The sequence below is a fragment of the Monodelphis domestica genome, chromosome 2 (assembly GCF_027887165.1).
Source record: "Monodelphis domestica isolate mMonDom1 chromosome 2, mMonDom1.pri, whole genome shotgun sequence".
Taxonomy (NCBI): Eukaryota; Metazoa; Chordata; class Mammalia; order Didelphimorphia; family Didelphidae; genus Monodelphis; species Monodelphis domestica.
The window spans coordinates 273126031-273265320 of NC_077228.1; the positions used below are offsets into that span (position 1 = coordinate 273126031).

Consider the following 139290-nt stretch of genomic DNA (forward strand, 5'->3'; position numbering starts at 1 on the left):
GTCCTTTGGGATAGTTTTGGATCATTGTATTGCTGAGAATAGCTGTTATTCACATTTATTCATTGTACAGTATTCCTGTCACTGTATATGATGTTCCCCTGCTTCTGCTTATTTTACTCTGCTTCAGTTCATGTAAGTCTTTCCAGGTTTTTCTGAGCTCCTCATGTTTGTCATTTCTTATAGCATAATCATATTCCACTAACAAGCATATACTATTAACTTATTCAGCCATTCCCTAATTAATGGACATCTCACTTTCCAGTTCTTTGCCCCCTAAAAATAGCTGCTTTAAATATTTTTATACATATAGGTCCTCCCTCTTTTTCTTTTCTTTTTTTATCTCTTTGAAATACAAACCTAGTAATGATATTGCTGGGTCAGAAGGTATGTACTGTTTTGTAGCTCTTTGGGCACAGGTTCAAATTGTTCTCCTCAGTGATTGAATTAGTTCAAAACTCCTCCAACAGTGCATTAGTGTCTCAAATTTCCCATATCCTCTCCAATTTTGTTATTTTCCCTTTCTATCATAATAGCCAATCTGACAGATATGGGGTGGTACATTTGGGGTTTTCTTGGCAAAGATATTGGAATAGTTTGGTATTTCTTTCTCCAGCTCATTTTACATATGGAGAAACTGAGGCAGAAAAGGTTAAGGTGTCCAGGGTCAACAGCTAAGTAAGTGTCTGAGAGCAGATTTGAATTCAGGAAGATGAGTCTTCCTCACTCCATGACCTGAATTCTACCCACTTCACTGTCTAACAGCAGAAGGTATCAAGAAACACCTCAAGAAGAAGGTAGTATTTCCTCATACCTATCAGATTTTCCAATATGACAGTAAAGGAAAGATAAATGTTGGAGAGGATGTGGCAAAACTGGGAAACTAATGCATTGTTGGTGGAGTTGTGAACTAATCCAACCATTCTGGAGGGCAATTTGTAATTATGACCAATGGGCTTTAAACAATGCATACTCTTTGATCCAGAAATACCACTACTAGGTCTGTATCCCAAAGAGATTTTTTTTAAAAAGGAGAATGAACCCATCTGTACAAAAATATTTATAGGAGCACTTTTTGTTGTGGCAAAGAATTGGAAATTGAGGAGATGCCCATAAATTGGAAAATGGCTGAACAAATTGTGGTGTACATTAGTGATGGAATGCTACTGTGCTATAAGAAATGATGAGCAGGATGATTTCAGAAAGAGCTAGAAAGGTCTCCATGAATCGATGCAGAATATAATAAGCAGAACTGGAAGAACATTGTACACAGTAAGAGCAATATTGTGGGATGATCAACTGTGAAAGACTCTCAGCAATACAAGGATCTGGGACAATTCTGAAGAACTTATGATAAAGAATGATATTCATCACCAGAGAAAGAACTGTTGGAGTCAGATGTTGCCAGGAGCCATCAGGCCACGCTGTCTTGACACGGTCACTCTTGGAAGTCAGGAGGTCACAAAGTGACTCTTTGGCAGGATGGAATCATCCACTCACCCCCTCTGTATGATTTATCTCCATCAACATCCCTTTCTAATGGAATTGATATGATTATTGTTCTCTCCCTAGTCTCAGAAGGAAAAATATAAGAGCAAATACTTGCACATTATTTCCCCAGAACACCACTAAAAGATCAAACTCAAAAGACTATCATGGGTTAACTTCTGCAACTCCCAACAAAGTTGTGCTTGGAAATTCCCTACTCCCATGCATAGGAACTAATTCTCATAACCCAGCACATCAATCACCATAGAGAAAGGCTGGCACAAAATGCTTGGTACACCATGCCTCAGTGACTTAGTTTACCAGTAGAAACCCTTCCTGAAAAACTCCCCAAACAAACCCTGAAAAATTACTAGTACCCCTTTGATCCCTCCACTTGATTGTCAATTGTCTCTAGAATTTCTGATTAATAATATATTTTTATTAAAGGTAATAAGTGATTTTCCTTGATTGTTTGTAAGCTCAAAGCTCCTCACCTGTTAACGAGAAAATTAAGCCACCTGTGGAGAAATCCCCCCCCCCCCATTTGGGTTTTTGTTTGTTTGTTTTTGGCAAAGATACTAGGAGTGGTTTGCCACCAGAGTGAAGTGACTTTCCCAGAGTCACCCAGCTACTGTCTGAGATCAGATTTGAACTCAGGAAGATGAGTCTTTCTGACTCCAGGCTTAGCCAGAATTCAGATAAATGGGCAAGCCAATCAAGGAACCATTGTTGAGAATCTCCTGTGCTGGGCACTAGGTAAAGTCAGCCCTGGTCCTGCTCTCAGAAGCTTAGCATTCTTACCATGAAGAGAGAACATATGTACATATGGATCCATAATGTTAGGCAAGACATATGAAATCTCTTAAGAGAGTGAAAACAGTGCTATAGCCTTGAGGATGAAGGAATTACTTGTATCCAGGTAGATCAGGGAAGGCTTCCTAAAGTTCCATTACATTACAGCTTACAATTTAAAAGCGGGGGACAGCTAGGTGGCTCCAAAGATTGGGAACCAGGAATCCTGGGTTCAAATTTGACCTCAGACACTTCCAAACTATGTGACCCTGGGCAAGTCACTTAACCCCCATTACCATTACAGCATGGGCAAAGGTTTTCGAGTTTGAGTACCCAGAGGGCAAATTCAAGCTGCCTCTGAGCTCCTCACCCCCCATTATGGGCACTGGGAAGAGGGGGAAGGGAGCAGCTCCCCCAGCTGGGGCCAGTGTGCATGCCAATACTAGCCCTATCCTTACCACACTTCTGCCTAGGAACCAATACACAGTATTGGTTTTAAGATGGAAATTAAGGGTTTAAATTAAAAACAAAAACCAAAAACCCTCTTCTTCCAAGTTCAATTGAGGCAGTCTCTCTGAAAACCCAAAGGTTTCGTCCCAGAGACTGCACAGAACTCCACTAGAACTGGAAGACCCAGATGGGGTTAAACCCCCAAGCCTGGTCTTTATTCATCCCAGCTTCTCCCAATTCTCCACCAATTAACGGGCACTCGCCCGTGATGCTATACTTCAGGAGCAGTTGCCAAGTGCCCCACTCAAAGTTAGGCTCAGGTACCCCAAGAGGTGAGAAGGGGAAAAGCTGGTTCATGCCTAGAAGTTGCTTTATAGAATGCTTGAGAAGTCCAGACTAAAACACACACACACACAGAGGAGGCAATTTAAGTCCGGGTTCAAGCTCTGCCCCTTCGGAGAGCCTCGGGTGCCTGATTTGTAAAAGGAGGGAACAGGATGCTGTAAAGATCTCCCCCGAGTCCCTTCCACTGCCTGCCTCCCTGGGGCTGTGGTGAAGGGAAACATACATGGAAGTCTTCCTTAACTCGGCTTCTTGGTGTTATTCCAGCTCGGCCATTCCGTGGCAATACACATAAATGCCAAATGGGTGATACCATGGAGAGGAATGCTAGCCATCATCAGCCTCCCTCCACTGAATTCGTCAATCACCACCCCCGCCACCCCCACACTCACTCAATAAACTCCAGTAGCTCCCAATTGCCTCCAGGATCAAATATAAAATGCTTGGCGTTCAGAGCCCTTCATAACCTAGCCCCTCCTACCTTTCCAGCCTTCTTATGCCATATCCTCTTCAGCCCAGTGGCACTGGCCTCCTGGTTCTTCCATGAACAAGACACTCCATCTCTTGAGGCTCCAGGTATTTTCCCTGTGCCTGGAATACTGTCCCTCCTTCACTTCACCTACTGACTTCCCTGGCTTCTTTTAAGTCTCAACAAGATGGGACTTTACCATCTTCTAGAGGAAGCCTTTTCTAATCCATTCAATCTTAGAAACAATATTATGTGTTGGCTCCGTGGCAAAAGAGTGGACTGGGCTAGGCAATGGAGGTTATGTTTCTGAGTCAAAATTTGAACCCAGGACCTTCCCTTTCTAGGCCTGGCTTTCAATCTATTGAGTCACCCAGCTGCCATCTAATCCCTCTTAATTCAGGAAGCCCTCTAGTCATTATTTCCTATTTATCCTGTATGTAGCTTGTGTGTATGTATACATATATTTGTTTGTTTCTTTTGTTGTTGTTAGTTTCCCCTGGGTCTGTCTTTTGTCCCTTTTTGCATCCCTAGCCCTCAGCACAGTGCCTGATACCATGAAGTGCTGGAGGCTGATTAGTGACGGGCCCAGGGCTTGCCCAAGCCCCTCCTCCCATTGGCCTGGCCCTTGCTAGGTCAGGATAAATAACTGATGGGCAACAACTGAAATCTGTTCTTTCCAGTGACTCCAGTTCAGATGGCTGAGGCTGGTGGTGATGGCGGTGACAACGAGGGCAGGCCTCGTCCTTCGTGCAGGTATGAAGGTCAGGGAATGGGGCTCCCGAATGGAGGAGACACTGTTCTCTGTGCCACACTTACCCTCCCTGGGACCTTAGTGACCACTGAATTAAATCCCCTCCTTTTCAAGAGGAAGAAAGTGTGGGGGCAGCTGGGTAGCTCAATGGATTGAGAGTCAGGCCTAGAGGTGGAAGGTCCTAGGTTCAAATCCGACCTCAGACACTTCCCAGCTGTGTGACCCTGGGCAAGTCACTTAACTCCCATTGCCTAGCTCTTACCACTCTTCTGCCTTGGAGCCATTACATAGTATTGACTCCAAGATGGAAGGTGAGGGTTTAAAAAAAATTTTTTTTTAAATAAAAAGGAAGAAAGTGAAACTTGAATGGGTAAGTGACTCATCAAGATCATACATCCTGTTGGTGGCCCAATAATGTTTGAGATTCCACAATCACAAAGAGGCTTTAGTTCATTTATTTGGTGTGGGGGCATCAGGGAGTGGCTCTAAAGGAAGCTAACACGGAGTTTTTAGTTCAGGACCTGAGACCAGAATCTTGGCTCTGCTGTTTCATCATTTCTGTGACCTGTAGGCCAGTGACCCCTTCCCTGGGGCCGGGTTTCTTCATTGAAGTAAGGGTCTCTGTGATCTTTAAGGCCCCTTGCAGTTAAAGTCTATGACGTTTTGGATTCTGTGTCTGTAGCCAGCCTTGTGTACTCACCTACTTTAGTCCCCTCCCTTTGAGTTGGAGAGCTTGTCTTACACAGGGGCTACCTCCAGTGGTCCTTTCCGGGCTGCCTCTGCCCCTCAGTGCCTTCCTAAACCCTCCAGCCTAGCTTGAAATGACTTCTGCTACACTTATTTTTTTTAAGTCCTTCCCTTCCCTCTTAGAATCGATACTGTGTCTTGGCAATGGGGGTCAAGTGACTTGCCCAGAGTCACACAGCTAGAAAGTGTCTGAGGCCAGATTTGAGCCCAGGACCTCCTGGTTCTCATTCCACTGAGCCACCCAGTTTCCCCCTCTGCTTATTTTGTAAATACTTATTTTGTGGTCTCCCTTCTCTGCCTCTCCCTCTGGGAGAATATTAAGTTCCTTGAGGGAGAACTTTGTTGTTTGTTTGTTTTTGTCTTAGTAACTTAAACATCAAAGTTGGTTCCATAAATGTTTGTTGAAGCTAGTCTGGCTCTAATCAGTCAATCAATTAACATCTATTTAAGCCCCTACTAGGTGCTAGGCTTCGTTCTAAGGGCTAGGGATACTAGAGGCAGAAGGCACTTCTGCCTAATGGAGGAAAAGCTATTCCTACCCAACAAGCTATGTACAGGACAAATAAACAATTAAAGGGGGCTTGGGGGGGGGGGGGAGCATTAAGAAGGCTAGAAATTCCCCAATTCCTCTACATACCCAAATAGAAGCCTTCCCCAAAGCACCTGAACCCTAAAGGTGAATTGAATGGTGAAAACCTTGGCCAACCTAGAGGGGAAAGGTTTGTTTGTTTTTTTAATGGTGGAGGAGTGACTCAAATTACCACCTAGGTGGTGTACTCCAAAGAATGTTGGGACTGGGAGGCAGCAGACCAGGTTATGCTAGTCCCATCTCAAGCTAATAAGAATTCCTGTTTCTAAATTTCCTTAAGCAGACCAAGCACTTTCCCCACACCAAGCCTGCTCTGTAATAAACCTTGGCCAAATCACTTTCCCTTCTTTGGGCCTCAGCTTACTTAGCCTATAAAATGAAGACTTGGGGATTGGAGATCCTTTCTCTAGAGTCTGGAGAACTAGAATTAAAATCAGCCCACTCTTGAATCTAAAATTTAGAGTAAACTTTATAAGAATAGGAGTCATTCCCCAATTGATAAATGGTCAAAAGATACCAACAGACCATTTTTGAAGAAATCAAAGCCATATCAAAAAATTCTCTAAATCATTATTGATTAGAGAAATGCAAAGACAACTTTAAGATATCATCTCACCTATAAGATTGGCTAAAACAGTAAAAGGCCAAAATGGCAAATGTTGGAGAGGATATGGGAAAATGGGGATACCAAATGGTGACTGATCCAATCATTTTGGAGAGCAAGCTAGAATTATGCCCAAAGATTTACAAAATTGTGTACAGTAAACCCTTAAACCCAATAATACCACTATTGGTTTCTTTTTCTAAATCAAAGAAAAGAGGAAAGAATCTAGATGTTCCAAGCAGTGCTCCTAGTGACAACAAACAGGAAATTGAAGGGATGTCCCATTAAGTGGGTAATAGCTAAACAAGTTATAGCATATGATGATGATTGAATACTACTGTGCCATAAGAAATGACAAGCAGGTTAATTTATTTATTGTGGTTCTTTGCACCAAACTTTGTATTTTTTTATTTTAATTTTTTGCCAATTGCATCTAACAACAAATTTCCACATAAGTTTTCTGAGGTTGTATGATCCAAACAATATATCACCACCCCCACCCCCCCCTTCTTCCCTTCCTTCTAGAGTTAGCCAGCAATTTGAGATCTGGGTTATACGTGTATTTCTATCATGCAAAACACATTTCCATATTGTCCATTTTGTAAGTGAATAATCTTATTTTAAAAACCCAAACATATATCCAAATAAACAAATGAAAAATCATATGCTTTCATCAAGTAGGTTAATTAAAAAAAAAACAAACCATAGTGGGCAGTGAGGTGGCTCAGTGGATTGAGAGGGAGACCTAGGAGGGGGGGTGTTTTAGGTTCAAATCTTATATCTGTGTCACCCTGGGCAAGTCACTTGACCCCCATTCTCTAGCCCTTTCCATTTTTCTGCCATTGCACAGTTTTGATTCTAATACAGAAGGTAAAGATTTTTTTTTTAATGGAAAGACCAACATGACATTTTGAAGAGTGAAAGGCTCAGAACCAAGAGAACATTCTATACAGCAACAGAAATATTATTTGAAGAATGACTGGTGTTAAGTCCACCTCCAGAGAAAGAAGTGATAAATAGAAACAAGCAAGACTAGCTTTATATACACATCTTTTTGTGAAATGGTGCCTTCTCTAGTGTAGGTAGGGGAAGGAGGGAGGGAGATACCTGGGAATTTTAATGTAACAAACAAATTAACTTTAAAAAACACATATATGAATTCCTATTGATCTATGTATTATGATGCTGTGTATGCATTCTGAGCTTGTCTGTCCCTCCCTCTTTTCTGTGGCTATCTTGGATCTTTTCATCTCACCTTAAACCCTCTAGTTCCTTTCCTCCAGGCCTCCCACCCACACAGCTCTGCCAAGAATACTTGGGACTCAAAAGCCTGGCTTTCCCGAGGTTTCTCTTCTCTACACATGTGTGCCTCATCCCACCCTGCCCCTTGCCAACCCACCAGATATTCTACTTCCTAAGCTTGTGTATGGGAACTTTTGAAAAAATATTGTGCTAACTGCGTTTCCATATAATTGGTTTCCTTTGTAATCCTATTTTATTTTGTGCCTGGAGAGACCAAAACAAGGTTAAGACCCCCTTTGGGATGTTTATGAAGCCAAGGTCATGGCATTTGGAGCTAGAGAAGGAAGATTAGAGCTTTATTCCAGCTTCATTTTGCAGATAAGGCAACTTGCCCAGAAAAGGGAGTGACCTGGTCAAGGTTGTTCATGTAGTAAAATGTCAGATGGGATTTTAACCCAAATCTAGTGCCCTTTTGTTGTTGTTGTTTAGGAACTTTCAATATTTCATAATCTCTTTATCTAGTCAGTCAATAAACATTTGCTGTATGCTAGGCCTGGTGCTAAACACTGGGCCTACATATATAAGATAGTCCTTGCCCTCAAGCAGCTTATAATCTATGAGAGGAAAACACACACACCATAACATAAAACAAAGCTGAAAATAGGAGAGGGAAGGGGGAAAGGTTTTGCCGGTTCAGGAAGATGGGGGTGGGGTGATGGTAGAGAAGTCAAAGAAGTCCCAAATAAGTTGTCCATCTGGGTGGGAAATGAAATGTCAGTCTTATTCCCTCTCCTTAAATAGAGAAGTTTATGATTCTACCTTCCTAATAATGAGGTGTGAATGGCAAGGCTGATGGGATCCTGCAAGATGAATTTACTGGGGCTGTGGTGGAAAAGCCAAAGAATTCCAAAATGAGTGTAATCAAGTAGGAAATGAGATGTCCTGATATCCAGACAAAACTTCTCATTATTTTCTGATATAGTTTCTGTTCCAGTCCAGTCTTTGTGCCCTTATTTATGTGATGTCTCTCCCTCCCTTTCTTTGTCTATCTCTCTCCTTAACCTCCCCCCCCCCAAAAAAAAAAGGTCTGCCTTAGAGCATTCAATTAAGAGTCCAAAGACTGGGAAATATTAGCCCTATCATCCAATTTCACACTTTGGTTTCCTCCCCTCTGATTCATTCATTTGATGGTTAAGCACCTACTATGCTATATAGGTCCATGCTGGTGAACCTATGGCACTCATACCAGAAGGGGCTGTTCCTCTCCCCCTCTCCATACAAGCCTGAGAACATTTTTCACATCACCTGCCCCTCTGCCTAGCAGCCCAATGGGAGAGCTTCCTCCTTCCCCTGTCTTGAGTAAGGGGGCACCTCACATGTAGTATGAAGGTTGCAGTTTGACACTTGGTCTCTAAGATCTCTAAAAGGTTTGCCATCACTGCTATAGGTGTTTTGGGAAACATAAAAATTAAATGAAATGTCCATTTCCTCTTGGACCTTATTAGTTGTCCTTTGTGCTCCAAAGAGAACCAAAATGAAATCACTAGGTGATGCCTTTTGAATCATTCATAAATTGGATTAAGTGAGGCAGAATTATATAAAATCATCAGGCTCGCTCTCTTCCAAAGTCATCAAAGCCTAGTGACAGCAAGATTGACTGGTGATGGCTCAGGATGAAGCTGATGACCTTGGCTTCTTTGACATTTAACTATAACTATATATCTCATTTTGTTTTATACTTCTGTATAAATGAATCAAAACTTTAAAAAATATTTTTTATCCCCTTGGGAACCACAAAATGAATATAGTCACTATCTTCTAGGTATTTACGTTCTTTTAAAATAAACTTACCTTCTGTCTTAGAAGCAGTACTATGTATTGATTCCAAGGCAGAAAAGTGGGAAGGGCTAGGCAATGAGGGTTAAATGAATTGTCCAGAGTCACACAAATAATGTGTCTGAGGCCAAATTTGAATCAAGGACCTCTCCTTTCAAGGATTCTTAATTCTTGATTTCTAATAGAGACTGATAACACATATTGAGTAGAAAATAATGGCATTTTGGTTTGGGAAGTCATGTGTGGAGGGAAAGAGATGACATGCTATAAAGATAAAATTGAGAGGACATCACAACTAATTAGTTGAACAGAGTGGAAAAATGGAAGAATGGAAGATTACTCTAAGTTTATAAATATGGGATATAGGGTAGTAGATACAATAGGAATGTGATAACAGGAAGAATAAGTTTAGCTGGGGAGATAAAGAGCTTGGTTTTTGACCAAATAAATTTGAGATTCTGGCAACAAGTGTCTAAAATTAGCTGGAGGTGGAAGACTGGAGCCCAGAAGAGATGTCAGGGTTACAGAGAAAGATTTTGGGTCATCCAAATAGAGATGGTAGTTGAATCTGTGATAATGAATGAGATTGTCAAGAGAGAGCCTGTAAAGACAGGAGAGAGCCAGTAACAAATCCTTATGGAACAGATATTTTTTTAATTAAAGAATTTAAGTTTAATTAATTTAGAATATTTTTCCACATGGTTTTACATGTGTCATTGATCCAGACCCATGTCCTTATTAATATTTGCACTAGGGTGATCATTTAGAGTCTATATCTCCATCGAACCATGTGATCAAGCAATTGTTTTTCTTCTGTGTTTCTACTCCCACAGTTCTTTCTCTAGATGTGCATAGCATTCTTTCCTCAGAATTGTCCTGGGTCATTACATTTCTGCTAGTAGAGAAGTCCATTATATTCGATTATACCACAGTGTATCAGTCTCTGTGTGCAATGTTCTCCTGGTTCTGCTCCACTCACTCTGCATCACTTCCATGGAATTCCTCCACTTTATTATTCCTTTTAGCACAATAGTATTCCATCACCAGCACATACCATAATTTGTTCGGCCATTCCCTAATTGAAGGGCATCCCCTCATTTTCCAATTTTTGGCCACCACAAAGAGGAGAGCAGCCATGAATATTCTTGTACAAGTCTTTTTCCTTATTATCTCTTTGGAGTACAAACCCAGCAGTGCTATGGCTGGATCAAAGGGCAGACAGTCTTTTAATGCCCTTTGGGAATAGTGGAACAGGCATTTTAAGGGGCCAAGAAGAGCCAACAAGTGAGGGATAATTCGGTAGAAAAACTAGAACTTGGCAATGGATTTGAATGTGGGAGGATGGTGCTTGCTGGTGAGAGAGTAAGTGACCCCTAGTTTGTGAATGTGAGTGATTGGGAGAATGGTGATGCCTTTGACAACATTAGAGAAGTTAGAAAGAAGGAAGAATTTGGAACTATGTCCAAAGGGCGATAAAAGACTGTCTGCCCTTTGATCCAGCCATAGCACTGCTGGGCTTGTACCCCAAAGAGATAATGGACAAAAAGACTTGTACAAAAATATTCATAGCTGCGCTCTTTGTGGTGGCCAAAAATTGGAAAATGAGGGGATGCCCTTCAATTGGGGAATGGCTGAACAAATTGTGGTATATGTTGGTGATGGAATACTATTGTGCTAAAAGGAATAATAAAGTGGAGAAGTTCCATGGAGACTGGAACAACCTCCAGGAAGTGATGCAGAGCGAGAGGAGCAGAGCCAGGAGAACATTGTACACAGAGACTGATACATTGTGGTACAATCGAAGGTGATGGACTTCTCCATTAGTATCAATGCAATCCCTGAACAATCTGCAGGGATCTAAAAAAAAAATACTACCCACAAGCAGAGGATAAACTGTGGGAGTAAAAACACCGCTGAAAAGCAACTGCTTGACTACAGGGTTGGAGGAGATAAGACTGAGGAGAGACTCTAAATGAACACTATAATGCAAACTCCAACAACAGGGAAATGGGTTCGAGTCAAGAACACATGTGATAACCAGTGGAATCATGCGTCGGCTATGGGAGAGGGAAAGGCGGGGAGGGGAGGGGAGGAAAAGAAAACGATCTTTGTTTCCAGTGAATAATGTATGAAAACGACCAAATAAAATAATATTAAAATTTAAAAAAAAAAGGAAGATTGGGGGGGGGGCAAAGATAATGGGTACAGTTGGGACATGTTAAGTTACATTTCTATGGGATAGCCAGTTTGATATGTCTAGTAGACAGCTGGAGATCTTAGAAAGTTAAGGTTGTATAAATAGATGTGAGAATCATCTTTATAGAGATGGTAGTAATCGAACTCATGAGAGCTGATGAGATAGCCAACTGAAATATTATAGATCAAGAAGAGAGGGCCCAGGACCCAAAATTAGTTTAGTATGAGTTAGATGAAGATCCAGCCAATGACACTGATAAGGAGTTGGTCAGGGAGGAGAACTTCTCCAGGAGAGAAGTAGCATCACAAAAACAAAGTGTATATCAAGAAGCCACAACAGTATCATTAAATTTGTCAGTTAAAAGATCACCAGTATCTAGAAAGTGCAATTTCATTGATGAGGTTAGAAGTCCAATTGTGGAGTTAAGAGATTGAGAGTAAAGAAAGGGGAAGCTGTCTATCATCTGTAGACAACCTTCTCAAGGACATTAGCAGGAGGCAGCTGGGTAGCTCAGTGGATTGAGAGCCAGGCCTAGAGACAGAAAGTCCTGGGTTCAAATTTGACCTCAGACACTTACCAGCTGTGACCCTAGTCAAGTCACTTAATCCCCCATTGCCTAGCCCTGACCACTCTTCTGCCTTGGAGCCAATACACAGTATTGATTCTTGGACAAAAGGTAAGAATTTAAAAACAAAACTGCACATTCGTAGCAAAAGGGAGAGAATGACAACTGGCAGAGATAGACATTCCGTGGGAGTTTTTTGAGGATGCAGGAGACGGGCATTTTTGGAGGCAGTAGGGCATCGCCAGTAGATAGAGGTCAAAGATTGAGAGTGGGTATGATCTAGTGAGCCGTCTGCTAGAGAAGATGGGATGAAATGGGATCTTGTACGTGTAGATGGGTTTACCTTGGCAAGGAAAAGGGTGGCCTCTTTATGTGAGAGAGGGTGAAGTTGGAGATAGTGGAGAAAGGCATCTGAGTGATGTGACATGAGGAGAGAAGAGGGAAATCTTACAGGATGACCCCTGCTTTTTCAGTGAAAGATGAGAGGCAAGGCAAGGGTGGAGGGAGATGGCACTGTAGGAGTTCTGAGGAGGGGTGAAAAGATTTGGAATAGACAGTTTGCTGAGTGGGATAGTGAATTGATTAGGGACATGTAAAAGGATTGCCTTGCTGCAATAAGGGCCCATTTGAGATTATAGAACATCAATTTCTAGAGAACCAAGTCAACACGGTTTCATAACTACTTGTTGGAGATGCTAGAGAAGATTTTTGTTCAGACAGGTCATATAATTTTTCAAATTATATGCCTTATTTAATTGTGTCTTAGAATCAATATGAGGCATTGGTTCTAAGAAATCGCTAATAAGTATTGATTCTAAGACAGAAATGCTAGGCAAATGGGGTTCAGTGACTTGCCCAGAGTCATACAGTTAGGAAGTGTCTGAGGTCAGAGTTGAACCCAGCTCCTCAAGTATTTACTGAATTGAATTCACATTCCATGACTTTCTGCACCCATGTCTATTATAATCTCATGGGAAAGGATTATGATTACCCCGGAGAGGCCAGAGTCTTGTCTCGATGCCTGGCCTGGCTGCTGAGTCTCCCATCTCTATCCCAGGTATTTTGCCCAGGGGTTCTGTTACCGAGGACAGGATTGCCCCTTTGCTCATGACAGACAGTCACTGCCCGTCTGCAAGTACTTCCAGCAGGGGTTCTGTTTTCGTGGAAATAAGTGCAGGTAAGAACTGTCTCCCCTGTCCAGCCTGACCCTCTCAAAGGTAGGATGGGGGGATGAGGAGGCTCGATGCCCAGCTTTCCCCAGAGCTTGCGCCCCCCCCCCGCCCCTCCCCCCCCCCCCCCCCCCCCCGGCCCTCACCTCCAGCACCATGTGGCCCCTTTTTCCTCCTCTAGGTACCTGCACCCCCAGGCTTCAGAGTCCCCAGAAAGCCCTGCGGAGCCTCTCCCGCCTTCGGCAGAGCGGAGGCAGGTAGCCTGTGAGCTGGCCGCTCTGCCTTCCCGGCTTGAAGAGCTTAGAAGTACCCAGCATGGTAGAGGGATCTCGGATCTGGGCTCGCCCGAGGTGGCTGACAGCACTTTCTCTGACCCTCCGGACATTCCGCGTGAGTGGCTGCAGAGGGAAAGTGGGGCTTGGGTTCCTGGGAGCCCGCCATGCTTCCTTCAGCCTGTCTGCTTCTGTAGTGGGCCATCTCCATCTTAACTCCGCCCTGGAGCCTGAGCCAGCACTGCTCCCCGACTCCTTCCCAGAACGGAACGTCTTCAGAGCCCCAAGAACTTGGCCCCCAGACCCAAGGGGAGGATCGGGGGTAACGGAGTTCGTCCTGGTAGGTGGCTCGGTGGCTGCCGGGGAGAGCGCGGGCCGGGAAGGCTACCGCTCGGTTCCTAGAGGGTGGCTGAGCTCGCGCGGCCCTGTTTGCAGAACGAAGACAGCCGGAATGTGGTATGTGGCATCTGTATGGAGAAGGTGTGGGACAAGCCCCAAGAAGACCGCTTCTTTGCCATTCTGCCCAACTGCTCCCATTCCTTCTGCGTGAGATGCCTCAGCACCTGGCGCCAGAGCTGTGGGGAAAGCTTTCAAAACGTCATCAAGTGAGGGCCGCCGCGGTGGGGGGGGCGGAGGGGCGCCAGTGGAGGAGGGCACGTCCAGAGACGAGCGTGGGGGCTAGAGAAACCACGGGGGAAATGGGATGCTGTATGCCCCAAGACGATCTCCCCCCCTTATCAGGGCTTGTCCAGAGTGTCGGGTCCATTCCAACTACTTTATCCCTCATAAGTTCTGGGTCAGCAAGGGACCTGAGAAGGAACAGCTCATCCAGAATTTCAAGGAGCAAACAAGGTGAGATGGGGCCATTGATAAAGTTTTTAATACCAAAAACAATACTACTGGCATTTATAGTTTTGCTTTAAGATGTGCAAAACACTTTACATATGTTTACTGTTACACAAATCTACTCTCCATATTTATTTCAGCCCTCACAGCAGCCCTGGGGGTGCAGGGGGGGGGGTAGGGCAGGTGTTATCCCCATTTTTTCAGATGAGGCACAGAAAAGTTAACTCGTTTAACAAGTGTTTGAGGGAGGACACAAACTCGGGTCTTCTGACTTGTTCCCATTTCAGGTTTTTGCTATATCCGTTGTGCCACCTAGCTGCCTTGTTTTAGTATTTTATTTTATTATTTATTATTTTTTAAACCCTTATCTTCCATCTTAGAATCGATACTGTTCCAAGGCAGAAGAACTGTAAGGGCTAGACAATTGGAATTAAGTGACCTGCCCACAGTCTTATAGCTAGGATATCCAAGGCCACATTGGAACTCGGGACCTCCCATCTCCAAGCCTGGCTCTCAGTCCACTGAGCCAGCTAGCTGTCCCACTGAGTTCCTAGCTGTCCTTGTTTTATCCATGTGTGATCTTATTATGACTTAGTTTTCCTTAGATTAGCAGAATAAATTTTGAGAATCAAGAGAACTGGGTTCTACTCCTGCCTCTGTCACTAATTGTCTAGGTATTCCTTATCTCTCAAAACTCCAGTTTATTTCTCTTTAAAGCTAGGAATGTGGGCTCTTCGGTGTTCTTTTTTTTTTTTTTTTTAGAGTCAATACTGTATATTGGCTCCAAGGCAGAAGAGTGGTCAGGGCTAGGCAATGGGGGTCAAGTGACTTGCCCAGGGTCACACAGCTGGGAAGTGTCTGAAGCCAGATTGTAACCTAGGACCTCCCGTCTCTAGGCCTGGCTCTCAATCCACTGAGCCATGTTCTAAAAACTCTGCTTTGCTGCTTTTATCCCTGCAGTCTGCTTGTTGCCACCAGATGGCACATCTTCCCTACCCTAGAAACCTTTTCCTCCCATCTAACCAGCTGAATCCTAGCATTTCCTACCTCAGGAGCACCTTCCATTTCCTCCCTTCTCCAGCTGCTCTAACCCTCATTCCAGTTTCATTAGCTGGGCTGTTGCAACAACCTTTTACTGGTATCACTACCTCTGAATCTTCCCTATTATACACTGCTGCTGGGTTCATCTTCCTAAAGAAAAGAAATTCTAACATCCTCCCTCTGGTCAGAAACCCCCCTGGTGCCACGATACCTACCAGCTCAGGTCCTAGAGGGAGATATCACAGGCTCCAGGTGCTAGTGATGCAATGATGGGAAAGTGGCTTTACTGAGTCTCCTACTGGCTCTTAACCCTTTTTTTTTTTAGTGTACCTTCTGTCTTCGAATTATTATTGTGTACTGGTTCTAAGGCAGAAGAGTAGTAAAGGCTAGGCAATGGGGGGTAAGTGACTTGCCCACTCACACAGCTAGGAAATGACTAAGGACTCCTTGTTTCTGGGCCTGGCTCTCAACCCACTGAGCTACCTAGCTGCCCCTTAGCCTTCTCATCTTACCTTATCTGTTATTGCTTTCCACATCCAGAACCCTAGAGATCAGGTCGGCTTGGTGTGCTCCATGTATACCATGTTCTATTTCACCTTGGAACCTTTGCTCAACCTGTTTGCTAACTGATGACTTGCCTTTTCAACTCTCCTTCAGGGTTCAGCACAAATGCCATCTTTTCATCATCTCCTCCCTGGGCCCCATCCCTTCCCCAACCTCAGCTCACCTGTGCTGACCTGAGCTCCCCAGGCACTCTGGAATTAGGGGGGGGAAATTCTCTCTCCTCCTCCCTCCCATATACACTCACATGCTGAAACACTCTCTTAATGTACATATGTCTATATACACACAGTCTACCTTCTAGTTAGAGCTGAGAGATTTTCACTTTGAACCTTTTATTTTGTCAATGACTCAATAGCACTCTCAATAGAACTTGAGAGTTCCAAGCTTTTAGGGGAAAGAATGCAGAATCAGAAATTTGGAGTCCTAAATTTGAATCTTAACTCTGCCAAAGCAAATTTGGGAAAGTAAGTCACTTAGCCCCCCTGAACTTTAATTTCCTCCTCTATAAAGTCCTGAATAGATCTTTAAAAGTCCCTTCTGGTTCTATAGCCTATGATCCCCAAATCTTAAACTACAGAACCAAGTTTAGCTCAGGAAAAATGGAACAGGTTTTTAAAAATTGCTTTCACAGGGGCAGCTAGGTGGCTGGGTGGATAGAGAGAGCCAGGCCTAGAGATGAGAGGGCCTGAGTTCCAGTCTACCCTCAGACACTTCATAGCTATGAGACACTCTGGGCAGGTCACAACCCTAATGGCCTAGCTTTTAGAGTACTTTTGCCTTGAAACTGATGCTTAGTATGGATTCCAAAGCAAAAGATAAGGGTTTTTTAAATAAATAAAATTTTAATTTAAAAAAAGCCTTGTTTTCCCAGTGGTTGTTGGGGTTGACAGTGTTCCTTCCTTTCTCTGTCCTCTTTCCCAACCCATGCCCTCCCTCAGCCAGATCCACTGCAAGTTCTTCAAAAAAGGGAAAGGCCGATGTCCTTTCAGATCTGAATGCATCTACCTGCACCAATTACCCGAGTTCTGGCAAAAGAACTGGGGTTCCGTGAGTAGGCTGAGTAAGGGAAAAAAGGGATTCATAGGGTGGAGGCTGGCTGGTGACGGGAAGCCTGGATCAACTCTTGTCTTCTCTCCCAGATTTTATATTCCAGTGACAGTTCAGATGATGGAGACAAAGAAGGAATCCATTTCTTCGACCATGTCATCAACGTGTCCGTAACAATGAAGAAAACCTTTTCCAAATTACAGGGATTCTGATGGCTGACTTGTGGGGGTGGGAAAGCAGGGACAGTTGTGTTCTTCAGAGACAGAGGAGGGTATATAAGCAATAGTTCATATGGAAAGGAGCCATCTACTCCACGGTCTGTATCTATGACACATTGGAGACGGGACAGTGCACGAGAAATGAATGATCAGACCTTGCACCATAAGGAAGGTCCCCATCACTTTCCGTTCTCTTTGGGCCTTAGTTTTTAACTTTTTATATAATGATTCTGAAACAAATTAAACTAGTTTAAATCACCACAACTGGTGTCTGTCATCTGCCTAGTTTAGCAGACTCATGGACCTTCTCTGGGAAAGAATTCTGAGACTCAGTTCCTAGAGGGGTCAGGGAGAAGGTGACTAGGTGGGTAAGAATGTAGGTAAAGTATATATATTTGTGAGTCCTCAGCTACCTCTCCATTAGGTGGTATCTTGTCTGTTTTTCTCAGACTCCTCTTTGCTCTCCTATCAAGTGTCTTTAATCAAATCTGGCCCCAGATATTTCCTAGCTGTGTGACCTTTAACCCCAATTGCCTGGCCCTTATTGCTCTTCTGCCTTACAACCACTACACAGTGTGGATTCAAAGACAGAAATGATGGGTTAAAAAAAGTGTCCTCAGGAAAAGCACTATGTGGAGCCTGATGATATGAACAAAAAACTAAGAGAGTCAGGTGGACCCTTAGATCTGCCTTCTGGTTCTGCTACTTACTGTATGACCTTGGGTAAATCTCTTGATTTCAGAGACTCTTTGCCCACCTGAGAAATGGGAATATTATCTGGACTGCCTTTCCCTACCTATCTTTGGGGCTTGTGATTGTTGACAATGACCCTTTCTACCAGCATAATCTTTCATTAAGTGATTCTCTAATAGCAGAAGCTAATTCACATGAAAGGGAGGATATCCGACCCTAACCTTTCTCAGAGATCAACAACAAATCTTTTTGTTGGTGTCAACTAAGCTTGACCATAAAGTCTCAGACCAGCCACCACCAGGTACAAAGCCCCCTGCTAAGTAATAAAATAGCTTGGTGTTCATTAGATGTTCTTACCACTAACCAAGAAGGCAGATGTAGTAGATGGTAACAGTCTTATCCTCATTTTACAAATAACTCATTTTAAGTTCAGAGAAATTTTAAGTGGTTTGCTCACAGAACCCAGGTATAAATCCCAAATCCAGTAATTTTTAAAAAAAAATCCTTAACTTTTGTCTTAGAATCAATACTAAGGGAACAGCTAGGTAGGTGGCTAGAGTGTCAGGTCTGGAGCTGGGAGGATCTGGATCCAAATTTGGCCTCAGATACTTTCTAGTAACTGAGCAAGTCTCTTAACCCCTCTTGCTAGCCCTTACTACTATTCATCTTAAAACTGATACTAAGACAGAAGGTTAAGGGGTTTTTTTTGTTGTTTTTTTTTAATTGATACTAAAAGTCAGTTCCAAAGCAGGAGAGCAGTGAAGACTAGGCAATTGGGGTTAAGTGACTTGCCCAGGGTCACCTAGCTAAGATGTGTCCGAGATCAGATTAGAACCCAGAGATCTCCTGTCTGTAGGCAGGGCTCTCTATCCAGAGCCACCTAGATGCCTCCCTTCTGTTTATTCTTAATTCTCACCTCTGGGGCTCCATCTTCTGAACTTGCTGAATGACTACATTGCCTTTCCCATTCAGCAAATGTGATTATAGCCACTTGTGACAATCCTCGTTCATTGAAATGACAATTAGGGGATGATTCCAAAAGTCTGTATTATTTCCAAGGCAGAAGAGTGGTAAGGCTAGGCAATGGGGTTATGTGACTTGCCCAGGGTCACACAGCTAGAAAGTATCTGAGGCCAGATTTGAATCTAGGACCTCCTGTCTCTAGGCCTGACTTTCAATCCACTGAGCAACTCAGCTGCCCCTTCCAAAAGTCTTAATGGAAGTCCTTTCTTGAAAACTCTCCTAGTCTCAAGAGGTTGTGACTTCCACAAAACTCTTCAAGAACAGATCTGTATCCAATGAAGAGTGACCACAGTGATGACTGTAGATGTTGCTATGGGTCTTTGGGAAGCTGGAAGCCTGACCAAACACCAATCCAAGTCTGGATCTGTAGTGGGGATTAGAGAAGCAAAGAGGCTGGTTTAGGGCAGCCTCCTTTTTTTGTGGGACACCAGGAGGGCAGCAAAGTCCCAGTGACTGCCATTGTGCCTAGGAAATGCTTGTATATGTCCGTATGTCTCTACCTAATCTCATTACAATGACTGAGATTTTAATCTATTCATACTTCTCATCCTCTTAAATTCTTTTCTGTGTCCTTCCAATAAAGGATCTAAAAATGTGCTGGAGGCCTTCTGGATTTAAAAATATATATTTCTTGGTCCTTGACTTCAGAAAGTGAGAGAGTGGGGGCAGCTAGGTAGCTCAGAAAGTGAGGGGGGCAGTCCTGCATCCAAATCTAGCCTCAAACACTTCCTAGCTGTGTGACTCTGGGCAAGTCACTTAACCCCCATTGCCTAGTCCTTACTGCTCTTCTGTCTTGGAACCAATATACAGTGTGCTTGAAAGAATTAGCAGATGTGGAAGCATTTTTATGTTCCTGGGGCCTACACACACACACAGAAATACCTACTATGAAGAAACCCATATTACAGGCACAAGTATAAAGTTAAAAGAAGACACAAACCTACCCCTTGTGGGACTTACACTTTTTCTAAAGTGATTTTCCCAAAGCTTCAGATAGAAGTACTGGATGGCCTAGTGTCACTCTACCTGGAACCTCTCATACCATGCCTGGTTATCAAAAGGACTAAGCTTCTGGCATTCCCCATGACCATGGATACTGATTTCTGGGTGTGTCTCACTTCCCACTCTCCTGGGATGCAGTTACAAAGGTGACTCTTGGGGACACACTAGGTCCCAGGTTGTCTCCAGTGCTAGTTATTCTGCAACAGATAGGAAGAGGAACTGGCAGATTCTTTACTAATAGGTCTAACCAAACAGCTTGGCCACAGCTATCCAGGAACCTTTCCAGGAATTGCTCAGCCCAGCAGCATGTTGCTGTGATCTACCAGCCACTAGGTTACTACCTCATCCAGATCCAAAGAGTTCAACGTCTGATTCACTTTCTTTCCTCCTCTAACTCCTTCCTTTCCTATTTGGGGACCATCTACCTCCTCAAAGCCCATGACCATGACACTGGTCCATCTCAATGTTGTGGTGAGAAGAGAGCATAACTACTCGGGAAGCCCCAGGAACATTTAGGAGCTTAAACCACTCTGTGCCTCGGTCTCTTCATCTGTTCCTCATCAGATCTCTTAAATTTCCTTCTCTGATCATCTTCTGGTGGCCTCACTAGAAACTGAACCTTGCTTCTCATTACGTTTTCTCTCACGTGGAGGAGCAGGGAGAAGGGGAAGCCCCGCCTCCACCTAGGCTCCGCCTGAAGGCGGATTGAGCGCGCGGGAGCCAGGGAGTCCCGCCCCTTACCCACTCCCGCCTCGCGCTGGCTCCGCCTCCTGGCCGCCCCTCTCGGGCTTGACCTCTGGGTTCCCCGCCCGGGACCTCTGATCGCCAATCATGGGCTCTGCCCCTTCCCCGAGCTTCGCCCATTGGGCACGAGTTTCACCTTACCTGCAGACCCCGCCCCCTTGCCCTGATATTGGCTCACCGGCCCACACGCCTGCGAGCCGCAAATGAGTGATATTTCTACCCTGCTGGCTTCGAACCCCGCCCCTTCCTCCTTCACCCGGAGTTTGGGGCGGGTCGAGGAGGCCGGAAATAATTTAAAATCAGTCTGAGTAGCTGTAGAGGCCAGCTTCCCGCCCTTTCCCTTCTCCAGTAACTACGGCTTCTCTCTCCCCAATGCCCTGAGGCTGTGGTGCCGGCTTCCCGCCGGAGCAGCTTCAGAGCCTCGTGACTCAAGAAGGGGATGGCCCTAACCCTTGACCTCTGACCTCATGGTCGTGCTTATCCCAGGGATCGGGTCTTTTACTTCTGCAAGATGTCCTCTCAGCCCCCTGAGCAGCCAACCTGGCCCAGTGCCGAGGTCAGGCCCGGTCCGCTGGCGGAGGGATGGGCGGCGCGATTGGGGACTCGGTTAGAGCCCTCCGCCCTCCTCCTGCTGCAACTGCTGCAGTCCGGGCCCGGCGGAGTCCTTTGGGCCCTCAGGGCCCTGCAGAAGCTCCGGGCTGGAGGCTCCGAGCGGCCCTTCTGCTGGGGCCCCTTCCTGGAGGCACTCAGCCGAGAGGAGCCAGTGCTCGAAGGGCTCGACCGCCGCCTGGAGCTGTAAGTAGGATGGCTCTTCCTATGTGCTCCGACAAACGGAGTGCCCCCGGAGAAGGGCCAGGCCTCCAATCTGGCGTCATCTTTATCTGTAAAATGGGGCAGGGGGTTGATAGTTGCACTTCCCTCCCTCACAGAATGGTTGTGCAAAAAGTTCTTTGAAAACTTTAAAGCCTCTAGAAATGAAATTTGCCATCATCCTACCCAGATCGCTCATGGCCCCTCCTCGGATGCCTTCCCCAATAACATTTATTAAGAGCTCATGTGCAAGGCACTGTGCTAAAACCTGGAGCTATGTACAAAGGAAACAAGAGCCCCTTGCCCGCAATAGAAAGTAATCTCCAAAGGGTTTATCTGTATGTCATTGTATGTTTTCAACAAGCATTTTTAAAGACCTGTTTTTGAGGTACAACGTTAGGGGGTTGCTCAGGTTGCAAAGATGAAATAGCCTCTACCCTCAAGGAACATACATCTTACTGTATGAGAACAAAATATTTCAATAAGTAAATACAAAATGAATGTATAGTAATTTTTGGGTGGAGAGATGGAAAAAGCCTTCCATTTGAGCTGACCCTCATAGGGAGCCAGGGATTCTAAGAGAGCAATAAATAGGGAAAGCATTCCAGGGTTGGGGAAAGCCTGTTCAAAAGCATAGAAACCAGAAATGGAATGTCCTGTAGGGGAAATGAGAAGCACAACAGTTTGTCTGGAAGATGGAGTGGGTGATAGAGAATAATGTGAAATCAGTTGCTTAAGATAGATTGGAACCAGATTGTGAAAGGTTTTCAGTACCTAAGAGAAAAGTTTGTATTTTATTCTAGTTACTGAAGCTTTTTAGAGGGTGTGCTTTAGGAATGTCATTAAGCAGCTGGGTAGAAGATGTATTGGAGATAGTTAACAGCCTCCTAACTCTAACAGTAGCCCAGGCAAAAGGTGATGAGGGCTTGAACTAGGCTGGGGACTGTGTAAGGGGAAAGAAGAGTTTGGATGTAAGAGATATAGAACCTACAGTACCTGGCAACTGATTGAATATAGAGGGTGAGATGACTCCCAGACTTTGAGACTGCAAATCTCAATAATGTTTTCTTTCACAGAAATAGAGAAGTATTGGATTCTTAGTGATGTTTTATTCTTGCAATATAATGGAAAGAGATCTAGATTTGGACTCAGAGGACATCAGTTCAAGTTCTGGCTTAGACACCACTTCCTGTCTTTGTGATCCTAGGCAAGTCTTTAAACCTCTTTGGACCTCAATTTCCTCATCTGTAAAATGAGAGGGGGAGGGTGAACTAAATTATGTCAGAGTTCTCTTGTAGTTCCAAATCTATTTTCTTGTAATCCAGTGAAGGCAGGTTGGGAAGGGAGAAGATAATGCTTGTTGAGTTTGAGGTGCCTGGGGGGATAATCAGGTGGAGAAGCCTAGAAGTCTGTAACTTGGGGACTAGAGTACATAAGATATGTCATTCCTGGATTCAACTTCATAGAGATGATCACTGAACCCATGGAAGCTTATAAATACATCAGAGTAACTGAGTTGGAAAAGAAAAGGGCCTGGAAAAACACCCAAGAGTATGCCTGCTTATTTATTAGGCACTTCTAGCATACAAATCTATAGGCTAGAAGTTTGAGATAGACTAGAACTATTTCTGCCTTAAGGAGTTTGCTCTATAATAGGGTGGATAACGATATGTACACAGATAAGCAGATACATCGTCAGAGGAAGAGGAGAACAAAGCAATCTCTAAACCAGGACTTCTTAACCTGGGGTACATAAGACTATGAACAGACTTCAGAGGCTCTATGAACTTGAATAAGAAAAGAAAATTGCATCTTTATTTTCACTAATCTCTAAACAGGGAACTTAAGCTAGGTAGTGCAGTAGATAGAGGCCTGGATCTCAAGTGAGGAAGATCTGAGTTTAAATCTGGCCTCAGACACTAGTTGTCTGACCCTGGGGAAGTCATTTGACCCCATTTGCCTCAGTTTCCTCACCTAAAAAATGAGCTGGAGAAGGAAATGGCAAACCCCTCCAGTATTTTTATCAAGAAAACTCCAAAAGGGGTCACGAAGAGTTGGACACAATCGAAAAATAACCAAACAACTAAAATTTATATTTGTACACAATTGTGTGTCATCTCTCCTGTTAGACCATAAGCTTCTTGAGAGCAGGGACTGTCTTTTACCTTTCTTTGTATCATCATTTAACATGGTGGTTGGCACATAGTAATGTAAGATTAAAATTAATATCCAGTAACTCCAAATATTATATTTTATAAGATTTATTAATTATCACTTTAAGTAGAGGAAATAGAAAGACAAGAGTAAAGGCAGATTTCCTGGCCACCTTCACAGGAAAAGAGAATGAGGGGCAGAGCTGCATCAAAATATATCCTCCCTACCTTAGGACAGAACATGAGAAGGGACATGGGGAGCTGGAAAAGAGAATTCTGGGGTTCAAAATTCTAATTACACAGTAGTAGCTTAATAATAAATGCTAGTTGACTGATTGACTCACTGAACAAATATACAGGCAGTTCCTAATATAGCCTTTTCTCTCTCTTATACTCAGTGAAAAAAAATTGGAACTTTTGGAAAATCCATAGGTCCAGGATGGTAGAAGGGAAAACTACAATATAACACACATTTGTTAATTACCTACAATATGCCAGGCACTGGTCATGCTCTCTAGGGGTTTAAGAGTTAATGGGAAAAGACACACAAAAAAGAGTGGTTTGGAAGGGAAGGACAGCCCAAATGTGTAAAAATCTCTTCCAATATACTATCTGAATTGTTCATTTGATTCTCTTATGGCTAAGAGAAATTCTTTCATTTAGAGCTAAATGTTTGGAAAATGCAAACTTTTGACTTTGGGGTCATGTGAGCAACAAGATGATGGACTAGACATTTTCTCTGATCTCCACCAAATCTCAGACCTCTCCAAAACAGAAATTACTGTGTCACAACTAAAGCAATTTCAGTTGTTTCCATAGTGTAGGACACCCAGAATCTGAAAGAAAGTTTAAAAATTCCTTAAGCCCAAGAACTAATGCTTACTGACCCTGAGCTCACTCAGTACCCCACCCTCACCTCTGAAGCTCCTGGTATGGTGGCTTCACTAACAGACCCAAAGACAGAGCATAGATTTATATCAAAACCACTCCTCCTTGGCTTCCCATCCTCCTTTTGAATGCCATGAAGACCCCAGCTCCAGAAGTTTGCTCAGGCCTTGACGGCTAATTTGGCCACAACACCAAGAACAAAAGCTTGCTAGAGGCTACGAGCCAGCAGCACCAGCACTGCAAAGGAAAAGAGACTTGAACTGCCAGTACTGGGCCAGAGAACTAAAGAACAGAGGAAATGAGACATCACCAGGACAAGACACTGGGAAAAGGGGGAAAGGTGAGGAGACTGCAATATTCCACCAAGCCTAAAGGAAAGAGCACATTACCCAGCAGTGACCACTTCTGACCACTTAAAAACTTAAAAGTCTGTTGGGTCAGAGACCTAGGCTTTTGAACTGTGAATTGCCCCATGTGGGAGAAGGCTGAGATACTTTGATATCCAGCCCCAAAGGAAACTACAGTCAGAGAGAAAGGAGTCAGGAAGTGAATGAAAAGGAAAATAAAGGGGGGAAAAGAAAGAAGTACCAAAGATTTCAGGAAAAAGAAATCTCAAAGACCCTAGAAATCAACAGGATAAATAGTAACAACAGAAAGAGATATGGTTTCTAGATTTAGTAAATGACTTCAGACATCTGTGAATAAATACTGCAAAATAAAGGAAAATGATCCACCACATGTAGAGATAGAAGACCCTGTGGAATTTGAGAACATGAAACTCCAACATGTTCTACCTGGTTTAAAAGAGAAGCAAGAATTAGGAGAGCAGAATTTACATCCTGAATGACAAAAATAATGAGAATAGAAAAAGTTGAATCTTGAAATGGCAAGCCTCACCAAAGAAACAAAAGAGAGGACACATAGGCTGAAAATGCACTTATGCAGAAATAAAAGATAACATATAAGAAGAGAAGCTAAAAACAAGAACATTAAAAGAAAATATGCAGTCTACTGTGTAAGCAAGTCATATTGATCTTGAAGGGATGTATAGAGACACCCGAGCATCCTAGGTCTCCTGGAAGAACACAACAGGACAAAAAAAAATCTTAACATCCCAATGAAGAAAATATTAGAACAGAATTTCTGAACATAGAAAATGAAATTCCAGTCAAAAGATTTTACAGATCACCATCGGGATAAAACCAAGGTTTTGTGAAAACTCCAAGACACATAGTGGTTAAATTTGGCAATTCAGAAGTATGTTCTAAAAGCCATCAGGAGAACTACCTTTTAATAAAAAGGAAAGGACATTCAGTGCCAGACTATTCTGCACCCACTAAAAAAAGGAGGGAAAGGAATAATGGGTTCTGAAGATCAGTGGAGCTCAGGATGCAGCCCAGGGTGACCTATCTTGAAAATGTCAGCCTAACCATAAAGGACAAAAGATGGAATTCAATAATAAAGAGTGTTAGTTATTTTTAGAAAGAAAACCAGAACTGAAGGAATTATTTGCTTCTCAAACACCCCCAAACAACAGAAATGCAGGAGGAATGAATGTAGCAAATACAGCAGTAGCCCCAGTGACAACAGAGACCAGTAAGAGACTTTTTTTCTAGATATACAGGATACAGGGTAAAAGTGGAAAAAATGTCATCTTTTTGAGGTAACTAAGGGACTCTGAGTCATTCACATATTAATGTTAAGTTTTAAACAGATTGCTTTCCTTCTCATATCAGCAGAACTGGGCTTAGGTTGGTATAAGAATAGCCCCTACTATATACTAGACCCTGTGCTAAGCACTTTACAAATGTCTTCTTTGATCCTCACAACCACCCTTCTAGGCACATGCTATTATTCCTGTTTTATAACTGAGGACACTGAGACAGACAAGTTAAACGACCCACCCAGAGTCACACAGCTATTTTTCGAGTCTTAATTTAGATTCCTTGAGAAGGGAAATAGAGTATTTATGCTTTTCGGGGAGGGGGATGAGCCTGAATGAGATAAAAAGTAGAAGGGTAAGCCTTAGAGCTGGGAAAGAAGATGTGGCATTAGAATAGGGATAGGAGTGCAGAAGGAGATGGAAGATGGCCAAGAACTTGGATTTGTTCATTTAATAGTTATACTATAAATATAGACTTGTCTCCCTCACTAGAATAGAGGGACCTTCCCAGAATGAATTGTTTTATTATTTATACTTGTGCCTTTAGCACCTACAGTATCTGGTGCTTAGTAAGTGCTTAATAAATGTGTTCTTTGGATGGGGCTAACCCAACTAATCCTGAAAAGGAGCAGGAAAGTCTTCTGCTCTTTGTTCTTCTTGCCTAACTTAACTCCCTGCTCATAGGTCCCAAAGTCCAGGCTTTATGTAGTTTTACTCCTCTGTGGTACTTTTTTTGTGGGTTAACCAAGAAACCCACCATTCTTAATGCTGGGTCTTTAGGAATATGTGTACTGGGTTCCAGATGAACCCAACATTCATACAGACTTTTAGAGCACAACCTATTTATGAGGGGGGCAGCTGTGGTAACTTGGGACTTCTTAAGGTGGAAAGGGCAGAAACTCTGACTTAGAATTCTTTTTATCAATGCAGAAGGAAAACAGGATTATTCACATGGTTTGATGGGTATATGATTGAGGATTTTGACTTTAAATGATCACTCTATTGCAAATATTAATAATTTGGAAATAGGTTTTGAACAATTTATTTATATATATAACCCAGTGGAATTGCTGATCAGCTCCAGAAGAGGGGAGGGAAAGAACATGAATCATGTAACCATGGAAAAATATTCTTAATTAATTAAAGAAAAAAGAATTCTTTCTATCCCTCTTGGTAACTTCAACACAATAAATAAATCTTAATTGAATGAGTCTCATTCCTTCCCCCTCTCTGTTTATAGTGATTTCTGTAGGTTCTGCCTTCCAGGTACCTCAGCCCAATGGTTACCTTGTACCCTCTATTGCCATCTTCTCCTTTTTGTGGTCTCTTGTTCAATGTGATGCCCTTACAGTTTCCTTTTTCCTCTGCTGCCTAGGAAGCCGCTGCTGCTACAGTTACCCCAGTTATGTCAAAGGAACCTTTTGTCCTTGCTGTTAGCTGTACGTACTGAGCTACCTAAGAGTGGACTCCTCCTTGTACTTCAGGCAGCCAAGTGTAACCCAATGGACACCTGGCTTCAAGCCTTGAGAAAATTGCTGCAGAGAGAACTAACTACAGATGAGGTTATCAAGGAAACCTCTCCACTGACTCAAGGGTGCCAGGAACGACTCCGAAGCCTGTGTAGACACATCCGCAGAGGACTGAGGCCAAGCCATCCTCTGGACTTTAGGGGAACTGAGGACATGGGTACTCAGCGTTCTGGCAAACGAAGAAAGGATCCTGAAACAGAGCCTGAAGGCTTCGAGAGAGACACACTCCCTAAGAGACTTCGATCCCTGGAAGGAAAAGGAGAGGAAGAAGAGGAAGAGCAGCAGCTCCAGGAGAGGACCACAAATGAACAGGAATCATCTGTCAATGGAGACCCAGCATCATCCCAAAGAACTGAGGGCAACAGTGGCCAACCCATTCTGGAAGCAGTGACCAGCAGTGCTAATGACAGACAGCAGGAAAAGCTTCTTGAGATTCAGGAGCTACCCAAAACCATCAAGGTGCTGGGTTTGGGGCTTCAGGTGTTGATTGGAGGAAGGACTGGGATGGAGGAGTTAGGGACAGCTAAGAACAAATTGGTTAGAGGATGTCAGGAGAAATGAGAGAATCTAGAGCTCCCTAGAGCTAGAAAGGTTATCTAGTTCATCCCTCTCATTTTTACCCCTGAAGAGATTATGAGATTAATTAAGTCCTTGAGAGATTAAGTAACTTTCATCAAGGCATAAATAGTAATAGAGCTGGGATTTGATCCTAACTCATCTGACTCAAAAATGAGTTCTGTCTCCACCATCTCTCCCTTTAGGTGTTTATACCTGCTCAGGATATGCAATTCTACTCTCCATTATAAAGCTTGGGGGTCAGGGGCTTCCACAAGATATATCTCTGGTACCACGTTCAGGTACATGAATAGGGGTAACATGAGCCCATTTGCACACCCTTCCTTTATTTCATAGATTGTGAGGTGTTTTCTCACAGTTTCCAAGTTAAAATGTCATGACCTCTCTCTCTCTTTTTTTTAAACCCTTACCTTCCATCTTGAAGTCAATACTATGTATTGGTCCCAAGACAGAAGAGTGGTAGGGGTTAGGCAATGGGGGTCAAGTGACTTGCCCAGGGTCACACAGCTGGGAAGTGGCTGAGGCCAGATTTGAATCTAGGACATCCGGTCTCTAGGGTTGGTTCTCAGTCCACTGAGCTACCCAGCTGCCCCCATCATGACCTCTCTTAAGTGATTGTTTCTTGATTCATTCTCCATCCCTCTATTCCCACTGGTCCATGGCCTATCCCAAGAGTGTATAATCAGTAATTGATGGAGATAAGACAGTCTCTGGGGGACTTAGAGCTTGATCTGAGGGTTACCCAAGAAAAGGAGGGAGGAACAAATGAGGATGAATAGTGACTGTCCTCTTTTCCTCAGGACCAGGTGCCCCGAATCCTAGAGCTGCTCGAAACCGAATGGGAGGTGAGTGTTTGACAACTTCTCCATCCCTTTGCTTTCATGGCATTTGTACTCATGAAACTAAAGATCAGATTAAGCAAGGGCATGAAGTCCTAGGAGATCTGGGAGATTAATGGAAGTATAAAATTCTGAAGATGGCCACTGCAACCTGAACCAAAAAGCAAGGAGAGCTGGGCTTTCCTCACTAACTTTGTGACTTTGGGCGAGGCACTTCTCCTCTATGAATATCCCTTCTTCCTTGGTCAAATGAGGGATTAGAAGAAACATTCTCTTAATATTCCATCAGTAATAGTGCTGCATGGGAAATGTCCCTCACATTGGAACCCTCTCTTTTCTTGATCATGCATGCTCTTGAGCATATTCCTAGCATCCATAATTTTATTTTATTTAAGTAGTTAATTTAGAATATTTTTCCATGGTTACATGATTGATTTTTTTCCACCCTTCTCCCCTCCCCCCTTCTGGAGCTGACAAGCAATTCCACTGGGTTTTACATGTATCATTGTTCAAAACCTATTTCCATATTTTTCATATTTGCAATAGAGTAATCTTTAAAAGCCAAAACCACAATCATATCCCCATCAACCACATGATTGATCATAAGTTTTTCTTCTGCATTTCTATTCCCACAGTTTTTTCTCTGGATGTGGGTATCGTTCTCTCTCATTAGTCCCTCGAGATTGTCCTGGATTGTTGCATTGCTGCTAGTAGAAAAGACTATTACCCTCGATCATTCCATAATGTTTCACTTTCTGTGTACAATATTCTCCTGGTTCTGCTGATTTCACTCTGCAATTCCTAGAGGTCTTTCCAGTTTACATAGAAATCCTCCAGTTCTTTATAACTTTCAGCACAATAGTATTCCATTCACATCAGATACCACAGTTTGTTCAGCTGTTCCCCAATTGAGAGACACTCCCTCATTTTCAAATTTTTTTGCTACTATAAAAAGTGCGACTGTAAATATTTTTGTACAAATATTTTTATCTCTTTGGGGTACAAACCCAGTAGTGGTATAGCTGGACCAAAAGGCATGCAGTCTTTTAAAACCCATTGGGCATAATTCCAAATTGCCTTGGAGAATGGTTTGGATCAATTCACAACTCCATCAACAATGCATTAGCATCCCAATTTTGCCACATCCCCTCCAACATTTTTTTCCTTTGCTGTCCTATTGGCTAATTTGCTAGGTGTGAGGTGGTACCTCAGAGTTGTTTTTATTTGCCTTTCTCTAATCAGGAGGGATTTAGAACACTTTTTCATGTGATTATTGATAGTTTTGATTTCTGCGTCTGAAAACTGCCTATTCATATCTCTTGACCATTTGTCAGTTGGGGAATGGCTTGATTTTTTTTTGTAAATTTGACTTAGTTCCTTATATATAGAAAATTAAACCTTTGTCAGAGTTTTGTTATAAAAGTTTTTCCCTGGTTTGTTGCTTTCCTTCTAATTTTGGTTACATTGGTTTTGTTTTTACAAAAACTTTAATATAATCAAAATCATACGTTTTACATTTTGTAATGTTCTCTATCTCTTACTTGATTTTAAATTCCTTTCCCATAGATCTAACAGGTATACTCTTCTATGTTCTCCTAATTTATTATTTCACTCTTTATGTTTAAATCATTTACCCATTTTGAATATATATTGGTATAGGGTATGAGATGTTGATCTAAACCTAGTTTTTCCCATACTGTTTTCCAATTTTCCTAACAGTTTTTGTCAAATAGTTTGGGTTTATTGAACACTAAGCTTGCTGAAGTCATTTACCCCTAGTCTAGTCCATTGATCCACTCTTCTGTCACTTAGCCAGTACTATATTGTTTTGATGACCACTGCTTTATAGTACAGTTTAAGATCTGGTACTACAAGAAATTATTTTTTAAGATCCCCTCTGCACTAACCTTCCCTAATTCTTTTTTTCTTTTAAACCCTTAGTAAGGTATCAGCTCTAAAAACAAAAAAGCTACAAGGGCTAGGCAACTGGAGTAAAATGATTTGCCCAGGGTCATATACAGCTAGGAAGTGTCTTGAGGTTAGATTTGAACCTAAGTCTTCCTGACTCCAGGCTCTACCCATTGTGCTATCTGGTAGTCCCAACATTCTATAATTCTGATATTCTTTTTCCCCAGGGACTAGAGGAAACACCACCGCTGGAGTTGCAGTTTCTCCATGAGTGTAGCCCCAGCCAGGTGAGGAAGGAAAGAGTCTTAGGTTTCAAGTCTTGTCTGTTTCCTTTTCTGCAGTGATTCTGCCCCTTTTCAGACCGCAGTTTCTGTATCTGTTGCAGGAGGGCCAAATAAATACCTTCCCTCTCCAATAGGAAATAGAAATCAGTCAGAGTTATTCCTTGGCCCTCTATTTCTCATTCACTAAGTGAGAGGGATGGTTCTCTCAGCCCTGCCTTGTGGGATGCTCAGCTGAACTTTGTGCTATCTCCTACCTAATCTGTCTCTACCCTCTACCTGTGCCAGCTGGAGAACCTTTGCTCACAGTTGAGACTCTCCCGGCTCTCGGATACCACCCTCCTGCAGTTCTGCAATCGACTCCTGGCACTCTCACCGGACCTCAGCTGTAGCAGTGCCACCATTCTTTCAAGGATCCTTTTTCTTGAACAGGTTGGCAACTGAGGGTATTTAGAGAAATTTGGGGCTTTGCAGGGAGAGGTTAGGCATGTAGTGGGAGGTAATAATTGATGTCAGTGCTTCTCTCCTACTTAATTGAGAATGGTGGTTTTGTTTGCCTTGCTTCCTAGGCAGTATCCCCTGGCTTCCTGCCTCCACTGTCCTCTGCCCTAACTCAGGTCCCTCAACAACCATCCCCTCATCAAAAGAATTTAAAGATAGATTTCATGTACAACCATACATGGAATTTCTCCATATTCCCCATGTCTTATTTCTTCCCACATCTCTGCTTTCTCCCAGGTTCTTTCCCTGACAGCTTCAGCCTCTCGTCTGTTTAGAGCTGCCTTAACTGCATTCTGTGGCAGGTATCCTCACCCTGTCTGCAGAGGCCTCCTCATTCCAGCGTTACAGGCCACATGCACAGGTTGGTTAACCCTCTTCTTGGTTAGCTTATTCTTGTGCACAGATAGAACCCTTTGCCCAGGACAGCTGACCTGTCTTCTGGCTCCTGGCTCCTTTCACTCCAGGTCTGGTCCACCATCTCCAACTCCAAAAGAGGGGTGGTAGGGGTAAAGGATTAGGGGGGTCAGACCCATTTGCTTCACTAATTAAGCCCCAAGGTTCATGTCTCCTGCCTTTCTCCCACTCCCCTGCTTTCTATCATGGCTCTCCCAGGGATCCTGTGATCAGTTCCTTCACTGTCAGCAAGATCCCAATCCCCTGATTTTTCCTCTGCTCCAGGCCCCACACAAACAGAACTTCTTTGTTGCCTGCTGGAGGGGGACACTCTGGAGTCAGACATGCTGGTGCTGGTGTTAAAGTAAGCATACTTTCTTTCCTGCCTCTCACCTGGGACCCTGGAAGGACTAGAATAGACCATAAGAGATACTCTTTTCCAACCCTCTCATTGTAATGTAAGGAAACTGAGGCCCAGAGATATGCTCCACATGCGTAGGGTAGTGATTGAGCTAAAATTCAAACAGATTAACCTCAGATCCCATATTCTTACTGCTTCATTGTAGACCAACAAATCCTATTTCTTGTTTCCTGGATATGATGTGATTGTCACTGACTCTGGGTTTCTGTTACGTAACCAGCAAAAGTTTTGCCTTCAAAATCTGACTCAGTCAGGCTTATACATACACCGTCCTAAGCTAGGTCCTACTGGAAGTGAATGAGAAGTGGAAATAAAAGCTGTTACCTCTGTCTTCAAAGGGGCTTACGATATTATTATTTATATTATAAAGTGCTAAATTGTATAGAGTGGGCATTTAGAGTATAGGCATGAAATAAGATGCATATTGCTGAATACTGATAGCAAGTACAGAAGGAATTGGATTTTTTTTTGCTTCCTATTTTACAAACTTTATTTTATAATGTATATTGCTGTTTTTTATTTATCTTACATTGTATTTTTAATTCTTTTTACCAAATGCAATTTCTCATAGATAGCACATCTATCAGCAAACACTGAATTAGAGGAGTCTAATAATATGAAAAAAATATATATTTTAAAGCCCTTACCTTCTATCTTAGCATCAATATGAGAATTGGTTCTAAAACAGAGGAGTGGTAAAGGCTAAGCACTGGCCCAAGGTCACACAGGTAGGCAGTGTCTGAAGCCAGATTTGAACCCAGGTCTTCCCATCTCTAGGTCTGGCTTTCTGTCCACTAGCCACATAGCTGCCCTCCCTACAAATATATTTCTAAGTGCAAAATCCCTGTTGGTTTTCTTAAGAGTACATATAGTGTCCTTCTATACACCCTTTTACAAATACATTTTTATTATTTTTTAAGTGATTTGAAAATTTTTATTTAATCAATTTAGAATATTTTTCCATTATTAAATGATTCAGGTTCTTTCCCTCCCCTCCCATAGCCAACAAGCAATTCCACTGGGTTTTACATATGTCATTGATCAAGACCTATTTCTATATTATTAATAACAAATACATGTTTAGAAGGCCTAGAACTCTTAGTTTTCAGCAGATGGTGTAATCGTAGATAGCCCTCAAAATCTGTGCCCTAGCAAAAAGAATGTGCTTGTTCAAGATGAGGATCCATCAGCATCATCAGGATGGACTCATCTTCAACAGGAAATCTTTTATAATTAATTTTGCCCCCTCTGCTTCTGCTCTAGACTCTTTAGCCTATAGTCCATCTTCTTGGCATTTTTATCGTTCACTTTCTCTATTTCCCACCTAGAACCATCTGTAGATTTTTGTCAGTGTTCTTATATCACTTAGGAGACTCTCACATTGATGTGAGCACTTCTGGGGACCCAGGTGAGGCACACAGCACTATGTCAGCCCCAAGCTTGTAGAACATAGAGCCACACCAGCACCCAGGCCAACCCCCTCATGATCCAGGGTCAGGTGAGAAGCCAGGTGTCCTGCTTCCAGATCCCATGGTCCTTCTCCTCCATTGTGTATTCTGTGTAGTCTTCTAGAGGGCAATTTCCTAGAGAACCTGAACTGTGCCTGAGTCCAAGAGTCCACAAAAGGGTCACTTGATGCAAGCTCTTGACCTGCTGCCTGACAGTGTAAGGGCTTTTCTTGCTGCTTCCCTTCAGTTCTGTCTTCCTCCTGCCCTGAGATCCCGCTCTTGGTGGGTGGGAAAAGTATGGTGGGCAAGAAGATGGGGGGAAGAGTTGTTCCCCCTACTCTTGCCCTCCACCTTACCTCCGACGTCTCCTCTGCAGACAGATCTTAGAGTTGCCCTGGAGAGAGGAGACCTCCACCGTGATGCAGTCCCTTCTAGGGCGGCAGGTAAAAGCCCCAGATCATCAGTGACTTGGCCTCATAGACTTGGAGCTAGAAGAGACCTTAGAAATCCTTTAGTCCAACCCCCTCACTTTAGAGAGGACTACATTTGGAACCAAAGAGAGGCGATTGGCGTAGGTAGTGAGTGACCGCCTTGGGATCTGGTCCCAGGCCCGGAGCTCCATGTCCAGCAGTCTTTTTTTCCTTCATGGTTGTGATTCATGTCTCCCTCCCCTCTTCCCTCCCAGAGTTGGCAAACCAGCAGTCTTTCCAATATACCATACTGCCTGACTGAAGAATTAGGAATAGTCAGTCCACAAACATCTATAAAGAGTTTATGGGGGAGGAGGGGGGAAACAGCAGCTAGATAGCTCAGTGGATAGAGTGAAGAGCCTGGAGTTGGGAGGTCCTGGGTACAAATCTGGCCTCAGATCCTTCCTAGCTATGTGACCCTGGGAAAGTCACTTAACCCTGTGTGCCTCGCCACTGCCCTTCTGTCTTAGAGGTCAGAAATTCAGGATTTTTTTTAAAGAGTTTACAATGTGCTAGGCATTATGTTAAGTGCTAGGCATCCAGAGGGGAAGAGAACAAGCATTTCTACTATACCTACCAACGTACTAAGCACTTTACAGTTTTTTTCCCATTTGATCCTCAGAACAACCCTAAGGAGGTATGTGCTGTTATTCCCTCCATTTTACAGTTTCACAGAGAAAAATATGTCCCTGCCCTCAGGAACTTGCGTTCTAATGAGGGAGGCCACTGTAAGTAACTAGATACATACAAGATGTACACAGAGTAAATGCGGAGTGATTTGGGGGGAGCAGCCAGGCCGAAAGGGAAAAGACCTCCTGTCTGACCTGTCCCAGGACAAGGACACTGGGCTTCCCCACTGTCTTTTTGGCCCTTCCCAGGCTCTGAGGCAGCCCTCACTCTGAGCTTCTGCTTTTCTTGTGGTGGTAGTTGCTTTTTTGCACTAAGCCAGGTCTGATAGATGGTCGTAATAAGAGTTGATGTTTATATGGTGCTTTTCAGTTAAGGAGTGCTTCCCATCCACCCGCTCATCTCCCCGGGTCTTCCCAACAACCTCTGAGATAGATGGTGCCAGGATGGTCGCTCTCCTAAACTGATGCGGAAACAGACCCCGAGGTGAAATCCAGTTAGTATGTAGAAGAATCAGGATTTGCACTTGGGTCACCCGACTCCAGATCTGCTCTTTTCACTGCCCCTACAGGAAGGGGGTGGGCACGTGTCATCACAAAGTGCCTCCCCATGGCCTCCTTCCTCTCCCTCCCCCAAACACAGATGGACCTGTCCGCAGAGAGCTTCAGTGTCCTAGTGCAGAAGCTGGCTCACCAGGGCCTGGCTGCCCCCCATTCTGTAGGCTGTGCCAAGCTGGTGCTGACGGTTGTGACCAAGTACCAGGATCAGGTAAGGTTCTGGTTGGGTCGGGAACCAGAACTTGGAACTCCTACTGTTTGGGCCGACCTGCTTTGGAGAAACCTGGCCGTGCCTCACTTTCCCACTTTGGCTGAGAGTGAAGTTGGCTCCTCAGCCTTCCTTCCCCTGCCTCAAGCCTGGCTTCCTCCTGGCCTTTCAGATCCAGAATCCCCGGGATGGGAGGTGGGGAGGAGAAGGATGGATTTAAGCGGAGCCCTGAGCAGCTGCCTCTCTTCCTGCCCCCAGATCACAGAGGCCCACAGGCTCTGCCTCGCCTCCGCAGTGGAGTTCAACACCACCTTCCTGAAAAAGCCTCTGCAGGCGGCCCTGAGACGTTTGACCTCGTGAGGCGTCCCCTCCGCCATTTTCCTGGAGAGCATCTGCCTGGGCCGGGGGATGGAGAAGGAAGAGGCGGCAGCTAGCTGGAGACGGGCTTGTGTCTTTGGGGCAGGCTGTGCTCTTACTCGCTTAGGGAAGTGAGAGTTGCTTCAGCCCAGTCTGAACTAAGCATGTGTCTATCTGGAGATGTCAGCCTCCATAGAGCTCCCTGGCTGTCATTTGTGCCTCGGCCTTGGGGTAGGACTCCCATACAGAGCTGGTTGTTTTCTTGACTTAGTTTTTAAACTTTATTGGGTTATTTTTATTCATTAAAAAAATTTTTTTAAACGCTTCCCATTTTAGAATCAATGCTGTATTGGTTCCAAGGCAGAAGAGCAGTAAGGGCTAGCCAATGAGGGTTAAGTGACTTGCCCAGGGTCACAGCTAGGAAGTAGCCGTGGTCAGATTTACTGAGCCACCCATTTGCCCCCATTGGAGTTTTTTTAAAGCCCTTACTTTCTGTCTTAATAACAATTCTAAGACAGAAGAGTGACAAGGGCTGGGTAATCAGGGTGAAGTGACTCCTCCAGGGTCCCACAGCTAGGAAACATCTGAGGCCAGACACTTGAACCCAGATCCTCTCAACTCTAGGCTCGAAGTTCTATCTGCCCCTTGATTTTCTTTTTTCAACATCACTTACCTTTTCCCATATGCTTCCTTCCTATGCATTTCTGAATTCCGTCCCTTTTAACACAGAAGAACAGAGGGAAAAGCCAGTTCAGCCAAAGTGACCAGCACGTACAATCCGGCAGTGCCTGTGGGTTTCCACACCCACAATCTCCTATTTCTGCAAAGAAGGCAGAGAGGTTCAGTTCTCATCTCTTCTCGGGAGACAAGCGTGGCCATTTCAGCCAACCCCATTTGGGTTTCTGTTGTTTTCTTGTTTGTGTTTCATTTACACTGTGGTAGTCACTGTAGATGCTGTTTTCCTGGTGCTGCTTAACTTTACACTGCATCGGTCACTCATGTCCGTCTTCCCATGGTTCTCGTTTTCATCGTGTTCCATTACCTTTAGAGACCACAATCAAAGGGCACTTACTTTGTTTCTACTTCTTTGCTACTATGAAAAGTAATAGAGAGGCAGCTAAATGGCTCAGGGGATTGAGAGCCTAGAGAGGGGAGGTCCTGGGTCCAAATCTGCCCTCAGACACTTCCTAGTTGTGTGACCCTGGGCAAGTCACTTTGCCCCCATTGCCTAGCCTTTACTGCTCTTATGCTTTGGAACCAGTACATAGTATTGATTCCAAGATGGAAGTAAGGTTTGTTTGTTTTTTTATTTTAAAAAGTGATATTAATTATTTTGGCATATATGGAGCCTTCCTTTTTATCACTGACTTTCTCAGGAGATGTGCGTGACCTCATGTGTGTAAGATGTTTGGTATGGAGATGGGAAGGGGAAAGACAGATTCAACCAGGGTCTTGAACTGCATCTCTTGTGTGCTCAGTGATTTTCTTAACTTAAACATCAAATCAGATGTTCGTTGCCATATCTCATTGGTGTCAAACTCAAAACAGAAATGGAGGCCACTAAACTATTTATATGGATCTTTGTAGGCTTCATATTGATTTAGAAAAGCCACATTCATATTACTATATTTTATTGTGTTTTTATTTGTTTGCTGAATGTTTCCGAATTACATTTAATCTGGTTCCAGCACACTTTGGGGTACTGCGGGCCACATCAGCCCACAGGCCACATGTTTGACTCATCTGCTACATACAAAGTAGATCAGATGATGAGGATTGTACTCGAAACCATGACTCTCTTACAGCTTGCCTTTTTCTTATAAGTACATAATAAATTCAGCACTTCCCTTTCAAAACTGTCCCACTGTTTCCTCCTGAATTTTGTTCTGTTTTGCTTCTGTGGATTTAAAACAAAGTGCTTCAAGTATTTTTTTTTGGCTTAATACTGTTGGCAGGCTGTCTACCAGTTTCTCATCAATTGAAAATCTAGGGGGGCAGCTGGGTGGCTCAGTGGATTGAGAGCCAGGCCTAGAGACAAGAGGTCCTGGGATCAAATGTCTGGCCTCAGACACTTCCTAAATGTGTGACCCTAGACAAGTCACTTGACCCCCATTGCCTGGTCCTTACCACTCTTCTGCATTAGAACCAATACACAGTATTGATTCTAAGATGAAAGGTAAGGGTTTAACAAAAAGGAAAGAAAAAAATCTAGGAAAAACTAAATCCTTGCAATAGTCAAGCAAAAAAAAAGTTATGTATTTTAGGACGTGGCTAATATATATTTCATTCTTTACAAATATTGCTCATTGACTATCAAAGTATCATCTGTAGAGCACTGGGGGAACGGGGCTGAGCGTCTTAAAGCTTCTTGTGTTCATAAAAATATATTAAAAGTTTAGAAAATTCTTCAAGTTACTGTTTCTGGCATGAATTATTAATAGCCTGGGTAGGATAGTGAATAGAAACTAGACATTGGCTCATTTGTGTCTCATCTAAAACAGCAGCGACGTGTACTGGGAATTTACACTGGCGAGTGGGAGGTGGCAAGGTCAGTGGGCTCTTGAGGTTTTTTTGCCCTGCCGAATGAAATGAAAAAGCAACGCCTCTAAGCCAGGGTCTGGACATGTCTGGTCCCTGTGTGTGTGAGGTCTGTGGCAGCTTCTCCTTGTCTGCCCTTTTCATTCCTCCCAGCGGTGGCCCAGCTAATTCTCTCCCTGTCTAGCGGAGCCAGGGTGACGGGGACTCTTGGCGACCTGAAACACTTTCGCTCAGCTGAGGGATGAATGTGACGGTGTGCAGCGGGCAGAGTTGAGCAGTGGGGCTACAAAAGATGGCCGCCAAGAAGCTTACGATGAAATGAACAGGTGGCCACAAATTAGTGTGAAATGAAGGAAATCGAGCTTCAGTATATCCTGCCTTACCAGCTGTGTGATTATAGGCAAGTCTCCACTGTCCTGACCCTGTTTCCCTAGCTAACGAATGTAAAATAGCTGTGGTATCTACTTCACATGATGGTTGGGAGGCTCAAATGAGATGGTACTTTGCGCTGGGTGGCTCAGTAGATTGAGAGCCAGGCCTAGAGGGGGGAGGTCCTGGGTTCAAATCTGGCCTCAGACATCTAGCTGTGTGACTCTGGGCAAAAACATTTAACCCTCACTGCCTAGCCCTTAATACTCTTCTATCTTAGAACCAAAGCATAGTATTGATTCTAAGATGGAAGGAAAAGTTTAAAAAAACCAAAACTATATATAAGGCAGCTAGACGGGTCAGTGGATAGGGAGTCAGACCTGGAAGCCAGAGGACCTGGGTTCAAATGTGGCTTTAGACAATTCCTAGCTGTGTGACCCTAAACAAGTCACTTAACCCCAATTGCCTCGCCCCTGGGCTCTGTCTTAGAATTGTTATAAAGACAGAAAGTAAGGGTTGTTTTTTTTTTAAACCAAAACCAAAACATATGAACCAGTTACTATTAGAATCCTAGCTTAAAAAAATAAATAAATAAAAACTTTTAAAAAGAATCCCAGCTGAAATCCTTAAGGGAGCATCGAAGAGAGACATGAGGTGTGGGGGGTGGAGAATAACAATGTAGAGATAGGAGATGGCAAGAGAAAGGGACTGAGTGTCTGGAACAGAGAGGACGTGAGGGAGAGAAATATTAGATAAGGCTAAAATAGTAGGTTATAGCTAAGTTATGGATGGCCTTGTTTAAGCTTTTGTTTTCTGAAGAACTCACACGAGGCAAGCAGTCACCCAGAAGTCCAAAGAAGCCATTTCAAGGACGCTCCCAAGGGCTCTGAAGAACTTTGGTGTCTACTGTGAGATGTGGGAGAGGGATACTGGCACAGGACCGTTCAGCAGGACTTGTCTGCATCGAAGAAGGCCTTGTGCCCTCTGAGCAAAGCAGAATTGTAGTCGTTCAAAAGAAACATGAAATGGGGCCAGCTGGGTGGCTCAGTGGATTGAGAGCCAGGCCTAGAGAGGGGAGGTCCTGGGTTCAAATGTGGCCTCAGACATCTCCTAGCTGTGTGACCCTGGGCAAGTCACTTGACCCCCATTGCCTAGCCCTTACCACTCTTCTGCCTTGGAGCCAATACACAGTATTGACTCCAAGACGGAAGGTAAGAGTTTTTAAAGAAAGAAAATTAAGTATCTCTCTACCACTTTCCTACCTTTCCCTCTATTTACTACTACTATTACTTTGATTTAATTTGTTTTAATAAACATTTATTTTTATTTATTTATTAATTTGATTTAATAAAGGTATTAAGCTACTATCAGCCTCATTATATTAATTATTATACTTAGAAGGTATCTTTTGTGTCAGAACAAAATGCTATCAACAAATCCATAAAATAAAAACTTTAAAATGGAAAGAACAATACAGGTTGTCCAAAAGTTTTAGTTGCACTAAGACTTGGGATAGTCTATATTTGCTCATTATGAGGAAATTTGCAAAGTACTGTAGAAACCAATTTTTCTCCTTGATGTCCCACCAGAACAACACTAGTATCTGCCCATCTCCTACTTGCCCCACTGTTCCTGAGCTTCTTCCCTAAACCTGGGGAAGAGACCATACCCCAGGACCTGATCTAGGTCAAGGCATTGACACCTCTCTCTAGAGTGGCTCTAGGGTGACGTTTTCACAATTTTTTTCTATCCTGTAGGTACTAATATGATATAGGGAAATGAGTTCCAGTCTTCGAGTTGGCTTCCATGTTTGAGTCCCAGCACCATCTTGGATGCTATGACTTCCTAGCTCAATGCTTAGATAAATCACTCAGGGGTTTGAAGGTTCAGTTTCCTCCTTAAAAGATGAGGTGGTTCAACATGACCTCTAAGGTTGCTTCCAATTCTAGGTCAATAATCCAATGATCCTTCCTTAAAGTGCTACATAAATGGGATTATTATAAGGAGATGGGGGGCCCTTGCTTTAGCATAAGCTTCTGAAGGTTCTAAGGCTTAGCCTTGTAAAATTGAATATTTTGAAATCTCATTCATTCTTTAGAATGAATCACAAATATATAAAATAATTAATACATTGATAATTATATATTATGTATAAATATTTATAGCTCCTTTATATATATGTAAAAGAGAGCTGAATTTGGATCAAAAGACCTGGGCAATTTAGCACCTGTGTTATCTTATATCCCTTACTTCTCTTTGAGTTTTAATTTATTCTTCCCTAAAATGATGAGTAGGCAAGACCAACTGTTCTTAACCTATAGTCCATAATCTTATTTTTTTTTAATGTTAATACCTTTCTACATAATTGTTTTTCTTTCTAACTCTTTTAAATTTTACCTATTTGGGGGCAGCTAAGTGGCTCTCTGGTTAACCAGGCTTGGATTCAAATATGACCTTGGATACTTCCTAGCTGTATGACTCTGGGCAAGTCACTTAATCCCAACTGCTTAGCCCTAACCACTCCTCTGCCTTAGAACAAATACTTAGTACTGAGACACAAAGTAAAGGTTGTTTGGTTTGTTTTTTTTCCTTTTAAGAAGAGGTCCATTAGCTTCCCTAGACAACCAGAGGAGTCCATGAAACAAAAAGGTTAACAACTCCTGTGCTAAGTGATCTCTAAGGGTCCTCCAGATCTAAATCCTGTAGTCCTAAATAGTGGGAGGATGTAGTGCTTTTGGCACACTATGAAGGCTTATTTGTTTTGCTTGACTATTGTAAGGGTGAAAAGGAGTTTAATTTTTAAAGGGTTGGACTTTCTTATTTAAGAGTATGGTTGCCAGGAATTTAATTAATTCCAAAAAGATTTATTTACAAAGTGTAGAAAGAGTGAAGTAAGAAATCAGAGAAAGGATAAAGTAAGCTATCCAGCCAGAGCACTAAGTAATTAACTCTGGCCCCTGGCTCAAAAACTAGGCAGGGGAGTTTAGTCCTCAACCAGATAGGCCTCAGCCCTTGTAGCCAAGACTTGGGGAAGTCTTTTCATAAAAATCCAGCCATTAAAGGTCAGCTTTCACTCATCACGTGTCAGTCCAGTCAGCAGATCCTTCTGCCCCTCCTCACCAGCCTCAACTCGAAAGCATGAAGAATTCCTCCAGTCTCCACTTCCAAAATATGAAGAACTCCAGCAGAACTCTCTCTCACAGGAGGTTCCACTCCAAGTTGAATTCCACTCCAAGAATCCTAGTTCCAAGCCCAACTCCACTTTTAAAGACATTTTCTCCTGCATCATTTCCCCTAATTCCACGTCTACCACTTTTGCACTTTTGGTAATTAGATCTAAATGGGCAGATCTTCATACTCAACTTTTAAGTAGGGTGTTTATACTTATGAGCATTAAAATCTAAAAATAGACATGAGTTACAATTTAAATTTTCACAATCAGGGAAGAGCTAAGTACCTTCATTGTTACAAACAGGGGAGAGTTAAATTTAATCTTCACACTATCCATGTTTTATACAGGTTTAAGAATATTTTTCTTCCTTTCTCAACTGGGGGAATGGGAGAGAATTTGGATCTTTTTTTTAATTCGATAAAAATAAACATTTACAATATTTCAATTTCAAGAAAAAAATATACAACACATCTCGGCAGCAAGAGTTAGAAAGAGAAATTCCATTTAAAATTGCTCTAGACAATATAAAATACTTAGGAATCTATCTGCTAACACAAACACAGGAATTATATGAACACAACTACAAAACACTTTTCACACAATTAAAACTAGATCTAAATAATTGGAAAAACATTAATTGTTCATGGGTAGGATGAGCTAACATAATAAAAATGACCATCCTACCTAAATTAATTTACTTATTCAGTGCCATACTCATCAAGCTACCAAGAAACTTTTTTACTGAGTTAGAAAAAACTATAACAAAGTTCAATTGGAAGAACAAAAGATCAAGACTATCTAGGGAAATAATGAAAAAAAAACTACGAAGGAAGGTCGCCCAGCAGTACCAGGTTTTAAACTGTACTATAAAGCAGTGGTGATCAAAACAATATGGTACTGCCTAAAAGACAGAAGGGAGGATCAGTGGAATAGACTTGGGTTAAGTGACCTCAGCAAGACTGTCTAATAATAAAACCAAAGATCCCAGCTTTGGGGAAAAAAAATCCACCAGTTGACAAAAACTGCTAGGAAAACTGGAAAACAGTATGAGAGATTAGGTTTAGATCAACGTCTCACACCCTACACCAAGATAAATTCAGAATGGATGAATGACTTGAATATAAAAAAGGAAACTATAAGTAAATTAGGTGAACACATTTGAACATGATTTTTTTAAAAATTGTTTTAATTTTATTTAATTAGATGATTTAGACTATTTTTCCATGGTTACAAGAAGCATGTTCTTTCCCTCCCCTCCCCTCACCCCCTTCCTGTATCTGACACACAATTCCACTGGGTTTTACATGTGTACTTGATCAAGACCTATTTCCATATTATTGATATTTGTACTAGGGTGATCTTTTAAGAATCTACTTTCCCAGTCATAGCCCCATCAACCAATGTGATCAAGCAATTGTTTTTCTTCTGTTTCTTTTCCCACAGTTGAAAGAACATAAGTCTTGTAACCAAGGAAAATTATTCTAAATTAATTAGTTAAATAAAATTTTCAAAAAGGACAGAAAAGGTACTTTTAAAGATGCAAGACAATCAAAAAACTAGTAGAAAAAATGACTTCAGTTGCAGGATATAAAATAAATCACATATAAATCATCAGCATTTTTATTTACAACCTTCAAGGGTGAGAGACAGAAAAGGAATTTTCATTAAAAACAACTGTAGACAATATAAAATATCTAGGAGTATACTTGCCAAAACAAACCCAGCAGCTATAAGAACACAATTACAAAACACTTTTCACACAAGGCGAGTCCTAAACAATTGGAAAAATATTAACTGCTCATGCTTAGACTGAGCCAATATAATAAAAATAACCCTAGCTAAATTAATTTACCTATTCAGTACCTTACCAATCGAACTATCCGAAAATTATGTCCTAGAACTAGAAAAAAACAAAATTCATCTGGAAGAATAAAAGGTCAAGAATATCAGGGGAATTTATGAAAAAAAATATGAAGGATGCCTAGCTGTACCAGTTCTCAAACTATATTATAAAGCGGTAATTATCAAAAACAGTCTAGTACTGGCTAAGGAATATAGGGAACCAATGGAATAGGTTAGATAACACAATAATTAAGGACCACAATAACGTCATATTAGACAAACCCAAAGATCGAAGCTATTGGGGAAAAGAACCCTCTAGCTGACAATTCTTCCCCAAACCCCGCCTTTGTAACAGAATGGTGCCAAACAAATCAGCACACAGCACAAGTCTGAAAAAGCATGCCTCATTACGCCCCTTTAGTCTATCACTGTTTTACCCCGAGGCGGGGACGGCACGCAGGCTGGGTCAGAGCATTAAGAAGGGTACTAATGTCACTTAAAGATGTTTTGCATGTGTAAATGAACTGCTTCCCTGGTATTGCTAACTTTCTCGCAATTTTTTCTCCAAGCTCCCAACCTTCGCAACCTCCATTGGATCAGGGATGGGGAACACTCAACACCAGAGAAATAAGGCACAAGAGTGTAATCCGCTCAACAAGCACAAACTGGGGGAGGGGCGCGGGTGGTGGTGGTAAGGTACCAGGTCCCGAAATGCGCGTGCGCGTTAGATTCCTCCCCACTCCGTCTACGTCTGGCACGTTTCTCCTAAAGGCACTATTGGGGGCGGATACGGCTAAACTCCAGAGGTAACTCTCGCGAGATTTGAGACCATATTTGAACTCCTGCAACGAGATTTTTGTTCTTTTCCCCGGCTCGTTACACAGTGAGCAACCATGAGGTAAGTTTTCACTGTCCTTCCGCTAGGCCACAGTTCCATCTGTGTCCATCCACACCCCTGGGCGCTGAATTTGATTCAGGATACTCTCGAGGGCCTCCGGGGAGATTAACTTAGACCATCCGCTGTCCCCTGCTCAGGCCGGCTGACTTCTTTAGCCCTCAGGCCCTGCTCTCTTAACATCTCCCCCCTTTTCCGCAATGGCGCCGCGGCTGTTAGCGCGTGTGAAGGCCGAACTCTTCGTGGAGTGCGGCCGAAGGACCGAACACTCCCAGGAGCGCACGGGGCCCTACGTCCCCTTTTGCCGGCGGGGAGTAATGTCCACGTGGCAAGGCCCCCCACTTCTCTCCCGGCGGCTGCTGGAAGTCGTCTGGGCCAGCCTAGCCAAACTTCCGGGTGTATAAAGGGGCACTCCTACGGTTTCTTCCCTATCTGTATTCACAGCGCATAGTTAGCCTGACCCAAAGTGCGGCTCCTACTTGGGTCCAACTCTTTAGCCAGAACGCCACTTGTTGCGTTGAAATTTTACTACTTCCTAGGCCACAATTTGCTCGTTTGTGGAATGACTCGCGTTAGTTTGCTGAGGAATCCTGATGAAGCAATGACCACACAACTTATTGGATTGTTTAACGTTAGTTTCAGCACTTCATGCCTTTTTATAATTTCATTTTATCACTTTCTAATGAGTCCTGGTCACAGTGGAATGAAAAATGTGTCGGGTTATTGTATTTAACAAAAGTTTATTTATTAAAAGACCTTGGCTCCTAGTGTTTTATATAAGGTCTGGCAGTGATGTCAACAGAATTTAACCACATTTCTCTTGTGTTCTGCAGCAGCAAAGTCTCTCGTGATACTCTCTATGAAGCTGTGCGAGAGGTCCTACATGGGACCCAGCGCAAAAGGAGAAAGTAAATATCAACGTTTTTCTTTTGCTTATATTGGGTTTGGGTGGCACAATGGGCCTGAAGTTGAGAACTGACTTCAAATCCATCATCAAAATGCTTACTAGCTCTGTGATCCATTTAACCTTTTTGGCCTCAGTTTTTTTTTTTCTTGTAAAATGGGGATAGACTGGGCTGTGAGAATTGCTTGTTAATAATTCTAAAGTACTTAGGACAGTCTTAACACATAAATGTTTAGCTAGCTAGAAATGGTTTTTGTTCAGGGAAAAAGCACTGATCTAATTTTTGTTTACATTCTTAAAGGTTTTTGGAAACTGTGGAGCTGCAGATCAGTCTGAAGAACTATGATCCTCAAAAGGACAAACGTTTCTCTGGCACCGTCAGGTTGGCACCGTTTTGAATACACCCAGCCCTCAGTCTGTTCCTCCCTCCCTCCAGTCTCTTGATTTGAAGAGGGAGAGGAGTCAGGTGCAGCACTGATGTGCCAGGGTAGTTCAGACCCCTGCTCCAGGCAGGTGAGGCTGAACGGACCCCCACCCTGGGTCTTAAAACATGAGGGGAGGCAAGGGGAGGCCTTTGGCCAAACCTGCCGGCTAGTTTGAGAAGCCAGACTAGCTGCTGGTGGATATGAATTCAGGATCTGGGTAAGGCTCCCCTGGCCACAGTCCCAGGCTTCTCCCTCTTCCTCTTCAGGCTTAGGGTTACCCATGATCTATTCCTTTCTTTTTCAGGCTCAAATCCACACCCCGTCCTAAATTTTCTGTGTGTGTCCTGGGAGACCAGCAGCATTGTGATGAGGCCAAGGCTGTAGAAATCCCCCACATGGATATTGAGGCCCTGAAGAAGTTAAACAAGAACAAGAAATTGGTCAAGAAACTGGGTGTGTGACATTAATTAGCTTGTTTGGGACCTTCAGGAGTAGATGGGAAATGAGAATGGGGAGATGGTTTTTTGGCAGTGCTATCAAAGGTGTTGAGTTAGTGTTTATCTAATGCTATTGTCATTTTTAAGATGTGGGATAGAAATAGAATATAAAATGTAGATAGCAGGGTGCGCTTGAAATAGATTTGGAAGACCTGGATTTGAATCTTTAACTTTGCCTGGTGTGGGTCAAGTCAGTTTTTTCTGGGTCTCCTAGTGGCAAGACTAGTTCTCTTCAAAGGTTCCAATACTTTACATTCCCTGCTTTTAAGGAGTTTGCAGCATTAAAGCTCATGAAACAAACCTGTGCTAAACATTTAGTACTTATCACTAGTGTTACATTTCTGAAATGTGAGGTTTGCATCTATCCAAAGGGAACTTTGAGAGGATTACCTTTAAAAGTCATAGTCAGGGGGTTGATTGGTTTCTTGAGTTGGCTAAATGTGCTGTTTGGTCCTTGTTCACCTCCCTCCATTGTTCCCCTAGCTATGGAGTCCCTGGCTCTTTTGTGGCGAGTGTGCTGTTGGACTAATGCTAATAGAAAAATTATTACTTTCTCAATAGCTAAAAAGTATGATGCCTTTTTGGCTTCTGAGTCCTTGATCAAGCAAATCCCTCGAATCCTGGGTCCTGGTCTGAACAAAGCTGGCAAGTTTCCATCTCTGCTCACTCACAATGAGAATATGGTGGCAAAGGTCGATGAGGTTAAATCTACTATCAAGTTCCAGATGAAGAAGGTATGGATAAAGTTGTAGCCATATCACCCTGCTATGCTGGTTGGTAAAGAATGTTTATCCTCATTCAGAAATTAAATGTTTCTGGAGTATGGCTTATTAAACTTGAGGGAATTACCCCAAGCTTTGAAGGGAGCCAAGGGAGATTGTAAGAGGGAGCATTCCAGCTTTTTTATAGCAAGGTGGGTCATGCCTTCCGGTTGGGCCTGTGCTTAAAGAACTGAGGACTGCAGCGGAATTGGCATGGGAAGGAAGACTAAAGCAGAGCTCAGCTGATTGGGAGGGGTGGGGGTTGCAGAAACCTAGAATTGGGTTCTGACCTGATCCAGCTGACTACAGGCTTCAGCACACCAACTCTTAGAAACAACTAGTGGGAACAAAAAGCCCTGGAACTTAGCAAGCAGCCTTGGTTCTTGAGTTTTAAGTAGTCAGGATCTTGTCTTATGATTTTATCCTTCTCTCCCTCCTCTTCCCCCCCCCCCCCCCCCCCATCCCCTGATCACTAGATCCTGCTAATCCTATCACTTTTGCCCTGCCTCTGCCTTAGGTGCTGTGTTTGGCAGTGGCTGTTGGCCACGTGAAGATGACAGATGATGAGCTTGTCTACAACATCCATCTGGCTGTCAATTTCCTGGTGTCTCTGCTAAAGAAGAACTGGCAGAATGTGAGAGCATTGTATATCAAGAGCACCATGGGCAAGCCTCAGCGTCTGTACTAAATCTACATGGTGTCAATAAATGGCGGAAGCTGCTAATGAATTAATAAATGGCGGAAGCTGCTAATGAATGTTTTGTGTTGGGAGATTACTAGGGGTGACAGACCACAAGGGTTACAAGTCAAGATGGGAATGGTAGCCATAGACAAAGATGTCATGGCCAATGACATTTGTTATGTAGAGCTGGTCTTCCAAATTTGGAAGACCCAGGTTCAAATTCTGCCATTGTTACATGCTCCTGGGGAAGTCCCTTAACTTCATAGTTCCCTAAGCAACTCTCCAATGCTCCTAGGGACCTATGAGAAAGAAGCTATTGACATTCAGGGGAAGAACTGGAAGTAGAAAACCGCACATGGTCCAGGGGATATGATTGGGGATGTAGACAAAATGGTCCTAGTGCAAACATCAACAGTATGGAAATAGGTTCTGATCAAGGACTATGAGAGGGTGGGGGAGGGGAGGGAAACAATATTCTAAAATTAATGAACTCAATTTTTAAAGAAGAATTTCCTCTTCCAATTCAATGTATAAAAAGAATGCTGTAAACATTAAGTGCCCAAGATGTACAAAACATCGTGGTAAGTGCTTTACAAATATTTGATACTAAGAAATGATTTAGGGAAAGCATATTGGACATAGTCAAAGACTACACAAAGGGGTAGCCAGGTAGTGGATAGTGCCAGGTCTGCAGTCCGAAGGACCTGGATTCAAATGTGGCCTCAGACTAGCTTTGTGATTCTCAGCAAGTCATTTGACTCCTACTGCCTGGCCTAAACTGTCTTTTTAGAAAATGTATACTAAGGGGGGCAGCTGGGTAGCTCAGTGGATTGAGAGCCAGGCCTAGAGATGGGAGGTCCTGGGTTCAAATATGCCTTCAGAGACTTCCCAGCTGTGTGACCCTGGGCAAGTCACTTGACCCTCATTGCCTAGCCCTTACCATTCTTCTGCCTTGGAACCAATATGCTGTGTTGATTCTAGGATGGAAGGTATGGGTTTTTTTAAAGGATACTAAGAAGATAAGGATTGGGGGGATGATTAAATGAAATAACACCCTCACTTCAGACACTCAGGAATTACTGCTCCCTACAGACTATAATCTGAGTTTGGGAGGAGTTCCCTACATGAATGAAATCACAAAGCCTTTCTTCATATACGCACAAGGCTGCCTCTGTCTGGAATGGTCACTGGAGCCGGGCCCCTGCCCAAGTGGCTGAAATCAATAGGGTTATCTTCCTGAGTTCAAATCTAGCCTCAGACACTTATTAGCTGTGTGACCCTGGGCAAGTCACCAATGAGCTAGAAAAGGAAATTGCAAACCACCCCAGTATCTTTGCCAAGAAAGTCCCAAATGGGGTCACAAAGAGTTGGACATGACCGAAAATGACTCAACAAGCCCAGAGGTTGTGCCCTAGTGACTCCTGGCAGGTCCTACTGTTCCTCTCTGTTCTCTGTATGAACTTCCTGTCCTGGTTCCTGGCCCTAGCATGGGGCTCTGGAGAAAGAAGTCCATGCCCTGATTCACCTGTGGAAATGGAGATGGCTCACCTCCCAGTGACTCCAACCTACTGTTGGCTTCATTAGTCTCGGTAAATAAAGCATCAAAATCATACCCTTGTTTTTCAGTTCTAGGTTAATCCCTTCCCAGACTTTCAAATAAGCAAAAAAATAAAAAATAAAAAACCCAAATCCTCGTGGAAAAAAGCTACCTCCCATTTCAACTCAATTTCATCCCATCAATTGTCATGTGGAAGGGAAGGAGCCTTAATTCAATACATACTATGTCCCTGACACGGAACTGAGCACTTTACAAATATTTTATTCACAAATTTTTGAAACTTACAAAAGCTTCAGATGGGAGAGAGGATCAAAGATGTGCTGAAAGCGAGGAGGCTCCACCGGGCGAAGGGGGATGGATGCCAGGTTCAAATCCCTGCCATGGCATGCCACGTGGGATCTTGGGTCAGGCATCTGACTGACTTCCAAGGACTGATTTTCCCTGACCCCTGGACAGCAGAGCAGCGGCGCAATTCTTAGTGGAAGCCTGTTTTCTCTGCCAAGAAAAATGATCTTTGTCCCAGAAAGCATAGAACAAAAGTGGCTAATGGGGAGCTGATACCTGGGATGGAGCTCGGTGACACAGCAGGTAGGTTGCTGGACCTGGAGTCATCGGGAAGACCCGAGTTCAAAACTGCCCTCCCTGACTAGCTGTCTGACCTTCAGAAGATCTCTTAATCGCTATTTGCCTCAGATTCCTTATCTGTAAAATGGGGCTAACAAGAGCGCCCACCGCTCGGGGTTGTTCAGAGGATCCGCCCATAGTAAGCTTCGAGGAGGAAACGGCAAGCTACGCCAGCATCTCGGCCAAGAAAACCCCAAACAGGGTCATAAAGCCTCCGACTGAACGACAAGATCCCTATCATCGTTACTGTTATTAATTGAAGTGGCGCGAAGGACCGCCGAGCCGTCCCGGCCGTCTTCCCTCCGGGAGCGTCCAGAGAAAAGCAACCCGGATGGGGGAAAGGCTTCGAGAGCAAATAACAGGAGCGGCGGCGGAGCGGGTGGTTTTGACTTTTAACCGGGAGAATAGTTGGAGAAGCACGTGACGGCAAGTCATCCGCGCGGTTATCTGGGGAAGGAGGATCACACAGTTGGGCTCAGCCCCGGAGGGCAGAACCGGGGGCTCTGCGAGGAAGGTGGGCACAGGTAAACAGATTTTAGAGCTCAGGCAACGAAGGTGTGGCCCGGCCCGCCCGCTTGGAGGGAGGGAGGAGGGCAGGTTGATAGCACTTAAGAAATCCTGGATTCTCGATGTAGGGAAGTGAGCAGGTGCTCCAGAACCAGGTCCAGAGGCTACAAGGATGGGAATCGATGGCCTTGCTGGCAAAGAGGTGAGGCGGAATAGGACCCAGAGTATATCAGTCCACCAAGAAGCATAATAGAATATAGAGGTGGCACTTCCTAGCTGTGTGACCCTGGGCGAGTCACTTACCCCCATTGCCCAGCCCTTACTGCTCTTCTGCCTTGGAACCAATACACAGTATGGATTCTAAGCCTGGGATAGCTCCCTTTGCTTAGTTCATACCCTGTCAAGGCATTGGTCACTTGGGAAGTAGGAAAAACATTCCCAGATCCTTACCCTTCAAGGAAGCCCTTATCCAAAGAGTAAAGGCAGAGGGGGCAGCTAGGTGACTCAGTGGATACTGTCAGGACAGGCGGTCCTCTGTTCAAATTTGGCCTCAGACACTTCCTAGCCGGGTGACCCGGGGCAAGTCATTTAACCCCCTTTGCCTAACCCTTACCTTTCTTCTGCCTTGGAACTGATGTGATTCTAAGAAAAAAGGTAAGAGTTAAAAAAAAGAAGAAGGTAAGGGTTTTTTTTAGTAGAATATATTAACTAAATATATCCATGGAATATATAATAATATATCAAGTCAACATATCAAAAATAGAATATATAACAATAGATCAAGTCAATATAGCCATAGAACATACCAATAATGGACTATATAACAATGTATCACGTCAACATACCAATAATAGAATATATAACAATATATCAAGTCAATATATGAAAAATAGAATATATAACAATATATCAATTTAATATAGTCATAGAATATACCAATAATGGACTATATAACAATATATCAAGTCAATATATCAATAATGGAATATATAATAATATAGTGAGTCTAATATATATGTATATATGATTTATATGTATATAATAATATGTTAAGCCCCTCAAGAAGTAGAATATAATAAGGACAAAAGAGAGATCCAGACAGAATGTTCTGGGAGAATCTGAAGAGGGAGATATCCTTGAAGATATGGTGGATGGGGTCAGGGATCAGGGAAGGATTCATGGAGGATGTGATACCTGAGGAAGGAAGAAGACTTGCCCGAATTTAGCCCAGGGTCTTGTATATATAGTAGAAGGGCTTTAATAGATGTTTATTCAATTGAATAGGGACAGCAGGCAAAGGAGAGGGTGTACTCTGGTCCCTTGAGAAGACTCCTGTGACTGTAGGAAGGGGAAGAGGCCAGGAGAAGATGGGGAAATCATTAGTGGACCAGTTTGATGGAAATATAAAATGTGTGGAGGGTGAAGTGCAGTCTAGTTGGCAAGACAGAGTGGAGCCAGAATCTGAGTTCTATCACTGATGTATGAGAGACAAATCTTTCTAAGGGAACAGATAGAAAATTGGACTTGGAGTCTGGATGATCTGAATGTAAATCTTGCCCCAGAGACCAGTTGTATGACTCTGGGGACAAGTCATATCACCTCCCTGGGCCTCAGTCTCCTCACCTGTAAAATGAGGAGGTTGGATGTGTTGACCTCTAATTCCCCATCTGGATTTAAATCTGTGATCCTTATGCAGTTTTAAGATAAGATAAATGTAGATAAAATAAATGCTACCAATAATCTTTCTTAAAAAAACAAACAACAAACACCTACACACACACAACCCTCACAATCAATTCTAAGAAAGAAGAGCAGCAAAAGCTAGGCAATTGGGGTTAAGTGACTTGCCCACGGTCACAATAGGAAGTGTCTGAGGCAAGTTTTGAACCCAGGTCCACCCAACACTCTATCCACTGTGGTATCTAGTTGCCCCACCTGTAATATTGCTGATGATGAACAGATTTTCTCCTTTTCCTGCAATCTGCTCATCCAGGCTTCAACTCTAATTGTTGTTGGGGTTTTTTTTTATTTGTTTGTTTTTATAAAACCCTTACCTTCTGTCTTGGAGTCAGTATTGTGTATTGGCTCCAAGGCAGAAGAATGGTAGGAACTAGGCAATGGGGGTCAAGTGACTTGCCCAGGGTCACACCTTCAACTCTAATTGTCACAGTCCAAATGTGTAATGGATCAACCAATCATCCAAGGCAAAAGACAGTCTCTGCATGCACCAAAGGATTTAACAATGGGATGGAAGAGATAACTTGCAAAGAAATATACACAGAGAAAACGACTTAGAGGATAAATAGGAAATAATTAACTAGGGGAAGAAGCTGAATTAAGAGGGGCTAGGGAATTCTTTCTGTAGAAAGTGGATTTTCATTGGAACTTAAAGGAAGCCAGGGAAATCAGTAAGCAAAGTGGAAGAGGAAGAGCATTCCAGGCGTGGGAGACAGTCAGAGAGAATTCCTGGAACTGAGATATGGGGTGTCTTATTTATGAAACAGTCAGGAGGCCAGATTAGAGAGTACCTGCTGGGGAGTAAGACATGAGGAGAGTGGAAAGGTGCCATAGGAGGGGGCTAGGTCACGAAAGGCTTTGAATGCCAAACAACATTTTTCGGTATTGATCCTGGAGGCAATAGGGAGCCACTGGAGTTAATTGAGGAGGAAATTTATTTTCCTAAAATGTGCTGACCCCAGGAGCCCTGTGCTGATGGTATCCCGCCAGCTGTTTGACCTTGGCCCAATCAGGAAACCTCTTTGGTTCTCAGTTTTTTCATTCCTAAAATAGGAATACAATTCCTTATTGGTAATATATTTCAGCCTGCTTCTGCCCAGCACATACCTTTTCATCGTCCTTTGTGTAATCCTCAATTTTAATTCTTTAATGACTGATAATACATGCTTTCTAGCCATGTAGCATTACCGGAAGAATACTGACTGATGTGTACAAGATCATCCTTTGTCTCCAATAGAAGCTAGTGGTCATTAAAAATCATTCTATTATAATTTTCTCTTTTAAAAATATTTACTCAGCCAATTAATTAGCAAGCACTTATTAGAAAATCACTATTTTCTTTTTCTTTCTTCTTTTTTTTAAATAATCCTTAACTTCCATCTTAGAATCAACATTGTGCATTGGTTCCAAGACAGAAGAGCAGTAAGGGCTAGGTAATGGGGTTAAGTGACTTGCCCAGGGTCACACAGCTGGGAAGAATCTTAGATCAGATTTAAACCTAGGACCTTTTGTCTCTAGGCCTAGCTCTCAATCCACTGAGTCACCCAGTTGCCCCAATTTTCAAGGTATTGTGCTAAGTTGTAGGGTTACAAAGAAAAAGCAAAGGCAGTTTCTCCTCAAAGACCTTATATTCTAGGCAATTTTCAGATAAAGAAATAAAAATCAATAAGTACATGAAGAAGTGTTCTACATCTCTTATAATCAGAGAGATGCAAATCAAAACAACTCTGAGGTATCACCTCACACCTAGCAGATTGGCTAACATAACAGCTATGGAAAGTAATGAATGCTGGAGGGGATGTGGCAAAGTTGGGACATTAATTCATTGCTGGTGGAGTTGTGAACTGATCCAGCCATTCTGGAGGGCAATTTGGAACTATGCCCAAAGGGCGACAAAAGAATGTCTACCCTTTGACCCAGCCATAGCACTGCTGGGTCTGTACCCCAGAGAGATAATGGACAAAAAGACTTGTACAAAAATATTCATAGCTGCGCTCTTTGTGGTGGCCAAAAATTGGAAAACGAGGGGATGCCCATCAATTGGGGAATGGCTGAGCAAATTGTGGCATATGTTGGTGATGGAATACTATTGTGCTCAAAGGAATAATAAAGTGGAGAAGTTCCATGGAGACTGGAACGACCTCCAGGAAGTGATGCAGAGCGAGAGGAGCAGAACCAGGAGAACATTGTACACAGAGACTAATACACTGTGGTATAATCGAACGTAATGGACTTCTCCATTAGTGGCAGTGTAATGTCCCTGAACAACTAGGAGGAACCTATGAAAAAGAACATTATCCATATTCAGAGGGAAAACTGTGGGAGTAAAAACATAGAAGAAAAACAACTGCTTGATCACATGGGTTGAGGGGGATATAGTTGGGGATGTAGAGTCTAAATGATCATCCTAGTGCAAACATCAGCAACATGGAAATAGGTTCTGATCAAGGACACACGTAATACCCAGTGGAAGGGAGACCAATTTGGAGGCTATTAGAAGAGGACTATTATAGCCAACTTCCAGAACTCCTAAGCCAAGGAGAAAATACAACAAAGCAGCCAGGAAAAAACAAACCAAAAAAAACCCAACCCCAATTCAAATATTAAGGAATCATAATCAGGATTACACGGGACCTAGCAGCTTCTGCATTAAAGAACTATAAGGTGTGTAATATGATATTCCACAAGGCAAAGGATCTAGGCCAACAACCAAAAGTCACCTACTCTGTGCTTTCCACAGAGATAGGCAAATTCAAGGGTTTGGGGGGGAAAAAGAAAGAGGTCTGTCTTGTTCATGTTGTATTTGATCTGCCTGTGGGACATCTAGTTTAAAGTACCCAACAGGCAGTTGATAATGTGAGACTGGAGCCTAGGCTGGAGATATTTGAAACCTATGGAGCTGATAAGTCTACCATTTGAGAGAATGGAGAGAGAAAGGAGAAGACATAGCTTTGGAGGACACCTCCAGTCCTAGGAATGAGATAAAAACTTGTTAGCCTTGGAACTAGTACTTTGTATCAATTCAAAGATGGAGGGTAAGGGTTTTTAAAAAAGAAATAAAATAAAATAAATTGTGCTTCAGTCTGAACTGAGTCAGGTTTTTTTTTTGTGTGTGTGTGTTTTTTTTTTGTTTTATAAAAACCCTTACTTTCCATCTTAAAATCAATACTGGGTATTGGTTCTAAGGCAGAAGAGTGGCATGGGCTAGGCAAAGGGGGTTAAGTGACTTGCCCAGGGTCACACAGCTAGGAAGTGGCTGAAGTCACATTTGAACCCAAGACCTCCCATCTCTGGGCCTGACTCTCAATCCACTGAGCCACCCAACTGTCCCCAAGTCGGTTTTATATCTGGAGGTTGATAGTATATTTTATCATGAGACCTTTGGAATTTTAATTGGTCATTGTGTTAATACTAACTTCCTGAATTCCCCCCCCCCCCCTTAACCCTTACCTTCCATCTTGGAATCAATATTATATATTGGTTCCAAGACAGTAGAATGGTGAAGGCTAGGCAGTTGCACTTAAGTGACTTTTCTAGGGTCCTACAGCTAGGAAGAATGAGGTCAAATTTGAACCCAGGACATCCTAAGACCAAGCTTGGCTCGCCATACCCCGAGTCTCCTCCTTGCCCCACTAAATCTTTTCTAAATCAGACTTACAGATAGGCTTGGAAGCTTTAATGGGCTGTTTTTGCCCCCTGAGTCAGACCTCCCTTCTTGGGCATCCTGGAAACTCTCCTGTCCTGGGAGCTCACCACATTAACTTTAGACTTAATTTGAACATCTCATTACCTTTAACTTTACTGTAATTAGCTGTAATTCCTAACATCTGCACTCCAGAGAGCCGGGAGTCTCCCCTAGCAGGGGATTACAAACTTTCCTCATGCCACTTTATGCTCACCTCACCCATGGATGTGATAACATTGTCTTTGCTATACTAATCAATGTCACACATAATCTATTAGAACAGAAGCTTCCAGAGGGCAGGGAGTCCTTCACTTTTCAGCTTTGCTCAGTGGCTGACCTACACTTAATGTATGCTAGATTGTTTTTGAAGATACTTAGCTAACATGATCTTTTCTAATGAATAGTTACAACTTGAAAAGTCTTCATCTTTGAGGAAGATCCTTGGAATGGTGATGGGTTGGGGGAGTTGGGGAGAGGCAGTTAGGTGGATCAGTGGGTAGAGATCCAGGTCTGGAGTCAAGAGGACTTGGGTTCAAATATGACCTTAGACACTTCCTAGTTGTGTGACCCTGGGCAAGTCACTTAGCTCCAATTGCCTAACCCTTCCTGCTCTTCTGTCTTGGAACTTACACTAAAATAAATGGTTAAGTTTTAAGAAAAAAGAAAAAGGAAATGAAAGATGATGAAGAAAGAAAGATGAGGACAAGGCAGGAAAGAAAGTGATCAGTGGGAGAGAGAAGAAAGGTATCCATGAGGGCAGTGGTTGGTTAAGTTAGAAATCAATTTGATAACTCAGTGGATGGAGAGCCAGGCCTGGAGATGGGAAGTCCTGTGTTCAAATCGGCCCTCAGACACTTCCTAGCTGGCCAAGTCATTTTGACCCCTGTTGCCTAGCCTTTACTACTCTTCTGCCTTGGAACCAATATTTAGTATTGATTCTAGGATGGGAGGTAAGGGGTTAAAAAAAAAAGAAAATTTGAACAATTTTTACTGTAGACCTGGGCATTAAACTCGAGGTGGGAGACAGAGAGAATGTGTGTGTGTGACAGAGAGAGACAGACAGACAGACAGACAGAGAGAAACAGACACACAGAGACAGAGAGGAGGAAAGGAGAAGAGAAGAGAAGAGAAGAGAAGAGAAGAGAAGAGAAGAGAAGAGAAGAGAAGAGAAGAGAAGAGAAGAGAAGAGAAGAGAAGAGAAGAGAAGAGAAGAGAAGAGAAGAGAAGAGAAGAGAAGAGAAGAGAGAAACTGAGATAGAGTGGTAGAAACAGAGATCCTAATTTTTAGTGTTATTGGCTTCATGGGGGGGAATAAAGCAAGTGGCTCATGAAAAACATGGAGAAAAGCCTTAATGTTGCCAATCCCTAAGATGTTTTGGGACATAAGACCAAAAGATTCCTAGATTTTTAGAATGTTAGATTAAGACAGGGATTTAGGAATCACCTAATTCAACTGCCTAACTCCAAAGATAGGGAAACAGAGCCTCAGGAAGGGCAAGTGTCTGATCAAAGAAATAAGCAGCAGAGCCAGGACTAGAATGGGGGCGTCTGACTTTTCATCTCTACTTTTTTCCCTAAGAATTTCTTGTCCCTCCACAGTTATCCTTAACCCAGGGGAAAATGAAATAGTATTTTTTTTAACCCTTACTTTCTGTCCTAGCAACAATTGTTAAGACAGAAGGGCAAGGGCTAGGCAAATGAACGCAAATGACTTTCCTAGGGTCATACAGCCAGGAAGTGTTTGAGATCAAATTTGATCCCAGGTCCTCCCAATTCCAGACCTGGCACTCAGCTTGTCTCACCAACTGCTTTTTTAAAAAGCCTTTAGGGGGCAGCTGGGTGGCTCAGTGGATTGAGAGTCAGGCCCAGAGATGGGAGGTCCTAGGTTCAAATCTGGCCTCAGATACTTCCTAGCTGTATGACCCTGGGCAAGTCATTTAACCCCCATTGCCTAGCCCTTACTGCTCTTCTGCTTTAGAACCAATACCCAGTATTGATTCTAAGATAGAAGGTAAGGGCTTAAAAAAAAATCCTTTATCCTTTACTCCTCTCCTTGGGTGATGGAATGGAAGGAATATGAGACTGCAGAGTTGAGAGACCTAAATTCAAGTTTACTTTGTGACCTGGAGTAAGTCATTTCTATTCTGAGCCTCAGTTTCCCTCTCTATAAAAACCTGGCTAAAACAATCCCTACCAGCCTCTCTCTCAGGAGGATTATTATGAGGCTCAAGAAGATAATGAATGAGACAATGTATTTTTTCCCTAGATGTTCCCCCCCTAGATTTGAGATTTTATCAGTTTAAAAAACTCCTTCCAACAATGTTTGGCAGTTTATAGCCTTAGGGAGCTATCTGAGGCATGTGACATCAGGTGACTCCCTCAGGGTCACACAGTCAGACTGTGACAGGAGATATTCCTGACTCAGTGGCTGACCCCTAACCACTACACAAAACTGCCTCTTATAACCTTAAAACCTACATTTCCATAGATTTGGAGTTGGAAGGGACCTTAGAGTTCAGAGGGACAATCAATAAGCATTTATTATAGGTCAGCTAGTGCTGTGCTAGGCGCTGTCCTAGGTGCTGGGGATACAAAGAAAAAACGAACTCCCTGCCATCAAGGAGCTTCCATTCTAGAGAGGAGGGAAGACAACATGTACATATATAAGTATATACAAAAAGAACATAATTCACTGGGGCAGGGGCAGGCACTAGCAGCTTGGAGGAATCCAGGAAGGCTTCAAGTAAGAAGTGGGCGGTATTTTAGCTGGATCTTGCAGGAAACAAAGAATTTTAAGAAGAGGCAATGAGTGCATTTCAGTGCATCTGAAACAGCTCCCTCGTTTTATGAATGATGGAACCGTGGCCCGAGGCCACATGGGTGACTGGAGCCAGGATTGAAGCCTGGTTCTCTCTTTATTCCACCATGGCTGCCATGAGGAGCTGAGATTGGAACTTGAGCCCTGTGGCTGTGAGCTCTTTCCATGGAGTCATCTCAGTGCTTAGTCTTATGCTTCCTTTTCTCTCCCCAAGACCCGGGCCATCAAGCTGTCTTAGGCTCCCTTCTCACCTCTTCACCCAACATTTCCCCTCCAACCTTGGCCATTAGTTTTTTTTTAAATAAAACCCTCACCATACGTCTTGGAGTCCAAGGCAGAAGAGTGGTAAGGGCTAGGCAATGGGGTCAAGTGACTTGCCCAGGGTCACACAGCTGGGAAGAGTCTGAGTATCTGGGCCTGGCTCTCAGGCCATTGGGCCATCCAGTTGGCCCCTAAAATCTCAGGTCTCACCTCATCCACACTTATTTATGGTCCCCAAGAAGGCTGCCTGGACAAGATTTATTTAGACATCCTCATTTAGCAGATGAGAAGTTCAGGCCCAAGAAGGTTAAGAGATTGGTCTAAGGTCACACAGGTATAGTAAGCATCATGGGGTGAATTCGAACCCAAGTCCTGATTCCAGAACCTTTCCACTGAATTATGCATGATGTAATGGGGGTTCACCTCCCCCAAGTCCATTCCCTCCCTCTCTCCATAGCCTGATGTCCCTTGTCACCTTCTCTATTTCAGGAAGGACATTGATGAGTTGAGGAGCATATAGAATATTCCGGAATGGTGGCAGCCCTGGAGTGGACTGGGGGCAGATGACAGGTCACAAAGCTGATCCACAAGCAAATAATTTTAATTTTTTTTTCCAAGCAGGAGCTGGGCTTCCTGAGGGCCACTGCTCGGCAACATGCCTCCCATATGATACACCCCATCACAGCTGGATTAAAAACACACACACAAACACACACAAATATATATATATATATATATATAATATACATTACAAAACTGGGTGTGGGGGAGAGGGAGGAAAGGGTTTAGGGTGGCCTGAGCAATTTGTAATTCATGAAGGGCCTGGGGGAAGCTCAGGGGGAGGGGCACACCTAGGGAAGGGGTGACAGGTGGGGGGCAGGGAAGGGGAACAGTACTTCATATGAAACTCATAAATAATCAAAGGCTTTTGTTAACCTTCTCCATGCTGGTGTCAGGGGGAAGGCCAGTAGGGGTGGCCCTTGGGGGCTTATGGGCACCCCCAGAGAGAGAGGGTTCCCCTTCATTCCTAGATGTGGGCCTGGTCCCCACCCAAAGCCCTGGGGGAGAAAATGGGGTCAACCCACCTCCCCATCTAGTTTTGTCTTGGCCAGATCTCAGCTGAATGCTAAGGACCTGGAAGGAGGTGTTCTAAGTTGAGGGGCCCTCGAGTTCCTCCTCCCCACTCTCCAGCTTCTAGGCCACGGACCTCAGCCCATTCCCTTGGAGCTCTCCCACCCCAGGCAAGTGCAGCAGCAAGAGCGGAGCGGGATAAATTGTCTCCTTCCTGTTCTCCGTAGCAGGTCCTTCATTAAGGGCCGTCCAATCTCATCTTCAAGTTTTGGCAGAGTAAGAATGGAGAAGCATTGGGAGTCTGTTCCCTCTGCCAGCACCAGAGAGGGAATGGGGTAAAATGAGGTCTAATTCCTGGGGGGAGGCGGGGTGCCAAGGCCAGATGGCTGTGGTCTAGGCAGAGGGTGGCAAGAACAGTGAGGCTGCTGGGGGCTCCACAGGACAGGTGTGGGGGCACCTTTGGAAGGGCATGGCTACTGCAAGGTACGTGTTGGATATACTCGTATGTGTGGTGTTTCTGTGAGGTATTCTGGGGGGGAGGCTGTCTGCGTTTGGGGGTAGCTGTGGAGGGGTGAGAGCTGGTCCTCCCATGGCCTCCTCAGGAAAGGGAGAAGACACTCAGAATCAGGGCTTCTAGGTCCTTCTCGCTGTCACTGACATCTGGAATGGCCACTGGACCCAGATTGCAGGGGTTTGGGCTCTGGTCTCGATGACCCCTCCAGTGCTGGGCTCTCAGCCCACACGCCCAGCATTCAGTAACCGATTGGCTGTCCTCACCTCCATCTTCCTTGTAGGGCCCACAAACTTGCTTAGGCGGATGAGTTGGTCCTGGTTCTTTGGTGTGGCTCTCCAGAAAGCCCACATCAAACCAGCTCCAAAGTCAACTACATCTCCTGGAACCCTCAGGGCATCACACAATGGAGCAACTCCATGCTCCATGTCAGAGCCTGGCTACATCCCGACCCCATCCCCGCCCAGACTGGTTTCAACTAGAACCAGCCTGGGGAAGGCACAATAGCACCAGCGGCTCACCTTCCTCTGACTGCCTGCCCCTCTGGAGGATCCCTGCTCTCCACTCCTAACTTCCTGTTTCATCATTCATCAATCCATTCTCTAGCCTTCTCCTTCTTCTTCTTCTGTCTTCTCACATACTCTCCTCTTTTCCAGTTGCACTCTTTATTTAGTCTTTGGCTATCTACCTCCCAAGCCCTCCCTTTCCCTGCTTTAGCTAACAGCTTCCGAGGCTTTTGGTCTTCCTATCATACTCCTCAAAACCCATAGGGGTAGGGGGGGTAGGGAGTGTCTCACTTTCTGTGACCCAAACTAGCCTGCTCCATTTGGGATCCTTCCTCCACCTTAACTGAGTCTGTCCCAGCCCATTCCCCCCAGACCAAAGCCTGTTCCTCAGAGGACTCAAGAGTTTCTTTGTCCCTTTTCCATCTTAGAAAGGGACCCCACTGCCCTGATTCCAGGTCATCCACAGCCCTACGTGAGCGGGATAATGGCGAAGAGGGGAGGAGGGGGAAAGAATGATGACAGTTTTGGTGTGAGATGGGGCTGGCTGCCCCACTGCCTGAGGCTCGTCTGTCTTCTTCAACAATTAAAGCATAGACCACAGTGGAGTGGAGTGTATATAGGGGTGGGACTTGTCCTGGGCCTGGGACCTGGGTCAGCAGGCAGGCAGAAGTTAAGGGGCATGTCCTAGACCAAGGCCCCCAGGTCAGGAAGTAGGGAGGAGGAGGGGAGACACGTCCTGGGCTCTGGCCCTAGGTTGGCAGGTGGTAGTTGAATCAAGGAAGGAGACCCTAGTCCTTGACCAGCTTATAGACATGATGCTGGGCTCCGTGCTCGCTGGTAGAAACTTCAAAGACAAAGGCAATGACCAGCAATGTCTCCTGGGAGTCTCGACTCGTCACTACCTGGAATACAAGAAGGAAGGGGAGAAGTCAGGGAGAGATGGGACAGGTAACAAGGAAGGAGCCCCAGGTCCTCAGGACTTAGGTTCTACACCTAGCTCCGCCAATGATTTCTGCGTGACCTTGGGCAAGGCATGCCATTTTTCTTGGTCCCTCCTGTCTCTGATGGGACATGGGAAGGAAAGAAGGAACCAGACTTTTATTAAATGTCTACTATATGTCAGCTCTGACCCATGGAGTCATGAAGAGTTGGATGTGACTGAATAACAACAAAAACTATGTGTCAAGCTTTACAAATATGATCTCATTTGGTCCTCATAATAACCCTGAGAGGTGGGTGTGATGATTATCTCCATTTTACAGAAGAAGAAACGTAAGCAAGGGCAGCGAGGCAGCACAGTGGCTATGGTTCCAGGCCAGAGACTTTCTTGTGACTCTGGGCAAGTTACTTAACCCCAGTTGCCTGTCATTTACTGTTCTTATGCCTTAGAGCTGATAGTTAGTATTGATTCCAAGATGGAAGGTAAGAGTTTAAAAAAAAAAAGAAGAAACTGAGGCAGATGGAAGTTAAGTGACTGCCCAGGGTCATATAGCTAGTAAGCATCTGAACTCAGGTCTTTCTCACTCCAAGCCCAGCATTCTGGCTACTGTGCCAACTAGCTGCCCAGATGGAACATAGGGGAAATTAAGGCACAGGATAAGATCCTTTTCCAGCCTTAGTTGCTATAGGGGAAGGGAAGAAGAAGGGAAGAGGAACATCCCCCACCTGCAGGATGGTGAAGTTCTCCAAGACACTGTTCATCATATATTTCTCAGGTAGGTGTTTTAGCTTGTGGATAAAGTTGATCATGTATTCACACATGGGGGAGCGATGGATACGGTACACAAAGCGCCCATTCTCTAGCCTCGCGTACTCTGTCTGGGGGCAGAGAATACAAGGTGCTTGCCAGGTTCCTTGCCTCCCTCCTTCCTTCCCTCCCTCCCTTCCCACTTCCTCTCATCCTCTGGGGCTGGGCTTACCTCTACTTTCTCTACCACCTGCTTGCCAAAGGAGCAAACCTTGGTGGAGACGCTGATGGTCATGCTGTCAGCTGAGCTGTACTGGGAACTGACTCCGTAAAAAGCCCCAGGCCCGTCCTGGATGGTGCTATTCAGATCAGCCTAAAGATGGGGTGAGATGCAGGAATGGGAGAGGGAGAGAAGTTTTAGATCTCTTAGAGCTTTTCTCTCCAAAGACACAAATATTGGGTCCTGAAGTGGGGTGATACAAGTAAAGAGGAGAAAATGTCCTGAGGATACCCAGACATTTGAGAGGCAGCTTGGCATAGTGTAGAGAGGGCTAGACTACTTAGAGTCAGTAAGACCCAGGTTTGAATCCTGCCTCTGACAATAACGTGGGACCTTGGGTAAATTTCTTAACCTTGCTGGGTCTCAGCTTCCTTCTCTGTAAAATGATAAGGTTGCTGGTCTTGGATACTTCCCAGCTGTGTGACCCTGATCAAGTCACTTAACCCTCATCGCCTAGCTCTGGCTGCTCTTCTCTCTTAGAATTGATACTAAGATAGAAGATAAGGATTAAAAAAAAATTATAGTCAGACTTGAGGACCTCTAAGGTTCCTTTTAACTCTAAATCTATTATATTATGACCAGAATATCTCCTATTCTCCTTCAACACATTCTATATCCCAAGGGGAGCTAGATGGCTCAGTGGATTGAAAGCCCCCTCCAGAAATGGGAGGTCCTGGGTTCCATTCTGGCCTCAGACATTTCCTAGCTATGTGACCCTGGGCAAGTCACTTAATTTCAATTGCCTCATGCTTATGACTCTTCTACCTTGGACCAGATAGTTAGGATTATGGCTTCTAAGGGAGAATTGGGTTTAAAATCAGAAGCATTCCATATTCTTTTCTTGCTCCCTGGCTCTGGGACAAAAGGTGGTTTTGCTTTTTGGTGATCTTTGAAGTCTGAGATGGGAATGATGAGAATCTCAGACTAGAAAAAAGCCTGAAGCCAGGCTCTTCTGAAGGGGAGATTGTGAAGAGAGAGGGAAGCATCAGTTTGGAGGTGAGAAGGATCCTTACCCAGAACTTCACAAGGAAGAAGGCGTTTGGTGGCCCCTTCTCATAGAGATCCTTCAGCCCACCCTTTTTCTCAGGAAACTTGTCATAGATCTGGCGAATGTCTACAGCTTCCAGGGGTGGGTCTGAGAAGGCAGGGTTGGTCTGGCCAATATGTACGAACAAATGCTTGCTGTACTGTAGGGGAGGGTTCCAGTGAAAGGTCATGTTAGAGGTCTGTGGGAAGGGCCCTGGGAAGTGGTAGGGGGGAGGGATGACACTCCATGACTAAGGGTCTAAAACAAAGGCTGAAAAGACCCAGAAAAAGAGTCACATATGTATAACCCAGTGGAATTGCTTGTCAACTCCGGGAGGGAGGAGGGAAGAGGAGAGGGAGACAACAAGAATCATGTAACCATGGGAAAAAAATAAAAGAGAAAAGAGAAAAAAAAGAGTCAGAATCTTTAAGAGTAGGGCTAGGTGGTTCGATGGATTGAGGACTAGATTAGGGTTAAAATCTGGCCTCAAACATTTCCTAACTGTATAACCCTGGGCTAGTCACTTACCCCAAATTGCCTAGCCCTTGTTCTTCTGCCTTGGAACGGATACTCAGTATTGATTCCAAGATGGAAGGTAAGGGTTTAAAAAAAAAAATCTCTAAGAGGGTGACATAGGTCCTACCAGGACCCATGGGCTCCTATGAACTCAGATAAGTATCCCCTACATATTTTGGGGTCTTCTGGATCCATAGATATGTTACATATCCAAACCTGTGACAAAAGATCTTTGTCTCATTACTATCTCCCTATGACCATACCACACTCTTTGCATCCTATAATTTTATTATGTTCTCTCTGCTGCCATGAATACGCTAGGGTCTCTGTTCCCCATGGCTGGGCCCTTTTTTCTGCCACCAGTTCTAGGTCTCTGCCTGCCTTCTCTCTTCTCACCCTCTCCTATGACCATGTTGTGTCTTTATTTTTTTAGGACCAAGTCAGGCTCTCTCCACCCCATTACCGTGTCTGGATCTCGTTGTACTTCCATGAAAGCTGAATACTCTAGGAGCCGAAGTCGAGCGGAGGCGATGGTGCGGTCCTGCCACACGGGCACAGCTGAGGCGGCTGGTGGGAGTGGGGCCAAGGGCTCATAACCTAGGGAAGAGACTTCTATTGTGAACCAGGCAGCTCTGGGCCTGTGCAAGCAGCCAATGGCCAGGTTTCAGTCTCTGCTCTCAGGACCAAGTTGAGGCTCAAATTATCTCTTATAGCAAGGTGGGATAGACATTGGAGAGGAAAAGAAGTTGAGATATGAGCTAAATCAAATGAGACAAGCAGGAAGACAGGGACAGATACTAGTACTGGACTAGTTTTATAACCCTAGAATTGCTCAGCAGTTTCCAGGAGGAACTGTGTTTTTGGGGTTTACCATGAGGGCACAGAGGCCATTGCAGGGTAGCTGGAAAAAGGAAAGGCCTTGAGAATTTACAACAAAGAACCATATCTAGGAGAGTGCTGTCTAGTATGGGAGTCTCCTTGGGAAACTCTGTGTAAATGTGTGTGTGTGTGTGTGTGTGTGAGAGAGAGAGAGAGAGAGAGAGAGAGAGAGAGAGAGAGAGAGAGAGAGAGAGAGAGAGAGGGAGGGAGAGAGAGAGAGAGAGAAAGAAAGAGAAAAAGAGATGAAAAAAGGAAGATGAGAGATTATCCATGAGTCTAAGTGTTTATGTCATGGTGTGTGACAGTGTGAGCATGTGTGACTATGTTAGAACAAGAAAGAACTTTTCGGTGCAGCTAAGTGGCTCAGTGGATAGAGTCAGGCCTAGAGAAAGGAGGTCTTAGAATCAAATCTGAATTCAGATACTTCCTGGTTGTGAGACCCTGGGCAAATCACTTGAACCCCACTGCCTAGCCCTTACTGCTTTTCTGCCTTGGAACCAACATAAAGTATTGATTTGAAGACAGAAGGTAAGGGTTTTTGAAGGAAGGAAAGAAAGAGAAGGAAGGAAGGAAGGAAAGGAAGGAAAAGAAAGGAAAGGAAGAAGGAAAAGAAGAGAGAAAAAGGAAGAGCAAGAAAGAAGGAAAGGGAGAAAGACAGAAGACCAGGAAGGAAGAGAGAGAGAGAGAGAGAGAGAGAGAGAGAGAGAGAGAAAGGAAGGAAGGAAAAGGAAGGAAGGAAAAGGAAGAAGGGAAAAAAGAAAGTATAGAGAGAAGGAAGGAAGGAAAAAAAAGAAAGAAAACTGCAGACAGAATGTAGGCTAGGAGCCTGTACAGTTGAGTAAAAGCTAGACATCCTGCTAGATCCATCCTGGAAAACAGGGCAGTCCTTCAATGAATCAAAATTAATTACAACAAAAGGCCATCTCTAATACCAGTATTCTCCCAGAAATTCTATATAGCTATTAATCACTGAACACACCACAATCCCCGAAGATTAACAATCTCTAGTGCCCCAAAAGACAAAGAAAAGATGCATAGTGGGTACAAACAGGCCATAACATGTTAACAAAGATGACTTTCAAGAGAGAAATGTTATCAGTATCACCATCAAGAGACTAGAAAAGGAGGTAGGCTAGTCATGTATTGAGAGAGAAAGAGCAAATGGGCAGCCCAAGTGTACACTAGTACCCTGGAGATATTAAAAGAAACCAGAGTTCGTTGGGTGTATCATTGGGGGAGGATTTACAAAAAAAGAATGGATGAGAATCACACAGAATGAGTAGTAGTGGAATGACAAGCTGTACCGTACAGGACTCCTGTCTGGTAGTGATTACAGAGACAATCCAGTAGATAGATGTGCAGTAAAATACAGTCGGGGTGTGTGTGTGTGTGTGTGTTGGGGGTGGTGGTGGTGTAAAGACTGGAATAGGGGGAAGGAGGTGATTTATGTATAGGGGGTATAACTGTGTGAAGGAATGTGTATGTCTGTGTGACCAAACATAGGGAAAATGATAAAGCAGTTTATCTCTGGCATTTCCCATTATATAACTCTTCTCCACTTCAGCCTCCATCCTTTTCCTGGCTCAACATCACCCCCTTTGACTGTGTCTGGGTATGATAGCTAAGGGCTGATTCTTATAGCCCCTGCTCCCAGGACTGGGTCAAGGTTCGAGATCTCTGTGGCAGCAAGGTAGAGAAGAGATTGGAGAGGAAGGAAAGTAAGAGTTAGGAGGGAAGTCAGGTTCTAGACATGCATGGAGGTGGAGACAGGCCCCAGAACTGGCCACTTACTAGTGAGTGTGGGTGGCAAGGGTGGCTGGATAGGGTAGGCTGGCTGTGCGAAGGGTTTGATGCTGTAAGACACAAGAAGAGCCTAGTTAGTTTCTCTCTCTCTCTCTCTCTCCTCTCTTCCTCCTTCCTCTCCTCCCATTCCCTTCCTTCTCTCCCCCTTCTGCCCCCTACTCACTTCTCTCTCCCTCTCCCTCTCTTTCGGTCTGTCTGTCTGTCTCTCTCCCTCCCCCTCTTTCTTCCTCCTCCTCCACCCCCCCCCCCCACATATACCCATCCCTATTGTCCTAATCTGCCCTCCTTATCTTAGGTATCATCAAGGAGGCTGCCTAGTCTTCCAACCATGGCCTAGAACCAGAACCAGCTTGCTGCTTGACTCATTGTTTAGACAATCATTTGACTGAGTGGTCAGTGGAATGGAGTGATCGGCTAAGTGACTGCCTAGAGAAGTAACTGACTTGACCAGGAACCAAGATCAGTTCAGCTCTGCCGTTGTTCCTGAATGAGCCATCTCTCTCTAACTTTCAGGACCAAAGTGGGCCATTATGGCTGCCAGCCCTTTCTCCCATGAGAATAAAAGTTCTTTGAGGGCAAGACTGGTCTTTGTTCTTGTAGTCCCAGCTTAGCAGAGCATTTGTTTGGCACATTAAAGTGCTGTAAAGGAACTCCTTGGGGTCCTCACGACTCCTTTATGAGGCCCAAGTCAAAATTATTAAAAAAACAAACAAAACCTTTCTTCCATCTTAGAATTAATATTGTGTATTGGTTCCCATGCAGAAGAGAGGTAAGGGTTAGTCAATGGGGGTTAAATGACTTGCCCAGGGTCACACAGCTGGGAAGTGTCTAAGGTCAGATTTAAACCTAGGCCTGTAGGCCTGCCTCTAAATCTACTGGGTCATCTAGTTGCCCCCTCCAAACTAGTTTAATAATAATACTAAGATATTTTAATTTCACTAACTATGACCTACATAAGCAAAAGTTCATTGAAACTTTTGAAAAAAAATTATTTCTAATATTAAAATAATTACTTAACCCCCCCCTTTTTTTAGCATAAAGTAATCCTGAAACCAAAAAGTCCGAGAACCACAGTGGTTAATAAATACTTTTTTTTTTTAAACCCTTACCTTCCATCTTGGAGTCAATACTGTGTATTGGCTCCAAGGCAGAAGAGTGGTAAGGGCTAGGCAATGGGGGTCAAGTGACTTGCCCAGGGTCACACAGCTAGGAAGTGTCTGAGGCCACATTTGAACCTAGGACCTCCCGTCTCTAGGGCTAGCTCTCAATCCACTGAGCTACCCAGCTGCCCCCTTAATAAATACTTTTGAAGTAGCTAGGTAACTCAGTAAATAGAGAGTCAAGTCTAGAGATGGGAAGTCTTGGGTTCAAATCTGGTCTCAGATACTTCCTAGCTGTGTGACCCTGGGCAAGTCACTTAATTTCTTTTATCTCTCCTCACCACTCTTCTTCCTTGGAACCAATACATAGTATTGATTCTAAGAGGGAAGGTAAGGGTTTAAAAAAATGCTTTCCTCTTCTTCCCTTTATCCCTCCCTCCCTTTCCTTCCTTCTCTCCTTTCCCCTTCTTTTCCTTCCTTCCATTCTTTTCTTCTTTCCTTCTTTTCTTCCTTCTTTCCTTCCCTAAACAACTGATTAACCAAACAAGTAATTGACTGATTAGCCCAGCTAAGTGACTCAATGATTGGTTAGGTGACTGGATGACTAGTTAAGTGACTGGCTGGCTAACTGACTGGTTAAGAGAGTAAGTTAACTGACTAGCTAAATGACTGGCTCACCAAGTGGTTGACTGGTCATCTAATAGATTATTCAACTGTTAATCCCTGGCTAAGTGACTGACTAGAATTGGTAATAATAGGGAGAAATCATTTCATTCAATAAGAGCTCTTTAATCCCATTATTACATAATTGACTAGTCACAGAGCTAAGTGACTGACCAACCAACTGAACGACTTCCTATGTGACAGATAAGTTTTCTGTCCAACTGGCTAATTAATTGAGGGAGTTGGCGACTGAGTCAGGAAGGACTCTTCAGTCATCTACGATGAGCTAGGCTAGGTGCTCTGGGACAGGACTGTGGTTAGGGGTTGGTGGGGATCCAGATATGGGTGATGATGAGGAGCTGAGGGAGGGGCTAGGAAGGGAAGTAGTAAGCTTACTAAAATACTCACTCCTGAGAGGGTCCCGGCTGCTGTCCCGGGAGAGGGGGTCCACTCCAGAACTGCAGAAAGAGGACAAAGTTGGGGGATAATTCAGCCCAGTCTCCCTGCACCTAGAATCCAAGATTTTCAGCCCCTCACTCTGTCCTATTGTGAATTCCCAGTGTTGCACCCCCTAGCCCCCCAGCTCACAAGACTCTTCAGGCTAGAAGCCTGAAGTTGAGGTCCCTCCTCTCCCAATCCCCAAGTCCCTGTACCTTACCCTCGAAGCAGCAGCAGCAGAGAAAACTGCCGGGGGAATTGGGGGAGGTGGGCTGAGTTTATTCTGCAAGACGCTGGCTGAGACGATCTGTGCTGAGGACATAGAAGCCATACTCTGGAGGGCCTTATCCTTGGAGACCTGGTCCTGAGGAGAAAGGAAGGGGGCATGATGTCGAAGGACTCTTGGGACAATCTATTTGACTGTGACACACAGTCCCCTACCACTCCCAGGATCCCACATGCCTCAGGCTCCCCACATGCATGCCGGTGACTTGGTAACAGAAAATAGCCTGGAGAGCTGGAGGAGAGAGGAAGAAAAGGAGCCCACTTAGAGGGACAGACATGGAGAAAACCTGCTTGGGAAAGGTTAGAATGGGGGAAGAGCCTGAGTGGAAGATGGTGCAAGAGTGCAGAACTGAGAGCTGAGATCTGTTGGAGGTCAGCCTCTGCTGCTAACCCCTGCTGAGTCTCTTCACCAATATGGACCTCAGTTTCCTCACTTGTAAAGTGAAAGAGTCAGACCGTACACTTCTATTGAGCTTTAGAGGTTCCAAAAGAACCTGCATCCATCATGTCATGGAATCCTAAAAATGGGATAGTGGATAGGGACAAGACATGTGAGTACAGAGAACTCCTAGGGGAGGGAACTCCTCCTACCACTAGTTCAGCACCTTCTCTGTGACTTCTGATCTTAGAGAATTTCCCAGAGCACTGAGAAGTGACTTACTCAGGGTCACAAGGTTAGTCTAAGGGGGTTCTTGAACCCACGTCTTGGTGGTTCAAAGCTTGGTTCTCTATCTGCTAATGTCTCTTCTAGAAATGGCATCATACCATAAATAAGGAAGGAAGTAGGATCCTTTTTTTAGGGATGAAAGAAACATGAGAGATTCAGAGACACTGTGACTTGGCCCAGGTTACATAACTGAAAGGTAGCAGAGCCAAGATGAGAGCTCAGATTTTCAGTGCAATAAGGTGCCTGTCAATTTAATCGGTCCCATGGCATATGTTGCTGTTGTTCAGTTGTTTCAGTTCTGTCTGACTCTTTGCAGCTCCATTTGGTGTTTTCTCAGCAAAGATATTGGGGTGACTTGCCATTTCCTTCTCCATATCATTTTACAGATGAGGAAACTGAGGTAAACAGGATGAAGTGACTTGTCCAGGGTCAGACAGCTAGTAAAATGTCTGAGGTCAGATTTGAACTTGGGAAGATGAGGCTTCCTGATTCCAATCCACTCTGCTGCCTAGTTGAATATATTAGGTACATGGCACGGTATAGACCTCATGACTTTTCCCTACACCATGAGTCAGCGAAAGAATCAAGGAGGGCAAGAGGAAGGATGGGAGGTTTGGGGGGACATTGCCACTTACCAGGTTCATGGCCTGTGAGGGGAAAAAGGAAACACTAGATCAGAGGAAGACTGGAGGGCAGAGGGAAGGGACATCCTTTCCTTCCCCCCCCTCCCTCCGATGGACTTCCTACTTCTCAGCACTCACTAAAGAGATAGGGAGAGGTCCAGGGAAATCTAGCTTTGTGCTGTGGGCTCCATTTCCCAGGTAGCTCCTGCCTAGGGACACTCACCTGCCTTCTCATAAGCTCTCCTGGGCAAACTCGCCTCCACTAGGGCTAAGGGGACCTTGGGAAGGAGGGTTCGAGGGAGACCCAAAGGAATCAGACAGGGAGGAGATGGAAGCACGGAATGGTGAAACGCTGACTGCCTAGAGATAAGGAGGACCCGTGGGACCCAAGAAGACCACCTACAGCTAGGACAAGGAGATGAGGTCTAGTGGCAGGGAGCCTGGGATGGGACTGCCCACAGGGGTGGAACCTACACTTGGAGAGGGAAGGGTCATCCTTAAAGGGAAATCAACTTCCACAGGAGCCCAAGGGAAGGGGGAGGCATCTGGCATGCCTTCTGGGCAGGGTTGAGGAAGGAGGGATTGAGTATGATCTGATCCTAGAAGGCTCAGGGCTTCCAGGGACCTGAGATCTGTGTATAGACCAGGATATCCTGGTACCAGAGGTCCACCATGGTAGATGGGTAGGTGTGGGAGAAGAAGGAAGCAATCCATCATAACCATCCCACCACCATGACCAACAGCCCATAACCAAGCCCTGACCCCCAGAAGCCCCAGTGCGGTTAGTTAGCGGTGGCAAGGAGGAGAGAAGGAGAAAAAAAAGAAAGCGGAGTAGAGGAGAGATTGGCCCTAGTGGCCCTCAGACCACCAGATACTGCACCTAGTTCCCCCTCTCTCTCTCTCTCCTCCTTGTAATGGGGTCTGGGTGAAGTGGGGAAGACCCTGGCACTGGTTGATCTGATCTCTAACCCAAAGGACGATGATGCCCTCTTCCTGCTTCCTCCTGCCTGGGCTGGGACTAGGTCCTCCATAGCATCATCCCCAGGCTGGGCTCAAGGGTGGCCCTGAGAAAGCAGGGAAAATGAGAAACTCCTCTTGTCTGCTTTCTCTCCTCTCCCCAGAAGCCTTCTTATGGGTCCCTCCCTTTCCCCTACCTGACCCTGGGAGAGCCTATCCCAGCAAGTGCTCTGTGGGATAGGAAACAGGGTTGGTGACCTACAGAGCTGGAAGGAGGCAGGGACAGAAAGGGGCCGGTGGGAGGCCCAAGGGGCCCCAGGAGAGGCCAGGCCGGGTGGTGGGGGACCCGTACCTTCAGCTTGGACTGAATCTCCCTCGATTTCCGCCTGGCTAGAACCTGCAAGTGGCTAGAGACCTGCAGAGAAAGAGCAGAAGGAGAGGGAGACAGCATAGCCGTCAGCCAGAGGAGAGGTGGGAGCGAGCGGAGCGGAGAGAAGGGGGCTGGGGAAGTCGCTTGCCCATGCGGTACGGCGGGCTTGGGAAGAGGGAGGAAGGGCAGAGGTTGGAGACCCCAGGCCAGGGTGGGTGTTGACATACCTTGATGCCAACCTGGTACTCCCGCACCTTCTTCCTTGCTAGAACCTGTATGTGGCTGGACACCTAGGGGCACCACCCCACGTCCGGCCAGAGAGGAAAACACAGAGAAAGTGAGGGAGGCGGGGGAGGCCCATGGAGACTGGAGTGACTAAGGGGCCATGGCCAGGGAGGCCCTGACCCACGAAAACCTTGGAGTCCAAAGGGACCCCTTCTCGGTCCAGAGGCTTCCAAAGTGTGTCCCAGAACCTGTACTCCCAGGGAAAGGGGTTACTCAGGGGCTGATATAAACATGTAGAGTGCCATTCATAGAGGGACACCTCATGGCTCCCCATCCTACCAATCCAATGTCTTCTTTAAAAACCCTTACCTTCTATATTAGAATTGATAACAAGGTATCAGTTCTAAGACAGAAAGGAGAGAAGAGCTAGGCAATGGGGGTTAAGTGACTTGCCCAAGGTCACAAAGGTAGGAAGTATCTTGAGGTCAAATTTGAACCCAGAACTACTCCCATCTCCAGGCCTGGCTCTCTATCTACCTAGCTGCCCTTCTTTAGTATTTTTTTTTAATGACTCCTGTGGGTATTTCCTATGGCTCTGTCCTAGGTCCCCACACTGCTTTTCTCTGTGTGTCTCTGTTTCTGTCTCTCCCCTTCCATGGACTTGATTTAATCTCAATACCAAAGACTAAAATTTAGATAAACAGCCCCCATCTCCTCTGAGCTTCAGCCCTTCAACATCAATTTCCTCTTGCACATTTCAAGCTGGACATTCTGGAGACATCTTGAACTCAACATGTCCAAAACTGAACTCATTATCTTTCTTCCCCATAATCCTCCCTTCCAGATTTCCTTATTTTTTTTTATTGAAGGCATCACTATTCTTCCACTCTTCCAGGCTCAGAACTGTACCAATCCCATTTCCATCCTTTTGATCTCATGCTCAAACCTCTATCAGCTTCCTCTTTTCTCTTGGATTACATCTAAATTCCTCCACCTGATAAAATAACAACAGTCTGTATTCAGGTCCGACGGTCTAGAGTTGGAGATGGTTCCTAAGTTCATCTAGTCCAGCCTCCTCTTTTTCATGGATCAGGAAACTGACCCACAGAGAGGAGAAATCCTTTATTCAGGGTCACCCAGGTAGGAAGTAGCAGAAATGAGATTCACCAAACTTCCGTTCTTTTTCACAACAGCATTCGCTTAAAGCCTCCTTACTCTTTTACAAAGAATTCTCCTGAAGGCAACCCTGTGAAGTAGCTTGTGTAAGCATTTGGTGGGGAAAAGGGGACCAAACCAGTGGTTTCTCTGTTATGGGGAATCCCTATACTGAAATTCCCTCCACCAGGGCAGACAGATACCTGCTGTGCCTGGAGACCAAGTGATTTTCTCAGACTTGCCCAGGGACACAGATCTGGGAAGTGCCTGAGGCCCAAATTAAAACAAAACAAAACCCCTTACCTTCTGTCTTGGAGTCAATACAGTGTATAGGTTCCAAGGCAGAAGAGCGGTTAAGTGACTTGCCCAGGGTCTGTATAAGTGGAATTTTGAACCCTTGGACTTCATCCCCCAGAAGTCCTTCAGTATTTCCCAGAATTCCTCTCCTCTCTCCACCATGTTGCATAGTCACATTAGTATTTACGTTGGCTGTAACTCCTCCCTCCCTCTTCATCTTTCACAAGCGGGCTGGGTTAGCACATTTTTTAGCTAGCTCTTTTTTACCTTTGTTATTATTAATAAATCTTATAAATATAATACTTGAGTTATTGTATATTAATTTAAAACCCCACAAATCACACAGCTAGGAAATATCTGAGGTCACATTTGAACTCAGCACTTCCCATCTCTGGATCTAGCCATTGAACCATCTAGCTGATGTTCCGGTGACTGAACTACTCTCCTACCTCTAATATGATTAGATTGACACCAGGCCCTTTCAGGGACACACCTATCAAAGTGAACGTGCCCCCTTGTAAGCTCTTCTTGGCCATGGTAGAAGACTCTTGTAGAGAAGGCTCTACAGCTGAAAGGGAACTCAGAGATGATAGGATCATGGAGTTAGAGCTGGGAAAGACCTTGAAGGTACTCTAAATCAACTCTTCCCCTTCCCCCTCCCCTTATCTGGATCAATCCCCTCATTTTACAGATGAGGAAACTGAGGCCCAGAGAGATTAAGTGATTGGCCCAAGACCACACAAGTAATAAGGATCAAAGACAAGATTGAAATCCATGTTATTTAACTGAATCCAGTCCACTTTCCATGGCACTTAAATGGATTCTTGAATTGACTCTGTGTGTGTGTGTGTGTGTGTGTGTGTGTGTGTGTGTGTGTGTGTGTGTGTTTTAAACCCCCACCTTCCATCTTAGAATCAATATTGATTCTAAGGTAGAAGAGACAAGAGGGCTAGGCAATGGGGGTTAAGTGACTTGCTCAGGGTCACATAGCTAGGATTGTGATTTTTTTAAAAATTAAAAATATTAAAGTTTTCCAAATTAACATAATCTATTGAAAAAAGTTTATTGTAATATTTTTTCTCTCCTCCAGAGTGCTTAGCATAAGTCTGGGCATACCTTAGGGCTTCTATAAATTCTTTCTTGCTTACTTAATGAATGTACTTATGTCCCCACACTGGTGAGGAGTCTGAGACCCCTTTGGAGATGGGAAGAGGAGGGGCTTCTTGTGATGGTAGATCCAAGAGGATCTTGTCCTCCTGTCATAGTTCTGAGCTGGGGATCCTGGCCCAGATCCTTTCCATCACCATTACCAGTTTCATCCTCCCTTTAAAGAGCAAGATCTATGAGCTTGATTGTATCCATTCAGATTTGTCATAGACATGTTCCTTAGAGTTCCTTAGTTTAATCTCCATCTCTGGATGGGAGGCCAAGAAGGATGGGAGGGGTAGCCATAGTTACTCTTAACCATCAATAGGTTGCAGCGACCTACAGGTTAGGTGCTGAGTCTTTTTTTCATCTTCCCAGCACATTGTCCGGCCCATCAGAAATGTTTCTTGAATTGAACTAAATTGGTGGTGGTGAAGTTCAGGCTGACTGTCTTAGGTCTTATGACCATAGACTTAAGAGTAAGAAGTCCACTTAGAGGTCACTTAGTCCAACCCCCTCATTTTATAGATGATGAAATTGAGGCCCATAGAGGGGAAGTGACTTGGCCAAAGTCATGCAGATGCCAGATAATGTGATTTTATCAGGGACAAAGCCTGGATTTGAATCTAGGTCTTCTGACTCAGACTCAGTGCTCTTTCCTCTGAGCCTCTAGCACTGGACCTTAATCCTCTTACCATAAATGGGCCAAGGAATAGGCTTTAGGGTCCTGACTAAGGCTGGATACTGTATGTCCTTCTCTAGTCAAAAGCCCTGGGCATGGAGAGCTGAGGAGGAGCAGTGGCTCTCCTGCTGACTACCAGGCTGCTGAGATCCCTAATTTTAGCTGGGGAGAAAATCAGGGTTTACATTGTAGGTTGGGGAAGAGTTCTAGATGGCAAGAGGTAAGGGTACAGGGTTCTAGAAGATTACTTCTTGGAACCCATTATCCATGACCAGGGGTGCCAGGGCTAGTAAAAGAGCCACTGTCCTGTTCCTAATCAGAAGAATCCCAACCCCCTCAGGGAGGGCAGATGAAGGAACCAATGACCACAAGACCTAGAACCTGGCATCAGTGTGGCCAAAAGACAAAAGGGAACAGTGATGGAGGATGGGAGTGGAGACCTTGCCACCATTCTCCCTGGCACAAAGGAGCCTGATCCTGTGACTTGGTAAGAAATAACAGACACCAGGTACCCCGTGGATGTGGTGAGGAGCATCATTTTACCTTTTCCATAGATCTAGACACTTCAAAAATCTGGGAATAATGTATTAGGTGTATTTTTTGGGGGGAGATTAGGGGTTTCAATAGAATGGTTCCATTCTAAAACATCCCTGAAACCCCCAATCTCCCAGAATCAATTGCTGGGGGTGGGGATGTTATCCAGGTTGCAGGCCTCTTACCTGGCCTTTCCTATCGTGCAGTACTCAGCCTGCTACCCAACTTTTGAAACTTCCGTCCTTTAAGAGTAGGCAATTCAAGACACCCAGGGGATAGCAATAGAGCAGTTCCAGGGTGGAAGGCTAGGAATAGGGAGCAGAAGGAAGGGGAACGAGATGTCAGGGTTGTGTAGGACTTCGGAGACCATATACTCCAAAGTTCTCATTTCATGAAAGAGGAAACTGAGGCCAGAGAGAGTAAGAGTAGAGAGGAAGGGAGGAGATGGGGCTGGTGGTTGTTGAAGATATCCAGCCAGTTCCTTCAAAGAGTTGAGAAGGAGGAAGAGAGAGGAAGATGGGGAGAGGGAGAAAGGGAAGATGGAAGAAGAGAGAAGGGGAGAAAGAGGTAGAGTGGGAGGAAAGGAAGAGGAAGGGGGAAAAGGAAAGAGGAGGAGATGAAGGGAAAGAGAGAAGGAGGGAAAGCAAGGGGGGAATGGAGGGAGAGAACAAGAAGGAAGGAGGGAAAGAGGAAGAAAGGGAAGAAGAGGAAGGGGGAAAAGGAGAGAGAAAGAGATAGAGGGAGAGAGGAAGGAGGGAAAGAAGAGAAGGATGATAGGAAGAAGAAGAGAGAAAGGGAGATAGGAGAGGACAGAGGGAAAGAAGAAGAAAAGAAAGAAAGAAAGAAGAAAAGAAGAAGGGAAAAGGAGAGAGAAAGAAGGAAGGAAGGAAGGGGGAAAGAGTTAAAGAGAAATGGGAGAGAAAAAGAGAATAGGAGAGGAGATGGAAGAAGAAAAGGAAGGAGAGGCAGAGGGAAAAGGAGAGGAAAGGGTGGAGGAAGAGAGAGGAGGTAGGGAAATGGAAGAGAAGGAGAGAGTGAGGAGAAGAGAAAAAGAAAGGAGTTGGAAGGAGAAAGGGAAGGAAAAGAAGAAAGAAGAGGAGGTAGGAGGAGATGGAAGGAGAAAGAGAGAAGGGAAGGAAAGAAGGAAGGAGAAATTGTGTGTGTGTGTGTGTGAATGTGTGTGTTCAGGGCTGCAGCATAAATCATCTCTTTACCTGTTTTCTTGTCCGAGTCTTTCCTGTTCTTAGCTTGATATATCGGGCTATCAACTCATTGCGACCTGAATTGAAAGGGAGAGGGGAAACCAGGGTGTTGGCAAATGGTATCACTAAAAGTAGACAAGCCTATGGTCTTCCTCCCAACTCCAGTATCTCCCTCTCCTGCTCTCCTTTCCTTCCCCTCACTCCCACCCCAGGTCTGTCAGGGCCAGAAGGTGGCACCAATTGGACAGAGCTGGGTGGAGGCCAATATGGCAGAGGGGGATTTGAACAGCAAGTGGGACTGCATGGTTCTGAGGGCCTTCTCCCAGCCAAGGGCTTAGAACAAATCCTCAGTCAGAAGGCAGAGGATGGGTGATGTTAGCAATAGCTTCCAGACCAGAGGTATTAGGGCATTAGGGTAAGAGAGGGGGCTGACACACATTAGGTACTGTTGTCTTCTCCACAACCCTTTTTGGTCCTGTAGACAAACAGGGGCAGGTGCAGAAGACAATTGAATAACTCCATGTGTGTGTCTATTCGTGTCTCTATTCATGTCTCTCCCATGCCTCCCCACTCCCTCTTACCATGCATGTGTCACCATGCACACATCTTTTTGTGTGTACTGTGTGTCCCTCTCAGTATAAGTCTATGTGGCCCTGCATCCTCTGAATCACCAGGTGTGTATATCCTTCCTCCACCCATGTTACTTCACATATGTATGCGTGTGACTGTATGAAAGAGCACTGGGCTGAGTATTGGGAGGTCTGGAGGGGTGGGAGTGGTGGAAGGGGGCTTCATCCTGGTACTGCCCTGACTTTCCTTCTCCGGACCTCAGTTTCCTTCTCTGAGGACTGGAAGGTTAGACTAGCTGGTCTCTGAAGTCCCTTCAGCTCTTCTTCAAGTGTGAATGATTCTTTATCAAGGGCTACAGGTTGGCTGCCCCCTGAAGTTTTGTGTCTGCCCCTCTGAATGGCTGTAACTGGGGCTAGCATGTCGACACACATTCCTGTGTATATAGGATGAAGCTTCTAGATCTGTGACTGTGTGTCACAAAAAGTAGGGCTTTAATGTCAATCATCCATCTCAGTAGATATGTATTTATCTGTGCATTTACGTATGAATCTATCCCTTTGTCTATCTATCTGTCCATCTCTCTCTGTCTCTCTCACACTGACTCTCCTCCATCTCTGTCTGTCTCTGGCTCTGTGTGTGTCTCTCTCTCCCTCCCTACCTGTCTCCCTCCCTTTTCCCCTCCCTCCTTCCTCCCTCTAGGAGGGTGTGTATATACCCTGTGTGTGACTCGGTACTTGGTCAGCTTCCTGAAAGCACACCCTTTCAGCTGGAAGAGGGTGGGGAGCTCATCTCTGGTGGTGGTGGGGTAATATCTGCCCAAGGAAGCCAGGGGACCTTGCCCCAAGCCCTCAAAGATGGGCAGAAGGTCCCTGGCGTCTCCCTGAGGAACTTGGCAATATGTGTGTGTGGGGAGCACGGGCAGAGGCTCTTGGTAGATGTCTCTTTGAGGGATCGTCCCTGAAAGTATACGATTCTCCATGTCTCCTGCTGCCCATTTCCCCTTCTACCAAAACCCAGTTGCGTTACCCCCCAACCCAAAGTCCTCCCCTAAAACAGTCACATTCCTGGAATACTTCTCCCCTGACTAAACCAACCCCTTCCGTCTCCCTTCCCTCCTCCTCCCTTCCCGCCTTCCCCTCTCCACTCCTCCATCCCTGGCTAAAAATACCCCATTGGGGCTGCCCCAGCTAGTCTATAGGGCTGGGGTGGGGGCAGGCAACTTATACTCACTGGGGAGGCAACCCTGTCCTAGGGCTTGTCCCTACTGAAGTAGAGAGGCCCTCTCATGGAGATGAGAGAATTAGGGGCCAGGGGGTGGGACAGGGAACCAAAGCCAGCCCTTCCCACTCCAATCTCCCTCCTTTGGTCCCTTCCCCATTGAGACTCCTCCCTTTCCCCTTCCCTCTTGGCCTGGGCTGAAAGGCCAAGGGCCTGTCTCTTTAAGTGGCTGCCAGCTGTCTGGGCTGCTGCTGGGAGAGCCGGTTTGGGGGGGTGGGGGGAGCTGGCTTGGGGCCAGCCCCGGCACGTCAGCGGGTAGAGTCATCCCAAAAATGCAGCTCTGGATCAGGCTTACCAGGGGCTGGAGGAGTGGGGGAAACTTCCTTTTGGTTTGGGGGGCTGGCAATAAAAAAAGGAGAACTCACCCTTGGGGGTAGGGGCTAAGAGCACAAATAAGATGGAGAAGATTTCGGGAACAAAGGAAGGACAGATGTGAGCTTCTCCCCTGCCCCCCACCCCCACTCCCAACCCCATTCAGGTTTCTCAGACCTAGCGTCCTGTCCCCTACCTCCACAGAGATCTTGCCCCAACCCCCATCCCAGCTGTCTCTCTTGGACTCCTAGCTAGTAGAACCAGCAGTCTATGACTAGGGCCTCAGCTCTGCTTTGCCCATAGCACCCTCTGTGACAGCTCCCCCCAGAAAAGGCCCCTTTAGCTTGTTAGGGTCCCAGGAACCTCTGGGGGGCCGGTGGGGTATTTCCCAGTTTCCTCAGCCCAAGCTCCCCCATCTCAGTGAGGGCCCCGACATCCTTGAGATCCTGGTGTTGAGGGCTGGGGGGCATAAGTGACCCATTTTCTGAGTCACCCTGAAACCGCCAAGGAGTTTGGGGGAGGGAAGGTAAAACTGAGATCAGGAGCAGCAAATGGGGGGGGGGGGCAGGAGAGTGCTGGCCACCGACTGGGGGAGGGGGCAAAGTTGGCTTGTTTATGAAAGGAAGGAGGGGGAAGAGGAGGAGGACCGGGAGGAGGACAAGGAGGAGGAGGCCCAGATCCAGACACACGGGCTCACACGCCCAAACTCGCCTGTGGCTGGCGCAGGGGTTATTTCGCCAAACCGGTTGGGTGAGGGGGCAGAGAGCAGCAAAGGGAGGGGTGAGAGATGGAGGGGGAGCCTCTGGAGAGAACCACTCCATGAGGGAGGGCTGAGATCAGGGCAGCCCAGTGGACCCCACCTTCTCCAGGCCTCCCTGACCCTCTGCCCCACGCCGAAGCCATCTCTCCGGCTTCCCTGCCTCTGTCTCTGCTCACAGGCTCCCTTTATTGGCACCAGTCCTGGCACTCACCATACATCTTTCCTTCGTCTGAGAGGATGATCTTACGTCGACCACAGGGGGGATAGATGGCGAGGGCCTCCTGGAAGCTCTGCTCAATGTCGGGGCTCCACACGCCCTCGGCATCATTGTCCAGCCCTTTGTCCAGCCCCTCGGGCCCATCATCCCGGCCCTCTCCGGGGCTGTTGCTGGCGTTCCAGCTGTTGGACGCTATTGTGCTGGTTGCTCTGGGCTCTGGCCTTGAGCCCGCTGGGCACGCGAGGACCTGGGAGAACAGGGGACAGGATGGGGGTCATGGAACTGGATAGACCAGCTCTTCCCAAACCAAAGCCACACTCACCCTTCCCCTCCACCCCCCACTGCCCGGGCTGTCTGCTCAGTGCCTTGGGCCTCACCCCACCTCCACCCTCTCCACCGAGAAGGTGTGTGTGTGTATGAGGGTTGGTGATAGAGGCTGACAAGTCTACGATTTGGGGGGTGGGCTTCCCAGAAGGGATCTCCTCCAAGCCCTGCTCCCCACAGCCTTCCCAGGAAGGGATCTCCTCCAAGCCCTGCTCCCCACAGCCTTCCCAGGAAGGGATCTCCTCCAAGTCCTGCTCCCCACAGCCTTCCCAGGAAGGGATCTCCTCCAATTCCTGCTCCCCACAGCCTTCCCAGGAAGGGATCTCCTCCAAGCCCTGCTCCCCACAGCCTTCCCAGGAAGGGATCTCCTCCAAGCCCTGCTCCCCACAGCCTTCCCAGGAAGGGATCTCCTCCAAGCCCTGCTCCCCACAGCCTTCCCAGGAAGGGATCTCCTCCAAGTCCTGCTCCCCACAGCCTTCCCAGGAAGGGATCTCCTCCAAGTCCTGCTCCCTACAGCCTTCCCAAGAAGGGATCTCCTCCAAGCTCTGCTCCCCACAGCCTTCCCAGGAAGGGATCTCCTCCAAGTCCTGCTCCCCACAGCCTTCCCAAGAAGGGATCTCCTCCAAGCCCTGCTCCCCACAGCCTTCCCAGGAAGGGATCTCCTCCAAGCCCTGCTCCCCACAGCCTTCCCAGGAAGGGATCTCCTCCAAGTCCTGCTCCCTACAGCCTTCCCAAGAAGGGATCTCCTCCAAGCTCTGCTCCCCACAGCCTTCCCAGGAAGGGATCTCCTCCAAGTCCTGCTCCCTACAGCCTTCCCAAGAAGGGATCTCCTCCAAGCCCTGCTCCCCACAGCCTTCCCAGGAAGGGATCTCCTCCAAGCCCTGCTCCCCAAAGCCACGGATGTCCAGTTAAAGGGAATCTTAGAGATCCCAGAGATTTTACAGATAAATGCTCCGAAGGATTAGGTGACTTAGTTAAGGTCGCATCGGCAATAAAGGGCCAGTGGAAACCCAAGTCCTTTGACTCTTCCAAATCCAGTATTCATTCCACTTTACCAACAGGTCTGTGGTCAAAGGGTGGAAGGCCTGGGGGAGCTTGACCACACTTTGGTCCAGAAGGGATGGGGTAATGAAAGAATGCCACCAACATGGCTGATATTGAGGGAAAAGAGAGTTTTAGGAAGAACCAGGGACTCATTATTTTTCTTCTGCACCTAGGTTCTTTGACTCTTATACCTCTCCATCTCACTCCAAGCATTCATTCATACTTAAAAAAAAAACAACTCCCCCCCATAAAAAAAAAACAAACCCTTACCTTCCATCTTTGAATTAATTGACACTGTATCTGGTCCAAGATAGAAGAGCTGTAAGGTCTGGGCAGTTGAGGTTAAGTGACTTGCCCAGGATTACATGGTTAGGAAGTGTCTAAGGCCAGATATGAACACAGGTTCCCTCATCTCCAGGTTTGACTCTATAGCCACTGAGCCACCTAGCTGCCTCCGATCCATACTTTTGACATGCTAGCTTTGGGGCTTTGGCCTCTTACTCTCATGGTTCCATTTTATTTCAAAGCATTCTATAAAACCCTACAGAGCCCAAGAAGCATTGGTGGCTCAGTGGATTAAGAGCCAAATCTAGATAGGAGGTCCTAGGTTCAAATCTGATCTCAGACACTTCCTAGCTGTGTGACCCTAGGCCAAGTCACTTAATCCCAACTGCCTGGCCCTTACTACTCTTCTGCCCTGGAACTGATACCCAAGTATCTTGTTTCAAGTATATTGAGTCTAAGATAGAAGGCAAGAGTTTCAGGGAAAAAAACCCAAAAACCCCTACAGAGTTCTGTGGATCCCCAAATGACACCATGAGATCTCATCCTCATTCATTCATTCATTCATTCATTTATTTTTATTTAACCAAGAAATATTGATTGAATTTCTATATTATGGGTTAAAGAAGCCCTATAGGCATTTACAGTCCTTCTGGGGAGATAGAATTTATACCCACAAAAATGGGAACCAGTCATGAGTTGTGTCAAAATAAATGACCCAGATTATGTGTTACAGGAAAAGGGGTCCAACAATGGGAATGGGAAGGGCCTGAGAAGGGGTGGGTGGGTGGTCTTCTCTAATGCCATAGCTCCCATTGTAAAAGCACTTTCACTTTGGGACAGAACTTCTGATTTCACTGGTATATAGAACTTTCAGGAAAGAAATTCTTGCTACCAGAACACATCAGTACTGTATAGATTTGCAAAGCATTTTACATACCCATGCATGCCCATTCGATCCTCATATGAAGCAGAGGCCATTATATCCATTTTGCAGATGAGAAAACTGAGGTTCAAGAAAGTTAAATGACTTGCCCAGGGTCACATAGCTAGCAAGTTCGAACCCAAGTCTTCTTCAGTAGTCAACTAGCACTTACTATGTGCCAGGCCCTGTGCTAAGTGCCAGGCATACAAGGAAAGATGAAGGGCAGTTCCTACCCAAGGCCATTGCTCTGCCCACTGCACTGATGTTTTCCCCACATATGTCTGCATAAACTCACATGGTGCCACATACAGCCTATAAAGCCATTAATGCTCTGAACCCTAACAATCTCTCACAGTTCCAGATCCTGTATGGCTCTCTCTAGTGCCAGGCCCACACCCCCTGTAGACAAGAGAGAGGAGGTGCCCAGGATAAGGTGTCTGTCTTAGGATAATGCTCACTCGCTGTTCTGAGAAGTGGGTGGCCACCTTCTCCCAGTCTGAGGCTTAGAGAATTGGTGGAGGGAGGGCAAGATACTGGCACAGAAGCTCTCTTGCATGGGGCATAATTGGACATGGAAGTCAAGGAGACGAGAGATCTCTTTGCCCTAAGCCTTTGAGGCTCAGATAAAGCTTCTTAGGTGATGATGGGTCAGTTGGGGGAAGGGGGACAAGCAAAGAAGGTATTTAGGGGAATCCTGTTCTTCAGCTAGATGTGAAGATGGACATGTCCTGCAATAATGGAAAGAAGGTGCTTGGTTGTCATGGCAATGACTGTAGGCATCAGTTCTTGAATCTAAGGGAGCATTTGTGCCAAGAAGCAGTCAGGTCTGGGCAAGTGAAGGAGCCCAGGAAGCCCCAGTGCAGACCCATAAGCCTGTCCTCAAAGCCCTGATGGCCCACTCCAAGAGTGACTTCTCTGATTGTAGGATACAGGGGGAGAGAGAGAGACAAAGGAGAGATGAGAGAGAGAGAGAGAGAGAGAGAGAGAGAGAGAGAGAGAGAGAGAAAGAGAGAGAGAGAGAGAGAGTGAGAGAGAGAGAGAGAGAGAGAGAGAGAGAGAGAGAGAGAGAGAGAGAGAGAGAAAGTGAGGAGAGAGGGGAGAGAGAGAGGAGAGAAAGTGAGGGGAGAGAGAGAGGGGAGAAGAGAGAGAGAGTGAGAGAGAGAGAAAGTGAGGAGAGAGGGGAGAGAGAGAGGAGAGAAAGTGAGGGGAGAGAGAGAGGGGAGAAGAGAGAGAGAGTGAGAGAGAGAGAAAGTGAGGAGAGAGGGGAGAGAGAGAGGAGAGAAAGTGAGGGGAGAGAGAAGGGAGAAGAGAGAGACAGATAGAGAGAAAGAGAGGAGAGAGAGAGAGAAAGAGAGGGGAGAGAGAGAGAGAGAGGAGAGAGGAGAGAGAGGGAGAGAGGAGAGAGAAGGAGAGGGGAGAGAGAGAGAAAGAGAGGGGAGAGAGAGAGAGAGAGGTGTGCCATTATGACACTCTTGGCCCCCTTAGGTCATATTCTCCAGCAGAATGAATGCTCCTAGAAAGCAGGGCTATTTTCCCGTGGTCTTTGTATCTTCAATGCCTAGCAAAGGGTAGATGATTAATGGATATTTGTTGACTTGTTGAGAGACAGAGACAAGAGAAGGAAGGTGAAAGAGAGATATAGAGAAGGGGGAAAGGGGAAGGATAATGTCAGAGGAGGAAGGGGAGAGAGAAGGAAACAGACAGTCAGATCAAGGGAGAAACAAAGAGAAAAAGAAATTAGGGAAGAAAAAAACCAAAGTAAGAAAGTCAGAGAGAGGAGGAGGGGGAAGAGAAAAAGGGAGGAAACATTTATTAACCATCTCCTATATGCAAGGTACTCTGCTAAGCACTTTAAAATTATTTCATTTGATTCCCACAACAACCCTGGGAAGTAGGCTCTATCATCATCCCCATTGTACTGTTAAGAAAACCGAGGTAGAGAGAGTTTAAGTAACTTACTCAGGATCACACAGCAAGTAAATGTTTGAACTTAAGTGTTCTTGACACAAGGCCTAGGAAAGAAAGACAAAGAGACACAGAGATAGAATGACAGAGGAAATGGGGAGAGAAGAAGAGACAAAAATAGACAGAGCAAGAGAGAGAGTTGGGGAGAGGCAGGGAGAGAGAGAAGAAGAGAGGGAGAGAGAAAGGAAGTGAGAGAGAAGAAAGGGAGGGAGAGGAAGAGAAAGAGAGACAGAGACAGAGATTTCAAACCAAGTACCAGACAAGATAGAGAGTTCTCCCTGTTCTTGATCCCTATCCTAGAGCTTGCCCCAGGAAGCCCCAGGAAGCCAAGAGGCCTGGGTTTCCTTTCTTCTCTATCTCCCAGGAGCCTCAGAGCTCCTCTCCACCTCCCTCAAAGTTCCCTGGAAAGGAAGGGATTAGAGCCACAAGTGACCTAGAGATTGAAATGTGAGGGCTGTAGGGGGAGGGGAGCTGAGTGGGGCCAAGCAGAGAGGCCCCCCCAAGCCCCAGAGAATCTGTCTTTCTTGTGGATGGAGAACCAGGATGTAAGGCACTCAAAATTCGAGTCTCTGGACAGCCAGGGTTAAGCCTATCTATCTGAGGCAGGAGTGGGAGGAAGATGAAGGGGAGGGGGCGGCTTCCTGGGCCCTTACTTGGGCTAGATGCTTCCCTCACACCCCTAGTTTTCTCAGTGAAGGAGTACTGGGAACTGATTTCCTCCATGAAGCCATCCCCAAAGTCTTAGCCTTTCAGAGCTTCAATAGTAGGGTAGTGGGGGGGGGGGGCTGGCAGCCCCAGGGATCTCTAAAGAAACTTTTCTGCCTCCCCCAATTCCCTACCCCCTGCCCCTCCTTCCCTTCTCGAGGTGATGTCAGCCCCCGCCCCGCCCCCCTCGGGAGCACTGTGGCCAAATAAGGAGAACACGGCAGGAGCCAGGACTGACTTGGGGTGGGGGGGGGTGGGGGGAAGCAGGCTGCCCCTGGCCAGGACTGCATCCAGCGGATGAGCCGTAGGGGGAGGGAGGATCTAAGAGAGGGGGTGCTCAGAGCGAGAAGAATGGGGGCTGGGAAGGGGACACGGAAAAGAGCTGCCCCCACCCTCCACCCAACTAGGGCCCGTCTATTCAAATGAACTTTCCGACACCCGAACACACAACTTCATGTGCAGCCCCCTGTGGGAATCTGGGGACAGCTACAAACACTAACTTACATAGACCATCAGACACATGAAGACACACACTGACGTGTAAAAATGGTACATGCTCCCTCCTTTCCTTTATTCCCCCAGCAGAACTCTGGGAAGCAGCATGGCTCAAAGGACACAGGCTAAACTGGGGGTCAGGGGACCAGGCTGCCAATTCCTGCCTGCCTCTGTGACCTTGGACAAGCCTCTTAACTTAATTTTTCTGGGTCTCAGTTCCCTCCTCTGTAAAATGAAAAGGTTGGATTAAATGACCTTCCAATTTTGTTTTTTTAAACCCTTACCTTTTGTCTGAGGATTAATTCTAAGACAGAAGAGCAGCAAGAGCTAGGCAATCAAGGTTAAGTGACTTGTCCAGGGTCACACAGCTAGGAAGTATCTGAGACTAGACTTGAACTCAGATCCTCTTGTTTCTAAGCCTGGTTCTCTAGCCACTGAGCCAACTGGCTGCCCCTGACCTTCTAGCTTTACAGCTAGGATACTATAACCTCATCATGTTGGTAAGGGGAAATAAATAATAATAATAGCAATAATTTAATAACACTTTGAAAGGCAACATGGAATAGCAGAAAGAAAAAGAACTTTAAGTCAGAAAGATCTGCATTCAAGTCTTACCTTTAAAAATACTACTGTATGGGAAGCTGGATTGAGAGCCAGGCCTGGAGATAGGAGGTCCTGATACTTCCTAGCTGTGTAGCCCTGGGCAAGTCACTTAACCCCCATTGCCTAACCCTTAGCATTCTTCTGCCTTAGAACCAATACATCGAATAGAGTCTAAGACAGAAAGTAAGGGTTTAAAAAAACAAAACAAAACAAAAACCACTCCCGTATTACCCTAGACAAGTCACTTAATCTCTTAGTTTCCCAGACAAATTTCTAACTTTATAAATCATAGAGACATAACTGATTTGCATGAGTAGAGAGAGTTCTTTATGCCAGTGAAACCATGTTGCCAGTCTTTATTTCCCCATATATTTTTAAACCCTTCCTTTCTGTCTTAGTAACAACTCTAAAACAGAAGGGCAAGGGATAGGCAAATGGGGTTAAGTGACTTGTCCAGGCTCACATAGTTAGGAAATTTGTGAGGCATATTTGAACCAAGGTCTTCCCAACTCCTAGTCTGGTGCTCTAACCATTAAGTCACCTCTCTGCCCTCCCCAACCTGATGTTTTTAAACCCTCGACTTCCTTTTTAGAATAATGCTGTGTATTGATTTCAAACCAGAAGATTGGTAAGGGCTAGGCAATGGGAGTTAAGTGACTTGCCCAAGTGGCTGAGGTCACATTTGAACCCAGGACCTCCCATCTCTAGATCTGGCTCTCAATCCACTGAGTCACACAGCTGTCCCCTCCAATGTGGTTTAAAAGCATTTACAAAAGGGTAGTGCAGGGGTTAAAGAGTGATGGTATCAGGGAGGGAACTGAGGACTGGTTGAATCAAAGCCAGTCATGTACCCTAAGATCCACACTAATGACCTCCTAAGAAACAGGAAGGAAAGTCAGGGCTTCTCCATCCCCACTACCACCCTGTGTGGCTATGCCAGTTTGGACTTTTCTGACATAGCCTATGCCTAGGAGCTGGAGATAAAAAAAAATCAGGGAGGGGGCAGCTAGATGGCTTGGGAGATAAAGGTCTGGACCAGGAAGACCTGGATTCAACTTTGGCCTTAGACACTTCCTAGCTGTGTGACCCTAGGCAAGTCACTTAACTTAATTTGCCTATTCCTTGCCCTTTTGTCTTGTAGTTATAGCCAGGACAGAAAGAAAGGATCAAAAAAAATTAAGGGAAGGTTGGGGAGAGGACAGTAAGCTAGAGGCTTAGAGACAATTAGGGGCCTTGAGATCAGATGAACAGAGGATTCAGAGCTAGAAGAAACACTTCATTTCACCAGTAGAATTAATAGAGAGAAAGTGATTTGCCCAAGGTCACATATAAGTGGTAGAGCGGGATTTGAACCCAGATTTTCTAACATTATATCTGGTGCTTTCCCCCCTCTACCAGGCTGGCTAGGGTAGGGAGAACTTCAAAGGTGAGAGCTAGCAGGGCCCTCCCGTGGGCCAAAGTAGCAAAGCTTAGCAGACCACTTCTGGCCCTAGTGCCCATTTCATGAGAAGGGGGAAGGGGTCAATGAAGGCAGACTAGCCAGCCAGTCCCCTTGGGAATTAGAGCAAGGCTGAGGGAGTAGGAAACACCTTCAGCTTCTTGTCTCCGAGGAGTAGGCTTGGTGTGCACCTTTGTCGGGCCCCCAGTGCTGGAGACTCTCCCCTTGCAGCAGAGATAGGATAGATGGGAGGGAAACCTCTTTTTCCATAGACATTGACAGCCCATTTCTTCCCCCCCTGCTTGTCTTTCCAGGCTGTAGCCAACCTCAGTACTGTTTGACTATGCCATTGATGAATACCAATAACAACTCACATTTGTAGAGCATGTTAAGCTTTACCAAACTCTTCCTTCCCAAACAATCCTGTGAGGAAGGGAGTGTAAATATTTCAAAGATGAGGAAACTGAGGATCAGAGACTAAGCATCTAGCCTACAGTGACACAGAAAATGGCCAAGCTGAGATAAGACTCGGAGTCTCCTGCTTCTTAAGTCCAGAGCTTTTGGGGGAAGAGGAGGACACTGATAAAAGAGAAAATTGTACAATGACAGAGATGAGGATATGGGTAAAGAAGTCAGCCTGGGACAGGAAGGTGAAAAGTAAAAGAGAAAGGGGAGAAGAGAGAGAGAAGAAAGGATTGAGAAAGAGGGAATTAGGGCAGAACATACAGATAGAGATTGAAAAAAAAAAGAAAGTGAGAGATGAATGAAGGGAAAGAAAGATGGGGAGGACAAACAGATATAAAAGGAAGAATAGGAAGAAAAAGAACAGAGAAGGGGAGACAGGGAAAGAGACAGAGGAAGAGGAGGACGACAGAGAAAACCTGAGGGAGAAGAGAGAAGAGACAGAAAAAATAGTGGAAGAGAGAAAGAGGGTGAGAGGAAAGAAAAACAGAGAAGTAATGGGCAGAGTGATAGGAAACAAGGCAGTAGGAGGAGAAGCATCCTAATCAAGGCTTCTGAAGGACCCAGAACCTTCCCCTTACCTGCCATGTGCCATCCATCTCACCACCGATTGTGCTCACTCTTTAAGGATTCCAATGCAAAAACTGATTCCTGCTCCGCACCCCACCATCTTCACTGGCTTTAGTTTTTCCAACCTCCAATCCACAAATATTTCCTAGGTATCTACTAGGTGTACAATATGGCGCTCGCTCTTCCCTGGCCCAGAACTCAATCCTGGGAGATACCGACAGTCTCTTTTCTCTCTTGAAACCGTCTACTCTGCTTACTGTGACCTCTAGATTCTTCCACCCACTCCTATCTACAGATATGGCCCATCCCTGCCCTCTGTCCTGGTCCTAGGGTCTGCCCTAGCTTGGGCCTGAGAGTGGGGGGAGGGCAGGCAGGGAAAGATGGGGAAGGTGCCTGGGCAGGCTTGAGGACAGGTGAGATGATAAGGGGCCTCTTGCCTGCCCACTCCCCTTGGGGCCTGATACACCAGAAGAACTGGCTGGACTGCTCCCTGTAGCTGGGGCTAGGCCTCTGGATGCCCGGGGCCCTCTTACCACCCCCCTTCCCCCACCAAAGCCCCTAGCCCACGGAGGAGCCTATCTTGGGCCTGGTGGAGCTCTTCGGACAGGAGAGCAGAATCTCCCAGGGGTTCAACACCTCCAGCCCACTCCCCACCCTCGGGGAGAGGCCTTAGCTCCAGTTATCTGGCTTCAGGAAATTGCTGTCCTGGTGAGAAGAGGAGTGAGCTCTGGAGAAACAGCCCCCTGGGCGCCACCCCCTGCCTGATTACTTTTCTGAGTTGTGAGTGGGGTCCTCGCCCAAGCCCTGTCTGAGGTTTAGCTTTGGGGAGATCCCATGCTAGAGGAGTGCAGGGAGGGAGGCAATGTGGGGTGCAGTGAGTGGCGGGCATTGTCCAGCCATCCCCTGGATAATTCAACTGGTGGAAAAATTCAGGATTGATCAATAGGTCTAGAGATGTTCCCTATATCCACAGAGAGAAGTAGAGGCCCCATCGTGGCCAAATGCACCGCTCTTCTCCCCACCCCCACCCCTAAACCTGGTTGGTAAAGAAGCTTGGGAAAGGGAGAAGAGAGAGGGAGAGATACATGTACTCTTAGGACTTTGGGGCCTTCCCCACCCCCCATCCCATTACCCACTGCCAGCTGCTCCATTGCCTTTCCCTCCCATACCCCTTCCCCCCTCCCACCCCCACTTGAGGGCCAGCTGTTCCCCAGCTGCCAGCCTGCTCCCTCCCTAGACGTGGCCACTCTACAGGCCTGGGCTGGGGGGCCCACCTGGCTCCCCCTTAGCTGAAGTCCCTCGGAGAGAGTCAGCCTAAGCAACCACACCCCCAACTAGTGGGGAGTAAGGGGCTATAGCTAGCCCCAGAGAAGCAGGGTCGGGCTTTCTACAGGAGGAAGCAATTTGGAGAGCCGGGCTAGGCAAGCTAGTGGTGGTAGCGGTAGGGGGGGGTGGGGAAGGGAGGGAGGGATAAAGGGGGCTCCTCCCCTTCTCTCCCTCCCCCCTCCTCCTAATATGCTTCCAATTTGGGCTGGGCAGCCTCACTCTCTCCACATGCACACAGGGACATGGGCACAGGAGTATGGGGGTTGGGAACGGTTAAAGAAGATCCTCTGGGAGCAAAATAGTGGGGTTCTTCCAGCAAGCTGGGAGAGCAGAAGAATTGGGGGGATACCAAGAGATGTGCCGGGGCCTGGGCATGTGTTTCTTTCTGCAGGGTAGCCTTTTAGTGCCAGAGCAATGGAAAAAGGAACTTCCCAGGAGCAAGGAGCAGGATAGGAAGTGGGGTTCTGGGGGTGTGGCAGAAGAGGGAGAAGAAGTTGGACTACATAACCAGCAAGGTTCCTCTCAGTTCTAACATTCTGAGCCCCTCAACCCTGCTCTGTCTCTTTGAGAGGACAGGAGCTTCCTTCTGCCCCAGCCCCCTACCCTCCTCTCTCAGGACAGCTAAACCAGAACTTCCCAGTTCCCCAGGCCTGGCCGATGGTCCTATATAGCCCCTGGCCTCGATCCTGAGAGAAGCAGGTGACTGGGGTGGGGGAAGAAGGGACAGCTAGATAACACACACCTGGTAGGTAAGTAACCTGCCTGTAACCCTGGCCTGCAGATGTCCCAGGAAGCTACTCCAGGCTCACACACAAGTTCCACAAGTGACAACACACAGAATTTCTCACAGGCTCTACTCTAGTCACACGTACTCACACTAGTTAGTTCCCTCTCCATCACCCAACACATGGTCCTTAGAGTCATGGTATAGTTCAAACACTCTAAATTTCACATATGCACAGGTTAAAGAGTCTTCAAACTCTGTTTCTCTCTTCTGACTTATTCTCTATTCCCACCCAGCTTTTTTTTTCTCTGCCAACTCCCTTTCTTTATCTCTTTTCTCTGTGGGTCTTTCTTCCTTCTTCCCTTCCTGATGGCTGTGCCTCTCTTTCTGTGTATGTTTGTCTTCTTTCTGTATGTTTGTCTTTTGTGTATCTGTCTCTCCCCTCTTTTCTCTCTCTTCTTTCTCCCCTCTCCTCTTGCCCTCACATACTTAACTTCTCTTAGTCTTTGTCATGTTTGATGTCAGGCACACTCTCAGTGTCTTTCTATCAGTTTGGTCCTAGAGCATTTTTCTTTCATAGTCCTTTACACATAAGCAAAAGTGGCCACAGCATGTCAGTGCTTCCTAGTTGCAAAAGTCATAGAGTCACTCACTGTCTCCTATAAAGTTACATGAAATCTCTGGCCCTTGCTTTTCCAGTTTCACACATATATACAATCTCTCCCAGTCACATGTAGTATCACAGACCCCTCACCTCAGTTCTGCACATAGTTTTTCTCTCTGCCTCAGTCTTTGTCTCAGTTTCTCACAGATAAAGCCAGCCAGAGTTGCATGTTAGTTTAGAAACAGTCACCACAGTGTCACAAATACATAACATTGTTTCAGTCACTCCACATGGTCCTTCTTCTCTCACAAAGTATCACATGTGTTCTCTAACACACATATGTACAAAGTTATATTTATTCTCATATACATACAGGATGCACATCTCTCTCTCTCTCTCTCTCTCTCTCTCTCTCTCTCTCTCTCTCTCTCTCTCTCTCTCTCTGTCTCTCTCTCTCTCTCCCTCTCTCTCCCCCCTCTCCCCCAGCAGTTCCTCTATCACTTCCTGTCTTTTCCGGCCTGGCAGAGAGTGCAGGAAGTAATCAGTGCTCCAGGAAACCTCAGGGGCCCGGATCATTGGGATGAGGGGGTGGGAGATACTCCCTTCTCCCTACCACCACCCCAGCATGAAGGAGGACGAAGCCCAAAGTACTTGAAATTACCCAGGGTGTCCTTTGCCTTTTGCTCTCTGTGGGATATATAGCGCTTTCACTTATTCTAGTTCCCACAGAGTATCATCAACCCATCTGAAAGGGTTGTAGTCACTTGCAGAGAAGAGCATGCAAGCAGCTGGACAGCAACAAGAGTATTTTGGAAAGGGACAGAGAGGTGGGGGCAAGGGAGCCTGGCTTGTGTAGTGATCTGCTGATCTCTGAAGAGCTCTGGTCACAGAACCTCCTAGGATTATAGATATGGCGTTGGAAGGGACTTCTTTTGACTCAACTCTCCCCCTCTCCCCTGCTTTTGCATATGAGGAAAGTGAGCCTCACAGTGACTGGTGGCCAGGGGGTAGGGGACTATTCACTATACTATGGTGTCTCTTGATTCCGGAGGCACCAAGGCATGGTAAGGGTGGGTATCAGAATCTTGAACATTAAAGACAGATATATTCTACTTTGTGCAGCTTCTGAGTTTAGATTAAGTTCTCCCATGCCCCTTAACATCCATTCTGAACCCTAAGCAACCTTAGAACCTCCTTTACCTTTCCTATTCTCTTCCTTAATGGCTCCCAGGAGGATAATCTTCTTTTGCCCCATCCCAAGCTGGCACTGGACCCCTCCTTTGCCCTCTTTGGACTCCTAGGTCAGGCTTTTTCCTACCAGCCTTCTCTTCTAGAGTTCATCTTTGCCTCCTCCCTGGTGGAGGTGAGAGCCTTTTTGGAAGCACCTTCATTTTCAGTGTCAATATGATATTCTTTGATCTCCCAACTTTCCCCTTTACCCTGTGTTTTAGGAAAAGTACTCCATACTTCTGAAGTATGGGTTCAAAGTGTATGTGCAGAAGTTGAAGGGATGATCCAAGGGTCTGATCCTGCCTAGACTACCCATCTTAAGGCCCTGCCAATTGTCTGGGCATAATAATAACAATGACAATAGCTATCATTTACATAGCGCTTAGAGATTTTTCTAAGTATATAACAAATATTTTCTCATTTTAGCCTCATAACAACTCTGGAAAGTAGGACCTATAATGATAATTTTTAAGATGAAAAAACTGGGGCCGACTTGCCGGAGGTCACAAAGCTAGTGAGTATCTGAAGTGAGATTTGAATGCAGGTTTCCTGGACTCCAGGTGCAGTGTACACTGCATATATACTATCACTAACTGCCTCTATTCCTAGAGACTTGGAAATAAGTACACAATAACTGAAAGCTTCTTGAGGGCACAAACAGTTTCAATTTTTGTCTTCCTAGTCTCAGGTCCTGGCATAATACTTTGTATCTGTTAGGTGCTTAACCAATGATTATGAATATGATTTAAGCACAGAGAGCAAATATTCCAGAGACTTCCTTTGAGAGAACATCTCTCCAACCAGTTCCACTTTTTTCTTCATCCAGTTTCTTTGTCCCTCTATGTGTCCTATGGTCCCCACTCAGCATACAGATGTCCCCAGTCATCTTGGATTTCCTCTGCTACCCTCCTTGTTTGTTCTCAATTTCTTGCCCTAATTTCTTCTTCTAATCAAATCACTCCCTACTTTCTCTGCAGGATCCTCAATGGTTGAAGAGAAGGAGACTACAACTAAGACTTTGGGCCAATATATTGGTGAAATGAAAGCTAGAAAGGCCTCAGAGATCATCTAGTTTTATGGAGAGGGAAACTGAGGTCCAGGAATGGTTAATGCCTTGCCCAAGGTCACACAATAAATTACTGTCAGAGCTGGGACTATAATACATTGGACCTCTTGATACTTATTCCAAGTTTCCCACTAAATCCCAATGACTAGCTCCATGCTCTATCTTCAAAAGCACCCAATTGAGTAGATATCTCCCTGGTACTTTGACTTTCTTACTGGGCTTGAGGCAGTCTTTAGACTGCCTAGACTTTGTCTGTTCTCTCTGCCCACCTTACTCAACCTTCTAAGGGGGTTCATGAGACCCCTGAAATACCTGTCTAACTCCAGATCACTTTGGCTACCATGCACATCCTCAGTCTAATGTGTTCATTAGCATTAATAACCTTTCCCTCTCAGAGGATGGGGGGTAGGTAGGGGGGGTGGGAGGGAAGGCCTGACCGAGTTTCAAGTTCCCATTGGTTTTAAGGACCCCTTCCTGTTGTGTATGTCTGTGTTGGTGAGGGTAGTTTGGTCCCTGGCAGTAGGGTACAGCAGAGTCCTGTGGCCAGCTATTGCTCATAAAAAAGGAACAAAGGCTGAGGGGATGGCTATTGAAAAGACATGGAGGGGGCAGCTGGGTAGCTCAGTGGACTGAGAGCCAGACCTAGAGACAGGAGGTCCTAGGTTCAAACCTGGCCGAAGACTCTTCCCAGATATGTGACCCTGGACAAGTCACTCAACCCCCATTGCCTAGCCCTTCCCACTCTTCTGCCTTGGAACCAATACACAGTATTGTGTGAAGGTAAGGGTTTAAAAAAAAAAAAGAAAAGATATGGATTTTCCTCTACTTTCATTGGGAGGTGGGGTGAGGGAAGGAGAGGAAGCTTCATAGCTCCTTCCAAGAGAAGGTCCATCCACAGCCCATCAGGACTTTCATCCTCTTGGGACGAGATGTTTTGAGTGAAGTGATTCTCCAATGCCCTCCAGTATCTTAGCAGGGTCCCCTAATTTGTTCAGAGTGAGCCAGAGACTAGGCTAGAACTCAGGCACTCCACTTCTAGCTAGGCATTAAGTCATGGGCTCCTGGCCTGTGTTGTCCCCCAGCACACACAAGTCCCAGCTTAGGGATGGAGGAGGAGCAAATGTGAACAGCAGAACTGGGCCACAGGAGACAGGCACACAAAGCTACCTCAATCAGCCCCTCGGAGTGCCCCTGTCCACCCCCATCTCTACCACCCCCTACTCTCCAAGGCTACAAGCCCAGGCCTGACCTGGCTCTGCCTCTACCAGAAAGTGGAGAGGAGAGAGACACAGACACAAAGTGCATCTAACTCCCGTCCATAATGTACTCCCATGCTCTGTTTTCCCATTCTGTTCCCCCCCTATCCCAAGCCTTTTGATTCCACCCCCCCCTTGATCCACTCCAATGACTTCTTTCCTCCTGAAAACCCCAGAGGGTCTGCCATGGGAGCCAATATAGGAGGATCTCCCTTGACAACCTCTCCCCCCTTTCTCTTTCCCACACATACAAACACACAAACACACACAGCTAGAAGTCAGTCCATGTATAGGACAGCTCCTCCTCCCCCATGCTTCCCAACCCAGTAAAGGAAGGGGGGAATGACAGACAATGGAGGGGGGTGGGTACAAAGACACATCCCCCCCCCCCAACATGGCACATGGCAGATGCATCCTAGGAGTTATAAGAAAGAGGTGACTGTACACAGAGGAGAGGGAATCCCAGGTCCATTCTCTACTCTCTGACCCCCATGTCTTGCACTGAGTGGAAGTGCAATATAGCTGAAATAAATGTGTGTGTCCATACTGGGACAGAAAAGTAGGGATACTATGGTAACTTACTAACAGTTTCTGCTTCACACCCAGAGCATGGAGTTCCACCTACAACTTCTCGATCCACAATAATAATGCGGGAGTACGGATCACCCCTCACTCTCAATGGGGTGAGCTTTCCTACCCTCTTGGTTGAGGCCACCTGGGCTTGGCCCAGTATAAGGCCTGATGGCCCGGGGTTGGAGGCCTTGTGTGGGGCTGGGCCTGGACTCACCAGCTGCGGCTTCTTAGTCTGGGGAGTCCAAAGGGCGATAGGGCCCGGAGGACCCAGAGCTTACGCCTGGGCTCCGGAGTTTTAGCTAGGGGTAGGGGGAGCGGCCCAGGACTGACTAACTGGGGCCACAGAGAAAAGGCGCCAGTCTTGGGAGAGGGGCTCCCTGATCCACCTCCCCTGGAGTGTTCAGGCCCGGCTCTTTCCAAGCAAACACACACATTTACACATACACACAAACACACACTAACATTTAGACACAGACCCTAGCATAGAAAGACCCCGCAGACTTCAGCAGCCAGCTAGGGCCCCCAAACAACACGCTCCCGCCCTCCCCCCCAACTTCCAGAGGTGCCTTAGCCGCTGGAAGGGGGAAGGAATGGGTAACAACTGGGAGGCGGGGCTTCCCGGAGAGGACCCCCCCCTTCCCTATAAACTTCCTACCAATCCTGCTGTAGTTCAGGGTTGGACAATGGGGAGACTTCTTCCCCAAACCCCGTCCCCCAAACCGGCGGCCTCTTTCCCGACCAGCAGCCACCTCTCCCTTCCCTGGGCCTCTTTCCCAGCCTGGTCCCTGCTTACCTGGTCCGAGCTATGGCGAGAGGGGCTCCGGTTGGGGGCCCCGCTCTGGCGGGCCAAGGGGGTCTCAAAGGGTTGGGCGAGGGTTCTGGGAGAGGACCGATGGGGAGGGGGAGATCCGGGGGGCCGTGGGGAGGGGGTTGGCAGGAATGTGCGGAATGAGCCGGGCTGGAGCGGGAGGCGCCGGGCGCGGAGGAGGGAGCGATCGGGGCGGAAAGTTTGTGCTGAAGAGACGGAGCGGGGGGGCGGGAGCAGTGGAGAAGGAGGGTGGGGGGCGGAGGAGAAGGGGGCGGGGCGGAGAAAGGCGAGGAAGGGGCGGGCAGTGAGTGGGACCCACCTCCATTGGGGGGCCGGGCAGCTGCCCCATCCCCCTCTTCTCTACACTGGCCTCCAGAGCGAACCTCCGTTCCCAAATCTTCCCGTGTACTCCCTCCATCCACTCCTTTCAAGGACCCCGCCAGGAGCCTTCGATCTCCAGCTCGGGTGCGGGATTCAATAGCCCTTCATCTCTTTTCTGCCCCACTCTCACCAGCGCCCCCTCCAGGCTTTGGAGCTCAAGTTGGGGGCGTGGCCTTTTACTGAGGGCGTGGTGTCTTGCTTCGAGGGCGTGGTCTCTGACCCAGAGTCCATCCAGCACCGGGAGGCGGGGGCTGGCCGCGACGCGTCACAAACCAAGATTCAAAGGGAGGGACTTGAGATCTTCAGGGTTAGCAGTAGCACTCCCACTCCCAACCCTCGAACCGAGTTCCTGAAGGGTCTTCAGTGGTTGGCTACATATAATGGGAAAGTCAAGTGACCTCTGTCTTCCCCATATTCCTCAAAATAGACAGTACCCCTTTCCAGAGCTGAGGCCCAATAGGTCCTCTCTCCTCCGGAAGCTTTGGAGACCCTCGCCTCCAGCCTCCGACCCAGCAGTTCAGGTCCCGCGCCCTCCGCCCCGCCCTGGCGGCTACTTCAGCCTCGCCCCGGGCCCGGTTTGTCTGGTTCTCCTCGAGTGTCTGGTTTCTCGAATTTCCCATTTCCCACTTTCCCCCCGGCTCTTCCAATGTCCCCTCCACCACCATACCCTCCCCTTTGTCCTCGCTCTCCGTAGCTCCCCGAAGTGGGAGACACTAAGAGACTCCAGGGAGAGGGTGTGCAGGTCTATGTTCTAAAGGGCTTCCTTTAATTTTCGGGGTGGTTGGGGCTAGAAGGAACTGGTTGGGAGGGATGGGGTCATTTTAAGCCGCAGAACTTCCCGCGGGTCGGGCAATGAGGTCGGGTCCTCATTCTCAGCTCCCCCTTCTTTTACTGCTCTCACTCCGCCTTCCCCATAGCCTTCTTTCCGTTCGCAGTCCCCCAGTACCCTTCCTCAGTGAGCGTTCTGCTCACCTCCAGGAAAATTCTTTTATTGAAGTGCATATCCCCGGCAAGTCAGCCCCCTCAAACTTGCCCCAGGGAGCCCCAGTTCAGAGCCCTGGTGCAGCTCTAGGAAGGGGGGCGGAGAAAAAGGGGAGGGTGGTTTAAAAATATACAACCCCAAACTGCTCCCGGACAGGAAGTAACTGGAAGGGAGGATGGGAGGGGGGCACGCAAGGGAGAGAGAGAGAGAGAGAGAGAGAGAGAGAGAGAGAGAGAGCACTACATCCAGATGTGTAGCGCCAACTTGAGTCCAGATGTTCCTCATCTCCTTCCAGCTGTCTAGGTTTCTCCGCTTGTCTCAGCCAAGAGCTGGCCGTATGGGGGAGGGAGACTCCAGGGACGGGTTCCTCAAGGAATTAGGGTCAGTAGTATTGGAAACAGGGTCAAGGATCATTAAAGGAGTGGAACTCATATCAGGGCTCCTGGAGCGAAGAGGTCGCTTCTGTGAGGGTTCCTTTCACAAGGACCATTAAAAATAAGTTGGGAGTATCTGAGGTGGAGGGGCCCTAAAGGTTTGAATTTACAAAAAAAAAAAAAGAATTCCCCGATGAGGGAATCTCTAGGCCACAATTTCTGCTGGGGTCATCTTCCACATAGGGCATAGAGTGTTGGGGCAGTGGGAGTAAGGTAGAGGTCACTCGCAGGCTAGCTTCCCATCAAAGCTGGAGAGGGCTATAGCAAAGCTTTGTAGGGCACAAAGTGGGTATCGATAGTCCAGAGTGAATGCATCCTCCGACACTCGGCCAAACTGCAGCACAATATAGTCAGCTAGAGAGAGACAAAAGAGGGATTGGGGTACCTTGGCTCCTGGCTCTGGTGACCTTCAGGGGCCCCTCCACCCCTCTCCCCCATCCCCTGCCTTGAGAAAGGCACATCACATTCATTGAGACTTCAACTATTAGGGGACAGGGCTTTCTTTGGAGTGCCCTCTCCACCCTCAGGTCCAGGCCCTCCAAAGAAAGCCCTCTCCCAGTCCCAAGCGGCCTTATTCCATCATCAGCCTCCTAACTCATTCACCAAAGGCTCCAACTATCCTGTCATCAACCCCATCCCCATCCGCAGAACCTTATCCTTGTTCTCCTTTCCCATAGCCAAAGTCCTATTAAGCTCAACCACAAACTTCACTTCAGTTTCACTTCCCCTATCCCTCTAGTCCATGATCTCTCCTAGCCCTAAGATCCTCTGGTAGAGTCCACTTTTCCCTCTTTTAGGTCCCCAGCCCCCCACTCTTAAAATATCCTCAATTGTCCTGTGCCCCCCAAATCCCATCCCCTAGGTCAAGCACCCTCTCCATCCACCCCCAGCATCCAGGGGGACAGGAAGCTACTAAAAATACCCCCAACCACAGCAGACCCTGCTCTAACTGAAACCTGATCTGCTTTAGCAGCTTCCCAAGGCCTTCAGACAGGTGACAGAGGGAACTTCTCAATGGGGGCTGGGAAAGGGAGCTGTGTTCTCTATTTACCAGGCATAAGGAACCTAGAGCTGTCCCCAAATATTCCCATGTGTCTACTAAACATTCCTATCCCAATGGGAGGCACCTATCCTCTAGACCTGTATAATAATGAGTATTATTTTTATTGTCTTAAGATCCCCTTCCCCAACTACATTGAAAGCTTCTTGAGGGCAGAATTGGAGTCTTCCATTTGATTCATTCACTGAACAAAGATATTTGTTAAGAAACGGTATTTGGGGCAGCTAAGTAGCACAGTGGATAGAGCACAGGGCTTGAAATCAGAAAGTCGATCCTTCCTGGGTTAAAGACATACTTGCTGTGTGACCCTGAGCAAGTTACTTAACCCTGTTTGCCTCAGTTTCTCATCTGTAAAATGAACTGGAGAAGGAAATGGCAAATCCTAGCATATTTACCAATATGGGGGTGGTGGGGCGTCATGAAGAATTGCCCTCGACTAAAACAACTCAACAACAAAATTGTTGGAAAGGCGCTTGCATTTCTTGTGTATGATCAACTATGTTAGGCATTCAGGAGGCACTCAAAAAGACCTTTTTCATAGACATGCAAAAGGATGGACGTATACAGGGAAAGTCATAGGGAACAATGTGGGGTCTTTGGAAAAAGATGACCAGCCCAAATTCAAGGGTGGGATGGGACAGGAACTAGAAACTGATTAAGGTCCAGGATCATATATCTAAACTATCTTAGAGGTCATCTAGTCCAAACCCCTCATTTTAATTATTGATTTCTTTTAAAACCCTTATATTTCTGCTAAAAATCAATAATAAGTATGGATTCAAGGGCAGAAGAGGGTATGGATTAGGCAATTAGGGTTAGATGAGTTGCCCAGGGTTATATGACTAGGAAGCATCTGAGTTCACATTTGAACCCAGGACCTCTTGTCTCCAAGCCTGGCTGAGCCACCTAGCTGCCCTTAAATCTCTTGTTTTAAAGGTGGTAAAACTTCAGAACCAGAAAGGTTGACTTGCCCAAGGTTACACAGATTCAAAGTGGCAGAGCCAAACTTGAACCCAAACACAGAACTGTTTCCATGACACACCAGATGCCTCTCAACTTATTACTGTGTTTGTCCTGGACACTGGAGGTGGGTAAGGTGGGATGTGGGGGAGAAGAATTAAGGGAGTCTGTTTGGAAGTTCCTTAAATCTAAAATGCTCACGGTCATCCAAATGTATAATCTGGAAGTTCTTGACAGAGGCCTGGGTGACCCGTCCTTGGAAATTGAGGGTATAGGAGCCGCTCTCTTCATTCCAGACTGGTGTCTTATTGTGCAGTTCAATCAGATTCTCCATAGTTTTGTTCTGCCAGCGTACCAGGAGCCCATCGCTAGCCTGGAGGCATAAGGTGTTTGGGGGGCATCAGATGCAGAGGGTTTAGTTACAGTGGGATCATTGAAGCTACTTAGGGAGTATAGGAGGAAGACATGGGGAAAAGAGAGCAGTATCATAGGTTTGGGGGCAGTTAGGTGGCTCTCTAGGGTCCCAGCCTGGAGTTCAGAAGTCTCATTTTCCTGTGTTCCTTCTGACCTCAGATATTTCCTACTTGTATGACCCTGGGCAAATGATGTAACCCTGTTGGCCTCAGTTTCCTCATCTGTAAAATGGCTCAGAGAAGGAAATAGCAAACCACCCCAGTATCTGCTAAGAAAACCTCAAATAGAGCCATGAAGAGTCAGACAAACATTTAAACAAATCATAGGATTTAGTGCCAGAAAGGACATTCATTAGGAATCATATAATGATTCTACTCTTAACACCCTTATTTTTATGGATGGGGAAACCAAGGCTCAGGAGGTCACCCAAGGAATAAGTGGAAGAATCAGCATTTGAACCCAGGCCCTCAGCGTCCACTTCCAGTATTTATCCTATTAAACAGCCCTGCCTGAGAGGTCATGCAGGTTTTGGATCCTTCTGTTGGTTTCCAATTTGTGTGCTCCGGAATCTGTTTGTATGCTTGTTCAAATGTATATCTCTGAAGAGAATGTCCTCGTGAGAAATGTATCTCCAGTGCATGTGTTTGTATACATTCTTTGTAAGTCTGTCTCTCTCTATGTGTGTGGAAATGGCAAAACCTATTTCCTTCCTGGGCCTTCATTTCTTTATCTGTGCTCCACGTCCCTGTGGGAGGGGGCTTTGTCAGCACTAGGCTACTCCTGGCCAAATTGTGAAAAACTCAATGTATTATTCTGAGTCACATAAACAGCTCCTGGCAGGGTGCTTTGCACACTGTAGACTCTCAGATATCTGTTGTTTTTCTTTTGAATTAGTATTTAAACAAAACCCCTAAACCTGTGGTTGTTTTATTGCATTCTGTTTTTAGTCCAATCAGATGAATATGAATTTGGGAGTTTATGTGGTTTTCTGAGGGGGTGTGTGAAGGATCAGAAGGGTTAAAAATACTGGATCAGGTGCACAGGGCAGCCCTCCTTTCCCTTAGGGTCATTCACAGGGCAGGAATAGTTCTAGGGCAGGGGGCACAGGACAGGATAAGATTCAGAAGGGAGATAGAGATAGCTCACATTTCGGGGCCGAATTGGGATCCTCTCACTTTCTGAGCTCATCCCTGGGATGATCACTGTCATTCTTCGGGGTCCCCGGAAGCCCAGAACGTTGGTCTCCTAGGTTGGAGATTCTAATCAGTCCAGTCCCTGAGCAGACCTGGGATGGGAAGCAGGGGGTATGGGGTCCTTTGGAGTAGGGAGCGCTATAGGGAATTCCAGGGTGGGGATTGAGATGGGCTAAAGGATAGAAGCCAAGTAGTCTGAGGGCCTAGAATGGAAGCACAAAGCTCACATAGATGACAGCTGCCATCTCTTGTCGGTAGGTCCCCACATCTGCACCTCCGTGATGGGGATTCTTTCCATTGTCAAACACAGTGAATCGGGACCCCATAAGGTTGGACCTACAACCAAGAGGCAGAGCTGGAGATGGGGCAGCAGAATCTGGGTATCTGGGTAGCACTAAAGTTGTATGTGAGGAGTGGAGGGGTGGGAAAGGGGGCTTCAAATTCAGGGAGTCGCTTGGAGGACTGGCAGGTGTAGGGGTATGTGGTGGTCCTTATTTCCCTTCCCTCTGTTGTCCTTTCTCACCATTACCCAGTGGACCAAAGGGTCCCTAGATCTGAAAGCAAAAGGTTTTTCTAGATTTTTTTCTAGATAATTGAGGGAATGACATAGGAACCCCCAGATCTAGTTAACTGAGGAAACTATATCTGACTACTATGGCAGACTGTGTCAATTCAAAATTGAATGATATAAACTGGACTCGTAGACACTGCTGTCAGAGATAGCCTAGAAGGCTCCTTGGCCCCTCTGTTTCAGGCTTCCCCTTAATTCCCCAGTTTCAGGGAAGAGAATATGTGTTTCTTTACATGCCTGTTCAAGGGGCCCCAACCTGCTCCTGGTTTCTGACCCTTGCCTAAGTCACCTTCCCCACCCTTTGCCCTGCCCAACCAAGTTGCCCAACTGCTCCAGGACTCACAAAATAGAATAATAAAACTAGAAAGGACCTTGGAGCTCATCCAGTCCAACCTGTCCTTTTATTGATAAAGGAAGGGATGTGACCTGCCCAAGGTCATACATCTGGTCAGAACCAGAATAGAGACCAAGACTTCTGACATCCAAGCCCAAGGTTTTTCCATTATACCACACTGCCCCCTATGTACACACACCTGAGCTTGCCAATGAAGTCTTCCCCTGTCCGGGACAGATTGGTGGGGTCTACAGAGATGAGATAATTGGCTGTCTTGCTCCGTTTCCGTTTTCGACCTGCCAGGAGGAATACCTGGGACAGGAAAGGGAAGTTGGGGAAGAGAGAGAAGGGGTTTGTGTGGGGAGGAGGCTGGGAATCTGTGAAGGAGCAGACAAGGAATGAGAGAAGGGGAGGAGAGGGAGTCTCATTCCCTCACCTGCAATGCCTTGGACTAGTAGGGTTTCTCGTGCCCATCCTTGGTCTACTTGTCCCTAGCCCAATTCTAGGTCTCCTCTGTCACCTCTCAGTCTCTCCTTTTCCCACTATCCCAGCCTCCCCCCATTCTTCCTTCTATTTCTCACCTTTCGGTCACTGTCCAAGTGCAGGTAGTAGGAGGGGTACAATCCCCTGTCCATCCCCTTCTTGTCACGGGTTACCCGGCATCGAACAGTCCTGCCCTGTGGGGCTGGGCGCAGCACAAACTCCTTGGGGTCTTCCACTTCGATGGGGGGTGAGGGGGGCCTCTCCTCCTTCTGAATAAGAGAAGGATAACTAGAATGTCAGGAGACCCCAATTCAGTCAAGATTTTGTCTCAGGATTTCTAATTCCCCAGGCATCCCCTACCCAAAGTTCCTTGCCCATGGCTCTTGAGGGGGCCTGTCCTTATATCCGGAAGATAGAAACTGGAGAAACCAGCTATGCTGGGTCTGAGTCTCCCTTCAAGTACCTCACCTCTCCCTGGGCCTCCATGGAAAAAAAAATTCCCCCCATAATTGTACTTCATTAAGCTTGTTAGGAACCAAACAATGAATTTAAAATTTTCCTTTTAAAAAGCCATTTCCCCAAATCTTTGTTATATATGTGTATGTGTGTATAAGAACACTTGTAACTGGGTCTATTAGTGGGGCGGTGTGTGCAAAAATGCACTTGTGCACATGGGTGTTGGAACACGTATACATTTCTCTGGAGTAATTCTGGAAATGGCGGCGTGTCAATGTGTCCATTGATTATTCTATGGCTCCATTCTACAGCCAAACCTCCAAAACGTGACTAGCTACCATTCAGCACATAGTTAGGGGAGAAACTCCTCGAGGGCAGGAATAGTCTCTCTTTTCTGTCTGTGTCCTTAGCACAGTAGTCCTGGGACGAGGAAGGGACGGGGCTGAGCTGGAGTTTCATTGCTCCAGGGAAGTTCCAGGTGAGAAACTCCCGGTCACTGCAGGAGAGCACTTTCTCTCCAACTCTTTGCCTTAGATGATTGTCTAGAGCATGGAGAGGTGGTGACTAAGCCGGGGTCATCCACACAGAATGGGGCAGGTGGGAACTAAACGCAGACCTTGCTTCCAAAGCTGGCCCTCTATTCACTGTGCTAGGCTCCCTCTCATATGTAGTAAGTACTTAATCAATATATTTTCATTCATTCTGCGTATACAGTGCCTATGTGTATATGCAGCTCACATCTCTGTGGTACTGGACTTTCGTATCTGAGCATGAATATGCCTGAGTGCGAATGTGTCCAAAGAGGAAAAGTATTTGCATGGGCGGTGGGCTGGGGAGATACTCTGGCCCCATTGGACGGTTGGACTCCAGAGGGCAGGTGATTGGAAGTACTGGGCTGCTCTATTCCACTCTGAGTTAGATCCCATTTTGAAATGGGAAAGATCCCGTCCTCACCCCTTAAGGAACCCCAAGTTCCTTAAGCTACCTGAAAGCCCAGTCTCCCCAACCCCCTAAAATTCTACCCACTCTGCCCTCTGAGGCAACCCTTAATCCAGCCCCCAGAGATCCTACCTTTGGGACTTTCCCTTTCCCTTTCCCTTTCCCTTTTCGGTTGCTGTTCTTGGTTGTTGCCTCTTCCTCCTCACTCTCAGCTTCTGGAACTTTGGGGGAGGCTGGGGATGGGATAGAAGGTGATTAGCTTCTTTCTAGGTACCCGATCCCCACTCCAAGGTAGTGGAGCCCATCTGTGGAATTAATTACTTGGGGAAGAAGGGAGGGAACAGTTCTGACTCCTCCCTCTGGTCATTATGGCACTCACACTTGATTGGGTTCTTGGGGAAACCTTGAATGTACCTCCCCCCTCCCTCCCCCACCCCAAAAGTCCATACTCTTCTGCTTCTCAAGCCAGATGTACCTGACCTACTGACTTTGCTACCCTAAGCTTTGCTGTTACTCGAGTGAAACAAGATGGAGGCAATCAGGGAGACCTGGGTGGGAATGTGGGGTGTTCCTTACCTTTCTTCTTCAATGGTTTTTCCGTAGGGCCACCTCCTCTAACCTGGAACATGGATCCTGGCATCTTTTTGTTTCCAGTGGGTGTTCCATTGGAGTCCCTTTCAGCCTCACTAGATCCTGGGTTTGGGGAGAGGGGAGATAATCAAAATGGCAGAGGCATATTTCCTTTCCCGCAACCGGGTACTCTGGCCTTAAGGATGAGAGGGTAGGCAGGTCTCACCTTTCTTTTTGCCCTTTCTTATCTTGGGCTCTTCCCCAGAAGAAACTCCTGCTGTCGCCTCCTTCTTCTTATTCCGAACAGCTTTTCGAGGGACAGCAGGGCTTTCCAGATCTCCTGGAGATTATGGGTAAGGGGTAAAGAAGGATTAAAAAGGAATTGAAGGCTTGTGGCAGTCCCATACCCTGTCATTCCCAAGGTCTTTTCCTCAAGCCCCAATGAGATTGTAAACTCCTAGAGAGCAGGGAGCATGCCCACCATGTTACAGTGCAAAGTTCTGGAGTGAGAGGTTCTAAATTCAAATCCCAATCTGGTGCTTACTCCTTTGAGCAGATTCCCTCCTGGAGTCTCAGTTTCTACATCTGTAAATGAGATGATTAGACTCCAGGATCTCTGAGATTCCTTCCACTCTCTTGTATTTGCTCCAAGGCTTGCCACTATGCTGGTCATTCATATTGTATGAATTCGGTACCTATTCTGAGCAATTTACTGTGCTGGGCACAGAAGAGTATGGTAAATGCTTGATAAATATTTGTCATGATTAATAATAGTTCATATTTTTGTGGTACTTTTAAGTTTACAAAATGCTAACTACTCACAACCATTCAATGAGAGAGGTAGTACAACTGTTAGGTCCATTTAACAGATAAAGAAACTGAGGCTCAGAATGTTAAATGATTCCCCCAAAGGCCACTTAATTAATACTCATTGCAGCCTAGATTCATGCCTACGTGTATATATATATGTATATATAATATATATATTTAACCTATAGCTCCTGTCTTAGTATCATTGCTTTTTAATTTAAGTTCTAAAATTTAAACTCTTACCTTCTATCATGGAATCATGTATTGGTTCTAAGGTAGAAGAGCAGTAAGGGCTAGGCAATGGGGGTTAAGTGACAAGCCCAGAGTCATCCTGCTAGGAAGTGTCTGAGGCCAGATTTGAACCCAGTTCTTCTGGACAACTCCAGGCCTGGAACTCTATTCACTATGCTACCTAGATGCCCCTAAGTCTTGGTCTTTTGACTTCCGAGTCCAACACTCTTTGCATTACCCCGAAATACATCTCCTCAGTCCTATCTACTTAGCCTCTAAGTTCTAACTCAAATCTCACCTTCTCTAAATATACTTATTGGAAAGGATCCCAAATAGGATCAGAGAATTACAAATGGAAAGAGCCTTTAGGTCATCTGGAGATCCAACTCTCACTTTACAATTGAGGAAATTAGGGTCCATCAATGTTAAGTGACTTGTCCAAAGTTGCCCCAAGTGGTATATGGGCATAATCAGGATCTGAACACAGTTCCTTTGACTCCAAATCTAACATGCCCTCTCTGTTTTTTGAACTTCTTACTTATTTGTTGTTGTTCAGTTGTTTCAGTTGTATCCAATTCTTCTGTGACCCTATTTGGTGTTTTCTTGGCAAAGGTATTGATTTGCCAATTCCTTCTCCAGTGGCCAACAGAGAGGTTAAATGACTCACCTAAGATCACACAGCTAGGAAGATTCTAGGCTGAATTTGAATTAAGGTCTAACCGACTCCAGGCCCAACACTCTATTCCTTGTACCACCTAGCTGTCCTGAGCTCCTATTGATGGTCATTTACTATCATATGGACTTCTATCTATATAGGTTTCTTTGTTTTGACCAGACATTTGCCAGATTGGTATAGGAAGTTTCAGCTGACTTACTTGTATTTTAAGTTAACCTTTAAAATGTGTATGCATTAAAAAAATGTGTATGCATTGTTAATATATGTATAACCCAGATGATATCACCTACCAGCACTGGGAAGGGAAAGGGAAGGGAGGTGGGGAGATAAGTTCAATCATATAACTTAAGAAAACTTGTGTGGAAATTAATTACATGTAAATTTTTTTTTTAAAACATACATATGCATCTTGGTTCCCCAACTAGAAGGTACACCCCCCAAGGGCAGGGCCTGTGCCATACACCAATCTGGATCCTCACAACACAATTTCACATATAGTATTTTTTCAGTATTCATCAATAGATTGATTTGGCCAAATTTTTCTCCATTCTTGATCCCTTCTTTCCATTCCTTCTGTTCTGCTTTTTTTTTTTAATCCTTCCCTCCATTCTTCTTTCCTCATCCTAAATTTTTTCTACCTCCTCACCTTGGGGCTGGGTGTTCTTTCCTTTCTCATTTCCATCTGTTTTCCCTTTGAGGACTTTCTTGGAAGGTTTTAAAAGAGAGACTTTTTCTTTCTTTTTCTCTTCCTCTTCCTCCTCCTCATCCTCTTCCTCCTCCTCTTCTTCCTCTGGGGATAGACACAACCTCATTATGTGGGATGTTCCTTCCCTAACCAATCTTTTTTTTGGGAGGGGGGAATGGAGCCCAGGATTCTAGAGAACAGGCCTGATGGAAAAGGCCTGGGGCAAGGGAGTTGGAAGAGAACCAAGCCCTGGTAGAGGGCTCAGAAAGGAGGGATGGGGTTTCTCATTTCCTTTCTAGTTCTCACAGCCCAACCTGAGACAGAAACAGGAACTTGGTCCATGATTATGTGACTCTGTGTGTCTTGTGGGGGAGGGACTGTCTAAGGGAAGCATCCTTCTATTTCTTTATGTTTAGCTTTGATTTTGAAGATCTTTTCTAGCTCTAAAATACTACCTTTCCCCTCTTCTCCCTCTGCACATCTATCTCTCCGCCTGACTCTCCTCTCCCCTTCTCTATTTGTTTTTCTCTGTTCCTATTTTGTCTCTTCTCTCACTTCTTCATTGTTCTACTTGTTTTTTTTTCCTTTTTCTTTTTAGCCCTCTGTCTATCCTTTCCAGCCTGTCCCCTTTTTCTTTTTTCATTTCCTGTCTCTATCCTTTCTCTTTTCTATACAGCTCTCTTCCTTGTCTCTTGTCTCCCTCCTTCTGTCTCAGTCTCTTTTCTCTTCTTTTGTACAACTTTATCTCCTTCCCTCTTTTCTGCCTGTCCTTTGTCCTGCCTCTTCTCTGTCTGTCTCTCTGCCTCTTTGTGTCCTTGCGTCTGTCTGTTGTCTGTCTCCTTTCTCAGTCTCACCGTCAGTCTCGGTCTCTTCAGTCTCCTCAGTCACCTTCTCTCTGTTTCTCCCTGTCCTTTCTCTATCTCTGTCTCTCCTTATATCTTTCTGTCCTTTGTGTCTCGGACTCTTTCTCTCCGGTTCTCTCTCATCTGTTAACTTTTCTCAGCCCTGCTTCTCCTTTCTATTCCTGGGGCCCCCTGCTACCTCTTTCCACCATCCTCAAGGACTTCAGGAAGGCTCTCACCCTCCTGCACGTTTGGGGCTCGGGCTACGAGGAAAGTTTCCCCTGGGCTTGGCTTCTTTCTCTCGGGGTCCCGGATGAACTTGGCATAGGGGTTCGGCTCCGCAGGAGGCTTGATCTGCTCGTCCCGCCGCCGCCCCTTCCTCCCGGCTGCGTAGAAATATCCATCACTATGAGGGACAGCGACCCAGGTGTCCGGGAAACACTACCCTCCTCTCCACGCCGCAGCACAGCGCCTGCTTCCCCACCCCCGGTCCTGGGTCAGTGTGTGTGTGTGTGTGTGTGTACTCTCCATGTCCTTCCGTGGGGTACATCCCCCAGCCCCTGGCTCCCAGCTCCGTCCTCACCCTGCGGTGGCACCCCCCGCTCGTCCCCACGCCCCGCGGCTGCGCTTCTCCGGGGTTTGGCTTCGGCGGCGGGGCTGGGGCACTCCTGGGTCTCAGGCCGCTTCTTTCTTGGCTTCTGCCCTGCGGCGAGACGCTGCGGGACAGGGGTGGGGTGCAGTGGTTGGAAAAGGAAGGGGGGATGGGCGAACTGGAGGGGTTGCCCTCAGGGTAACCAGGGAAGCGGGGAGGCAAGGAGGGGCCGGGAGCGGGTTAGGCTACCGAGGCTAATCGGTTTTAGCTGTGGCTAGAAATAACCCCGGATTATTGGGGAGAGGCGGTGCAAGGAAAGAAGGCATGGATACCCTCTTTTTCATGCCTACAGTAACCCTGAGAAGGGACCAGGAATACATATACGCGCCCCATCCCCCACCCCAAAGCTCACTCCTTTGATTTTCGCCATACTCGTAGAGGCGGCTGTCTATGAGATCCTCCTTAGTGCCCCCCAGATCCTTCCAGTTCCCCAGACATCACCGTACCACAGAATAACAGCCCATCCCGCTAATCCTGAGACCAACCCTCGGGGAAGTCATACTCATAGAACACACTAGTCGGATAAAACCTGGCTGTGTGAGCGGACTTGTCTCCATCGGTCCTCATCAGAATAGGGGGAGGCTAGCGGGATGGACTACCTGTTTCGGGCGCGTCTGTGGCTCAGGACTCCTGGCTTCCTCTTCCTGCTCACTGGGGTTTGAATGAGAAGAGTCAGTGTTCTTCCTCTCCACACCCCTCTCTTGCCCCTCTAACTCCTCGGAGTCAGGGTCCTTCTCCCCTCAGAATTCTAGGTTCAGGGATGGGAGAGACCTGAAACTCCAAGAACAAGGAGCTCGGGTAAGGTGAGAGTGTAGTAGGAGATGCCACTGACCTTTCAGAGGCCCAGACTTCTCGGAGGATGTTGTCCTCCAGAGGCATGTTGGGGACCCAGCTCCCCTTCCTGGATCTGCCTTTTCTGGTTTCCAGGGCTCTGTGTGGAGCCTACTGCCTGCTTGGCTAATCTCCGCAGCTCATCCCCTGTGACTTGGGGACTCAGGATGGGGGAGGGAAGGAAGAGGAGCCGAAGCAGGCATTGTGTGACCCATGGAAGAGCTGGAAATAATACTTGGGTGGGGGGATTATCAGGGGAAGGGAATCATGACTGGGTCTGTTCCCCAAGGGTCACCATGGAGATGGGTGCCATTTCCTCTCTACTTTGCTCAGCTGGGTTCCCATGGCCTTCATTCTCCTTCCCCAAGGCTGTCTTGCAAAGACCTATCACACTGCCTGGTCTGGAGGGCACAGTGGAATGCTTAAGTCATCTTCAAAGCTATTTGATGTAGTATCAGAAAACCTGGGTTCAGATCCCACCTAATTCTACTTACTGTGTGATCTTCAACAAATTACATAATCTCTTTTGGCTTCAGTTTCTCAACTGTAAAGGGAGATGAGTTGAACCAGATGACCTGTAAGATCTCTTCCTGTTTTGAATCTATGATCCCAAACTCTAGGGATCTGGATAGAGACAGAGAACAGCCCTCTACTTGGGTGGTACAATTTAAATTCTGACCCAAACACTGAGTTTTTTATTTCACCCATGTGACACTTGCTAGATGGTTTAATCTGTCAGCCAGTTTCCTCATCTGCAAAATAGGGACAATAATAGCACCCATTTCAAAGAATAAGGCAAATTTTGGTAGATGCCACATATGGACACAAAGAATAACAGAGCCAGGACTAGAACTCAGGTATCATGAATCTAATCCTAAATATCTATGTAATACTGGATGAGTGGAGTTACTACCCTTGGCCTCATTTTCTTCCTATCTCAAATGAATGACTTCAATTAGACAATCTCTAAGGTGCATGTATAAACTTCAAGGACATTTACAGATGAGGAAACAATTTGAACTCAGGTCCTCCTGACCCCAACAAATTATCTACTGTGCCATCTAGGTAGTGTTGATCTCTGTCTCCACCCTAATCTCTAGATCATAGGATAATAGATTTAGAACTGGAAGGGATATTAGAGATTGTCCTTGTTTTTGCATCTGTCATCTCCACTGCTGAAGCATATCAGTGAGTCAGTCACCAAGCATTTACTAAGGGATTACTCTTTGATAACACCGTGCAGAGAAAGATAAAAACATGGACAGGGCCCTTGTTCACGGTCTAAAAGAGAAATCATCATTCAGTTGTGTCCAGCTCTTTGTGACCCTATACTGGAGTGGTTCAACATTTCCTTCTCTCACATTTTATAGATTAGGAAACTGAGGCAAACAGGGTGAAGTGAATTGCCCAGGGTCACACAGCTAGTCAGTGTCTGAGGCCACATTTGAACTCAGATCTTCCTAACTCAAGATCTGGACCTTTATCCACTATACCACCTACCTGCCCCTTGAGGGAGAGACAACACAGAAATAACTAGTTAAATTCTATATTTACAGGATAGATTGACATTAATCTCAGAGGATAAGCTGGGGGGTGGGGTCTAGGAAAGGCCTCCTGAAGAAGGTTGTATTTGAGCAGAGTCTTTCACAAATCCAGAAGGTAGAAGTAAAGAGAGAGAACACTCTGGGCATGGGGACAGCAGCGATGGAGTGTATGGTGATAAGTAGTAGGGCCTTCCAGGTAGTGGACGCTCCATCAATATTGCACAAGCTGATAATTGTTTCCTCTAATGTTTGTAAAGAGTCTGAAAGAAAGTTTTTCATTCCATTAATGCCAGAAGAGAAATCCATGTTGACCAAGAAATGACTAATTCAGCTGTCCATTGTATTAATGACACTGATGACTTCTCCATTGAGACTCTTGTGAAAATCATCCAAAAACACTCCTTGAGGGGTAGGAGTTCAGTCTCCTTCAGACTTTAGAGCTGACCTGAATCTCCTTTGATTTAGTTCTAGGACCCATCCCCATCATTTGGACATGCTTAAAATTATGTCCACTGATAAAGTGCAGAGATGTAGGAACAGACGTGCAATGACCATTCATGATTCCACCAGTCCAACGATGCTACTTATCCCACAGAAAGATGACAGACTCAAAAGCTAATAAAATAATTTGTTTTGCTCGACAAAAAAAAATTACATAGATAGAACAGAAAATTCCACCCAGGGAATGATGGGGGTCAGGAAGGAAGAGATGGCTCTTTTAATACTTCAAGAGTTTTTTTTATTAATACTTCAAGAGTTAATACTTCAAGGGTTTTTTTTTTGTATCTTTCAACTTTGCTAAAGTTATTATTTCAACTCATTTTTTTGTTGTTGATTCTTGAAGCATACCATCATGTCATCTACAAAGAGTTTAGTTTCCTCATTGCCTACTTTAATTCCTTCAATTTCCTGCTTCTTCTCCTATTGCCAAAGTATATCTAGTACAATATTAAATAATAGTTGTGATAATGGGCATTCATGCTTCATTCCTGATCTTATTGGGAAGGATTCTAACTTGTCCCCATTGCAGATGATATGTGTTAAAGGTTTCAGACAGATACTATTAATCATTCTCAGAAAAGACCCAGTTATTCCTGTGCTTTCTAGAGTTTTTAATAAGAATGAGTGAAAGAGTGTTGTATTTTGTCAAAGGTTTTTTCTGCATCTATTGAGAAAATCATGTGATTCTTGTTAGTTTTGTTCTATTTTATATTGTCTAGAGTTATTTGGAGTTATTTAGGGTTATTTATATTGTCTAGAGTTATTTTTCTTTCCATATCTTGCTGTTGGATTTTGTTGGTAATACATCAAAATGCTGATGATTTGTGTGGGTTTATTGTGTATCTTGTAACTTTGATAAAGTTATTCATTATTTCAACAAGTTCATTACTTGGTTCTCTAGGCTTCTCTAATAAGAGCATCTACAAAGAGGGACAGAAGGATCTGTGATTCGTTGATGAAGGTATTTGCTCTCCACTGATTCTGATCATAACCTCTTTACTAACTAGATGGTCTTTGAGAGTTATTGGTGTCAAACATTTCTTTACCTTGTGGCTGAACTGGTGACGAGTCTCTGAATTCAGTCTGTTTTTCATTGTCTGTGACTGATCTACTATAAATGAAGTTTTAACTCTAATATTTTACTGTCTGAAGTGACATAGAGATGCTCCCTGGATTGAATTTGCCCTGGGTTCCAGAATTCCTAGTTAGAGCTCTGTTTGTGCACGGGTCAAAAACATGACTCTTAACATTCTATGTCAAACTTAATGTGTCCCAAACAGAACTCATTATCTTTCTCCCCAAAACCACTTCTCTTCCCAACTTCCTTGTTTCTTTTGAGGTCACCACCAGATTCATGACCTTGGTGTCATCTTCAACTTCTTACTCTCTTAACATATCCAGTCAGTTGACTAATCTTGCACTTTCTGTCTTCACAGAACCTCTTACAACATATTCCTTCTCTCTTCTCACACAGCCACCAACCTGGTTTAGACCCTCATTATCCAGATAATTCTAATAGACTCTTTTTGTATTTTCTGCCTTGAGTCTCTCCTCTCTCCAGTCCATCCTCCATATACTGCTAAAGTGAATTTCCTTTGAAGAGATATCCAATTGGAGAATTGCTGAACAAGTTGTGGTATATAATTGTAATATTGTGCTGTAAGAAATGACGGACAAGGGCAGTTAACTGGCTCAATGGATGGAGAGGCAGGCCCAGAGACAGAAGGTCCCAGGTTCAAATATGGTCTCAGAAACTTCCTAGTTGTGTGACCCTGGGCAAATCACTTAACTTACCCCATTGCCTAGCCCTTACCACTCTTCTGCCTTGGAACCAATACACAGTATTAATCCTAAATGTAAGGTGAAGGGTTTAAAAAGGGGGAAAAAAGAAACAACAGAAAAATCTGGAAAGATTTACATTCACTGATGCAAAGTGAAATGAGCAGAACCAGGAAAATATTGGACACAATAATATATATATATATATATATTTTTTTTTTTTCAGTTTGACCTCACTTTATTTAGCAAGTGATTCTCTGCACATAAACAAAATGGAATCATACTTATGACATCTATGGCCACATAGACCCTTGGAAACTACTCTAAGCCTCTGATTTTATAGGCAAGGAAATAATATTGGAAAAGAACACCAGCTGTGGTGTGCTTTCTCTGGACATTGGTTCAAATCCTTCTTCTAATGCTTATTACTCAGGTGACATTAGACAAGTCACTTAACTTCCTTGAATTTTCCTCATCTGCAAAAAGAGATGTAAATTAATTAACTAAGTAATTTAGAATATTTTTGCAGGGTTACATGATTCATGTTCTTTCCCTCCCCTCCTACCCCCTCTCCCTGGAGCCAATGCTCAATTCCACTGGGTTTTACATGTGTCATTGATCAAGATCTATTTCCATATTATTGGTAGTTGCACTAGGGTGATCATTTAGAGTCTACATCCCCAATCATGTCCTCATCAATCCTCGTGATCAAGGAAATGTTTTTTCTTCTGTGTTTCTACTCTCACAGTTCTTTCTCTGGATGTGGGTAGTAATAACAGCAATATTGTATGGTCTTCAGCTATGAATGACCTAGCTGTTCTCAGCAATACAGTGATCTAAGACAATTCCAAAAGATTTATGATGAAAAATGAGATCCTACCTCCAGAGAAAGAACTGATGGAATCTGAATGCAGATCAACGCACACTCTTTTTCATTTTATTGACTTCTCATTTATTTTTGGATTTGAATCTTCTTCCACAACATGATAAATATAGAAACATGTATTGAATGATAACACATGCATAATTTAGATTACAGAGAGAGAATTTGGAAAAAAAATTTTAGAAAATGAATATTAAAAATTGTTTTTACATGTAACTGGGAAAAAGAAAATATTACATTTAATTTAAAAAAGAAAATGAATTTCCTGAAGTTCAGGTTTGACTATGTCATTCTCTAACCCAATAAACCTCAATATGTCCTTATTACCTACAGATTAAACTTAAATTCTTTTGTTTAGAATATAAAGCCCCTACTATTTTTCCAGTCTATTATACATTACTCTTTTTCCTGTACACTTATGTGTCAGCCAAACTGGCCTTGCTGTTCCTGATATAGGATTCAATCTCATGTCTTTATTCATTTTAAAAATTGATTATTATTTTTAAAAACTCTTATCTTCCATTTTACTGTGTATTGGTTCCAAAGCAGAAGAGCAGTAAGGGCTAGGCAATGGGGGGAGGTGACTCATCTAGGGTCACACAGCTAGGAAGTGTCTGAGGTCAGATTTGAACCCAGGACCTCTAGGTCTGGCTCTCTCAATTCACTGAGCCACCTAGCTTCCTGATATCATGTTTTTTTGTTTTGGTATCAATCCTGGAATGCTTTTTTTTTTTCAAGGTTCAGCTCCCATGAACTTTCACCCTGAATATCTTCTCCACCATGTAATCTCAGAGTGAAGTGACTTGCTAAGGGTCACACAACTAGGACGTTTCTGAGGCCAGATTTCAGTTCATGAAGATGCCTTCTTGATTCCAAGTCCAGAGACCTATCCACTGAGCCACCATGCTTCTCTGGAGGCATAGCTCTGTCCATTAAGCCTTCTCTTAGCAGAACTAACTCAATTCTCAGAAGCAGAGTCAGAGTGAGCTAGGGTAACCTCTTACTTAACTTCAGCAGCCCATGACCTGGAAAGACATCTTGGATCCCTGCAAGACTGGTTTCTGTTGCTTTAGCTTAACTTTCCCTGGTTATAGACTATTCTTCTCTCTCATGGTTTCTTTGTCCCAATTTAGGGGAGGTAGATAGGGAAAGGGGAGGATTATTCCTTCCACTCATGCAATAGTAGGTGCATGAAAGCAAGACCTTATACACAATTCTGTGGGGCAGTTGGGTGGCTCAGTGGATAAAGAGCCAGTTCTGGAGTTGGGAGGTCATGGGTTCAAATCTGATCTCAGACACATTCTAGCTGTGTGACCCTGGGCAAGTCACTTAACCCCCATTGTCTAGCCCTTACTGTTCTTCTGCCTTAGAACCAATACCAATACTTAGCATTGATTCTATGATAGAAGGTGAGGGTTTAAAAGGAAAATAAACAACAACCTTATACATAATTCCTCTAGGAATTTGCACTCCTCTGGCATGATTCATGTGCCTTGAAGGCACTGAGCCTTTATTTAGAAGGCCCTTAATCATAGCACAAAATCAGAGCTCAGGTCAGGAACTTCCCAAAGATCACTGGTACTTTCTGAATCACCAGGCTCAAGTCTTCAACATTTGCACATGTTCAACTAGAGAACATTGTATTCTCCGTGTGTGTGCAATCTTGTAAGCTAAGAGGTATTGGGTAAGTCCCTTCAACCCTGTATGCCTCAGTTTCCTCAACTGTAAAATGAGAATAATAACCTATTTCCCAGGATTGTTATGAGGATGACATGAGATCATATTTGTAGAGTGCTCAGCACAGTGTCTGGCACTTAGGTGCTCCCCAATAATCTTCCATATTTATTTAATTTATTCCTATGTAATTTCAGGATCACATCAGTTTGGCATCCAAGAAAGAAATCAGACAATTCCTCAGTGCTTCTGGAGGCACACTTCCAGTTTGAACTCACAGGTTGGGTCCCACCAGGGGACCGTGACCCCAGTTTAAAATTATTCTCTTGAGGGCATCTGGGTAGCTCAGTGGATTAAGAGTCAGGCCTAGAGACCAGAGGTCCTAGGTTCAAATCTGACCTCAGACACTTCCCAGCTGTGTGACCCTGGGCAAGTCACTTGACTCCCATTGCCTAGCCCTTACCTCTCTTCTGCCTTGGAGCCAACACGTAGTATTAATTCTAAGGTGGAAGGTAAGTGTTTAAAAGAAAAAAATAAAAATCATTCTCTGGGTAGAGCCTTTGTATAATCAGCTAGAAGACACAGTTAGCTCAAAGCAAAGCAATTTACTGAGATGACATCTTGGGAAACAAAACTTCTCCCCCATAAACCTGGGGCGTGCCCTCCCAGAAATGTGCCCCCTAGCAGTGGCGAGAGAGGAACCACCTAGAGTTCACAAGGAGAGAACACAGATGGCCGCCATATACATGGGGAGTAGCTCTGGGACAGGGAACTTGTGTGCTGACATGAAGGGAGGAGCAGTCATGGGGCAGGACCCCTCACGAGGTGCCTGCGCTGCTCCTCTCTCGGGCAGACAGCTTGTCTTGGCACAAGGATCAGCTGGACTCAATGGGACTGGTCCCTGCAGGTTGTGCTGCTTTGATGGTTGGCCAGTCTTTGTCACCTCCAGTTTCTGACTCAGCTGAAATCCTTGGCTAGCCAACCTGTGGGTTCTCTCAGAAAGAACCAGAATCTTCCCCCAAGGCCAGTGTATTTGCCCAGAGCCTTGACTGAGGTCTGCCTTAACCTAGTTCTGAGCAGAAGATCTTACCCCAGGCAGCAGGCTCTCTACTCTAACACTCCTAGGGTTGGTCCCCTGTTTTAATCCTTTAGCGTCGTCCATTCTTCATAAATGAGAGAGCAGAGAAAAGGCCCTGAGACAAATCTCAAAGAAGGGCAAGCTCATTGCCTGCCAATTTTTAGCAGATGAGCCCCTCACAATCCAATGCCCCTATTAGATGATAGTGGGCCACTCAAAGCTTCCTCTTATATACACTGGCTGTCCCCCCTCTCCCCCCCAGTAAAATGTAAGCTCCTTTCCGACTGGTGTCATTTAATTTTTGTCTTTGTATTTCTAAACATGGAGTATTTTGTCTTTGAATTTTCCTAGCACAGTGCCCAGGGGGCAGCTAGGTGGCACCGTGAATAGAGCGCTGGGCCTGAAGTCAAGAAGACGCATCTTCCAGTGTTCAAATAGGACCCCAATACTTATTAGCTGTGTGACCTTGGGCAAGTCACTTCACCCTCTTAGTCTCAGTTTCCTCATCTGTTAAACGAGCTGGGGAAGCATATGGCAAACTAGGTCAGTATCTTTGCCAAGAAAATCCCAAATGAGATCACAAGGAGTTGGACTCTACTGAACAACAACAGAAGTTCAGTGCTTGGCTCATATTTAACAAATAACAAAAAGAAGGAGGAAAGGACATGATAGCCTGTCCTGTTCAGAATGCATCTGGAACATTTAGCTAAGTTCCAGGTGCCATATTTTAGAGATGACATTAAAAATGGAGAGGACATCCTGAGCATGGTGACCAAGATGGCCAAGAATCTCAATGTCATCATCAAGATCAGTAGAGAGGGTCTCAGAGACAGCCAACAAGTACTTATTATTTATTATATGCACAGAGAGAGATGCCGTATCTCTGTCTCTTGCATTTACATAGTTGTTTGGATATATGGCATATGTAATATACATAATAGCATATGTAGTATATCATATATGTAGACAGTATATATATATGAAGAGAGAGAGAGAGAGAGAGAGAGAAAGAAAGAGAGAGAGAAGCCCTCTATCTCTCTCCTGCATTTACATAGTTGTTTGCACATTAAAAAAATAATTTATTTCTTTAGAATATTTTTCCATGGTTACATGATTTATGATCCCCCCTCCCCCACCCTGCTCTTTCCTTCCCTCTCCCAAAGCCGACAAGCAGTTCCCCTGACTTATACATATATCATTGTTCAAAACCTATTTCCATGTTATTCATATTTGCAGTAGAGTTATCCTTAATATTAAAACCCTAATCACATCCCTATTGAACCATGTGATCAATCATATGTTTTTCTTCTGGGTTTCTGCTCCCACAGTTCTTCCTCTAGATGTGGATAGCGTTCTTTCTCATAAGTCATAAGAATTGTCCTGGATCACTGCACTGCTGCTAGTAGAGAAGTCCATTATGTCCTCTTGTACCACAATGTGTCAGTCTCTGTGTACAATGTTCTCCTGGTTCTGCTCCTTTTGCTCTGCATCACTTCCTGGAGGTTGTTCCAGTCTCCGTGGAATTCCTCCACTTTATTATTCCTTTTAGCACAATAGTATTCCATCACCAACATATACCACAATTTGTTCAGTCATTCCCCGATTGATGGGCATCCCCTCGTTTTCCAATTTTTTGCCACCACAAAGAGTGCAGCTATGAATATTCTTGTACAGGTCTTTTTCCTTATTATCACTTTGGGGTACAGACCCAGCAGTGCTATGGCTGGATCAAAGGGCAGGCAGTCTTTTATCGCCCTTTGGGCATAGTTCCAAATTGCCCTCCAGAATGGCTGGATCAACTCACAACTCCACCAGCAATGAATTAATGTCCCTACTTTGCCACATCCCCTCCAGCATTCATTACTTTCCTTTGCTGTCATGTTGGCCAATCTGCTTGGTGTGAGGTGATACCTCAGAGTTGTTTTGATTTGCATTTTTCTAATCAGGAGGAATTTAGAACACTTTTTCATGTGATTTTTGATAGTTTTGATTTCTTCATCTGAGAACTGCCTATTCATGTCCCTTGACCATTTGTTGATTGGGGAATGTTTGTACATGTTATATTTAATATTAATACTGTATGGAGTAGCATATAATATATGTGTATATCTATATGCCATCTATCTATCTCTTGCTTTTATATACTTGTTTATAGGTTATATATAATATTTATATAGAGTATATTATATATTGATGTTAGCTATCTCTTGCATTTACATATTGTTTGGATCTATGTTATCTATTTATATTATATATAGTAGTTATGGTGAACCTTTTAAAGATGGAGTGCTGTGCCCTGCCCCCCCCCCCCAGACAAAGTGCTGTGCCCCTCTCCCCACATGCCAAGTATGCCTCCCTTCTCCCTTACTCCACACAATAGGGAGAAAGTGCTCTCATTGGGCTGCTGGGCAGAGAGGAGGGGAAAGTGAGGAATGTCCTCAGTGAGTGTAGAGAAGGGGAAGGGAGTGTCCCAAGTACTCTGCTCCCCTCCAGCTCTGCCACCTGTGAGCTGCCCACCTTACCCCCTGTGTGCTCCCATTGGCTGTTGGGCAGAGGGGCACGGATGTGAAAAAATGTCATTAGGTATGGTGGAGTGGGGGAAGGGAGGGGCTCCACTTGAGTCCTTCTGCCTTTTTAGGAATGAACTCTGAGGGTGGAGGGTGGGTTGGGGAGGGCTGCCACGTGCCCACAGAGAGTGCTCTGTGTGCCATCTTTGGTACCTGTTCCATAGGTTCACCATCACTGTCCTAGACCAACAAAGTTTTCAATGGCTTCATCGCCTTTTTGGGGAAAATGAGCTCAGTGGTAGGGAATTTCTAATTTTCTCCTGCCATGCTTGGTGAATTTCTGGCTGCAAGGGGCTTAATTCCAAATTATTTGGATATTTGGGCAAATCCCAAACAGCAATAGGAACTGCTCCTACCACAAATTGGATATGAGATTTCATCAGTGTAGGAAGGGAGCACCAGGTCAGGAATTCTTTCTACTAGTAAAAATTGCTTCCTTCTCTGCAACTTATGGTCTTGGAGCATTGATTAGCACACAAGAAATTAAGTGCCTTGACACAAAAATAAGGAAACCAAATACCTTGAAGGAACATTCATTTTGAAATGTGTACCAGTGGCAGAAATTGAACTCAGGTGTTCCTGAATACAAGGTTGGTCCTCTCTCCACTTAGACCCACTCCAAACACTTAAAAAAACCCCCCAAAATGTTACCTCCTGTCTTAGAATATCAGTATCAGTATCAGTTCCAAGGCAGAAGAATGGAAAGGACTAGGCAATGGTAGATAAATGACTTGCCCAGAGTCACAGAGTTAGCCAGTTCTCCTGACTCCAAGCTAGGCTGTAGTTCCTTCCAACCACTTTACCACATTCCTTCTTCTTAGATTTGAGTTTGTTTTTAGTGGTAAGATTATGGATAGAATTAAGGTTTGGGCTAAAAGGATGCAAGAAACAGTAGTGGCTCAGAGGTTAAAAGCACTGGACCTGAAGTCAGAAAGATCTGAGTTTAAATGCAGCTTTATATACTTCCTTGCTGTGTGACACTGGACAAATCACTTAACCTCTGATTTCCTGACAAAAGAATTCACTAGATCTACTGGAGAAGGAAATGGCAAACCACTCCAGTATCCTTGCCAAGAAAATCCCAAGAATGAGGCAACTAGGTGGTCTGGAAACAAGAGGTCCCAAGTTCAAATTGGAACTCAGATACTTCTTAGCTAAGGTAACCCTGGGAAAGTCACTTAACCCCCATTGCCTTGCCATTACTGCTCTTGTGCCTTGGAACTGATACAAAGTATTGATGGAAGGTAAGGGTTTAAAAATAAAAACAAACCTGAGGATAGGTATGGTCTATGGCATCATGAAGAATTGGACATGACTAAACAACAAATAAGAGGATGAGGCAAAGTGCAATGGAAAAATAATTTTATGATTTATTTTTATAGAAAGTATATGCAGCATAGATACAGCATTGGTTCCACTGGGTGCAGTTCTCTCTCATGTCTATTTTTGCAGTCACAGGGCATCTGTCAGAAGGATGTAGTGATCAGTGCATATTGGGAAGCTCATGAAGCCGAGGAGCCCTGATTCCCTGTGTGTTGGATTCACAGAGAGTGGGCACTGAGCCCCTTGTCTCTACTCCTGAAAGAGACAAGCTGGGAGCCCCACTCCACTAGGAGCTTCAGGCCCATCACCTACCTACATTCTCAATTGTGGTGGGGAGACAGCCTCCAGACTCCTCCACTCAGGAGGAGCAGATATGGCTGCTCATACCACTTGGATGAGGAGGTAAGTCATTATTCTTCTGGTAAGATAAAGGTCTGTCAGGTTTGACCATTTGCTCTGCTATTCCATTCTAAGGTCCTTCAGGCCTTACCATTTGCCTTGGCTTCTCCCTAGTCCCTAATGTTTTCTAAAGCTGCCTGTCTCACCACCTGGTCCTGATGGGCTTTCTGTACATTCATCCTTGATTGGCTGCTCTGGTTCCGGGGGCAAAGTCTTCATAGGCTGAGAATTGGGGCACTTGGCACCCTTGGTTTGGACCACACAGGTAGAGGCAGACAATGACCACCACCTCTACAACTGTTCCAGCAGTTTTCAGTCAGTTTCAGGGGCAAAAATGGCAAAACTTGGAAGTGTCTTACTTTCTCTGTTCCCTAGGCTGAAGAGAGAAGCAGGATGTCTGTTTGATGGCAAAGGAAGGGGAGAAAAAGTCCATCCATCAGGAGCTCCTGCTTCCAGAGCTCATATCTTCCCACCCATTATGAGGTGTATTGCTCCAGGGCAACCATATGATTGAGGTAGTGTCTACTTCCTGTGTCTAGACTCAGTTACCCTGATGGGAACCCTTAAGTTCCACTAGAAGCAACCCATTCCAGTTTTGAACATTTCTAATTGTTGGGAAATGTTTCTTTATAGGAAACTGAAGCCATGTTCTCTACCACTCCTGCCCATTGCTTCTAGTTTTGCCCTCCAGCAATAGGACAAGTCTAATTCCGGTTCCTCTTGAGAACAGAAGAACTAGATGGCAATCTATCAAATCAAAGATATGTTTGGGATTAATAATGTTGTTATTGTTGAGATTAGGGTTTGGAGACATGATTTATTGCTAAATCAGATTTAGTATAAGGGTAATAGAGATGGAATTTTGCCTTAGGGCAAGGGATTTATATACATTTATTACAAGAACCCAAATTGGCCCTGATTGCCATGTCAATACCAATTGCCATATCAATGTTAATTCTTTATAGCCTTTCTCTCCAGTCTTTGTTATATCAATTTTGTTTCTGAACATATCTTTCCCACTCCTCCCTGGCAAGCCATCCTAACAAAGAGTCAAATAAAACATAAAGTGAGAAATAAATTTAAGAATAAAAAAGAGAAAAAGGTATAATGTAGCACTTGAAATTCATTCACCCAAGTCACACTCCTCCTGGCAATTTGGGTCCCAAGAAGGGTGGCTGTTACCCTGTTGGTATCTCTCCTCCTGAACATTAGCTCATGAGCACCCACCAATGTGTTTCCTTCTCACAATCAGCCAGTAGACTCAGTTCTTTAGCAAAGGCATTGACACAAATAACAGGAAGAACAGCACTTACAAAATATTTCTTCCATCCCACAGGGGCACACTTTCCCATGAATACATCTAGAGTTGAGGTGAATGTGAGAGTATAGCATGGGTGAGAAAAAAGGTGGGAATTTAAGGTAGGCTAGCAGTAAGACATAGTAGTGAGGCACACTTGTCAGGAACCCGAGGAACAGTGACCAAGACAACTAACAAGCCCAGAACTCCAAGCCCCAGAGTGGAAGGTCCTTGATGTGACAGAATGTGGTTTTAGTGATGCACAAGTTACTGTGTTACTTTGACAGATCAGTAATAATCTGGGCTTGCTCCTCCTGGACAAACCAATCCACTATCAGGCTAGGTGGCTGTTGGCTCTGGTAGCTATGGTCTCTGTTTTGGCTGAGTGGCACTTACACTTTTTAGCTGGAGTGTTAGTGGAGACTTTTTAGCAGGACTGTTATAGTTCTTTCAGTAAGGGCAACGACCCTTTATTAGGTTTTGGCAGAAGTTTCTTTGTATTGACTCCCTCAGAGCTTTGTGGTGATTTGCTCTCTCTAGACAAGAGATGGGAGAAGTCTTGCATGTGTTTTGTTTTTTTTTTAAACCCTTACCTTCCATCTTAGAATCAACAATATGTCTTGGTTCTAAGCCAGAAAAGCAGTAAAGGCTAGGCAATTGGTGTTAAGTGACTTACCCAGGGTCACACAGCTAGGAAGTGTCTGAGATTAGACCTGAACTCAGGACTTCCTGTTTCCAGGCCTGACTCTCTATCCTCTGAATCACCTAGCTTCCCCATTTCCCCTTCTTTATTAGAAAAATTCTTCCTTTCTCAAAAAGTCCCTTTTCTTAATAAATCACTTCATTTTTACCTTAGGGTGATTAATTTCAAATCATTCAGTTTCACTTCCCATGTTCCTGGATATGTAGGAAGGGAGTAAGTAGGAATGCAGGCTATGCCCAGGAGGCAAGTTCATTGTCTTATTGGCCTTCTATCATGTAGTTGAGGCATTCAAACCTCTCATCTTTTGAAGGGTGAGCAATGCCTATTTTCATCTACAGGCTACCAATGTATTAATTAAGTCAAATAGTGTTTGCAGTATCTCATATTCAGACCCACTCTCCACTCCACTTCCTAAAGCTAACATCTTTACCATTTCTTCTTCCTTCTAGAGTTGTGTTCCTAACCTGGAGTCTATAGACAAGGAATTCCTGCATAAATTTTGGGGGGTTGGCAAATTTGAATGAAAGAAAAATTTTATATTTTACTTCAATAAAATTGGTTTTCTTTATAATTCTCTGTATTTGGCTTTCTGCACTTAAACATATTATTCTAAGAAAGAGTTCATAGGCTTCACTAGATTGCCAAAGTGCTCAATGACACACAAAAAGTTGAAACTCTGTTTGAGAGTGACCCCTCTCTGTCAGTAATTCTCCATTTTTCTCCTTCAATATCTTCATTTTTTTTGCTCTCCCTGTTCTTTTCCTTCTCTCTGTCTATACATGTCCTCAGGTCTTCCCCTCTCCTGAGGCTGTGAGGAAAGTACTTTTAAAACTATGACACTATATAAATGTGAGCTCTATTCCAATATGGTGGCCCCAATTTATGCATCTCTCCCTCCCTCCCTCCCTCCCTCCCTTCCTCCCTTCCTCCCTTCCTCCCTCCCTCCCTCCCTTCCTCCCTCCCTTCCTTCCTTCCTTCCTTCCTTCCTTCCTTCCTTCCTTCCTTCCTTCCTTCCTTCCTTCCTTCCCTCCTTCCTTCCTTCCTTCCTTCCTTCCTTCCTTCCTTCCTTCCTTCCTTCCTTCCTTCCTTCCTTCCTTCCTTCCTTCCTTCCTCCCTCCCTTCCTTCCTTCCTCCCTCCCTCCCTCCCTCCCTCCCTCCCTCCCTCCCTTCATTCCTCCCTTCCTCCCTTCCTTCCTTCCTCCCTCCCTTCCTTCCTTCCTTCCTTCCTTCCTTCTTTCCTTCCTTCCTTCCCTCCTTCCTTCCTTCCTTCCTTCCTTCCTTCCTTCCTTCCTTCCTTCCTTCCTTCCTTCCTTCCTTCCTTCCTTCCTTCCTCCCTCCCTTCCTTCCTTCCTTCCTCCCTCCCTCCCTCCCTCCCTCCCTCCCTTCATTCCTCCCTTCCTCCCTTCCTTCCTTCCTCCCTCCCTTCATTCCTCCCTTCCTCCCTTCCTTCCTTCCTTCCTTCCTTCCTTCCTTCCTTCCTTCCTTCCTTCCTTCCTTCCTTCCTTCCTTCCTTCTTTCCTTTTCTCTTCCTCCTCCTCCTTTTCTTCTTCCTCCTCCCAGTGCCCTGGGCAACTTGCTCTAAGTTGCAGCAAAGATGCTGACCTACTTTGATAGAGATTGTTGCCTCATCTAGGAGTTCCCCTGAATCTGTGAAACTCAGGTCACTTGGTGAGATGCCTCACTATGATGTGGAGGTAACTGGGAAATCTTAGAGGCCAGGCCCACAGAACAGAAACTCTGGCAAGTCTTTTCAGGTTGGAAAAAAACCTCTGAGTCCAGTACCAGCAACAGATTGTATTTCCTGTGGCTGGTCCAGTTGACTCTTGAGAGGCTCACAACCAGTGGGCTGATTAGGTCAGTTGGTGACAAATTCTTTGGTTGTGGTAACGTGCAAAACAAAGGAAAACACAAAAACATCCTCAATCTTGGATGTTTCCCTTCTGTTTTTGCTTGGTGGTGGCAAAAAGAGGGAGAAAATACTAAGAATTCTACCTAAGTTATGGAGAAGATAAAACAATAGACCTGGTGATGGGAAGACCTGAGGTCAAATTTTGCCTCAGATACTTACTAGCTGTGTGATCCTGGGTAATTCGTTTAACCTCCACCTGCCTCAGTTTCTTCATATATAAAATGTGACTAATAATAGTACCTACCTCTGAGGGTTAATGTGAAGATCAAATGACATAATATTTGCAAACTGCTTTGCAAACCATAAAATGTTAGATAAATGCTATTATTATCATTTTTAATGATTTATTTTTATTGTGAACTTAACAAACACAAAGTAAAGAGTTCCATTTACATAGGAGAACAGAAAAAGAGGATTATTCAGGAAAATGTTGATTTCTATTAGAAATAGCTTGCTTTTCTTTTTAAGTACAAATATCCCTTCCTCAGCACCTGGAAAATCCATGTAAAATTTTTGGCCCTTCCTTTGGACAAGAGAAGTCTGAAAATTTTCTTTTCCTTTTATGGGGTGTTTATAGTACCTTATTATAAATTGGAGTTGAGTATTTTGTCATGGACTATATATAGGTCAATGTTAAGTAAAAATATTGTATTAAAATGAAATGAAAATGAGAAAATTTAAAAATAAAAGAAACCAGAGGAGAATAATATCGAAGACTTTCCAGGTAATGCTATATACATTTTAGGCATTTTTGGCTTATTAGACTTTTAAGGTATCACATTTCAAGCTTCTGTGTATCATTTGTTGGCTTTTGCATTCTTTTTTCAAACTTTAACTTTTTACTTCTTTTAACTTTAAAAAAGAAGTCATGTTATTCATGGTTTTAAAAGATAAAATATGGGGGGCAGCTGGGAAGCTCAGTGGATTGAGAGTCAGGCCTAGAGATGGGAGTTCCTAGGTTCAAATCTAGCCTCAGACACTTCCTAGCTGTGTGACCCTGGGCAAGTCCCTTAACCCCCGTTGCCCAGCCCTTACCAGTCTTCTGTCTTGGAACCAATAAACAGTATTGATTTTAAGATGGAAGGTGAGGGTTTAAAAAAAAAAGAATTGGAAGAGTAAAGGAGATGAGGGGAGGGCACCCAGCTGCCCCCTACTCTTCCAATTCTCTACTTGCAGAAAATAAATCCAACAAGTGTGACTTCAAGGAAGAGAAATGTAAAGACATTCCAACTTGTACTTCTTTGTAGGGAGGGGAGGTTCATAGATGTGGCACACTGAAAATATTTTCCTTTTTTCCTCCTTTAAAATATTATTTATTATATAGGAAGGCTCTTTGAGAGGAGAGAAAGGGGGAGATATTAGGAGAAATTTTGGAGATGTAAAAAAAAGCAATCAATGAGTTAAACAAATATGCATAGTCAAATAAAGCAACTTCCCTTATTGGCTATGTCAGAAAACATACGTTTTGTTTTGTACCTTGCATCCATCACTTCCCTATCAGGAGGTGTAGAACCAGCTTTGTCATTGGTCCTCTGGGAATAATAATAGATTAGAGGACATTGACTGATGATCTCAAGATTTTCAAAGTTGTTTGTCTTTGTTACTTTGTTTGTGTAAGTTGTTCTCCTGGTTCTGCTTGTTTTACTCTGTTGTCAGTTTATGAAGGTCTTCCCAGGTTTTTCTGAAACTCTTCACTTTGTCATTTCTTATGGTGCAATAATGTTCCACAGTAAGGAATCATACCTTGTTGCAGACCGCTCGCAAACAGGAACTTAAAAGGGGGCACTCTCCATATCACATCATTATCACAGATCCAAAGGAAACGACCTTGACATTCTAGCTAAAAAGAAATCCAGAACAACAACAACAACAACAACAAATGGAAGGACAACTCAGGTTTAACTTGAAGAGGCAAAAAAAAATGCAGTTGACAAAAGCTAGTTTTGTTGTGAGCATAAAAAAAGCAACAGGCAGCATCATTTAACGGCACATTTGATCATCTCATATGGCACTGTTTGTGGTGAATGTAAGCAAGAAAGGCCACCAAGGCAGATAATTGCAGCTTAGGTGTCAACATCTGTTGCAAGGGATGAGGAGTCAGTCAATTAGTCAATTAACAAGCATTTATTATTATGTGTCAGACATTGGAGGAGGTAGGAAAATTCTATGAAGAAACTATTTAGATCTTCTAAATTGGAAAAAACCCCACATACTTTAAAACTTCATCCTTTGCTTTTAAACCCTTACCAGAATTCAGTCTTAGAATCAATATGAAGTATTGGTTCCAAGGCAGAAGAGTGGTAAGGGCAAGGCAAGTAAGTGTCTGATGTCAGATTTGAACCCAGGACCTCCCATCTCCAAGTCTGGCTTTCTCTCTACTAAGACATCTTACTGCCTTTCATCTTTTGTTTTTACATCATCTTAATTTCCGAATATATCTCACTCCCTTCCCTCTACAGAAAGTCACTCTTTATAGCAAAAAATTGGAGAGAAAGAGAAAGAGAAAGGAAGAGAGAGAGACAGAGAGAGAGAGAGAGACAGAGACAGAGACAGAGAGAGACAGACAGAGAGAGACAGAGAGACAGAGAGGGAGAGAAAGAGGGAGGAGGGAGAGAGAGAGGGGTGTGTGTGGAAAGTGTAGTTCAGCAAAAGTAATAAGCGCATCTACTTTGTCTTGAAGCATATGTACTATTTTATTCTTAGAGAGCCCCCCTCTGCAAAGAAGGGAGATATATTTGCTCTTCTTTCCTTTGGGGCCACGCTTGGCCACATCGTTATACAGTGTTCAGTTTCTCAATATATACTTTAATACTCAGTGACTTCAGGTGAGAAGATTGGTACGTGGGAGGATGGTGAAAACTGAGGAATGTAGAGAAATGTATAAATCATGGTTCAAGAGTAAGAAACTAGGGAGAAGGCTAAGGCTAACCTAAGCCTTCTAGACTTCATGGGAGTCGTACGCTTACACGTTTCATGAATATTTCCTTAAGGAGGGTTTTGGGAGAGCCTAGATGTGGCTGGCCCCAAACAACATCTCAAAAATGAAATTGATTATATACCAATAGACAGCAAATAACGAGTCAGTTCCCAGTGTAGTTTCTCAGTTGTCTGACTTGTTAATGCAAAGTTAAAATCAATGCCAAGTTAGGAGAAAGAATGTTAAGGAGAAGAGGGGGCATAGTGGATAGAGTGGATAGAGCACCAGGCTTGGAATCAGGAAGACTTTCTTCTTCCTGAGTTCAAATCTGACCTCAGACTTACTAGCTGTTTGACCCTGGGCAAGTCATTTCACTCTGGTTGCTTCCATTTCCTTCTGTGTTAAGTGAGCTGGAGAATGAAAGGGCAAACCATACCAGCATCTTTGCCAATAAAACCCCAAATGGGGGCTTGAAAAGTTATACATGACTGAAATATTTAAAGAAGTCATTAAAAACATATTCCATAGTCATTTTATTAAGATATTGCTGTGTCTAGAACACTGGACAAGACACAAAGTTAAAAAAAAAAGACACAAAGTAAGACACAGCTCCTTCACCGAGCTTATGTAACAGTAGGGAGTATGATACATAAATAAAGGTAGATAATAACTGACATTTACATGGTACTTTGTATTAATTAATTTTCTCTTTTGAGTCTTGTAACAACTCCAGTACCAGGGTATTATCATCTTCATTTTATTTATTCATTCATTTATTTATTTTATTCTTGGTTTTTTGGTCTGTCTTTTTTTTAATTTTTGGAAATTTTTATTAAATTATCTTTGAATGTTTTTCTATGGGTACAAGATTCATGTTCTTTCCCTCCTCTCTCCCAATCCCCTTCCCATAGCCGACGCACAGTTCTTCTGGGTTATCATCTTCATTTTAAACTGATAAAGAAACTAAGGCTCAGAGAGGTGATTTGCTTGTGATCACATAGTAAGACTCAGAGGCATTATTTGAACCTGGGTCTTCTTTTTTTTTTTTTAAGCCCTGACTTTCTTAAAATCAATACTGTGTATTGGTTCCAAGGCAATGGTAAGGGATAGGCAATGGGAGTTAAGTGACTTGCCCAGGGTCACGCAGCTAGGAAGTGTCTCAGGACAGATTGGAACCCAGGACCTCCCTTCTCTAGGCCTGGCTATCAATCCAGCTGCCCCCAACCTGGGTCTTCTTGACTCTAGGGCCAGAGCTCCTTCTTCTATGCCATGGTTCCTTCTGTGCTGGTAGTATCACAGAGGTTACAATAATGTGAAAACCGTGAGAAGAAAAGTCATTATCAGTCACAAGGACCAGGCAGACTTCCTGGAGGAGTTGGCATTTGAGTTAAGCTGTAGAGGATGAGTAGGGATTTGGTAGGAATCAAATGTAAGCAAGTCATTCTTATCAACTCCTTTTGACTGTCATTTTCCTTTACTTTCTTAAAGGAGTCTTAAAGACCCTCATCCTTTGAGACTTCACCATACATGTGGATGTCCCCTCAAGGATCTGAGTCTCCCAATTCACCAAACTCCTAAACGCTTACGGCTTCCATCTTCCTTCTAGCTCAGCCACAGGTAGGGATGGTCCTTGGCTACGGTCGTCCCACTTCTGTGATGCAGGACTCAGAAATTCCTCTCTGATCAAGACCTCCTCCTCTCCTTCAGTCTTTCCTTTTGCCTCACCCCTCCTAAACTTATTTTGCATCCCAACTGTGACCTCCCATGCCTCCACCCCTTTCCTGTTCTCCCAGTCCATCACCCAAGCTCTCGCCTCCCTTGGGTCCATCTCTTCCTAGACTTGGCCTTCTGGCTGACCAGTTTAACCATAGCAGCTTCTCTTGAATCCCTCACTCAGCCTGTTGCCAGTCACTTCTCCCCAAATCCCAGCCTGGGTTACCCCCATCATCTGCCTTCTCTGTTTCTCCTCATGTGCTGCTGTGACCACCAGACAAAGTAATAAAGCTGGCTTTTTTATAGGACCTACCACATGAGTGCCAGGCATTTGTACTTCATTTGATCATCACAACAACCCGGTGAAGTCAGCGGTATTATTAGCCTCACTTTACAGCAGAGGAAACTGAGGCAGACAGAAGTTTAAATGACTTGTCCAAGTCCACAGAGCTAGGAAGTGTCAGAGGCAGTATTTGAACTCAGGTCTTCCTGACACTAGGTCCAGCTTGTTAGGGCTAGTGTGGAAGGGATTGTTATTCAAATAAGGGTTCAGGTAATGAGTGGGCATCACAAGCATTGCTGAATGTTTCCGATCCCCCTACCCTCCATGAGGACAAGGACAAAAATAACACCTACAATTTGACAGGCATTGAGCTAAGTACTTTTCAAATATTAGCCCATTTGATTTTCATAATAACCCTGGGGGGGGTGCCACACATTCATCTTTTTTACAGTTAGGGAAACTGAGGCAAACAGAGGTTAAGTGACTTTCCCAAGGTCACACAGCTAGTAAGTGTCTGAGGCTAGATTTCAACTCAGGGCCCTGACTCCAGCTCCATGGCTCTATCCACTGAGCCATCTACCTGCCATATATCATACACATCGTTGTATCTCTCCCAGTGCCTAGCCCAGTGCTCCTTCTGTAATAGGCACTTGATAAATGGTTATTGAATGAATGGACTTGATTAAAGCAAAGAGACTACAGAGAACAACAAGAAATGAGAGTAGTAGCTTGTGGACAATACTGTCGGTTGTTTTAGGACTTTGAATTTAGATAAGGAATAGGGAGCCATTGAAAGTTTTGGAGCAAGGGAATGATATGACGATCATTCAGATCATAGATTCAGAGAAGGAAGGAACCTTAGACATCATCCAGTGCAACTACTGATCTTATAGATGAGGAATCTGAGGCCCATAGCTAAGTGACTTGCCCAGGGTCATACAGATAATCAGAGGCAGATTATTGTTGAATTGTCTGAGTCACGTCCTACTCTTCATGATGCCATTTGAGGTTTTCTTGGCCAAGATACGGCAGAGGTTTGCCATTTGAGGCCAACAGGGATAAGTGACTTGTGCAGAGTCACATGGCTAATAAGTGTCTGAGGCCATATCCGAACTCAGGAAGAGGAATTTTCCTGATTCCAGGTCCAGTACTCTATTCACTGCACCACCTAGTGACCCACAATGGGAGACCTCAAACTGAGGTCGTGGGACTCCAAACCCAGCATTCCTTGCACTACACCACCCTGATTCCCTCATGTTGGAGGTGTTATTTAAAGAAGATGGCTCTGGCTGGGGCATATGTACAGGACCGATTGCAGCAGGGATGACCTGGAGGCAGGACCATCCATTAAGAAATGATTAAAGTGACTCAGGCACGAGGTGAAATGACCTAGTTTGTGGAGGCTTCATTGGGAGTGGAAAGGTTCCAAGAGACAAATGTGGAGAAAGAACTGGTGAGATTTGGAAATAATCCTCCCTTATGTTTGTATCGTTGTTGTTGTTGTTGTTGTTGTTTGGTTGTTACGGTCGTTTCCAACTCTTTGTGACCCCATTTTGGGGATTTCTTGGCAGAGATACTGGAGTGGTTTCCCATTTCCTTCTTCAACTCATTTGACAGATGGGGAAACAGAGGCATATGAGGTGAAGTGATTTACCCAAGGTCATTTAGCTAGGACTTGTCTGAGGCCAGATTTCAACTCTGGAAGATATGTCTTTTGATTCCAGTCCCAGCATTCTAGCTATCCATTGTGCCCCCTAGCTTCCCTCTTTGTACAGCACTTTTTAATTTGCAAAATACTTTGGGAAAGTTGTCACTTGATTTCTCTGGCTCTCAATTTCCTCAGTCATACAATGATGGTTCTAGACAAAAAGAACTCTAAAGTATTTTCTAGCCCTAAAACTCTATGAATTTATGGCCTCATTTATCCTCCCAACAGGATGTGAGAAAGGCAGGGCAAACATTATTCACATTGTCTAAATTAGGAAAATAAAGTTTTCCCAGAGAAACCAAAGAGAGAAAAGATCTAGACTGAGGTCTTGGGCAGATCAGATCCCTGGCTTTTGCTGCTACTAAGCTGCCATCTTTCCATGTGGATCTTTGGGAACATTAGTATTTTGCTTGAGACCAGGTGGAACCTAGACCAGATGGGACTCAGACTTAATTCTTCTTGTTCCCTTTTGTGGATTCTTTCTGCTACTATTGGCAATTGACATATTGTGCTACAAGATTTGAAAAGTGCTTTGCATCTTTTTATCTCATTCCTTCCTCATATCCTAGAGAGGTAGACAAAATATATTATCATTCCCATTTTGCATATAGTGAGACTTCTTAGAAAAGAATTTTGTTTGTGGTCACCCAGTTAGTAGGATTTGAACCCAGGTCTATGCTGGCTCCCGGTATAGTAGTTTTCTACAACTCTACCCTCCTTTCTTGTTGTTCAGTCCTTTTTGCTGTATCTGACTCTTCATGACCCCATTTGGGGCTTTCTTGGCAGATACTGGAGTGGTTTGCTATTTCCTTCTCCAGCTCGTTTTATAGATAAGGAAACTGAGACAAACAGGGGAAAATGATCTGACTTGGGTCACATAGATAGTGTCTGAGGTCAGATTTGAACTCAGGAAGATGAATCTTCTTAACTCCAGGCCTAGCTCTCTATCCATTGGTCTACTTAGCTGCCCAGACCTACTCTAGCTCCTATAGAGTAAGCTCCTTGAGGGCAGAAATTGCTTTTTGCTTCATCTTGTATCCACAGGGACTTTCCTCCTTGGAATGGACCAGAAGCTACAGGTGAAGTCTTTCTAGGTCAGTGATGGTGAACCTTTTAGAGGCTACAAGCCATCCCCCCTCCCCCATATTATCCCAGACAGGGGAGGAAGAAAGGGAGGGGAGAGCTCTGATCAAGGGAGGGAGTAGCACTTTGATTGGGTTGCTGGGCAGAGGGGTGGGGAGATGTGGTGGAGAAGGGGAAGGGAGAAGTACTGTGGAGTCCCTCTGCCTTTCTAGCAACTAATTGTGGTGGGCAGTGCATGCTCACAGAGAGGTCTCTGCATGCCATCTTAGGCACATGTGCCCTAGGTTTGCTATCACAGTTCTAGGGCATGTACCTTTGCTCCTTTCCCTGATTCTGCTTGGTTCCCCATTGTGGTTTCCATCTGGTCTCCATGGTTCACACCATGGAATGAAGGCATTATGGTAGAGTGGAGTCAAAGAGCCTAGTTCCTGGTTCTGTGACTAAGAAGCTTAAGCCTTTGGTGGAACCTCAGTTTCTTCTTCTATAAAATGAGGGATAGGAAATGGGCCAGACCTGTGATTTTATTGGTATATAGATTGCTTGAAAGGGAAATCGCCAATTCTACCAACTTGTCATTTTTTCAGTCACATCTGACTCTTTGTAATACCATTTGGAGTTTTCTTAACAAAGAGATTGGAGTGGCATGCCATTCCCTTTTCCAGCTTTTTTTTTAATAGATGGAGAAATTGAAGCAAACAGGGGAAAGTGACCTGACTTGGATCACATAGATAGTAAGTGTCTGAGGCCAAATTTGAACTTGGGAAGATGAATCTTTCTGACTCCAAGCTCCAAGACCCTATCTGCAGCTCTCCTTAGTTGTCCAGCCTTACCCTAGTTCTATAGAGTAAGCTCCTTGAGGACAGAGACTGTTTTTTGCCTCATTTTGTATCTTCAGCACAGTGCCTAGCACATAGTAGGTCCTTAACAAATGTTTATTGATTGACAGGTAGTAAGGAAGACCATTGGAGCATATGGTGACTATATTAAAAAGCAGAGGGAAAGTTAGTTTTGGGATCAGGGCTAGGGCCAGAACAAGGGAAATTGAGTTAAGATTAGAGTTAGGATAGAATGAAACTAATTTTCTTCTGGATACTGTGCTACAGTGGAAAAATTGTGCTAAAGTCAGGAGATTTGGGTTCAAATGCTGGTTCTCTCCACTTCCTAGCTCTTCATCTCTCTGAGCCTCAATGCCATGTAATCAATTAAGTTAAATCTCTTGTAAAATGGGAGTGATAATATTTATAGAAATCGGAGGACTGGCCAATGGGAGCCCCATTCCCAAAGCACGCACAGTGGGCTTTGCTTGATTGCCAGCCCATGTGGAAGAGAATCATGATATAAAACAAGGACCAGGCCTTCCCATTCAGAGTGTACATAGGGATTCTGGCTGTTTCTGAGCTGCTTACTTCAGGGTTAAGAGGGACCTATCGGTTGGCTGCTAAACTGAAACTGAGAGGCAGACCCAAAGATTTCTCCTGCTAGCCTGCCTGGTTTGAGGGAGGAAGACAAGCTAGAAATCTCTGAGTAGGGAATGAATGAATGAATGCACACATGAATTGAAAGCATGAAAGAAGGAATCATTTATTGTGTTTACTATGTGCAAAGGATCGCCTCTCCCTAAGCCCCAGGAATAGCAATAGAGAAATCCTTCTCTTATGGAGCTCACCGTTGCATGGGGGAGACAATACATAGGAAAGGTTTCAGCTGCAAGTCAGGTGGGAAGGTTCCATGGTCCTCAGGGAGCAGCAGTGAAACAGATGCTAATGCCATAGCTTTAATAGCATTTTTGCTGATAAACTCATATCTTTTTTTTTTAAACCTTTATCTTCCATCTTAGAATCTGTACTGGGTATTGGCTCCAAGGCAGAAGAGCAGTAAGGGATAGGCAAGGGGGTTAAGAGACTTGCCCAAGGTCACACAGCTAAGAAGTATCTGAGGGCAGATTTGAACCCAGGACCTCCCCTCTCTAGGCCAGGCTCTCAGTCCCCTGGGCCTCTTAGCATTTCCCTCATATGAGCTTCTGATGCTGGACCATTTGACATTGCCAAGGACTGGTGACAGAAGCTTCCTCTTCTGAATCTTCAGTAACTATACCTGTTTTACCTTCAGGAAAAGTTGCCTGGTTGTGTCTCCACACGAGTTATTTCCTAGGACGATGCCCGAGGGCCCTGGGCAGCATTGCTGATGCCAAGGTTTTAGGGCTTGAGGTCCTGGGTTGTCTCAGGTCTTGGTTCCTCCCTACCCAACACGTGCCCATTGAATGCTGCTGATTTTTTGCCTGTTTGCCTCTGTCCTTTCCCTTCCTTTGGTTAAAGACTTTATTGAAAATGGAATGATCTTGAGAGATTGGAAAGACCTGAGGACTGGAAACTGTGCCCAAAGCTAGTGACATCTAGTGAAGCAGTCCCTGAAAAGCAGCGCCTACCACTGTAACCCACCGACCCGAAACACCAGGTTTTGTCCTGGTCTGACTTGTCCAGTGGCCGTACAGAATTTAGAAGTGAATTTCTGGGGCAAATTCTTATAGTAAGCCATTGAAGTCCTTCAAGGACCAGGGTGGGATAGGAGAAAGTGTGTTCCATTCTTTCAGGGAGTGGGGGATAGGGGAGGGAATGCAAATCACTTTGAAAAAGCTAATTGAAGGGGGCAGCTAGGTTGTTCAGGCTTAGAGATAGGAGGTTCTGGATTCAAATGTGACTTCAGACACTTCTCAGCTGTGTGACCCTGGGCAAGTCACTTGACCCCCATTGCCTAGCCCATACCACTCTTCTGCCTTGAAACCAATACACAGCATTGATTCCAAGATGGAAGGTAAGGGTAAAAAAAAAAAACAATTTGAAGTTAATTGGTTAAATGATACTGAAGCATTATCCATTGGTATTTAATACTTGAATGGGGACTCAAGTTGATGGCAGAGGTCCCCAAGACCCATGGGGGGAGAGCAGAGTTGTAACCTTGCCCTGAGACATCCCACTCAGCAGTTCAAATGGGAGTTGGAATAAGGACCTCCATTTATGTGGGCTACATAGATTCTCTGTCTTGTGGGCTTGCTAGAAGGAAAAGGCTTTCTAAGTGTTATTATTAAGAACAGTGGTGTGAACGATTCTGTTTTCTGGGCAATAGAAAAGACTTGGGCTGTAAGGGCTCTCTTTTTCCTCCTTCCCTCTCCTAGCTTCTCTGGTCAGAGGAAACAGAGATCCCTAGTGAGCCCCAGGATTCAGTAGGAATGTGGGTCTAGAGGAGTCCTGATTGACTCATCAGGAGAGTTTGGACTGCCTAACCAGTTCTAGGAGTACTTCTCCCTCCCAGTGGGGACTGGGACTGGAGGGAAGCTTGCTCAGGAGTCCCTTTTGGAAGGGAACTGTAAGCCTTTCCTACATCAAAATATTCATTTTGGGATCCCCCAGTGCCCCGACCTCATAAGCTCTCAGCAAATCCTTGCTGGCTCAATCACCTTGGCTTCCCTGGAAAGCAAAGAGCAACAGTGACTGGACCTGTGAATTAATTAATATAGCGAACTATCCAATGAGGAAACTTTCTCTATTAATGTAGTTAGATCCTCTTTCTTTACAACTTTTATTTTTTTATATTTTATTTTAATAACAAATTTACACATAAGTTTTCCAAATTTACATCACCCATGTTGTCTCCCTCCCCTCTTCCCTCCCTCCCAGAGCTGGCCTCCAATGCCTCTGGGTTTTACGTATCATCACCCAAAACACATTTCTATATTATTCACTTTTGCAAGAAAACAATCTTACAAACCCAACCTCCATTCATATGCCCAAATAAACAAGTGATAAATCATGTGTTTTCTTCTGCATTTCTACTCCCACAGTCCTTTCTCTGCAGCTGAGAGCATTCTTCTTTGTCGGAGTCCCTCAGAATTGTCCTGGATCGTTGCATTACTATTAGCTGCACAGGCTATCCCATTTGATCATTCCACAACATTGCAGTTACTGTGTATAATTACAGCTTTTAGTCTTCAATATTTCCTTAGAACACTTAGACAATACGATAGTAAGTGATGTGCCCAGGCTCATACAGCCAAATGTTGGAGGCAAAACTCGAACCCAGCTCTTCATGGTTCAGTCAAGGCCAGTTTTCTATCCAGAATATGGACCTAGACAAAGACATGGTGACTTCAAGTAGGGGAGAGAATAAGTAAGATTGGTAAGATTGACACTAAGGAAGTTCCCAGCATGAGGACACTAACTGTGTGTGGGGAAAAGATGTGAAAGTGATTTGTATCTAGAGGTAACAGAATTGGGGGGTGGAGGAGAGGGGAAGGACTTCCTGTAGTCTGCTTTCCTCTGGACTTTTCAGCCCTGGTAGGACCTGGGAGCAGACGGAATGGAAAGACATCAGCTGATGCTGCTCCCATGTTGAAGAATACATTTTCTGCTTGGCTCTAGAGGGCAGAACTAGGAACAGACTGAAGTTAAATATAGAAAACAGGGGACAGCTGGGTGGCTCAGTGGATGGAGAGTCAGGCCTAGAGATGGGAGGTCCTCGGTTCAAATCTGGCCTCAGACAGTTCCCAGATGTGTGACCCTGGGCAAGTCACTTGACCCCCATTACCTAGCCCTTACCACTCTTCTGCCTTGGAGCCAATACACAGTATTGACTCCAAGATGGAAGGTAAGGGTTTAAAAAAAAAGGGAAATTTTTG

At 45.1% G+C, this 139290-nt stretch overlaps 5 protein-coding genes across 25 annotated transcripts; 3 read left to right on the forward strand and 2 right to left on the reverse strand.

The window, feature by feature from the left end:
• Positions 1–3350: 3350 nt before the first annotated feature.
• Positions 3351–17490, forward strand: LOC103099349 (E3 ubiquitin-protein ligase makorin-1-like). Of its 7 annotated transcripts, none has more exons than XM_056818095.1 (9): positions 3351–3645; positions 4219–4291; positions 13127–13246; positions 13420–13628; positions 13708–13850; positions 13946–14115; positions 14252–14362; positions 16900–17021; positions 17101–17490. In XM_056818095.1, the coding sequence occupies exons 1-9, from the start codon at positions 3372–3374 to the stop codon at positions 17115–17117; spliced, it is 1239 nt and encodes a 412-aa protein (XP_056674073.1). In that variant the 5' UTR covers positions 3351–3371; the 3' UTR covers positions 17118–17490. The 7 variants fall into 7 exon arrangements, with proteins under 7 accessions (XP_056674073.1, XP_056674074.1, XP_016286488.2 ...); XM_056818096.1 differs by having other exon boundaries at positions 16900–17012; XM_016431002.2 differs by having other exon boundaries at positions 16900–17008.
• Positions 17491–20855: 3365 nt separating this feature from the next.
• FANCE (FA complementation group E) lies at positions 20856–38728 on the forward strand. 7 transcript variants are annotated; one of them, XM_007483738.3, is made up of 10 exons: positions 20861–21483; positions 27578–28190; positions 29108–29152; positions 31282–31341; positions 31624–31767; positions 32074–32197; positions 32515–32593; positions 34475–34541; positions 35838–35963; positions 36219–38728. In XM_007483738.3, the coding sequence occupies exons 1-10, from the start codon at positions 21200–21202 to the stop codon at positions 36318–36320; spliced, it is 1644 nt and encodes a 547-aa protein (XP_007483800.2). In that variant the 5' UTR covers positions 20861–21199; the 3' UTR covers positions 36321–38728. The 7 variants fall into 7 exon arrangements, 6 of the variants coding, with proteins under 6 accessions (XP_056674078.1, XP_007483804.2, XP_007483799.2 ...); XM_056818099.1 differs by lacking the exon at positions 34475–34541 and adding an exon at positions 22575–22709 and having other exon boundaries at positions 21350–21483; positions 27582–28190; positions 35767–35963; XM_056818100.1 differs by lacking the exon at positions 36219–38728 and having other exon boundaries at positions 20856–21483; positions 35191–35909.
• A 6273-nt stretch (positions 38729–45001) lies between these two features.
• RPL10A (ribosomal protein L10a) lies at positions 45002–48476 on the forward strand. The gene is made up of 6 exons (XM_001378436.5): positions 45002–45136; positions 45967–46041; positions 46339–46419; positions 46767–46915; positions 47521–47693; positions 48238–48476. The coding sequence occupies exons 1-6, from the start codon at positions 45132–45134 to the stop codon at positions 48406–48408; spliced, it is 654 nt and encodes a 217-aa protein (XP_001378473.2). The 5' UTR covers positions 45002–45131; the 3' UTR covers positions 48409–48476.
• Positions 48477–62202: 13726 nt separating this feature from the next.
• On the reverse strand, positions 62203–98328 carry TEAD3 (TEA domain transcription factor 3). Of its 9 annotated transcripts, none has more exons than XM_056818102.1 (14): positions 98073–98328; positions 81348–81600; positions 78229–78293; positions 73203–73265; positions 72958–73020; positions 71661–71672; positions 70294–70437; positions 70044–70093; positions 67861–67922; positions 65654–65787; positions 64661–64834; positions 63600–63740; positions 63346–63498; positions 62203–62582 (listed from the first exon to the last, which is right to left on the reverse strand). In XM_056818102.1, the coding sequence occupies exons 1-14, from the start codon at positions 98169–98171 to the stop codon at positions 62469–62471; spliced, it is 1527 nt and encodes a 508-aa protein (XP_056674080.1). In that variant the 5' UTR covers positions 98172–98328; the 3' UTR covers positions 62203–62468. The 9 variants fall into 9 exon arrangements, with proteins under 9 accessions (XP_056674080.1, XP_056674086.1, XP_056674082.1 ...); XM_056818108.1 differs by lacking the exon at positions 98073–98328 and adding an exon at positions 90178–90383; XM_056818104.1 differs by lacking the exon at positions 73203–73265 and having other exon boundaries at positions 98073–98327.
• A 550-nt stretch (positions 98329–98878) lies between these two features.
• TULP1 (TUB like protein 1) lies at positions 98879–110796 on the reverse strand. The gene is made up of 13 exons (XM_056814708.1): positions 110779–110796; positions 110358–110490; positions 110014–110160; positions 108894–109037; positions 106757–106870; positions 106537–106653; positions 106093–106193; positions 104664–104834; positions 104282–104394; positions 103405–103513; positions 103131–103229; positions 101772–101943; positions 98879–99904 (listed from the first exon to the last, which is right to left on the reverse strand). Exons 1-13 carry the CDS (start codon positions 110794–110796, stop codon positions 99771–99773), a joined length of 1572 nt encoding a protein of 523 aa, XP_056670686.1. The 3' UTR covers positions 98879–99770.
• Positions 110797–139290: the final 28494 nt, after the last annotated feature.

Excerpts from the sequence above, each read along its gene's own strand:
- LOC103099349 (XM_056818093.1), top strand. The coding sequence starts at position 3,372 with ATGGGTGATACCATGGAGAGGAATGCTAGCCATCATCAGCCTCCCTCC. Across the intron at positions 13,851-13,945 it reads GGGTAACGGAGTTCGTCCTG|AACGAAGACAGCCGGAATGT; the intron begins GTAGGTGGCTCG and ends CCCTGTTTGCAG. Across the intron at positions 14,363-16,899 it reads AATTTCAAGGAGCAAACAAG|CCAGATCCACTGCAAGTTCT; the intron begins GTGAGATGGGGC and ends GCCCTCCCTCAG.
- FANCE (XM_007483737.3), top strand. The coding sequence starts at position 21,200 with ATGTCCTCTCAGCCCCCTGAGCAGCCAACCTGGCCCAGTGCCGAGGTC. Across the intron at positions 21,484-27,577 it reads CTCGACCGCCGCCTGGAGCT|GAAGCCGCTGCTGCTACAGT; the intron begins GTAAGTAGGATG and ends TCTGCTGCCTAG. Across the intron at positions 31,342-31,623 it reads ATGAGTGTAGCCCCAGCCAG|CTGGAGAACCTTTGCTCACA; the intron begins GTGAGGAAGGAA and ends TACCTGTGCCAG.
- RPL10A (XM_001378436.5), top strand. Across the intron at positions 46,042-46,338 it reads ACCCAGCGCAAAAGGAGAAA|GTTTTTGGAAACTGTGGAGC; the intron begins GTAAATATCAAC and ends ACATTCTTAAAG. Across the intron at positions 46,420-46,766 it reads CGTTTCTCTGGCACCGTCAG|GCTCAAATCCACACCCCGTC; the intron begins GTTGGCACCGTT and ends TTTCTTTTTCAG.
- TEAD3 (XM_056818102.1), bottom strand. The coding sequence starts at position 98,171 with ATGGAGGGAGTACACGGGAAGATTTGGGAACGGAGGTTCGCTCTGGAG. Across the intron at positions 73,266-78,228 it reads AGACTCGGACAAGAAAACAG|GTGTCCAGCCACATACAGGT; the intron begins GTAAAGAGATGA and ends TGGTGCCCCTAG. Across the intron at positions 65,788-67,860 it reads CTTGCCACCCACACTCACTA|GTTATGAGCCCTTGGCCCCA; the intron begins GTAAGTGGCCAG and ends TCTCTTCCCTAG.
- TULP1 (XM_056814708.1), bottom strand. Across the intron at positions 104,835-106,092 it reads GGAAAGGGAAAGTCCCAAAG|AAGGAGGAGAGGCCCCCCTC; the intron begins GTAGGATCTCTG and ends TCTCTTATTCAG. Across the intron at positions 101,944-103,130 it reads TCCCAATTCGGCCCCGAAAT|GCTAGCGATGGGCTCCTGGT; the intron begins GTGAGCTATCTC and ends TTATGCCTCCAG.